General features: G+C 41.0%; 1 protein-coding gene across 1 annotated transcript; it reads right to left on the bottom strand.

The window, feature by feature from the left end:
* Positions 1-60052: 60052 nt before the first annotated feature.
* LOC131988322 (protein jagged-2-like) lies at positions 60053-119290 on the bottom strand. The gene is made up of 26 exons (XM_059353440.1): positions 119017-119290; positions 117642-117965; positions 98519-98576; positions 90458-90712; positions 89406-89466; positions 83501-83631; positions 82783-82902; positions 82582-82695; positions 81856-81969; positions 79727-79840; positions 78754-78800; positions 77608-77781; positions 77367-77517; positions 77083-77247; positions 76194-76307; positions 75495-75608; positions 74202-74315; positions 73429-73545; positions 72408-72435; positions 70368-70453; positions 69062-69175; positions 68048-68163; positions 67696-67956; positions 65937-66068; positions 62275-62434; positions 60053-61629 (listed from the first exon to the last, which is right to left on the bottom strand). The coding sequence occupies exons 1-26, from the start codon at positions 119083-119085 to the stop codon at positions 61118-61120; spliced, it is 3765 nt and encodes a 1254-aa protein (XP_059209423.1). The 5' UTR covers positions 119086-119290; the 3' UTR covers positions 60053-61117.
* Between the last annotated feature and the right edge of the window lie 24889 nt (positions 119291-144179).

The following is a 144179-nucleotide window of genomic DNA, read 5'->3' as shown; positions in this document are numbered from 1 at the left end:
AGGTTTCATCGAGCCCCAACTTGTAATGCATTACGATTATTATAAAAGATTATTAGTATAAGTATTAAAGTAAGATAAACATGTTTGTGTGGGCTAGGAAAGATGTGTATTATTCTCTCTGTATACTTAGAGATTTTATGAACTTTTTGTCTGTTTTATCCTGATGCAGGATTATATAACGCACAATAAATCATTACTGCTGTTTATTGTGGTGTAAATCACCGCCTGCACTACCAGACGTGTTTGTAGATAATTACACCTGCTGTATAAACTCACAGTACAGTGTCCTGGTTACCCACACATGTCAGTCTCTGCTCTGTCTCACTCACCACACTGTGCACAAACACATGCACCGCCTTTCACAATAAGAGACACCACAATATGTATCACGTCGAACAATATCCTAAAGACACAGTCCAATTAGAGGGACCGGGAGGATTACAGGGCAGGACGAGGATGCTGCGGTGACAGCGAGCGAGCGGGGCGGGCTGTCGGCCACGTAGAGGGCGGGGCCAGCTGGGCGTGAGCAGGAAGTCCTGACAGGCGTGAGAACAGGAAGATGAAAGGCTGGAGGGGGGTTTGGATCATGGAGGATAACTCACACAAACACACACACACACCGGCGAGACGTTCTCACGCTGTAGCAACAATGCTAATCATACTGCTGCTAACTGTGGTTGTTAAACTGAGTGATGATGCTGCTCTGTGGAGCTTTCTGTTGTGTAAAGACACTTTACACCCACACAGGCTTTCATAATAGATGCATGCAGCACTCCTGTTGTTCACATGCTGAAAATACAAACAATTACGATCGAACACACAGAAAAACGCACCCTCACATGCACAAACATTATGCTTGCATGCAGAAAAACTTATACTTGTGCATGCATGTGTCTGCAGGAGTGTTTTTATGCATCTTAAAGTGTACGTAGATGTTCTCTCTTAAAAAGGACAATAACACTCTTTTTAGCTGTCGTGGAAAATGCTAAACTGAACTTCACTCTAAAAATCTGGGAGCAAAATCAACAAACTTCAAGTTGCAGATTAGCCCCCTTCAGTTGGACTAGTATTCTTCTTTTTAATCCCAAACTTTCCAAAGAAATACACATGCATGGATAATTATTTTTCAAGCTGCAAATGCTGCTTGCAATGCTTAGTCAGAACAGCACCTCAACTTTCCCCACGTATATGGCCCACAGCTGAGAGAGTGAGCTCCAAGAGAGAGAGAGTGAGCGTCGACACTTGTGATGATATCGAAAGAGGATTAGTGGGTGGAATTTTCCTTTAAGAGAAGTTTCCACCCACGGCGGCGCTCTTGTCACATCCCACAGCCTCACACTGTTTCTCTCCGGGCCACACAATCAGCTGTGAGAGCCCGGACACTTCACACACCGACGAGATGGAGCTATTTTCAGCCGGCGTCAGAGGGGAGCTCTCTGGAAAATGTGTACAGTGTGATAGATCTGTGTGTGTGTGTGTGTGTGTGTGTGTCAGGGGGAGCATAGTCTGGAGGAAGTTTGTGTGTGTGTACAAATGTTTGCATGCATGTATGTGTCTTAAGTGCCTACATGCTTGCACTCATGTCAATGTGTGTGTGCAGGTTTAACACCCACCTATACACTCAAAGTGTTCGAGCAACTTTTATTTCAATTTGTGCATTCATTTATTTTTGTTGATGTAAATAAAAAAGGTTTATTTAGTCTTAACTAACACGGTGTGTCCTGACTTTGCTGCCTTTGGATGAAACATGTCCTGACAGGATATGGTGAATTTGAAATATGAAACAAAATACAGTAGCACCAATTAAAATCTTGGAAAAAAACCCCCAAAACAAAACGAAAGATTACCAAACCAGATTGGCATTGGGCGAGCACAGACCTCCGCCAAGGCTAATGGTGCATTCACACGCTCCTTGGATAGTCCTGTTTCCTCAGTATTTTATTGCTTAAAGCGTTTAACCAACATGTTGCGAAGTGTTTCCAGTATATGCGTCACAATCCTTGATTTTATTTAATGACGGAGGACGTGGCTCCACCTGTCCAGGCTGAAATAAAATGAAACCAAAATCCTCCAGATACAGGACGATATATCCCTGTTTTATGCCATCAAATCACCTGATTAAAACCAATGATAACTTCCAAAAGTGACAGAAACCATAATTGAGAAACATTTATTTGATGCGTACTTTGTCTTTTAGTTTTTCCCATATGCTAACATAAAAGGGCCGGGGTTTATAACTGATACTGCAGCCAGCCACCAGGGGGCGATCAAGATTTTTTTGGCTTCACTTTAGCAGAGCCATCATGTCAATCATCTTAATATACAGTCTGTGGTGACAACGAAGAGCAAAGGGATAAGTGAGCCATGAAATATGCTCAGAAAACTAATTTTCCAACTTATTTCTAGACCATGTGAATGCAGCAAAAATGTTGTGTTGATGAAGAGCAAAGATCAGGTGAGCCATGAAATATGATCAGGAACTAATTTTAAGATTATTCCAACAGCGCATGAATGTGGCATTAAATGGTCGATCTCGCAATGTTAACCCTTGTGTTGTTTTAGGGGTCAAAAATGAGCCACCACTGTGTTTAAAAGCAGAGGAAACCCCCTTGACAATCTTTTTTCAACTTGAATTCAATGACTTTTCCTCGAATGACCCCAACATGAGAAATTGTACATATTGCCATGAAAGCTACGGGGTACAAATCTTTGGTTCATTTTTGACACTGTGTTATAAAATCATTTTCATACATGTGCATGCATGCACTCCTATATGCACACATGCACACTTGCAGTACTTTAGCAATAAAAATAATAAAAATAAACCCCTGCTTTAGTAAAACAGTAAACCAGTTCTCACAGGTGAGTTGTAATAAAAACGAGTGGATTCCACTGATTAAATCCAGTTCTTCTGCACTGTGAAGAGGAAAGCTCTAGATATTCACAACGTTTGTGATGGATGACAGTTTGTTTCTTCATGCAAAATAGATTTTGGGATTTAAAATTCAATCAAGTTGCTTTATTTAAGGGGTTTTGTGAAGGTGGGTCATTTTCTACCCTTAGTGGTGTGAAGCGATCTTACCTCCCAACAAAGTTCAGAAAATTACAGGAAAGTTTGAATTCATTAAAGTGTTGTTGTGTCAGGTACTTATTGATAATGAGTGTATTACCTGCAGTCGATGGCAGTCAGTACACTACCAGATTGAAGAAACAGAAGCAACAGCAGCAGCAAAACATATTCTAGCCACCTAAAATAAGTCAATAACAGTTTAAGTGTACACTACAGTATGTTTAGAATATTTTTACTGCTTTACCTTGACCTCAGACAGCCCCGTTTAAGCAACATGGTCTCACAGAAATCTGTGAAATAGCCACGGATTTCGCTTAACTCAAAATCCGTGGAATAGCCACGGAATCGCTCAAATTTCTGTGAAACTGACACGGATTTCGCTACAATGCAAGTTAATGACAGTCATATCCCGTGGCTATTCCAACATACAAAGTGATTATGTACATTCACTGAGTGAAGATTTAGAAAATAAAACATATATTTCTCGCTAGAAATGTGATCAAAATCCATTTTTATGCAGAAACTAAGTCAAAATATTGATTTTTCACTAAAAATGAGAGAACTGTCCACCATGTTTTTTATTCTGACCGCTGGGACCTTGAAAGTCACATGACTTGGAACAAACCAATAGCCACGGGATATGACTGTCATTAACTTGCATTGAAGCGAAATCCGTGTCAGTTTCACGGAAATTTGAGCGATTCCGTGGCTATTCCACGGATTTTGAGTTAAGCGAAATCTGTGGCTATTTCACAGATTCCTGTGAGACCAGGTTTGTTTAAGTGTACAAGGGGGAAGTGTAGCTGTTATATTTGCCGTCTTCAAAGCCACCAGACTCCATTGATTAAAAACAGTATTTTATACCTTCCAGAACAGGACAGTTGCTGGTCTGCTGCCGCCTTGATCAGTTAGCTTGTGTGTGTTATTGTGGGACTTTGGTGTTTGTTCATATTCACCAAAGTCACACAACAAAATGAGGAAACCCTCTTCACGTTTTTTTAAGCTTTCAAGCATATCTGGCAAATCGTGTTTTGAACTTTCACACTAAAAAACCCCACTGCTGCCATTTCAAGGTTTGTAGTGTTCTTGTTACTCATTCCTGCTCTATTGTTGTTCCCATATCTCTCCTGTCAAAAAGTTTCCCAAGATTTGTACGGTTATTCCTATCTTTAGAGTTTTATGAATGTTGGGTCCTTCAAGACTTCTTTTTCAGGAAGGAAGGAAAAAGTTTCTGTTTGGGTTGCTGAGTTTGAACAACTACGATGAATAGCTGATGTGAAGTCAGGTCAGCAACACGCTCAGCGTAGCAGCTAACCAGGTATTCAGTAGAGAATCCGTCCGAGTGTTGCGAGGCAGAACCGCCCTGCATTCATCAGCAGCAGCCTGACCGGATCAGTGCCAGCAGGAAGGCATCGTGAGCAATGAACCGCGCTCAGCAGAAACAGAGACGGTTACTATGACTCCGCCAAACGTAAACTACGAGTGTTTACGTGATAATCTGCTGCTTGTGAGCTTATGTTTCCACATGTGCTGCTGTTCAGGTGTCGTCTGCCTGTGTGACGGGAATCTCGGGCATGCTTGAGTGTGTTTGTGCATTTGTTCAGCTCTGCACCGTCTGCAGCCAAATAAGCGTTGAATCTCTCTCTCCGTGCGTTCAGTGACACGAAGGAACAAACATATACAAACAGCTGGTCCCACATGTCCTAATAAGAGAGTGGCTGACTGGCAGAACATCCTTTCCGCCCCGCCACAGATTAGATTTCACTCCTTCAAGGCTGCTGACTTCGCCTGGCATGGCCTCTTCGTCTGATTAGTCTGTCTACGACAGCAACTACTGATTTTCCACTGAATATCTGAGTATCAAATAGTCATCACCTGCAGACTTTATAAGCCTCTGGAAAATTTGTAAATTGTTCATTATTGCAGGACGGCAGCTGAATTCAGGGTGGATGCATAGTAGATTCCAATCCCACTCAAAATTACAGTAAAAAAACACCTTGTCTTGCCAAATAGACTACTTCTGTTCAAACTTGCATGGATGGATGGATGAGCTACTTATCCATAGTCACGCCACCCCATTTTGGAGAAGCAAGCAGGAGTACTGGCACCAAAGCTAAGGGAAGTCCTGCTAAGGATGGGGGCAGCAAAATTTATTGAAGCAGCATTTAAAAAAAGGCCCACTTAGAAAGATCAGCTCAGTGGTTCTGCACGGTATATTAAGAGTATCTTCACCACTTCAGTTTTCAGTTTTCTGTCCACCAGTCTCCATTGACAAAAACAGTAATTCTACCTCACACCACTCAGGAGTTGCTGGTCTCCCGCTGCCTCAATTAGTTAGTTTGTGTTATTGTGTGACTTTGGTGAATTCAAACTAACACTATAACACACAAAAGTCCCACAACAAACTAGCTGATCAAGGCAGCGGCACACCAGAAACTGCCCTGTTCTGGAAAGTAAAAAATACTGTTTTTAATCAATGGAGTCTGGTGGCTTTGAAGACCGCAAAGATAACAGCTTAACCTTCCCCTTGTAAACTTAAACAGGCTTGTCTGAGGTCAAGTTAAAGCTGTGAAAATATTATAAACATACTGTAGTGTACACTTAAACTGTTATTGACTTCTTTTAGGTAGCTAGAATATGTTTTGCTGCTGCCCCGGTCCACAGCAGCGTATTAGCTTAGCTTCTGTGCCAGTACTCCTGCATGTTTCTTCATACTGTGGGTGTGCTGACTGCCATCTACTGCAGGTTTTAGACTGATTAACAGTCTAATAAACTATAAGACTTATAAAGAAGCAACTGGTTTTGAAAGGATTAGTCAACTGAAAATTAATCACCATTTTTGACATTAATATTATGAACAAACCTCAATTTATCGATTGAAAAAGTCGTTTCAAAAACCTTCTGTTGATGGGAAAGATGTGTTGTATGATGTTTATATGATCCTGTGTCATAAAACCTACAATTCTTTCACCTGAGATCATGAACTCCAACCAATAAAACGAAAGCTCTCGCAGTTCAAAAGGGCAGGAAGTAGAGACAAGGTTTGACTTGTTTGTCTCCACGCTCACAGCTCTCCAGAGTGAAGAGTACAAGGAGAGCATGACGAGAAACATCATCCGATACAACCGACTTCCCAAGAACAACACAGAGTGTTTGATCTGATGAGAGCATGCTGCACATCTCCATGTTATATGACTGATTGACAAGAACACACTGAGAATTATTTATGTTTTACGTCTAAAAGCTGCCAAGGAGTTCAAGGTTAAATGTTCAATACAGTTTCAGGTTTATTTTTAGATGCAAAATTAATCTTAATTGGTACTAAGCCCACTTTAAAGTCATTATTGGCTCTATTTAAAAAAAATAATCAATTTCTATTGAGTAGTGCATGCAGCCTCTGAACGTGGATACGTGAGCTGGAGGCAGACAGAGTGATTGAATGAACAGTTTAACAATACCCTGCAGGACACCTGTTCCTTCATATGGTGTCCGCTGGGTTGTAAGGACCTAATGTTATTTATGTCCAGTACTGTAAATCTGTCAGTCGCTGCTTTTAAATCTATTTTTAACTGCTGTGTTGTTATGCCAGAGACAGATGTCCATATGTTGACAATGTAATGGACAATAAAGTTGTCAGATTTGCAGGATGGATGAGTGTGTGTTGGAGGAGATTGATGTGTGATGGACAGGAAATGTGGTCCAGACAAATAGGTTGACTGTGAACATGTGTGAGGGTTAAGCAGAGATCAGACGGAGCGCTTCCAGCAGCCTGGTGCGCCTTTTTGTCACTTATGTTCTCAATGAATAGGACTCTAGTTTCTGCAGGAGTGCACTAGGAAAAAAGCAGGAAACAAGCTTTTTTCCCCCCATTGTCCAGTCAGATGACTTGAGACTAAGGCCGCAAAGGGATGGAACAAACTTTCCAGAAACTTTGCATGGTAAATTAAGCTGGGGAGTTTTGGAAATATTCCAAATCGGAAACTGTCCATGGGAATTATGGGAGTTTATGGGAATTGGAAGTGATTCAAACAACATTCTCACACATCCAGAGCCAAAAACACATTCTTTTTACTGTTTGTTGGTTTTATATTATACACATCTTGATTCAATTAACTGGTGACTAGGGTTGCAAAGGCGTGGAAAATATTGACAAATGGGAATTATGGAAATGTATGGGAATTAACTGGAAATTGGTGGGTAATTTAAACTAAGTGTATCATATCCAAACATAAATAATATAAACATTTTTGTTTCATCCATGCAAAATAATACAATTAAAAACATGTTAACAGATTAATTTGTAAGTAGAACTTCATCTAGTTTTAATTATTTTATTGAACAAGAAAAACATGAATGATGAGTTAAATATTACGAACAACAATAAAAGAACAATTAGAAGTTACACGATTTAATCTAATTCCTGAAGACTTCTCTCCAGTTTCTCTCTTTTTGTAGTCGTTTTCTCTCTTCTTCTTCTCCTATTTACTTACGGATTAAGCCAGGAACACTCTGTGTCGGGGAAGCGCGGAAGCTGTGGGCCTCGTAGGGCCCTATTCGACATGCGGGAGCGTCGGCCATCGGGAGAGTAGACTCGTCAGGTCATCTGATTGGCGGTGCTCTAGTGAATCAGCGCGGTGTGTGGGAGGGGCGGATAGTATTAATTAATTGCTATCTTCGGGCGAGAACGAGCCCGAGAGCAGACAACGCGACCATCAGCTCAGCCGGAGCGACCATTTTGCAGCGAAGCTTCGTTTTCCAAAACGTCTTCTCGTCGGTGTCGGGTCCTGTCGGGGCCTTTAGCCTACAGCAACATATTACACTGCCATCTGCTGACCGAAGTACATTACTTCAGCTTTGTTTATTTGCTCTAAACCAGCTGATGGAAACTCCTTAATTCAATTTTTCTTTAATGCAACATTTAAAAATTGGCATCAAATCCCATTTAACTTTAATGGAAACACCGCTACTGACAAACTTATTTATTTCTGTGGTTGTAACTGGAAAATGTAAAGATATTATGTTGAATATGGTTATGGTTAATTTCTTCATTGTGTGGCTCAACAGGTTACTTTGTTATTAAAGGGATATGAAAGAATCAAACATGCATTGTAGAATGACATTTATTAACACTAGTGCAGTGCCCATAGGAAGTACTATTAACATCAAATTGTCTTGAAGAAGATTTTTTACTCGCAATTGAGACCATAGTGTTTCTGAGGTAATAAATCAAGTGAGAAGTTTTCTCATTGTGCATTGAAATGAACGGACAGATTTTTTTTGCAGCCAAACTTAGCGCCCCCTGCTGGAATGTTCGGCAGAATGCAGCTTAAGGCACTTCCTGGTTTGACTCCCTGCTCAGACCTGGAGGTTGCCGTCTGATCTGAACGCACCAAAAGAATAATTGCTTGTCTTTTGGCCTGTGGCGTAACTTTGCACCAAAAGACAGACAGATGGGAGTGAACACATCTGTGGCGCCACCCCGACCTGCCGGTATTCGACATGGTGGAGGTATTACTTTTCTGGTCTGGCAAAGCAAACTTTTAAACTCCTGCCAAAAATGCATCAAACCTTCTGCCACATTCCACCACCGCCTCATTTAATCCCGACTGGGGGAGGAGAAGAGCTGCACATTCAAGACGTTAAATTGCACGACATAAACACAATTAGCTGACAACTTCCAACTACTAGGAGTTTAAATTGCCCTGAAATTAGCAGCATCAAGGATCCTGTGTCCTCATGACAGACCGTGAAAGGCTTCAAAGCATCAAAGATCTTATTTAAAGCGACAGGAAGCATCCAGCTAATGTTAATCCTGTCTGTAGCCACAGACTGTTGCTCAGGAGCACTGCAGCAGGGACATGCTGTCCCCGCTGCCATGCTGCTCACCACTGCCCAGGTCTGGAGGACAGTGGATGTGTGTCACCTCTCTGGAGGGTGATTCTGGGGGTGGTGGGGGTTTGCTGATGTGCTGTTGACAGTGTGTTCGGGACAGAGGCAGCTGGGAATGCAGAGCCAGCGCTCCTCTGTGTCTCACTAATCAGGCCTGTCCTGTTGTTAGCCGCTACCAGCCACAGCCGCTTCTTTCCTCTCACACAGCTGTAGTTCAGAGAGATACACTTTAATGTTTTGTACATGCAGATTGTTGAAAAATGTGCTTATCTTTTGGCCTAAGAGTTGTAGGTTGCAGTGGAGTATATTGGCTGTTATTCCCACTGATTGATTGTCTGGTGAGATAAAGGTCTGACTTTCCAACTTTAGTCCTCTTGCAGAGCCAATGTCTTAGCCATGTTCAAGTCCTGAGCCAGGGGCTGTCACAGGCTGAGACTGTGGGCCTTCCCTCAGACACAACTTGGAGAAAAGCCCTCTGCCCCATCAAAAAAAAAGCATAAACTAGCCTGACATAAATTAGCCTCTTGAAGTCCAAAAAAAGTCAGTTTTCACCACTAAAATGTGACTGTTTGAAGAGCTGTTCGTCTACTTCACTCACATCACTCTGACACACACACAAAAGTGACCGAACGACCCTGAAACCGCCAACATATTGTGATTCAAATATTTCTAAATGTGACATCTCAAACATGCGTAACTTCTTTTTGCAGCCAGTGGAGTCGCCCCCTGCTGGCCATTAGATAGAATGCAGATTTAAGGCACATTGGCTGCCCTTATAATGAGGTTGCTGTTTTGTTATGCTTCCAAAACAAGGTTGAGGGTTGGGGAGTAATCTGATTACTCACCTGCTGCATGTACCTGCAGATTTAAAGTAACTAAGTCTGTGATTACCTGCATAATCTGGTTTCTTGAGCGCCTGTAAACACACTTTACTGATTTCTCTCATATCTCTTACTTACATAGCAGCTCGATACATTCCACAGTATTATCTCTACCAGCTCATTTTGCACAATTGCTGAATAAACACATTACTAATACACATGGCAACAGTGTGCAGGTGTTTAAACTCTGACAGACTTACAGCAGGTTTGTGGAGCATGTACCACCACCGTGCAGCCGAACATGTGATCAGCTCCTCCAGTGGAGGTCTTTCATTGTAATTAGTCCGGCTTACAAAAGATCTTAGCTAATGTTCCCGGCAGACACTACAGTGATTGTTGTACCCAAAAGGCACAACACAACACAGGTGAACAAACAGGGCTCAACCTCTCCAAAGCACCTTGAGTGCAAAGATATTTTTTGTTTCGTTCTAAGCCGCCGTCAAACACGATCTGGCTGCTTAGAGACCAAACCAAACAAAGCAGAATCAGAGAAGAACAGAAGGAGAGAGGAGCACACACACACACACACACACACACACACACACAGATCCATTTGTCTTCATTAATGCATAATACAGTTTAAAGGGTTATTTAACTTGGCAGATCGAGAAAGAAAGTATTCTCACTTACAGAATCGGCCTGGAGGAGTGGCAGCAGATGAAACTTTATTGGTCCCTTTGGAGAAAAACAAGTCAATGTAGCCACTGAAAGAAATGTATTTTGATAAAGTAAAGCAATAAAAACAAACTGAATATAAACACAACATGTAAAACATCATTCAGTAAGCCGGGAAGACACTTAGATAAAACCACTATGGGATTCTTTAAACACTTGAATTTCCAGCACAAACTGTACTGTATGAAGAATAATAAATAAGATTGATTATTATCATTATTATTATTATTATTATTATAAGGGGACATATTCTGCTCATTTTCAGGGTCAAACTGTATTTTGGGTTTAAACTAGAACAAGTTAACATGCTATAATGTTCAAAAAAACACTTTTTTTCTCATACTGTCTGCCAGAATACACCTGTTGTGTTCAGTGTTTACATGCATATGCACCATCCTTGCAGCCGGGGAATAACTATAACAGAGTATAGCGGCACATGAATAGCATCTAAAACAAAAACTGACAGCTAAGTTAAAAGGGTAAAAATCTTCTTTATACAGCGGACACATAGACTTATATTGATTTGTTTTAGGTGGTTAAAATATGCCACCAGACTGCAAGACAAAAACAAGGACAAAACAATAACAAACAGGACACAGAGAGGAACATTTATACAGGCCAGTTGACAAAAAGTTCCTCAAGAAAGAGTTATGTGAGTTGTGTGTGTGTGTGTGTGTGTGTGTGTATGTGTGTGCGTGTGCGTGTGCGTGTGCGTGTGTGTGTGTGTTAGTTTGTTTGTTTAGAACTAACGTGGCGTCCATAGAAGCTTATTACTTATTGCTTTTGTACTAGAACTCCCCAAAAGGAAGGTACAGACAGCCTTTGGTTAAAAAACACTGGCTATGGATAAAGATATACATGTAGCAACATCGTCATGCAGAAACCTGTCAGATCTTTACAAGGGCTTCGTAAAGTAGCATTTTGATGCTAAAACACAAATATCCAAGCCAAAATGTGAATGAATACATTCGGAACACTGATGGGAAGCTACGAATGATAGAAAAACCTCAAGAGCATTTAAAACCGTTAAAAGTATTTCTTAAAATAGGTAGAACCTGTGGGAAACAATACTACATGAAACTTCCTCCGCCAAGGCCAAGCCTTATCTCACAGCGTGAACACAAGTCAAAATAATTCTGTTTACCCGCCCTGTGATTCAGATTGTTCCAACATTTAATGGGTTCTTCCTCGGCCCATAATACACCCTTCCACCAAGGTTCATGAAAATCCAGCCAGTCGTTTTTTTTTACAGACAGACAAACAAACCAAACCGAACACATAAACTCTTTGGCGGAAATAATAAATATGAAGGAAGTCACGTACAATATGAAATACTGCATTTAAGAATAGTATATGCATCAAACCCACCACTGGAGTGAACAAGTACACACTCAGAGCTCGCCCACGTGCTGACTGTGATTGAATAGAAAAAAAGTCTAAGTGGCACTGGGAGGAACCTCCTTCTGATGTGTATTTCCTGGTTTATATAAGGGTCCTCCTTGTCTCATAAATCTATTAATACCCCGCCACCAATATGAATGCAACAGGGCCTTCAAATGCACCGTTCTCCCCACAATGCAACACAACACAGGCAGCGGTGCACGTACACACACCAGGGCTTTGTGCGGTTGTTTGTTATCAGCAGGAACCCGGGTCTACAAGAGGGAGGAAATGTTACTGGTTCCCACCATAACTCAGCACAGGCCTAATCAGTAATGGTGGCTTGATGAATGGAAGGCTACAGTACACACGGGCCTTTGTCGCGAGCCGTAAACAATGAGTCAGACTGGTATATCTGACAATTATAACCACCCTTCAAGGACTTCTTAACATATCCAAATGTGGTCTTAACCCCCCGCTCCCCTCCGCACACACATCCCCCTCCTCCTCCTCTTTTTAGCGCCAGTCATGTGGTTTTGTGAAATGACAGGCTCCACGTTCTCACACACAGTAAATCAGATACACACACACTGCAGTATATCACTGTTTGACCTCCACCGGGCTGTTTTAGCAAATGTCACAATATAGAAAGCAGCGATGCAGAAAAAAACTACAAAGCGGCAAATGATAACCTCCGTGTTCTCACGCTTTGTAGTAACACAGAACATTAAACAGCACTCAGAGTCAGAGCAGGTCAGAGGCTTTATACAGTCACAGAAGGTCTCAGGAGGTCAAAAAGAAAAATGGAATAAATAAGACCAAATTTAGCAAGAACTGGCCGAGGCAGAACCTGCTCGCTGGGATGGCTAGAAAACACGTTTTTTTTATACAGCAGTATAGTACAACACAGTTTCAAAGATCCAGATTCAGACTGGAGTCAGAGCAGGTCAGACGCTTTATACAGTCAGAACGTCTCCATTGTAAAACTTAGGAGGCCAAAAACAAATTTGGAGAAAAAGAAGCTGAAATTTAGCAGAACCTGACTGCTAAGACAGTTAGAAAACAAGTCAAGTTTATTTATGTAGAACATTTTCTACGACAGTCACAGACTCAATGTGCTTCAAAAATAAAAACAAAGCAAAGATCACACACATGATAAATATAAAATAAGGACATACAAAAATCATTGTGGGTAAGAACTAATTTTCTAAAATGTTGAGGGTACAAAACATAAAAAAGTAAATTGAAGGATAAAAGTTTAAAAAATAAAAGTCAAAATCTGGCCTCTTGACAAAAGTTTCAGGTCTTGGTTAACTGACCAGTAGAAAGCATCTTTAAACAAACTTTGGACAAGAACTTTTGGCTCTATTGCTATAAAATCTCGCCCACACATTTATGGTTGTGAGAGAATTTATCTGACCCTAAATAAAAGTTTAACAGAAGCCAAAATCTAGCCTGGTTAATGCCAGACTATCACAAATGAGATATAGTCTGGACACCTATTTATTATTTCCGTAGAGGAGGCATGGTTTATGATCGTCCAGAGCCGTTTATTGGGCGCTATGTCACACACATTCATGCTTGTTGGATAATTTATCCAACCAGATCAAATATTCCATTCATGGAACACTTTCATTTAGGAAGGACTAAAAATGTTGTTAGCTTGTAAACTCGTGTGAATTCAGCATGTATCCAAGGTTCCAATGCCTATACGGCCATACTGTTTAAAGGATTTAGTCTCTACTAAATACCAATACAGACAATGTCAAATGCAGTATAATCTTTTCAAGATGTCCTACTGCATCTAGACACATTTTGCAGCATGCCTTTCTTTCTATTCTGATGCACAGTCCTCTGAGCAGTAAAAGAAACATCACACTAACTGAGCACAGACAGATTAAACCTGCAGACAGCCCACTGACAGGAGACGCAACAGATACACAAGCATAAAGGTCAAAGTTTGCAGCGCAATGTGATGATGTAGTATCTCCTCACTAAATGCAGACTGCATGTAAGGGTATATGCAGTAAATATTACTCTACCAACTGTAGAAAGCCATCATTGCTACATAAAATGACACAATTACAAGTGCAATTAAGGTTTCTTTAATATCTAAAGTCTGGAGGACTGAGCTTTATGTAAAGCAAATCCCCTGACACTTTTTAGAAACAAGTCGCCGACTTTAATGTGTTGTTGGTGGAGTTTATTATCCGCTGTGATTTAATCCATCAGCCACCAGAAATGTTAAAAATGTTTCACTTATTTCAAAGAGCACATCAATAAAATCTACCAACTATGGAGTATAAAAGACCAGTAATCATCCGCAAGGTCAGACCAGCCAGAGTTGTTTTGTTCAATTTCTAGTTAATTTTAATGCATGGTTTTCTTGATAATAATTTTGGTAATCATCAAGAAAACCATGGAAGATTTTTTTTTGGGCATTTTACTGCTTTATTAGATAGTGACAGATAGAAAGGAGGAGACAGAGGGGAAGACATGCGGCAAAGGGACCACAGGCCGGATTCGAACCCGGGTCAGTCACAGCAAGGACTCGGCCTTAATGGTACGCGCCCACCAGCCACCGGGGCGCCCCTTAAATTAAACTCTTATCAGCTATATTTGTTATTTATGTTATCATTATATTTGTCCAAACAAAGGCATTAAAATGAACAAGAAATTGAAGAAAACAAGGATTGTCTAACCATTTTTCCAAGGAACGTATAACGAGTTTCCTCATGAAGTCATGCTACAGAGGTAAAGATGCTAAAATGGCACTGTGGTGAGACAATCAGCTCTTTGTTCTACATAGAAATGTTGAAATTTTGCACCTCATGTCATTTGTAGCTTCATTATGTGTCTGAACACAAAATGAGCCCTCAGGTTGAATTCTGCTTCTTTGTTCCTCCCGGTTTAAAACAAATTAAAGTAATTCACTATTCGCTCTGGGGCAGCAATGATGTTTGATAATTTGTAATTAAAAGGCACCTTCAATCAGATTGAGTAAACAGCAGGAGGAGTTCCAGTCACAAATCAAACTCAGACAACACCAAATAAAGTGAGACTCCATGAATCGTTTGATTGTCATTCTGCTCACAAAGCAAAACGTTTCAAAACCGCAATATAAGTGTTTCAAACCGCGATATAATCAAAATTGATCACCTCTGAAGCCAATTTGCTCATTGTAATATCAATGTATTTCATGTTTCAGTCCATCATTCCAACATTGTGATTTTAAAAAATAATTCATAACCAAAAGTATTTTGGCAGTTTTTTTTAACCACTGAACCAAACACATGAAACAATGATAATTTTGCGTTCTGAACGTGTCGAGCAGCAGCAAATCTGAGCTGTGGATCTGTCCTGGTGGCTGAGCAGTTCATTTCTTTTGAATAATGTGTCATTGTCCCACTCAGAAGAAGAAGAAGTTACAGAAAGAAGTTATCAAGTAATATGATTTTTTGTGTTTTTGGACCATTTTCATGGTACGATTTGTTGCATGCTTCCATCCACAGACTCTATCTACCACCACCGTCTCCTCTCAGTTTGTTCTGCAATGCCGGACTGCAACGTGAATTCAAAGATGAATTCATGACGCCAATATTAAACCGTTGCAGGATCAGTGTGAATGTCCAAAGGCGAACCTCAGCCCTCTGTTCATTGTGAGATTCTGCTTATCCCCTTTCAGGGTGAAGGGGGACTGAAGCCCATCACAGCATTTAATTATCAAAATGTATAGTCAATCTAAAAGCTGTTTGAAAGAAACAAACCAAATAAACTACAAACTACTGTTATGCCCCAGTCTAGGGGGCCTAGAGCACAACATGAAAAGGCCCCATCTCCCCCATCTCCCAAGTAGCCACAAACAAAGATAAGTTTGAAGAATGGGTAAATATTTATTTACAAAGAGAACTTAGGTAAATACAAATATTCTTCAACTTAAGGGTGGACTAAAGCCAAAATAACAAACAAAACAATCCTATCTTAAAAAATAAGAAATTTACCTGAAAAACCAAAAGATACAAAATCTTACCTCCCTACCTACTTAAACAAGAGAAAACGAGAAACAAAACCTGGCAACCCACCCTTACTGCTCAAAACAAGGGAATTAAGTCCAAGTTGGGAGAAGAGGAGGATGAGGAATAAGCCTGCTGCCACCGACGGCCGCCATCTTGGCTCCATTTAAACCATGTGGTTCCGGCTGCAGCCAATCCCAGCCCAGGCGTGGAACCTCTCCACCAATCGCACCATGGCTACGGCACACCCCAATCTGCATAATATGGAGGCGTAGAACCTCTCCACCAATAACACCACGGCTATGGCACACTCCAATCTGCATATAAAAAAGGAAACCAAAACACAGGGCACACATACAAATACAGTTTGCTAGAAAATAACTATATATGACCACAGTCATAACACTACAAATAATTGTTTCTGTAAGGTTCAGAAGTTAATATAATTTATATTTGAGTTAATTTACTAAAATATGCTTTTACAATGTTATCATTTTCATCAATTGGCTGTTTGTGTATTTATGTTGCACATTTATTATTTACATATTTACATGTTGAATGTTTGCAGCGGCGTCTTTAAGGCAGTTTAGGACTGGCTTCTGATTGGTTGATTCAGTCTGGTGGGATGTGAGAAACCAGGAAGTGAAGTTGTATTGAAGTTTGGTGAGTAAAAAGGCTGTTTGAGAAAGTCATCTGTCTCCATCTTGCTGTCTCTCCTTATAAAGTGAGATCCAACCACCACACATCGAACCCTCACGTTACATTTCTGTATCTGCCCATGATTCAGATTCACAACAAAATCGAAAGAATTTCTTTCTTTTTCCATCAAACAAATCAAAAACAACCTTCTTGGCCGAGGTACTGCATCTTCAACTGAATTCATTCAGCAGCAGTGTGAACAGGAGCTCTCCTCCACTCTCATGATGGACCATGATGCACACGTGCAGGCTGAAGATGGAAAGTTACAACCCAAACAGAGAATCACAAAATATTACTTTGGGTGTCGTGTCCTTGTTTGGAAAGGAAATGGAAAGCTCATTCTCTAAACTGAAACCCAAGTACATGAGCCTTAAACATTACCTTCTGTAAGTACACCGCTTAGGTGGAAATTATTTTCCTGGCAGGGTGGAGACAATGATGCGTTGGCTGGATTTGTGGATCTGGAGACTTTTTTTTCCGTGCAATTGTTTTGATTTAGATGATTTGGTGAAGCAATTTAGGTTTTTATACAAGTCTGGCCGCTCATTTAGCTTGTCTGTGTTAGCGTTTAAAGTGATATTAGAAAAATTAGGAATGCATCCTGCAAACAACTAAAATAGAAGAATTCTAGCATGATGGTGAGTTGCAGGGTGGAGTCAGTAGGACTGTGCTGAGGTCGGGACAGAGACGTGGAGAGACAAAAGGGGACATACATGGTAGTTATTGTATTAGCCTCAGATAGTAATGAGGGAGCTTTGCTTTGGTCTTCTCGTACCTGGAGTTTGGTGCCAGAGAGCATCGATAATGAGAGGGAGGAAAGGGTGTGTGTCAGTGTGAGTGGGCGCTCTAATGACAGTGAGGTGTGTGAGTGTGTGTGTGTGTGTGTGTGTGTGTGTGCATGTGCGTCTGTATGCAAAGCTGTGATGCAGTTTGCTGCGGTCCATACATGTGTGTCAAGGGTTTACATGCACACACATGTACACCTGCGTATGCATGAAGTGTGTGTGTGTGTGTGTGTGTGTGTGTGTGTGTGTGTGTGATGGGAATGTCAGTGTCTAGCATTAGGAGCCAGTCTGCAGTCTGCCACTCCCACAGACAGTCTGGAGCTGAACACAACTTTTTTTTTTTTGGCAAGCTGTAAAAAAAAAAAAAAAAGAAGTCTTACAAAGAGTAAACTGTTTTCTCTATTTATTTTTTTTATCTGCAGGGCTTTGCACTGATGTTGATCAAATACTAATTACTTTGTTTTGGAATGAAATCTAACCACTGATTGGAATTTCAGGACCACACCAAGAAACAAAGTTGGTGCTACCAACCTGCGTCACAGAGCATTCCTCCGCTGGCGATAAATTAACTCCTTTCGAGTCACTGCCGTGTCATTTGTTCTCTAATTTGCTTTTTCAAAAGCGGTGGAGGCGCTGTGCCAAAAAGTTATGTCCCATTTCAAAACCACACATTCCAAAGTCATTTAAAGATTTTTATTTCAAATATGTGTCAACCAAGACTGTTGCCTAAACAACTGGGGTTTCCTCTTGCACACAAAGGTATCCTCACATCAATAATGCTGACCAGGAACTTATTAGTCATCTAAATGCATACAAGAGAATGCACCAAACCAATAAGAAAAGCTATTGAACGATGCCAAAACTTGCACCAGTTTAAAGATTGGTTCTCTGGAAGCCTTTTCTTTCACGCAGCTGTTTGCCACCGGGTACGATTTCCCAGGAAAACGGCTTAATTTACAGTTGAAAGGAAGGTGGTGAGGGTGAGGAGTTAAACCCTATAATCATAAAGGTAACAAAATAATAACACGGAAGATCAGTAGTCCCACATTGTTAACCGGGAGCTCATTTATCCACAGATAATCTCCTCCTCTTCAAAATAAATGGGCCTGTTAATATGACCCGGTAAATACACTGAATAAAGTAGTTTCACGTTAAAAAAATCTGTTTCTCTGAAGCCGTTAGCTGCTGCTGCTAATGATCACGTAGCTTGTTTCTCTGATAACGGAGATGCAGACATCTGACAACTAAATAAAAACTACATAAAAAGTACATTTATCTAAGCACACAACTCAACTAAATATATAACATCGTTCTACTCGTTTTTGAGATATTTTAATGCAGAAATGTTACTTAAACGTTTCATTTAGATAGGTATGAACCCGTTTAGTTAATGTTTAGATTCATTTTCTGGTCATAAACTTATCTAACTTGAGGAGAACCACCCAAGTTCTCAGCATTAGTTGAATGTGTGTGAGGTTGGACCTGTCATCTGTAAATCATCTCATTAGACAAGGAAAGACTTGTTCTGTCTATCGGCAAAACAAATCAAACACATTCTATTAAATATCTTCATGTACATGCCAGAGTGCACTGACCTCTTTGTGCAAATATAACATTAAAAATAAATTGCAATGACAAGATGTGGCACTTTCCTCTCACTTTTTCTCTTTTCACTTTCTTCTTTTATGTATTTATGTAGTTAGATATCAAACAGTATGTCCTAGAAATGTAGAAAGCCCTCAAACGGCTGATCCATGGTTCGCAGCTTTGTTTATGGAAATCTTTTAGCCAAACACTTGAACACATAAGAGGTGAGAGTACATAATGATGAGGTGCAGCAGGTGTTGTGGTTCTGTAATGGCTGCTAATGCTGCAGTAAAAACTCTATCTACCACTCAGCAGAGTAACTGTGTGCACTGAACACACACAGTTATCACGGCGCTGTTTGTATGCATTTATCCAGATCACCTTGAGATTTCTCTGTGCACACACTGTATGATGCATTCCCTGGCTTCTTAAGGAATGCATCACACAATACCAATACTAAGGTTAGAATCAGGTTGAGGGGAAGGTGAGAGTAACCCTCAAACTGCAGCTGAGAAGGCCTTTTTTTTCTGTTCTGAGAAGTGATTTAGAAACTGCTACTCGTCCTCTGAGAGCACTAAACACTCACTTATTCTGATGCCATGTTGATTACTATCAAAGTGATTTAGTTAGAAATGATCAGCTGGAAACTTAATGCACAACCATATTTATAACAGGTGAACACTGGCTGCAAGTTGAGCTTTCCATCAGTGTCTTTATTTCCAAAAGTACACAACTCTGCAAAATATATAACATAGATCTTGTGGTTTTTAAGATATTTTAATGCAGAAATGTTACTTGGCGTTGTACAACTGATTTTTGATATTATATTTGTACAATAACATGTCACAAGTCCTCAGACTACTCAAATATTTCCAGGTTTATGTGAAAATATTACTGGTTTTCTATGTGGTTTGAGACTTTCCATCAATGTCCCCACTGTAAAAAAAAAAAGGTCCTAACTTCAAAAATGTCTTTATATCCAAAAATATTTTTAAAAAATGTTGCTACTTCCCAATAGTAAACCCACTTTCAAACATGTCCTCACTGTGAAAAGTTAGAACAATCACATTAAAACATGTCCTTTCATTTCATAATGTTCTCTCAAGGTCTATAATTCACATAGGTCCTCACAAAGATGGTACAATACATGAACACACACACACACACACACACACACACACACACACACACACTGAGTCATTTAGGGCCTTTCCAAGCACAGCTACTGTATAATAATCTGGTTGACATGTGAACAACTTTAACACCAACACTGCCACACATTTGCTGACACACACACACACACACACACACACCCAGCATGCAGGAACATGTTTAAGCCTCAGAGTTGCTGAAACACACTGTCCATATAGATAACAGAGCTCATGATACGGCACACACACTTGTACCTTCCCCTCCCTCTGGCTCGGTGCCCGCTATCCATCTTTAGCAGATTTAAAAACTTGACTGAGTTGATGCAGTAAGTGGTTTTTACAAACACGACGCTTAGCAAATCTTCAGAAGCAGGGAGGTGATGATTACCCACCAAACCACCGGAAAAAAGACAGGCTGTCACGCTGCTCTCCACTTCATGTCGAGAGGAAGTGCCCATTCATTTTCTAAAGACAAACTAAAGACAACATGTGAGAACAAGAGTGGAAGAGAGGGCATTACGGAGCAGCCACAGCAGTCCAGCGAGTCCCGGCTGCACAAAGGTGGGAACGTTTTCTTCTGAACCACACGACAGACTGACTTTATCCCCAGAAACAATCCTCTTCCTCTGGGAACTTCTGCTCTGCATTGAATGACAAGGAGACAGAGACAATGGTGGTACTGGAAGTGAGACGTTTAGCTTTTCAACTGCAATATATCACCATAATTAAACTACTTTCTGGCCTCTATACCACTGTTCAAACCCAAAGCAGTGGTTTGGATGTCATGGGAAATCTACTCGACTGTTTTATACCAAAAAACAGAAAGAGGGCGTTGTTTCGTCACTGTGAACAGACCTAAAATAAAAACACTTATTTCTCTCACTGGCAGCATCGATGAAGGCAAATAAATGGCTGATGGTTAAATAAAAACCACAAACTATTTTCTTCAAAGACAACAAGGTTTATTAGGAATGTGTTATTAACTATAAGTGATACCACAGGTATGAGATGAAGGCTACTCGCCATCTCAAGCACCTTGTTTACGGTAATTACACCAGGGTTGCACAATAATTTCATTTAGAGGCATTTTAGAGTCTGCAGATCACACGTCTCTGCAGAGCGTGGTCATCTGAGCGGATTTTTCTGTTTAACTTTAGACTGAAAGAGATAATTTGATGCTTTTATTGGGCTGACATCTTAAAAAGGAGGAGAGGTCACCCCCACTGGTTTTCCAAATAAATGGTAAATTAAAAAGGTGAGAAAACTTCCAGTAGTGTGGGAAAAATCTCTCAATAAATCAGCTAAGAAGAAATTTGGAAACCTCAGTTTTCTTTCCACTCTAATGATGTGGCTGCCTAAAGCCTACAAACTTACAATATGAACAAAATATGTTCCTGGGGATGTTTAATTCAGGGAATGTCAGTTTGTAGTTAATGGCGCCCTTTAATGTCCGTAGTTATTTTGAAAGACACCAAGGCCGAAGCGAGGATCTGAGTATAAAGAAGGACAAAGTCTACTTACGGAGGGTGGGGAGTGGATCAAAGAAATAGGACTTTGACGCTTTTTATTTTTATAAACACACTTTGTTTTTACACACATTAACAATACAAAACGCAGAAACAGAATTTTTATTTTAAATATCCCACTGACTACCTTTGAAATACTAAGTGACCAAAATCTGGAAATTAGTTTGCATTACCAAAAGTAATGGTAATACGTCTCCACGCCTCCTCTACGGAAAAATGAATTGGTGGAACCCAGACCATATCTCATTTGTGATATAGTCTGGTGTTAGCCAAGCTAGTATTAGTATTAGTAGAGAAAGAGGTGGTCAGTGAAGACACAAAATGTCTGTAAATACCCCCCAAAAATTGTGCCTGGGAAAATGAATTGTCTCCTGTAATTGCTGGAAGGACAGTAAGGTATGACCTCTCAGTAAATCGCCAATTACATGAATTCCCTTGTCCCTCCAGGAGAGGAACGTGTGAGCTGACACCTGCAATTTTTCTTTAAACTTTTGCATTATTCACAATGATGTCTCCTTTTCTCTTACGTGATTCCCCCGTTTCTGAGATTGGTGTATCAAAAGTGTCACCAGGTTGAATGATGGTCTCCGATATTCCAAGATTTCAGCGTTTCAGTGGACAAGAACATTACAGTTCCTGGTATCCGGTTGGAAACTGATGCATGCACTGAGGTTGTCCAGTCGACCATCTAACACCTGTACATGGGTGAGCAGGAAGCCCAGCAGAGAAGATATCAGCTGGTGTGTAACTTAATGGATGGATAAAGAGAAGCTTGTGTCCATCTCTTCATGTTTGTTTTGCTGGATTGCATAGACATCTGATCAAAAACCAGCATTTTCCTTCCATTCCTAGATCCCAAAACAGATCCAGTTTAATAAAACATGTATTAAATTAAGCTGCACTCACACAAACCTACTGGTCTCTTTAAAGAACTGCATCATACACCTCTATCTGCTCAAAAAGATACATTTTCTAGCTACCATAGCTCACATTTATTATAACATGTATTATATAATCAGCCTACAATGAGTAACATAGATATATTACCATATGTTGCACATACTGGAGATTTGTGGATCCAGAAGGTGTCCAGCATGATAGAAATAGAAACTTAGGGGCACAGTTCTAGGATCTGCCTTTGTTTCCTTGGTGCAGATGGGACTTGCAGTGCCTCTGTGGTTTAAGAAGACCTTTCCTCGTCTATCTCTACCATCAGATAATCCTGTGACTTTTCACAGATGAAAACGTTTTCAAAGGGGGGGAAATGTCACTGGGTTCACTTGAACATCCACAAATGTTACAGACATTTGTTGGATTCTTTGACGCCATTCATCCTACAGAAAGATAACATCTGAAGAATGAATTACAGGATTATGTGACCTCGGACGCCTTTTATGCAGCTGAAACATGTGTCAAGGCAAAGGAAAGGTCAAAGCATTTAAAGCACGGTTCTTTTCTTCTCCTCTGTGGACTCTCGTTTCTTGCAGGATCTTTACAGGAAGTTGCCAGGGAAACCTTTGCAGGGGCGTGCCACCAGCAGCCTCTCCTTCCCATCAAAGACAGAGAGAAAAAGCCAAATCGCCCACTCATGCAGGTTCTCTTGTTGAGTCACTCGAACAGCGCATGGGCCCCCGCGGCTATGTGTAAAAGATGTTTATTCTGTGCCAAAGTATTTCACCCTGCACTGTATCACTCTCGGTCTCAACGCCTGCTGTTTGCCCAGACAAGCACAGGTAGGCACGGCGAGGGCGGCGTGTTTAGGCAAGGAAGAGGGCTTAGAGAAGAGGAACAAAGCAGCACACCTCGGTGTATTAATCACTCATAAGTCTCTGTCACACTGAGTCGTCCTTCTCTTTCATTGGGGATCAGCAACTAAGAGAAAAAGTGGTTTTGACTGGAGTCCATGTGCTGCAGAGGTTTGTGTTGGCAGGTATTCATGAGGGTAATTAGCACGTTAATACACACAGCAGAGAAATATCAAATATTATGCATCTGTTGGAAACTCTGGTAGAGTTCCAGGCTTCTGCACGGTCCACTGACAACTGACCGATTTTTCTTTAAACTCTCTTAAATGACAGTGAAAATGGGACATTATTGCTTATCTAAGGTTTGCGTGTTGAGAATATCACATTCACCCAGAGGTGTCTTAGTTCTAGTTTTTTTTCTTCAGGAAAACCAAACAGCAGCTCAAATATAGCCTCAGACGGTGATGAACTAGGACAGAAAACCTTGACAACCACGCTGACACAAGACTCACAAAATATGACTTTCTAAAGTAGCTTGGAAAATAGCGATATAGGTTACTGAATATGATAAATGTGCTGCTTTAAATACCACAAATTAGACAATAATTATCCAGCAAGTGCACCCCCGTCCTTCCCCCTCACTACTTTGCAAGGGAGACTAGTCTCCCCCAAAAACGACCCCAAAGGTTGTTTGGACAGACATCAAAATACGACCCATTACATTCGAGACTGTCCTCCCCCACTCTCTAGCAGCTATAATAATTATGGGTGACGGTGTGGCAGAGCATAAAGCGCGTACACGCTTCATCACAGAAATCCGTGGAATAGCCACGGAATCGCTCAAATTTCCATGAAACTGACATGGATTTCGCTACAATGCAAGTTAATGACAGTCATATTTTTCTGGCGAGATCTCCACCACAAAGTGATTATGTACATTCACTGAGTGAATATTTAGAAAATAAAACATATATTTCTCGCTAGAAATGTGATCAAAATCCATTTTTATGCAGAAACAAAGTCAAAATATTAATTTTTTCACTAAAAACTGTCTGCCATGTTTTTTGTTCTGACTGCCGGAACCTTGAAAGTCACGTGACTTGGAACAAACCAATAGGAAAAAATATCCATGGAATAGCCACGGGATATGACTGTCTTTAACTTGCATTGTAGGGAAATCCGTGTCAGTTTCACGGAAATTTGAGCGATTCCGTGGCTATTCCACGGATTTTGAGTTAAGCGAAATCTGTGGCTATTTCACAGATTTCTGTGAGACCAGGTTCTATTTTACATAAGTAAGTCCCCTGCACATGAATTAATGTGCATTTATTTATTGTTCAAACTGTCTTTTATAACACCTAACCAGGCACTGTTTTGCACTAAACCTCGGTCAGTGTATTTGTGGCATGAATTCAACCAAACTGCTTTTATGTAGTCATCACATCGTTCTCGTAACTACTTCACTTCCGGCATTTACATACATTTTTTTTTTACTTTTAAACTGTTTTATAATGCCTAACCAGGAAGTTAATTGCCCCAAACCCAGCTCAGAGGTTTTGTTGCCTAAATTCAACAAAACATTTTTTTTACAACCCCAAACCGTATGTGTACGTATAATGACGTGTGCGATATTTTTAGAATGCTCCACTCTGTACCGCATAACCCTCATATGTGTCGTTATGGATGGGTTTCACAAATGACCTATTCTGTCGTTTAGGTTGGAGATCTTGTTATACAAGAAGGAAAGATGGCGGTAGCTACGAGGCAACTCCAGCGCTGGACGGCTAATTGGACATGGAGTCGGGGTCGTCCAGGATCAGCAAACTTTCTGTAAACCCTAACCCTTCACCCACAATAATATGAAAATCCAAGAGAAAACACAACGTCAATGTCTTTAAGGGAGAACACTGAATCATCACCAGTGGATCAATTATCAGCTGATGTCTCGTCCAACCGTTGTATCTATCAGATTGACTTTCTACCAGATATATATTTACTGCATGCTTTAGCTTTGGATGTTCTGGTGCAGACTTAAACCGCAACACATTAGCGTCTCCTCCCGACAAACTGAAACACGACAGAAAAATCTCTCACATCGTGATGTTTTTGTCTCTTGTTGCCCCAGAGGATCAGTGAAGGAGTTCACCAAACTCCCAGGTTTGTGTTGGCAGTTCACCAGCCTGTGAAAGGATAAGCGTTAGATCAAGAAACAGAATCCATGGTAAAACACAAAAATACGTCTCCCACGCAGCGGATCATCTCCAAGTATCTGACTTGTTGATGTTCCGGTCTGAGGACATTTGTGAAGAAAGAATAATTGGAGACATTGAGCTCTTGTTCTATTGCCTAAAGATGAAAACATCACTAATAAAAAGGTTGAAAAAGGTGATTATGCGGTTTTGGTGAATTCCTTGAGAAAGTTTGTTGTGGTTTCACCAGATTCACCAAAGTAAACATCAATTTACTGTTGTCAGGATTTAAAAAATCATTTTAAAAAAAGAGCTGGTTCCCACACAGAGATGGTGCTGATGTCACGGATGTTTGACGCATCATGATGCAGGTTTGTTGAGACGAGACTGATGAGTAATTAGCAGATAAATAAATGAGGACTTGTCAGCACAGTGACCGGATTACCAACGAAGGAAACTAATTTCCCATGAAGAGTAAACTATAACTACACAAAACAAATACTACTATTACATGTTTTTTTAAGTCAGTGGTTCCCAAGCTTTCTGACTACTTGTCGTCACGATTAACATGTACCTACGAGTTGCCTCTCCTTTTATCTCAGGCTGTTTCATTTGATACAGGCCTGGAAATATAAAACTGTACAATACAAAAATAGTTAACATAAACATATAGGAAGTATCACTGCAGACTCCTCTCATCCCGAAGATAAATTCCTTGTATGTTGCTCACATACTTGGCCAATAAAGCTGATTCTGATAAATCTCCCAAAAAGAAGTCGTTTTTTTGAGGAGAATAACATCAATTGTCTATGGACCAAGGTTATTATAGTTAACGAAAACTAGAATTGAAAAAACATTTTCGTTAACTGAAATAAAAATAAAAACTAGAGTTTTTAAAAAACTGAAACTGTATTGTGTGGTTACAAAACTAACTAAAACGAACTAAAATTATAGTGAAAATGTCCTTAATTTTCGTTTTTGTCAACTTTTTTCATTCATAATTCAGTGTATTTATTTTAACATGCAACACATGGTTAATATGTTTACTGAGACTGGGATGTCGACACTAGAACCAAAATTCAAAACACCCTGAACTGTAAGAGTTAATAACCTTATTGGGGCTGAGATGGATAAACCAAAGGAAATAAAGGAAACATTTATTATGACCTCTTTGAATCACGCACCAACATATAGCCCATTACAAAAAAAAATAAAACTAACACTAAAACTAATAAAAACTAAACTGAAACTAAGCATTTTCAAAAAATAAAAAATAAACTAAAACTAGAAAACTCACTCTAAAAACTAACTAAAACTAACTGAATTTGAAAACAAAAATTCACAACAAAATTAAAACTAAAACTAATGAAAAATCCAAAACTATTATAACCTTGCTATAGACCAGGTGGGATTTCAACATATTGACCCAGGGAGAGCATGAAACCATTTGAAAAGTCTCCTTTATGACTCACATTTAAGAGATTTTGAGCTGGGGAGCTCAGAACACACAGGACCATCTAATCCATAACCTAATCTGCCTTCTACCACCTGAACAACATCTACAGACTCGGACCATCAATCACAGACGTGGTGACACTCTCTCTTCATCACCTGCCGTCGTGATTATTGCAGTGTTGTCCTGTCCGGTGGTCCCAGCTAAGCCCTGGACTGGCTCCAGTATGTGCAGAACTCAAATCCCTCCATGCACGTACCCCCCCCCCCCCCCACACACACACACACACAATCCAATCCAATCCACTTTATTTGTATAGCACATTTAAACAACACAAACCGCTCCAAAGTGCTGTACATAAAATCAACAATAAAACAAACAATTCCATATACTAATCAGCAATAAATAATCAGTGTATAAATCTAAAATGATGCCATAAATAAAACAATACAATCAAACAGATAAACATAGTAAAATAAAATAAAAGACGTAGTTAAAAGTAGTAAGATAAATAAAAGAAATAAAAGACACAGAGGACCACAACACACACACACACACACACACACACACACACACACACACTTCTCATCAGACCTCCTCCACCCCTCCTACATCCCAGAATCTGCAGTCCTCAAACACCAACCCACCAGAATAAAATGTGCAGCACACCAATCACATGTTGAACAGTTCAGTTCTGAACCGTTGAAATCCACCTTCATCCTCCACTCGTTATATACAGATGGATGCTTCATCAAGACCCCTTGGCGTCATTTGGTCGCAGATATAAACACAAAGTTAATATTGTGAGTTCAAACACAAACTGGTTTCAGAAACAAGAACACTTGGTGAGGAATTGAAACATACTATGTTTTGAGGTAAAGTGTGATGCTCCATCATCTGACCTGTAGAGCATCTAATGTTTGCAAAATGTTTTTAAAATGTTTGACGTGTCCTTGATCCTCTGAAAGGCGAAAAAAAATGCAAGCTAAACACGTAAGTCATCATTAAAAAAGTTTTCTATCTTCCTGTACAAATTAAGAAAATAAATAATGTGTAGAAGTTTACATTTAACAATAAATGTCATATGTGTATTCTTAAAATTTGGCTTCTGTAATTAGTTTGTGGCTTAAAAATGTCTTTGCATTCAAGTAAAGTCATATTACTATAAGTAGATTTTTTAAAGGCATATGTGTCTTTATTTCAATATTTCTCTATACTTTCATATTTCTTTATTATTCTATTTGTAAATGTCTTTACTTAGGATTTGCATTTGCATTTAACATTGTCGTATGTTTAGTGTAGCATGCTTTTTTACCTTTATCTTATTTACAGAATTATTTTCTATTCTATTCTTATACATTCATTATTATTATCATTACTATTTAATATTCCCCTAGGGATCAACTTCTAATTATGATTTTTTTAAAACTACACATTTTGGCTTTAAATCTTGTTATTCCTTTTGTGCATTTGTGGTTTAACATTTGTTTTAATGCACATTTGTATTTTTATTTCACATTAAATTGTTTTATGCATACAAACCACATCAGGGCTGTTTTGGGAAATGCTGCAGTAATTAAATTGTTCCAGATTACTTTAACAGTCGTCACATTGATTACAGAAGTCCTGCACGTAGAGGAAAAAACAAGTGTCAGCATCTGATTAACTTGTTGATGTCTCAGTTTAACAACTCTGTAAAGACGACTGTGAGCTCCGAAGAGTCGGTGCAAATGTTTCCAGGTTACAGATCCAAACAGAACCGACTAATCCGCTCTCTCGGAAGTGTGATGTGAGACAGGATTAGTGGTGATGCAGCGTTCTGGCCTGCAGTCCCCGTCTAATGTTTGGTGCACAAAGGTCACAACACCAAGGTAACATCACAGGTCACAGAGGCACATTTACACTGTTCAGGCTGTATTCATGACAACATGACGAAGATATTCTAGGAACCAACTACATTCAGATCATCCTTTTTTATAATAATGTGTTTATGGTTTGTCCTCTGGGTTTGATATCATGAATGGCATGCTCTTTGGCAGCCAGCTCCTTAATCCCCAATGCTTTGTTGTCCTTGAATGCACAACACAACAATAGGTGAATGTTCACTTCTCATCTCAGCACACTGTTCTTATATCATCAGTCTTTCTGTGCGTCTTTGCACGTGTCTCTTATATGAACTGTTCACCTTTAAGGAGACGTGCGTGCGTGTGTGTGTGTGTGTGGCGACCTGATGAGTTGTGTCTAGTCGGTGTGAGTGACTCAAGTCAGTCAGACTAAACTTACGGAAAGTCCTTGAAGATCACCACAATCAAACTGTTCTGATTTCTTTGTTCTGAGACACTCAGAGAGAACAGCTGCTGCAGAGGTCGAGCACAGCCGCTGTTTTAAAGCATGAATAATCAGGCCTGGTATGTCCCACACACACACACACACACACACACACACACACACACACACACACACACACTTGCTGTTTCTTGTTGCGTTGCATTCTTTTTGACTAACGTACAAATGGCCAAGAAGGTTGATCTAAAAGCAGGATGACGGATGGTAACTTAGTACTTTTACTTGAGTCCTCACCTCTAGTAAAATTTGAAGATTATAACATATTATAAATCAGTGTTGTACAAAGAGTGTGTGAGACTTTTTTTTTGTTTGTTTGTTTTTTTCTACTTATTTCCACCATCCAGTTTCTACACCAGCAGTTTTTGTTGTCACTGCTCAAAAAAAAGTAATGCATTACATATTCCTGGTCCATTGGTCCATTAAAAAAGAAGTTTGCATCACTTTTATTAATTAACTTTAACTTTAACTTTCTATAATAAGTAATGCCCTCACTGCATTATTAACTGCCATTTAACAATATAATGTAAAACTCTTATTCTATCAGATGATGACATACTTAAAAATGAAGAAACAACAACTTTTTAATCACATATGAACTGAATTTGCTTACCCAAAAATGGCTTTATAGTACAACTTATTTGATGTGTTTGGTTACACCCTATGGGCATATACTGGACGAGTCATTTTGGACAGACAACCTGTTCTTCACATCAACACTGGCCAGTCTGAAGAGCCTCTGCACAGGTTTAACAGACCCTGTTTAATGCTGTGATACTGTGATTACTGAATATAGGAACAGGAACATGTTAGATACAAATGTAAAACTAGTTTATCCAGTGCAGAGTGGGTGTGCATAATCATCAAGAAATGAAACATGATTTCAGACACAAGTCGCAAAAAACAGCTTCTCAGTTTTCAGCAACCAACAACTTTGCTGAGTGAAACAGGTGTTCAGTTTACATAGGAACACATCTCTGAACCGACTGGACTGAGACACACCGTCACTGACAGGATCAGTCGTGTTTAGCCGAGTTTCTCACTGGTGACTGAGGAATACAAAGACTGACCAGAAGTACCTCAGATCCTTTCATATCATGAAGAAAGAGAGCCACAATGCAGAGACGTGGAGGGGAGGTTAAGGAAACAAGACTCTAACTCATCCTTGCTCACAGCTCCATTCAGACTGTAAGGCCACGTTCAGACTGCCAGCCAAAATCCGATTTTTGCCCATCCAGATTGGAACTGCATGGCTCTTTTGAAGTCTGAACAGTCACAAATCACATGAAATCCGATTTTTGCGAACCAGATCGAAACCACCTTCGGGAGGTAGTTTCAGATCGCATTTGGACAGATGCGTCTCAGTCTGAACCTCCAAACAATCGGTTTTGACTGTCCGTGACTTCACTCTACGCGGCACGCGTAGCACCGGCAGCGCGGAGACGAGGTGTCGACCGGCAGCCGCGCCCGACCGCGTCCATCCGCCCGGTTTCTCCCCTAGTGCGTCTGAAATGTTCAATGTTCAATGTTCAAGGCCAATATACTGAGGTGACCTGCCTCCATCATGTTTGTTGTTCTTGATCTTGTTCTTGTCGCTGTGGCAATTATATGACGTCTGACGCCGTGACGACGTCAGATGCTCTGACGCCATTACTATGGCAACCTGTCAGATCAGTCAATAATGTAGCCCAGTCTGAACAGAGCCATATCCGATTTGGACACTAAAAATTTAAAAATAGTGTGGACAGTCAGCCCTAAAAATCGGATTTGAGTAGGAATCTGATTTGAATCAGATTCGCCTGCAGTCTGAACGCGGCCTAACACTGCTGAAATCAGCTGTTGAAGACACAGGGAAAACTCAAGTGGAGCTGAAAAATCTGAGGTCAAAGTTGGACACATTAAAGGAGGTAAAAAGGAAAAGACAGATGATGACACTCGATGCTGAACGCTCGGCCTCCAGCTGCTCCGGAGCCTCGCCATCAGAAGAGGTATGCAGCCATCACGGCTTGTAATGTTTTCACTCCTCACCACATGGATCTGGTAGCTATTTCCTGTTCGACAGGATTCACACATGCAACAATAAAAGAGTTGAAGTCTGCGTGTCACTGAGATCAGAGCGGGCTGCACAGGGTGGACGCACAAAGTTTGGATTTAAAACTAAATGCAAGCCAAACCGTGTATTTATTACCAACCAGTCTTGATCTCAACAATTTAAGTTTCCAGTTTCTGCCACTATAAATATCATTTAGTTTTATCTGTAATATCTAAAGTAGAACTTGTCAAAACATTTTCACAAGCAAGTTTACAAGTGTTTAAACTTTGACATTTTGACTCTTTGACACTTGCAGCAGGGACTAAAGGTACCAACCCTCAAACCCAGCAGAAGGTGACCTACAACCAGAAAGCGACGTGCACTCGCTCAGCGGTGAGACTCAGCAGGTGGTAAACTTTTATACACACCTGAAAAGAAGTGTGCGAAGTAACCATGGCCTGCTGTGTTCTCCACAATACTGCAATGCACCTGCAGCTGTAACAGTACACCTGGCAGCAGACCGTTTTATTTTGGTGTCCATTTTCAGAGAAAATCTCTTTTTTTTTACAGAGTTCATCCTTCTGCATTTTCAATAGTATTGCACTTGTGATCTCTTGGCATGTCTTGCACTTTTCTGGACTGATAACACGACTGCTCACTTTCAATTAAATTATGTGGAGTTTCTGTCTTTTCTTCTTTTGTCCAAGTCACATGTTTCTCGTCTAATGTCGGTGGCCTGTTAGTTTGTGGTTTGCACACGGCACTTAGGTCTGCTGCCCTTATACGGGTTTATTGGGACATGTATGTACGCTAATTGTAAATGTTCTGGCACAGGCAACAAGATCACCAACCAAAATGACAGAATAGACCGTTCAGAGCATTATCAAAATAGAACATGTATACTTGGTTGTATAAAAAGCTGTCTTAAATGTAAATATGAGTCGTATTTTACTGCCTTTATAAATTCCATAAATGGTGGATTTTGAAGACAGGACAGACTTGGACACACATCTAATTTAACAACAAACGTAATTCATCAACAGACTCAGGTGGGACGATTAATGGATCCTAGGAGAATGTTCTTATTTTCCTCTTATTGCTATAGAGATCATTGCATGAAGCCTAATGTTCGGACAGTGGAGAAAGCGTTTTACATTTACATTAGCAGACTTTCAGTTTGCATGATGAAGGCAGAGTTTCTGCTCCCCCACCATCAGACCCACACTTTTACGTTTTACAGCATTAAACTCATGAGAGTTGCCCTTCGCCAACCAAACACTGAGATGTTTGGAGGATTCGGTCATCTGCATCTTTGAAGTTCTGACTGACGAATTCCTGAAAACGGATTGGGGCTTTGAAATAAAAGCTTTTTTCATTTTTCCCCCCGTGAGTGGATCCAGCCGTCCTACGCTGTGGACGTTTCTCTGGGAGGACGAGTCAGCCGACCTGCCAGTGATCATCACTGATGCAGCATGTGTGTGCCGATCAGAAGCAGGTGTGTGTGTTTTTGCTCGGTAAAAATAGTGCAGAGCTGGTGTCCAACTGTATCTGGAAGGTGACAGCGTGGAAACCTGAGCTGCAGCTGAACAATGTGCTCATATCAGATGGAGCTCAACAGGTTTGCTCGGTTGCCAAATTAGTCACTGAAAGTAGGCTAGGCAACATTATCAAGGCGCTAATCGTCCACAGGATAAATGACAAGAAATGGAGGCAGCTGTTTATATTCGCCATGAGACCCGAGCTGGAAGAGAAAGCATCAAACCTGCATTTAAAGCACATTAAAGCATATTTCATTCACGGTGAATCATCACAATGGCAACAAAGAATGATGGCTGGTATTTAAGCAAGAATGCACCATTTCAGCAGGCACACGAGTGGGCGTTTGGACCACAAAGTGTATTTAAAAAATGCAGGGGGCTGTGTTAATGGGGGCAAGTTGTTTCAGGTACCAGTGACATGATGAAATACAATTGGGGGAGGCAGGTTGAGTAAGAGATAGAACGTTTACAGGCTCATTGGAGGTAAAAACACCATTTCACTGATTCTGTGAGGTCGGTGAGGGTCTCCAACAGCTACTTGTGACATACTGTGGTGAAACTTATGCCTCGTTCCCACCTCATGACTTAAGTCCTGATTTTACACTTGACCACTAAATTAAAGCCCCAGATCAGAGTCACAGTTTGCCTGGTACTCGAGTAGCACTGGACAAAGATACGAGCTGAAAGGTTTACTACTTCCTCACCCCTGGATTCCACTGGATGCGTAACGGCTGCAGATCCGTCGTCGGAGCCGTTACGCACCCATTATAATCAATGTGTGAGATTCCACCGACTACAGATCCAGGAAGTCGTGCACAGACACAAAATAAAACATCCGGTATATTTTCAAAATAAAATACCTCGGGTTCACGGCGGATCGTATTTCATAACTTGAAGACCTGAAATCAACAGGTTAGAGGTTTTCACTCGTCTTTTCACCCCACTGACACCGCTCACTCCGGTGCTTGTTGTAAACAAACAGAGATCACTAAGGCTTGTTAACAAGAGGCTCTTGTTAACAAGCCGGCCGACCTCGTTAGCGCTCGTTAAGACAGAGTCCCTGGATTTGTCTCCAGTCATTAATGAGGAGATGTTGATTATCTTCCAGTTATATCAATTGATTAGGTGTGAATTCGCGAGATGTCATGCGTCCTCGGGACTCTGCTGTCCGCAACAGCTCCGACACTGACGGATCCGGTGGGTGTTGACGGACTGCGTAGATACGCAGCCGTTGCGGACGGACCCCTTTCAGAGTCGTTATGCATCCAGTGGAATCCCGGGGTCACAGTCGTATCAGGCTGAATATCTGGGACGCTACAGCCAATAAAGCCTGATTTGCACCGGGCGCTGAACGGCTGTGCTGCGCTCACCGGAGCTCTAATCAAACAGACCATTTCCACCGGGCGCGACACGGAACGTCTCAGCAGCGTCCCAGCCGCGGCTCTCCGCTCTGCAGCGCGATCATTCCGTAGCATTTCTATTTTTGCCGTGAGCCGTTGCTAAACCACGTCAAGCTCAACAGAGCAGATTGCACCAGACAGGAAATCTGACACAGAATCAACATAATACACTTCCACCCCCTTTCAAAATAAAACACCATACGCAGTTCATGCGGCCTAAAACTACTTCACATCAAATTTACGTCTTGACCGGGGGCACCAGATCGGCAATCAATCAATCAAAGGGTCGGAGACATGGACAACGAGGGTCTGATTGTTGAAGTGGAACAGCATACAATCATTTATGACATAACACATTGTTTTTATAAGGATAGATGGTTAGATCAGGTGGTTGTTTACTTTATACACACAGTTGATCACGGGATCTCGCGGTCTCCCGTACGTTCAGGGTTATAGCGTTCTCGTTATCTCGCGTGTATACGGCTGGCTAACTACGCTGCCGTTACGCGCCCGATGGGAATAAGGGCCTGGCAGAGGACGAAGCAAAACCACTACGGAGCCGTTCCTCGGCCATTCAGCTCCCGATAGAAATCCCCAGTAAGACACAAGGAGAGGGGAAGGAACTTTACTGTATGTGTTGTGAAGTTGTTGCAATGAGAGGAAACAGGCTCCAAATAGAGGTAGATGCTTCCCATGTTGCCACCGAAGGTAGCTACTTAAGCTTAATCATCAATAAAATCCAGATTAATGGTAAAATATTTAGTTTCACTCATGCAAATCACAAAATCACTGCTTACTGAAATGGTTAAGTTACATTCACAGGCAAGTTAAGTGCAATTGTTGCATTGTTTTGTTGTTAGCTGCAGTTTAATGTATTAGAAGCCATATAGGCCATAATTCATGTCTTTCCTCTCACATTCACAATTTTATCTCTTGCATACACAATTTTACCTCTCACATATACTCTTACTTTGCACATACACAAAACTCACCTCTCACGTACATCTTTTTTTAGCTCTCATATGCTATTTTTTTAGCTCTCACATATAGTATTTGTAGCTCTAACAGTCACTTTTTTGCGAGAGCCTAAAAAAAAGCATGTGAGAGGTATTTTTTGTGTATGTGGAAGGGAATATATGACTGACGGCCTATACGGCCCCTCATACTAATGCACCATTAGCTCTTTTTTCAGAATGATGATTTAACGGTTGACTGAAAATGAGTGAGGTCATTTTTCCTGATCGTGGCATGTTTCCATTTGTTGTGGCAGAGTGCTGAATATTATTTGGCTGCACAAAGGAACGCCAACTTAGTTCCAACTAATACATTTGACTCTAATAAATTTGACTCTAATAATACAATTGGCATCGAAAACAATCAATAGAAAAAAGAGTGTAACGTTGAGGGCAAAGTTCCCATCTGCATGCCTCTGCAGTGAGTGTTTCCTGCTCGTGTTACGAGCTCGACATGTCGATCATGGTGTTAAAATAAGAGTTGTGTTTCACTGAGGTGAGAAAAGTGTCGAGCAGCGATAAGCAGGATCTGTGGACTGTCTGTCTCTCGATCCGTCTCTCCATCTGTCTGTGAGTGATTCAGATCCCCTGGCACTCTGCTGGACTTCCACAAGAAGCATCTGGGACTCAACTCTCTCTCTCTCTGTCAGACTTTGGTTAAAAGCAAAGCTGGAGCTTTGAAGCGCGGGCCAACGCTCCGACCTGCCTGCACTGGCCGGGCTGAGGTGTAGGATGGCTGCAGGGGGTGGAGATCACACAGGAAGTACAGAAATAGGCTGTGATTTACATACACTGATGTGGTTGTTTTCTCTCTTTCTGCCCATGTCCTGTAACACGGACTTTAAGTCCTCCACACCGTGAAAACTGGTGTGTCAGAGTTCCACATGTTGCCATGTTGAAGCAGTAAGGTATGATGATTTATGTCACATGGATCCATTTACAGGAGGCATTAAAATTCCATTGCAGTTAGAAGACGCACCCTTGTTATTTATGTGCTGCAGCAGCATTGAACCCTGTTCAAACACAGATGTAAATTCACAGGAGGATCTGAATGTTTCACCTGCCACCACACAGAGGAGAGGTCTTTCACTTTCTGTTGTTAAATGTTGGTGCATGTAGATTAAAAAAAAATGAGATTCAACCCTGCTCTAAACAGAAAAGTGATGATTTGGTCATTGCCTAACAACAAAAAAAGAGTTATGTCACAAATTTGTAACAATTTGTAAAAAATTGTAACCAAAAAGGCTGTGTGATGTGCTTCGTCTTTTGCAACCTGCAAAAATCATCTGACAAGGGCTTTATTTTGCCTTTACAATATATTTTGAGTGTTTAACTGAAGTCAGGACACAAATTGATGTATTAACAATGCAATAGTACAATTATCATAAATGAATTCAAAGTAATGGATAGTAAGGACTAAGGAGTATAAAAATGCATCAGGCAGCACATTATCACTGGATGTTGAAGAACATGAACTTGAAATTACGTCGCTAAAAATGCAAAAAATACACATCATATTGCTGAAAGTATAATTAAGGCAACTTTGTTTTCTCACAGTAAAAGTAAAATCTTTAGTTATTCGATGGATATATATTTTATTGTAAATGATCCTTTTTTTAAAGAAACTAGCTTTAAAATAACTTTTGGTAGTTTTATGGACATTACCTTTTTTTAATACACTTATGCTATGTGTACTGGTTAAATGCATTAATAGGAAGGTTTTATGTTCTTTATATTCATGAATGTGTGAACATTGAAGGAATTAACCAGGAGGGATGTGTGAAGGAGGCTTCAGAGAAAGGTTTGGTCTCTCCCCTCCTGCAGGAGTTAAAGGTGATCCTGTGGTAGTTTGTCAGTGTCACAGAGCTGACGTTTATCTTGAGATCTGACCTGGAAACTCAGAGGTGAAGTGGCCCATTAACCTCCGTCTGAGCGTCTGAAGGCCTCTTCACAGGAGCCACTTAGCAGCGCTGCTGTCGTCTCTGAAGAGCAGTGAACCGCTCCTTTTAAGAAGACAAGTCATCCATCCTGCACTCCTTCCATCTATCCATCCATTCATCCATCTATCCATAGCAGTCAGGAGGACAGCGAGTCTGCTCAGAGGTGTTCTGTTCAAAGGCTCTCTTTAAGTCGAGGTCAGCAGAAACGAGTCCTCGTCCGACTCGGGTCTTTAGTTTCACTTGCAGGGTGGAAAAACACAGGTCTGTTCTGCTGTCGGACATCAAAGCGGCGGAGCTGAGAGGAGAAGATTTATATGCTGCTCAGGTTGATCCGTGTTTACACACCACTTTTTCTCTACTTTGACAGCTGCTGTGGTCAGAGTTATAGATTATACAATGGCTTGGCAGAGCTACAGTAGGAGCACAGATGGCATGTTAGTCAACCCGGAGTAGAAACAACAAACCAGAACCCCACCTTGATGCTAACCAATCAGTAAGAATCCAGTGAATCATCAATTCCACATAACACCTGCATGTTTCCTCTGGTGAAGATTATACAGAGGGTCTGACAGACGGATGTGATCATTCATACCAAGGTTAAGTCACAGATCATTCAAGGGTTTGTCAAACTAATAACTGATGACAACATCTTCATACCTGAGTGTCTGTGAATCAGCAAGGAAGATTCACCAGAGATTTCACCACATAAATGATGTGTAAGAATGGATTCACTGCACTTAAGAGTCACAAAGATAATAAAAAATATAGGTGTGGGCTTCAGGTTTGATAGAAGAACAAGGAATAATATGAAAAAGAACATGTAGATGAAGAATGAGAAGAATAAAGAAGACAATAACGAAGACAAAGATGAAGACAAAGAAGAAGACTAAAAAGAAGACCAAGAAGAAGATTAAGAAGAAAAACCAGAAGAGGAGGTCACAAAGAAGAAGACTAAGATAAAGACAAAGACAAAGAAGAAGACCAAGAAAAGGAAGACCAAGAACAAGACGAAGATCAATAACAAGATTAAACAATAAAGCACAAGATAAAGGAAGAAGAAGATGAAGAAGAAGTCATATCTTGCTCCAGTGTTGCCGAGTGGCACAGAATTGTGTGCAAAGTGCTGAAAATCACCAGAGAGGCTGAATTAAAAGACGAACTATTGTTAGCTTGGAAGACTTAATTTTGCTCCAACTTGAATGTGTTATGGTCACAACTAATCTCAAAGTTTGGCTCTTTATATCAGGGTTTTCTGATTCATCAGTGGAGTAAAAGAACAGGAAAATCACCACTGCATTCACATGTGAACATGCAACAATAATAAAAACTAAAAGCGTGTCAGGATTCAAAGAGAGGGCACCCTCACTTCCTGTGGACCTTTAAAGCTTTTGATAACCTGCACTGATCTGTACATTTTGAAGTACTTTACTCTCCTGCATGAACTTGTGTACTACAGTTTGTAGTTTGTGGAAAATGAGTTTGTGTCTCACATGTTAATCATCAGAAACCTCGTGTTTATCATGACCATAAATGTTTGTGTGTGTGTGTAGAGAAGTCACATCATGCACGGATATAGATTCGGCCTTTGTTATGACACTCGGAGGCTCGAGTCCAATCGGATCAGGGAACAGACCTAAATAGACGTAAACATGTGCTGGCGATCAGAGACGGCCTGTTACTGTAATCTGCTGTGTAACTCTGTCCTGCCAGTGGAGGAATACACAATATCTATATCTGCAATCTCATGCTCTGCACTGGAAATGCAGCACAAGTGTTGCCCTGATGTTGGGCGAGAGCCCTCTTCCTGTCTCTGCAGAGTTATGACTTTGGAAAAAAAACTGCTTTTGGATTGACAGCAATAAATAGGGAGACATTTCAGGCGTATTCAATCAGCCCAAGGGTCAACCTACAGACTTCAATTAATACTTCAGATCAAGCAGAAGCATGCTAAAAGAAATCATCAAAAATGCAGCTGGAATGTTCTCATCTGACAGCAGCTATAAGGTAACTTTCCTCTTGCAAACTCTTGCAATCTTCGTTTCTCTCTGCACTCTGGAACAGGCAGATCTCAACATGTTGGTTTTAAAATGCCGATTCAGCTCTTCTGAAATCCTGAGGGGAGTGAGAAGGAAGAGGAGGAGGAGGTTACTAATGATTAGCCCAGGCTAAAAAGAAAAAGAGCTTGGTTTATCAATCCATCAGCCTTCGATCATATCGTACTGTGGCACTTCAACTAGTAACTGTTATAGAGGAATGAGGTTTAACAAAGAAAAGGCTCAGATTTAGTGTGACAGAGGTGTTGCCTGGCACAAATCGAAACCTGGCAGTTTTTTTTTGCGGAGGAGATGGAAGGTTGGAGTCTGATGAAAGCGTGAGCAAGCAAGACGAGAGCGTGGAGAGGAGAGGAGGGAGAGAGAGGAACACAGTGTGAGGTTTCACTTCAGGGGAAGTTTGGATGTGAAGAAGAAAAACCTTGATAGGGGAGAGATGACAGACATGCTGCATTATTAACTATTAGCGTCTTTAACTTTGGAGTGTCTCCTTAAACTCACATCTATCAACTCTCTCATCATGTGATCAACACAGCAGAATTTCAGAGTGTAAATGTATGCAAAATCACCTTCAACACCATCTATAGACGGATTATGAGCCAACAGGCCTCTGGAGACAGACAAATGTCCCACTAGCCTCCAACATATAGGAGCAAGAGGTCCAGATTAGAAAGAGAAGTGCCTCGTTTCCATATAAATGTAACCAGGCAGACAATGTTGTATCTTCCCCATTTCATGTAAATAACTGAGTTCATCAAGTTGGAATTCTGTCTCCTATTGTGTTCAATATGTACAGTATCTGGATGATTTATTGAAACAGGCGATTGGTTCTAACACAAGCAGTCTTTTTGGAAACTGCGTTTTCAATCTTCCTATGTGTGCTGATGACAAGGTCATTTTTAGTCCTAATAGTTCTGAGCTGCTGCAAGTACTGAAGGTGTGTTTGCAGCACGGTAAAGATTATGACATTAAATTGCAGCTGCAGGGCACACCTACGGCAAATTTAGAGTCACCAGTAAAACCTAAGCTTCATATGTTTCGGCTGTGGGAGGAAGCCAGAGGACCCAGAACATGCAACCTCCACACAGAAGAGCCTGAATTCAGATTCAAACAACCATCTTGCTGTGAAGCGAAAGTGGCAACCACAACACCACCATGCAAGCCCAGCAGCAAGCCCATCACTGGGCGTTGATTCTGATTTAACGTGGCAGTAAAACAGTGGAATTACAATTTCCAGGTGTGTCACGTGACCCCATGGGGCCCAGAAAGACTTTCCCCACAGACTCTGATTAGAAAAGAAACTCTTATAAATCAGCATATAATTATTTTCAAACATCACAATCAGTCAAATGACTCATTCCACGGTCAGAATTTGATCCATCCGGTCGATAATATTTACAAGGTCTAGAAGAGCCGAAAGATGAAATCGTTTTATTCATATTCAAGTTAGCGGAGCACTTAACCTCACAAGGGGCATTTCCTAAACCTACTTGCTGTCTGATGCACGTACAATTTAGCATCAAAGATAATTCTTTTTTCTTTGCACAGGAGGGAAAAACAGACTTGGTCTTTTATGGAGTAAGATAGCTGTCAAAAAGATGTGTGCATGATTCCAGCCATTCATATTCGTAATGTTAAATATTTGTACGTCAATAAAACAGTTGTACACAAAATTCTGCTTTCATATATGTGAGTCTAAGAAATTGCTTGGGTTAGGATTGTTTTTATGTGAGATGAATCTAAAAGCTGTAAGTGCAATGTCTTGTGAATACAACTCTAATTTCTACGACTACTTCACTGTGAACACAAATTCAAGTTTATGGGTACGAGAAGAAAATTGTTAAAATGGCGTCACGTTGGTCACAGGCAATCGAACCACGATGATACAATCATATTTTGCAGGTCAGTGCTAATTAACTAGCACAAGCCATCTTTTAATGCTAATAATACTAGCACTAACTTAGCGTCACCGGCATGTTGTTAGCTTGCAAGCTAAAGCTGTAAGTCTGTAAATCCATGAACTGTATATTATTTTATAAAGTAAAATTTTATGAAATAAATATTGGATATACACTGACTTTACCTGTGATGCTTCACCTGAGTTGGCAGCTCCACCCGCTCCACTGCTCTGTCATCTTTGGCTTTTGCGCCTGTGCGTTTGGAGAAATCGTGGTTTGATTATTTTCCCGTGACCTACTTAATGTCAATTTAACAATTTTCTACTCATACCCATAAACTTGAATTAATGTTCACAGTGAAGACTTCGTAGTTGTATAAATTAGAGTTGTATTTACAAGACATTGTACTCACAGCTTTTAGATTCATCTCACATAAAAACAATCCTAACCCAAACTATGAAAGTATGAAAATATATGAAAGCAGAATTTTGTGTACAACTATTTTATTGACATACAAATATTTAACATTACGAATATGAATTGTTGGAATCATGCACACATTTTTTTTTGACAGCTATCTTACTCCATAGTTTTTGTGAACGTTTAATGGATCCTTCTTGAATTTTCTTGATTTATTGCCCGGTGTAAGAACACAAAACAGTTAGTTCCACTAACTTTCCAAACCGCCACCATCAGAACCACACTTGTTTTAAAGCATTAAACTCAAGAGAACCAAACACTGACATGTTTTGAGTATTCTGCGTTCTTTGAACTGGCGAATTCCTGAAAATGGATCATTTTCCCCCTGAATGGATCCAGCCGTCCTCTGCTGTGGATGTTTCTCTGGGAGCATGAGTCACAATTTGTTCCATTCGGTCCGAAAACATTTGGAAAGTCTAGAAGAGTTGCAAGATTAAATTATTTTATTCACGTTCAAGTTAGCGGAGCTCTAAACTGGAAGTAGCAGCAGAAGAGGCGACATTTTTTTTGGCTTTATGCTTGATATCCACGCCCAACCCTACTGCTTTATTTATTCCTTAAATGTTCATTTTAATGTATACATACCACAACATTTACAGCCCAAGCTCATTTACAAAACTTGTTCCCCATGTAATCATAAAAATACCATAAAAATGTACCATAAAAGCAGAACAACATTTGATTAACAACACGTGAGGGCGTTTTACAGTTCTTTATTGACTCATCTGAAATGACTGAACTAGGTTTACACTGAACACCCTGAGGCTCTGATTATAGGCATTTATGGATATGTCTTCTATGAGCAACTTTATCAAGTGATCAAAACTTAATGTAAATAGTTTCCTGTGAAGATCCTCAGCTTATTGCATGATAATTATGGTTTGCAAGCTCTGGTTTTTTTAAAAAAAGGTTTATTTTCTGCACTATTTGCACTATTCGTAGAGGCCTGCCATGATAACTCTTTTTTGCACGATATACTGTCCCAGAAATTATTGCAATAAGCAATATTATTGTAATTTTAAGACCAATTCATGCCGCAATATAATGATAATATAATAGGATTATAATGCAAGAACACCCTTTCAAAGAGCAATTTACTTTTAATTCAGAATATTCACACACGAATGTGACAAAAATATTTTAAAAAACCATCCGTAATAAATAAAAGAACAGAGCAGAAGTTATGCTTTATTTTTGCTCTTTGAGTTGTAAAAAACATGCTTCCAGGTGTTACAACAGTCGGTAAAACCTTCTGTTTGTCAGTCAAATGATATTACTCATGTCCACATATCATACGATAAGTCTATATTGTCATTATCCTGACAGGCGAGTGGAGGAGTCTTATGGAAAAGGTCAAATATCAAAGTCAGAATGGTAAAAAGCTAAAATTACAGCAGAGCAGAGTCATTTAAAACTCAACCTCAGGGTTCATTTTAATGGGTTCAAATTGAGATTGGCACAATTACGATATGTGTCTCCAGTAGCTGTGCAGGACTGTGTGTTGGCGGTTACCCCGGCCTCGGGCTACATTGTTTCAGACAGTTCATCAAGTTGAGTGACAGCCGAGAACACCGTCAACACGTGCTGACTCATGTTGAAACGGTCGCGTGTTGCAGCTTTAGGTAAAGTATCAGAAGGAGACAGACGCTGGCTGATGACGACAGAGTCAAAGATGCACAGAGACTAAAAGCTGCTGGAGCCACAGAGTGGAGTCCAGCGGGGGGGCGGAGGGCTGCAGGGGCAGATTTGGACGCAGGGTTCAGCTTTCTGAAAGGGCGCCGCGCCGCACTCACGGTTGACGTGCTCACTCATAATGAGAGCTGATTTGGGACTTAATCACGCATTAAGCCTTATTGTTGCACCTCCGGCCAACTGATGACACAGTGGTCCGGCCACCACGCTGTCTCAACCCAAACGCCCCGGGGCCCGACCTCACAGCGTGCAAATGGCATGACGTAAGGTCCGGCTCGCCCCGTATCACGTTTGTGTGTGTGTGTGTGTGTGTGCGTGTGTGAGGGAGTGAGAAATGGAGAGAGAGTGTGTGAGTGTGTGTTGGACAGCATAAAGCGAGGGGTCAGAAAGTCAGTCTGCAGTTCTTGTTCACACTGCTGAAAGTCAGATATACAAGATGATGAATTTTATTTTAATGATTAAAATAGTTCTTTCTAAAGAAAAAAAAAGGATTTACTTGAACCTGGTCTCACAGAAATCTGTGAAATAGCCACGGATTTCGCTTAACTGAAAATCCGTGGAATAGCCACGGAATCACTCAAATTTCCGTGAAACTGACACGGATTTCGCTACAATGCAAGTTAATGACAGTCATATCCCGTGGCTATTGGTTTGTTCCAAGTCACGTGACTTTCAAGGTTCCGGCGGTCAGAACAAAAAACACGGCGGACAGTTCTCTAATTTTTAGTGAAAAAATTAATATTTTGACTTTGTTTCTGCATAAAAATGGATTTTAATCACATTTCTAGCGAGAAATATATGTTTTATTTTCTAAATATTCACTCAGTGAATGTACATAATCACTTTGTATGTTGGAATAGCCACGGGATATGACTGGCATTAACTTGCATTGTAGCGAAATCCGTGTCAGTTTCACGGAAATTTGAGCGATTCCGTGGCTATTCCACGGATTTTCAGTTAAGCGAAATCCGTGGCTATTTCACGGATTTCTGTGAGACCAGGTTGGTTTACTTGCATAAAAGCATAAACGTTTGAATGCACGTCTACAATAAATAAATATATATCAATTTAAGGTCTGTGGTTAACACTAGCTGAAGAGATGTTCATGTTGTGTTGAACTTTTGAATTTTGTAGTTTTTATGTGTCTGCTGCTAACGAGAGGCTAAATGAGACTAGAGTGGTTGTCGGGGACATTAAACATCATCATGCTGGACACGGACAGGAACTCTGTCACTAGTCTGCCTCACAGCCTCTAGTCGTGTTTTCAGTGCTCCTGCAAGCTCTTGTAGATTAAGTTAATACACTTTTTAGTAGGCTATGGATTCACTAACTTGTCAAAACTTGTAGAAATAATAATTTTAACCTGTAATAATCTACAACTTTACCTCTAGACACTCCTCAGCCTGAGGAAGGATCATTTTATTGCTTCTCAGTTTCCAGATGTGCTAACATAATGCTCAGGTGTTTAATGATCAATCAGCCTTTTAACAATATAAACGTGACAATATATAATAGATATTCCATGAGAAAATCAGCCTTTTCCAGCTTTAATAATCATTTACCACATTAGCCTTGTCTGATCAATTTAATGTTATTTAAATTTTATAAAATTGTGCTTTTCTTTTAAAAATACGGACATTTCTAAGTGACCGCCAACTTTTGAGCAGTAGATATACATATTTATTATTATTTATTTATACACTCTAAATAAACATGTGCATGAATACACATATTTTTTGTAAAATCATCATACTTAATTTGTGTTTCACATACTAATGTATTTATATAAATTGAATATCTATCTGTACGTGTCGGAGTTTTCTGAGCTTCAACCCGAGGCTGAACTTCTCCTTTCTCCTTCAGGCTGTTTCTGTTTCTGCAGCAGGATACAAAACTTCAAGACTTGCATCATTTGACAAATTAACAGTGTGTGGCACGCACAGCTATGTAAGCGTGTCGAGATAATGCGTTTCACAGCCACACAGGCAGATCCTCTCCTCTTTATGTGTCTTTATGTGTGAGCAGTAAAACAGATCCAGTCCGTCTGTGGTGATGAATAGCTGGATGATATTGGCGTTCCTCTCTCAGTTCGGGCTTGTCTATAAAATGTGTAGCCTTGGGTGGTGGAGGAGTGCCGCATCAAACTCTTTTCAATTCCAGAAGGCAATGAAAAGTATTTGCCTGTATTGTGACTGCACATCCTGTGTGTTTTATTACTGCTTCTTAATGATTACTCAGACAAGTGTTTGGATTAAATACAGTAGATGTTATCGAGGTGAAATCATTCAACATGGCTACTGTTGGAAAAATTCCTTATTATCAGCAGAGTTTGGTTGGGAAGCAAATTTTCCATTTAATGCTACTTAACTTTACTTTAAATGCTGCTGAATGTCATGCTTTTTACTGCACTGCAGTTTTTTTGTCAGACACTTTTCTGATTAAAATTTAATAACTTAAAAATCTAACTAGTTTATAAATTATCATGCATTTTGTAGCTGAAAATAAGAATGAAGTGCACAAAACAGAAACTAGAATATAGAATAGTGGTGGAGGGTAATGAAGTATATTTACTGAAATAGGTAAAGTGCGGCCAGTTACAAAATGGACTAAAGTATACTGAGCATTTTTATTTCATGCAACTTTATAGTTTTAACTTGACAGCTATAATGCGGTTATTTTACAGATGTTATTGGTGAAAGAGCCCAAAAATAATACATCTAGAGTGCCTAAATATACAACTGACTGCTGATTTAAGACAGACTTGTGAATTTAAAGTAACAGATCTACTGTAAGAGCCTTTACCATCATTGTACAGACTGATTATCTTTCTAACTTCTAAAGGAAATGATCATAGATTTCCGCAGGTTCAAGCCCCCCTTCAGCCAGTGAATACCTGTAGGGTGGACATGGAGGTGTGCCAAGTTCTAAGTATCTAGGTGTATACCTGGATAATAAGTTGGACTGGTCCCTAAACACTGACGCTCTCTACAAAAAGGGGCAGAGCCGCCTCTTTTTATTAAGGAAGCTCAGATCTCTTGACATGTGTACTAAGATGCTGCAGATGTTTTATCAGTCTGTGGTGGTAGTGTGTTGTTTGGTGGAGAGATGCACTGTCAAGATGTTCTAGGTAATCCTGAAATAACCAGATCATCCACTACACAAAACCTTTATGGACCAAAAAAACAGCAGTGGACGGCTCCTCTCTCTCTGTTGCAGGACGGAGAGATTCAAAAGATCCTTCTCTCCTACAGACATCAGGCTGTCTCATTCTAACAGAGATTCTACCAGACTAACTGAATTTACCCTCTGGGATGAATAAAGTAATAAAGTAAAGTAAAAAAAAAAGGAAGTAACTTCCTGACAGAACTGTCAGCTCACTCTGATGAAGACCATGAGATGTGGCTGAAAGCTCCGGGGAACCCTGAGTTGAGAGAACATATTAAAGGTAGTTCAAATCAAACAGCTGCACCATGAAAATGCCGCTGACACATAAAAGGATAATAATCCAATTATTTATCTAAATAATAATGACAATAATCACCCTCAGCACCACGGTGCCTGATGTACATGTAAATATGTAGATATTTCTTTTACCATCCTGCATATTTTCTCTCTTGTCTTTTTTTCCTATTTACCAATATTTGTATATTTGTATTTCTGTATTTTTGTGCAAGAGAGAGAAAAACTGAGTCAAATTCCTATTATTTGCACACATGCCTGGTCAATAAAGCTGATTCTGATAATACATTTATAAATAATTATCTGAAAGTTCACTGCTTTAAGGGGTTCTTTGGTATTTATCATCTTTTTTCACCCTCTTTTCCCCACATTTCTGTGTAGCAGTGACAAATGGGGTGCTATAAAACTGCTTGTTTTTGTCCCCAACAGGCTCAGATTGTTTCAATAAATATAGAAACATTCTGAAGAGGGTGACTTGTTAATGGAAAATAACAGTGGAAATATGAGTGGAGTGCTGGAAGAGTTGTTGGAGTGTATTACATAGTGTTATCTTAAATATGTTCAATAAAAACAATGGCTCATGTGCCAACAAAATGTTGAGCAAGAATTTGGCAGCTTTAATTCACCACCTTTACTGGATGCAAAAGTTGTGTCTGGTTGTGCTGCAGATGGATTCTAACAGCTCCGGGCAATTCACTGCAACATGCAGATGATCACGTCTGTAGAGAATATTCTGACACCAGAAGAGATAATGTTTTAGCTAAAGTTACTGTGTTGACTGTGCAGGACGGCATAAACAGTCAGTCAGTAAGACAGCAGTAGGTGCAAAATATCACCTGATTCATGCCTGATAGTAAAACATCTGTATAGATTACTGGCACTGGAGGATTACATGCATCCTGTTTGTATGATGTCAGCTGCAGCTCTGTCTCAACACTGGACCAGTTTTTAAAAGTTATTGTCCCCATCGGTCATTCAAACACAAATCTGGGTTGAAAAACATATATGCAGTACAGTGTGTATATACATATGTCAGTAAGTGACACTTACTGTACTGTATATACAGACTGTACTGCACTTACTAAGTGTAGTACAGTGTATGTGCAGTACAGTGTGTGTAGTACAGTTTTTATCTGCAGTATAGTGTGCAGCACAGTGTGTATTGTAGTACGGTGTGTTGTACAGTTTGTATCTGCAGTATAGTGTGCAGCACAGTGTGTATTGTAGTACAGTAGGTGTACTACAGTGTGCAGTACAGTAAGTATAGTACAGTATGTGTAGTACAGTTTGCAGTACAGTGTGTAGAACAGTGTTTATCTGCAGTACAGTAAGTATAGTACAGTGTGTAGTACAGTGTGTATTTGCAGTACAGTAAGTGTAGTACAGTGTGCATATTCAGTACTGTGTGTATATGTACAGTGTGTATCTGCAGCACAGTAAGTGTAGTACAGTGTGTAGTACAGTGTGTATCTGCAGTACAGTAAGTGTAGTACAGTGTGCATATTCAGTACAGTGTGTATCTGCAGTACAGTAAGTATAGTACAGTGTGTAGTACAGTGTGTATCTGCAGTACAGTAAGTGTAGTACAGTGTGCATATTCAGTACAGTGTGTATCTGCAGTACAGTAAGTGTAGTACAGTGTGTATCTGCAGTACAGTAAGTGTAGTACAGTAAGTGTAGTACAGTAAGTATAGTACAGTGTGTAGTACAGTGTGTATCTGCAGTACAGTAAGTGTAGTACAGTAAGTGTAGTACAGTAAGTGTAGTACAGTATGTATCTGCAGTACAGTAAGTGTAGTACAGTAAGTGTAGTACAGTAAGTGTAGTACAGTATGTATCTGCAGTACAGTAAGTGTAGTACAGTAAGTGTAGTACAGTAAGTGTAGTACAGTATGTATCTGCAGTACAGTAAGTGTAGTACAGTGTGTATCTGCAGGATGAATTGAATAGTTAAAGATGAGGGCGTGGGCTCTAACTATGCTCTGTGAACAAACCCACAGGACAGAGGCATGAACGTCAGCTATTCTGATGAGGGCCCAACCCTCTCCCTCTCTCTTCACCCCTCTCTCCACTCACACACACACACACACACACACACACACACACACTAACACACACTCTCGCTCTCTCTTTCACTGGCTGCTCCTCTGGAAGTGCTCATTGTTTTGAGTCCTCCTCCACACTTTGATGTGAAGGGGTCAAGCGGAGGCTCCCTCCTCGTCCCCGGGGAGCGGCCAACAGCAGAATATTCAGTGTCGGGAACATCTGGGAGAGGAGCCGCTAAGCAGGGCTCACTTGGCAGGCGGCTGGTATTGGCATCGACAACTTTCCCTACCGGGGGCCTTTCATCTCCGTTTGAACATGTGGACTCGGCCCTAACCCTGGGAGGAGTCGGAGGGCTCGCCGCCAGCTGAGAGGCTGAGGCGTGGTCGCTCCGAGGAGGAATCCGGCTCTCCTGCTGTCTTCAGGAGCTCCGCCGAGCATTCCTGCCTCGTCTCCCCTCACCTCCTCCTGACAGGCTGTCCAACCCAGACCCTCGCTCTGCCTCCAACACATCACACCGCTGCTTTAATATGGAGGTCGTAAAGAACTTTGTGTTTATAACCAAACTTTTATTCCTGTCAGGGTCACAAATCATCCTCCAACTCCACAAACCTGAACAGATTAAATTCTTTTCGGGTTAGCAGCCCCTTTAGGCAGCATGACTCAAAACTTCTTTTCACAGAGGAATAAATAGATGTGAGGAGCATCAAGTGCACACTGTTAACAGCTTAATAAAGCAATCATTTGTGCTCACATATTCAGGCAGATGTAAGATAAGACTTTATTTAGTCATCACGTGTAGCTCCTGTAAAAACAGCTAAGGCACAGAATAAACAGGCAGGAGTTGGGACACGTCAGCAGTAAAAGTGTCATTGAGGTGAATGACTGTGATTACATTATTAATTTTAAAGGAATTAATTCAGTCATTATACTAAAAGTTAACAGCTCTCCGACCGCAAACAGAAAACTTGACAGACAGTTTATCCTTGAAGCTAATTTCAGGGAACATATTCAGTGCTATGCATAACTTATGAAACTTTTGTGTAATTCCAGCTCAACTTTGTCAATCAGAAACTATGCCCGGTTTGGAAAAGTGTTTGTTTCACTCCCAAACTGGAGTGTGGGACTCCTGGAGAGGGGGGACTGGAGTCAGAACTGATGGGGGCGTGACATGAATAGAAAAAATGTTTTTTAAAAAAAACCTGCAAGATAAACCTAAAGCAGGTGATGAATGTTTAAAAGGTGTGCCATATCTCAGTGCAGATCAGAAGCCATACATTAATTCAATGAACCCAAATGAGCTGTTTCAGGGCATTTTTGGCTCTTTTTACATTTTTCTCACTGTGTCCTTGTATTTCACTGCAAAATGAAACGTCTCCCTATGAGGTGCATCTTGTCTTCCTTTAACTTAGATGCACCATTTTTTACATTTGTTTCTGGCCTTTTTTAGGCCCTCTGAAGCCCCTCATTTCAAGCACTCATTAATATTAAATCTGCATTATATTCCATATGCATATAAATGAGGGAAAATGCTATTTTAAGATTAAAAAGATACTTGAGTTAATCTGAACTGCATGTTACTATCCACTCCGTAATGGAAACTCTGTGTGTATTATTAGGACTCAGAGACTCACATGGACCGGGTCCAGTGGCAGCGGTTGTGGCCGTATTTCATCATCACAAGAGTGTGTGAGACGCTGGTGATCCGGTGAAAACAGGTGTGTGTGTGTGTGTGTGTGTGTGTGTGTGTGTGGAGACAGGGAGTGTGTGAGCAGCAGGAGGAGGCTGGGGAAAGTCATTGAGCCTCTCAGCTTCATTATATCTGGCTCATTGTGTTTGGGAGCTGAGTGGCGCCGGAGCAGCAGGTCGGGGAATACCTCGGATTTTACTGTGACACCCCGACGAGGCCGGTACTGAACCTCAGCATATTCAGTTTCATATCTGAGGTGGAGTTATGATCCTATTCTGGTATTTGTGTTCACTCTGCACCTGAAAGTATCCCAGTTGTTTGCCCTACCTTAGAGAAGTGCTTTTGCAGCATAAATTCAACCAATCTCCACCATTTTTTTAAACAACAGTGAACCTTACGATGTCCTGCAGCCTGTAGGGCAGGGGTGGGCAATTAAGGGGCCACATGACCAATACCACGAAGGTTGCAGGGGCCGGACCAAAACTCTGAACTAAATTCTGCTCAATATTAATGTAATCGCTTTATAAAATATAGTAAATTATCTGGTTTTGAGCTGCTACTGATAGGAACACATGTTATGATGAGACTGTTAATGTGGAGTAAATCAAGTATAGCAGTAAAAAGTAGTAAATACTCCAATCACTATATCACTTTTCCATTTATTTTAAACACAACTGTAAATTACCTTTAGCAAGGTTCCTATTTATGTTTTTGAATTATATAGATTGTTTTTTCATGTTTGTACATTTTCAAGGTGTTTTACAATATTGTGATGCTTTTATTTTGAAAAGGTGTCGTCCAGTGTAAAACGGGTGCTTTAATTTTGAAAGGTAGTGACAGGAAATAACCGGTAGAACGGTTAAATGAAAAAAACGAACGGTAAATAATAACGAGTGCGTAATTCATATAAAGTTGATATAAAGTATCAAAAGGCTTCTATAGTGGCTGGCTGACAGGACACAAGGTTTGTTAAAGTTTATTTTATTCTGTCATACATATTAGTGGCTATATTTGTTGTCTTAACTATAGTAAAAGTGCTTGTTAGCTGTAGTGCTAATGATAATGTTTGCTATTTTTTTCAAAATAAAAGCACTGCGGTCATATTGATTTCTAATTTCTTGGTAACCTCACACGGGCCGGACAAGGACAGCCAACGGGCCGGATGTGGCCCGCGGGCCGCCCAATGCCCAGGTCTGCTGTAGGGTCTCTGTTGCTAGAAACTCTTCTGTGTGTATCATATGCACGCAAAAGTGGATTTTGACGTATGCATTGCATTTAATCTGAAAGTGTGAAGTCGCATTATTTGTATGCAGATTGGCGACACCGGGTCGCAAATAAATAATAAATAAATAAGAAGACACCTATTATGTGCAGCAACAAGGGTTGCAAAAATCCAGGAATTATCAAAGTTGGACACTTCGGGAATTGGAATTTATGGGAATAAACAGTGAATTTACAAAATTGAAAGTTGGCCCTTAACAGGGAACTTAAATACAGTTGGGAAAAACATATTTTAGCATAATATTGACTAAAACAACCAGATTTCATGCAAGTGCACTTGAATATCTGCTATTCCTCAATCCTATGCAGCACACTGCTTACTGCAGGGCTATGGAGGCCACGCCCCCTACATGCACTGTGCATTCCTCCATCACAAATTAAATTCATTTACATGTTGAATGGGACTTTTTTTTGGAGGGAGAAGGGCTTATTATACTTATTTTTTTGAATAGATGGGGGGGGGGGGGGGGGGGGGTAAATCTGTTGAAATGTCATATTTTTTTATTTTGAATATTTCCTAAATTCCCCAGCTTAATTTCCCATGGAAAGTTTATGGATGGAAAATTACCAGAATTTCCACCCCTTTGCTGCAAACCTAGCAGCATCCACAATGTTAAACACAAAGGAGGAACTGCAAAGCTTAGATCCATCCATTACAGAGCCTTCTCTTCAGTGTCGTCTTACCTGTAACCAGGTGTCTGCTCTGATCCTGGGTGCTCCTGGGTGCCTGGCGACGGCGGCACGGAGCCGTCCATCCTGTCAGCAGATTATTTGCCGCAGTGAGTCGTCTGTGGATGCAGAAGACTTTCAGTTAAACATCAAACATGTCACTGTGGAAACAGCTTTGTGTTGGTCCTTCAGATGATCCGGGAGGACGAGCAACAAATGGACCATGAAGCTGTCAGGTCCCGTCATGAAGCTTCACACATCAGTTAGTGTTGTTAGGACGGTTCACCATCCAGGCAACAAGACACAGATCCTGGTGCTCAACATTAGTCTGTGTTGTAAACTGTAGCAACATCTAGACATGGGAACCTGGTCTCACAGAAATCCGTGAAATAGCCACGGATTTCGCTTAACTCAAAATCCGTGGAATAGCCACGGAATCGCTCAAATTTCCGTGAAATTGACACGGATTTTGCTACAATGCAAGTTAATGACAGTCATATCCCGTGGCCATCCCATTGATGTTTTTTCCTATTGGTTTGTTCCAAGTCACGTGACTTTCAAGGTCCCGGCGGTCAGAACAAAAAACATGGCGGACAGTAAAAAAAAAATCAATATTTTGACTTTGTTTCTGCATAAAAATGGATTTTGATCACATTTCTAGCGAGAAATATATGTTTTATTTTCTAAATCTTCACTCAGTGAATGTACATAACCACTTTATATGTTGGAATAGCCACGGGATATGACTGTCATTAACTTGCATTGTAGCGAAATCCGTGTCAGTTTCACGGAAATTTGAGCTATTCCGTGGCTATTCCGCGGATTTTGAGTTAAGCGAAATCCGTGGCTATTTCACGGATTCCTGTGAGACCAGGTTGGACATGGAGACGCAAATCATGACTTCTTCATCATCACAATGTCCCTGCTGTCAGCTGCCTTCAAACTCCATGCCAAAAAGTGTAGCAGTTGATCGTCAATAAATTCTATCTTTCAAAATAAAAACTGTGTCCAGGATTACAGATGACACATTTTTAACAACTGCATGAAAACACAATTCACATGACACTGTTAACTGTATTCATTCCACTGAAACAGCTTTAACTCAGCAGCATCAGCGTCCCTGCACGGCTGCTCCAAGGCTGGAGATTAAACTACAACCTGGAACTCTTCAGGATTAATAAGTCAATGCAAACAGACTGAACAAGAGACATGCTGCAGAACTATAATTACACTCATTGCTCTTAGCAGGAGATTCACAAACATTTCACTAGAAGTTTCCAGATGTTGCAGCCAACAACAACAACAAACAAAATGAGCATGAAACTTTAACCAAAACCCACCAAAGAACATCAGCAGCTTCTCCAACAGCTCAGGGATTCTATGGGACGCTCTGCTTTTGTTCCTCACACATTTCATTTTTACCAAAATATCACAAATAAGTCACTTCCTGAAAGCTTCCAATGTCCATCACGTTTGTTTGCAGCTCATTGGCCTACCTGATGTCATGTGACCTGAGGAGAGCCAATGACTGACAGTCTGATGAGCTGCATGCTGCCTTCACATGCAGCTCAACAGGTTGGATTTTTAAAACTTTTCAAGAATTCCCAGTCCTGAAAACTGCCACAAAAACAGACATCGGCTTGTTTCTGTTTAAAGAAAATTTTAGCCTGTTATTGTCGTGTTTAGTAATTAGAAGTATTCAAACATCTGTTGGCTGGTAAACACAATGCCATTTGAAAGCATCAAAGGAAAACAAATTATCAGCCGTATCGATCAACATACTGTAGCCAAGAGATTTATTATGTTCATATTTGTCAAGTCTATCTTGATACAACACTCACAAGAAAATAGTTCCCTTCTAGCAATTTCTTATGAACTTTACAATGCATTTTGGCAAGAAAGAAGGACTTTCACATTCATTTCTTAGGCTACGTTTACACGAGGACGGTCTGAACAGAAGACGCAAAAGTGGCGTCGCGTCTTCACTTTTTATTCCTCGTTTAGACGAGCGTTTTTCGGGAGGAAATCTGCTGCATACGGTGACGCAAAAGTGTGTGAAATTCGATTGTACGCAGCCAGGCGGCATCACTTAAAGCCATAAGAGCATCTTTGGGCATGCAGAAGTTTTCACGCCACACATTTTCATCAGCTACTCCTTCCACAAAGTTCTCCACCATCACTAGATCTCCCAGGTCTCGTTCACAGCCGTCTGGCTCGCCTCCGACGAATTGCTGCATCCAAAATGTGATAGAGGTAATTACAGATCCTTCTCTGTTCACTAATACTATCTGTACATATCCTGTACATTTGGTGGAAAGACTCCTGTAAGTTTATTAGAGCTGCCAGAGCAGCTTGAAGGTCCCACCATGGAAATAATCCCACGTTAGTTTATTTTCCTGTACTGGAGCATGTATGTGACGTAAACACATACGTGACGTGAGCAGATCAGATCAGAGTTTTGTGTCTTGTCAGTGTAGACGACACGCTACGGAGGAGAGGATTTAACTTTTCCACTTTGGAAGGTGGTTTCAGATTTTTGCGTCTTTAAGCCCCAAAAACGGCGTCACCGTCTAAACGAAAGGCACTTCCGATAAAATATTTTGTCGTTTTTACCCGCGAGCGTCCTCGTGTAAACGAGGCCTTAGATTGGAAATATTAAAATCTTCATTCCAAACACTTTTCTTGACCTTGAAAGGTCTAGAGAGCTTTCAGAAAACTGTCTCATCACGGGACATGTAGCTGTTCAGGACTTCACTTATATCACATGTTCTGTTGTATCAGAAGTGGAAGATCTTAAGGTGAGTCCCACCAAACCAACAATAATGTTAATATTGTTTCAAGCTACAAAAGACCTACTGAATGAACCTTTGGTTGAGATTTCTCTGTCAACTGCTGACAGATGAACTCCTCAGCCACTGCAGACATGATGAATCCCAGCATGCAGCCTGTTAAACTGAACCTGTGCAGCTCGAACCAGCTCCTGTAGGAATCTGGTTTCAGTTTACACTCTGCATTGTAGGAGGACACGCGATCCTCCTCCTCCACTACACCACCATCATCTCTGCTTCTCCTGCATTGTGCCTTTCTCCAAGTAGGTCAGCGGGCGTGCGCCGGGCGTGCGCGTGACCCCGAGCGCCGCGCCATCCAGGATTCCAGACACGTTTCCCATTCTTCCCGAAACAACTGCCGGGTTAATGAACACACACACGGCACAGAACGTCCCGCCAAGCATTATGGATATCCATCACAGCTGCTGGAAGGCTTTCATGCAGAGCGGTTAATGTTAATCATTTCCCACAGTGTCATTAAACGGGCAGATGGAGGCACGCCACCGACTCACCTCATTGGTCTGCCGCTAAATGAGGCGGGAGGCGGCGAGCTGGCTGATTGGCTACCCGGAGACGGTACAAGGGCCTAATTTAAAGTCTTTGTTTTTAAACTGATCAATTTCCAGATTAGAAAAAAAGATGAATTCATACTTATTTATTAATTTATTTATTAAATTAATAAATAAGTATGAATTCATCTTTTTTTCTAATCTGGAAATTTTTATTTATCTCAATCCAAAGTCTCAGACAGTGACATTTATTTAATGTATATATATATATATTTAAAAAAAAAAAAAAATATATATATATATATATATATATACACACACACACACATACACACATTGTAGTTATAATGACTGAACATTGAATTGAGTCCAATAAAATAGCAACTGTTCAATTAGCAACAGAGCAAATCTGTCACACTGATACTGATAAAATATTGTGTGTTTCGATTGTTTTCCAAAACTAAAAAAAATACGAGCGATAAACTTTGCCAACCTCTTTAGTTTGTCCTCATCCTCAAAATCCTTATAATGTAATCAATCTAACCTTTGTTGTGCTTGTTTGAGTAACTAATAAGATATCTTAGGCTAAATCTGTGGCACGCCAAATGGAAAAGCAAACTTCTAGTGTGGCATGTTTCCATACAAAGTCAATGAAAAGATGCAGATAGACGTTCATTTTGCGCTGGGTAAAGTATATGTAAAGTGACGCAAATATGCAAATTGAACATATTTTGCATTATTTGGTGAGAGCCTATCAGAGTTGAGTTTCCAGGGGAGTCCCGGTGGCTCACACCGGTAGAGCGCTTGCCATGTATGCCATGTGCTGCGGCGGAGCCGGGTTCGAATCCGGCCTGAGCTCCCTTTGCCGCATGTCTTCCCCTCTATCACCCCCTTTCACTCTGTCACTATAAATAAAGCAACAAAAATGCAAAAAAAATAATCTTTAAAAAAAAAAGAGTTGAGTTTCCAATGGATTGCATGCCTTTTATTATTCCAAACTCCATTCAGGAAACAAGCATTTTAAAAGCTGGTTGCTCGTCGTCTTGCAGACGAAGCTGACAAAACATGAATTCAGACTTTTTATGAATCTGCATCATGATGTAGTTAATTCGGCATCATCTTCGATCCATTTTTTTTGCAATTAAATCACAATCTCAATTGTATTTTGGGGTCATATTGCTTCAATAGCAGCGCTCATCCAGACCTATAGTTCACAGAGGAGGTGGTGTAATTCACTGAGCTGTGTGCACCACTGGGTGATATTATTAACCATAAATATCTGATTTGAGTTGAAACACTATTTGAAACGTAAGGAAAAGTGCATGAGAGTGCAATTTCCAATGATGAATCTCCGTTATCACTCTAAACTGCATATGTGAAGCGCTGTGGAAAGGAACTATGTAAACATAAAGAAAAAGAAAAAACAGAATCAGCTTTGGTATAAAATACTTTAATAAATAATAGGATTGTTCTAAGAACAAACAAAAAAAATTCCACTAACAAACCAAGACTTTTACCAAATTTTGTACAAAATAATTACAATGTTCTGCACATTCAGCCCCTCCTGTGGGACTCACACAATGTAAGATTTACTGACAGAATATGAATTTGGGTTTTACATGATTTGCATCAGCATTAACATAAAATATCGAGAGAGAAAAAACAACAACAACATAATGTTCATCCACACAAATATCTGACTCCTTTTAGTTTTCCTCCACCAGCACTGGGGAGGTAATGCTCAACGTTTCTCTTCTCCTGTGTGTTCTTAGTGCACAAACAGACTCTTTACAAACACTGGACGACAAGCACAACAACAACAACAACAACAACAATACAACTTGTTCCCTTCATTAGACCAGAATAGACACACGAGGAGAGGCGGAGCGACACGGGGGAACATTTAGGATACACACTCATCCACCGCAAGTCCGTTCCCACTGTGATGGGATTTTTTTTAGTGTCGGGCACTTCAGGAGGAGGAGGAGGAGGAGGAGAAGGAGGAGGTGCAGCACATGAAGGGTTTCATACTCACTAAAGGCCCCGCTGCCCTGCGAGGCATCTCCACTGTCAACACACTGTAAAACCGCCGATTTATAACCGAAGAGAGAGAGACTGGCAGCAGTGCTCGGAGTTGTTTGGACCCTGTGACCCGTAAGTGTGGATTGAAAGTAGAAATCAGCAACTCTCTGACGCAGCACAGGGCGACTTTACTGGATTTTTTGTGCCATTTGGAGTCCCTAGTTTAGAGTAAGCACTGGATTAGACAGCGGAGCTTCTGAAAACGGCTGTTAAAGTGAGATTAAATGTCGATAAATCAAAAGCTGCGACTGAAATCTGCTCAAATTCCCACAGAGCGGCTATAAATCTCAACAGCAGTTTTGGATGCAGTTTAAGTTATTTTTTATGATACTACTGGACAAAAAAGTGCAGAAATAGTCAATAACCAGTCCAGTTCGTTTCTTCCACCTGCAGCGTCCTTTCAAAGTAAAAGTGAGATGTGGCAGGACGAGGAGACACCATTTAAGAGTTGGAATCAACAATCAATGCCTCACTTCTCCAGAATTTTAGAAGAAAGGCTTGCAGCTTTCTCCATTTACAAAAGGACCCTGCAGCCAGGATCTCCTCCCTGTGCTCTGAAGGCTAGTTTTTATGATTTACATGCAGCCAGTAGCAGGTAAAAAAGAAAAGACAAACAATATTTGCCAGAGAATTGTCATGGACTGAGCTAAAGCATCATAAAAAAACTTTCTTACTAAAACAAGAGCGTTGAAATAAATGACTTTTAATTGCTTTTTGGAAAGCTGGCCCAAGATTTGAATTTGTTGGAGTATAAGGGCTTAAAAAGATAATCTGCACACTAAGATACTCAAACCATTTACTAAACAATAAATGGCTTTAGAGGGGGGGTTATTTGTGAGTAAAGTGGCCCTTAAGACATAGGGATTTATAGGTGTAGAAGGGCTTTTCAAACCTTAAACTTAAAGGCATACTATGCAGGATTTTCTCACTAAAACACTGTATGGACTCATACAAAAACAATGAAATTGAATCATCACTTATGACCAATTAGAAGTGTTTTTATCTGCAGAGTTCTGCTTGGACTTCTTTCTTTTCAGTTTGTTGTGGGCGTCACCCTGTTGGGCAAGAAGCTACAAAAGTAGTGAACACATCGCCGAAAAAAGACAAATATAGTGAGAAAAAACACCAAGCAGAGGTTTAACCCTGTTTTGCTTGAACATGCCACATTCATACAGTGATAAAATACTGCAAAGACAGTCTTTTTGGTCTGGAGGACAGAATTACTTCCATTTGGGCACTAATCCCACAGATTAAAAACGCATGTTTCTTCTGCACCATTTATCGTAGAAAGAAACTGTAAAAACAGGCTTTATCCTTAGAATTTGAACTTTCTGACACTCCTTGAATGGATTTTCTCTTTTCTTTTCATTTTGTTGTGTTCAGGATGTTAATGGGTGTGACCTTTTTGGGCATGACGCTACAAAAATTGTGGACACAGCAATAAAAAAACACAAATTTAGCGAGGAAAAACCCCAAGCAGAGGTGTTTTGCTTGAACATGCCCTGTTCATACACTGACAAAAAAAATTTGGTGTAGAGAACAGAATTTCTTTATTGTCTTTCTATTTTCTTTTCCATTCATGCAATTAACCTCCAACATCCCGCCAGTGGGATTGAAATGGAGGTTTTCTTCTGCATCGTGTATCGTAAAAAGAAACTGTAAAAACAGGCGTTATCGTTGGAGTTTGAACTTTCTGATGTTTGTGGGTGTCACACAGCTATGAAAATAGTGGACACAGCACTGAAAAAACACAATATATAGCAAAGGGGAAATGTAAAGGAGACAAAGCGGAATCTGGATTTTCTATTTCAAGCTTCCAGTTTGAATGTTTGTGATAATTCCTGCATAGTATGTCTGTAAACAGATTGTTGGAAGGGTGAACCTTGCAGGAAAGGGAGAATCTGTTTTCTGAATGATCAAAAACAAGTGAAATGAACTGGACTCTTTAGAAGCTTCCTTTAGTTGCTGCTCTATCAGTCAATGATCGACAGGAAAACAGACAGTTCTCCACTCTCTGTTTTTGTGTTCTCGTCTAACAAATAATCAAAACATATAAAGACACACGTTCATGACCTGTTTTTTTTTCTGTTTTTCTTCTTTTTTTTTAACCGATGCTCATGACTCAGTGGGACTCTGGACACAGTCCGAAAATCTGTATAAAACCTGTTGCCGTGTCAACAGACACTGATAAACGGAATGACATCATTAAAAAAACATCAAGCACAAAAACAGTCTTTAGAATAACTATGATACAAAGCATCACTTAAGTTACTAAATTCAAATATACACAGCCATTTTTTTCATATTTACATATGTACAAAGAAAATAACTTTTCCTGTGGTGTGAAGAGTTGTTACCAGGACATCTTTCCCTTTATATGTGTTTAAATTCTGCATAAACTCTGTCGGAGGAGAGAAAATAATCAGGGCTGAAGGCACTTTTCTACCAAAGCAAATACTGAAAAATCATCATGTAGACTCGCAGGAAGCGTCGACGTAATTATTAAAAGGATATACGTAAGAACCTTTAAGCCTCAACACAAAATGGAAAAGATGTTTATGAATGTAAACAAAAAAATGCTCATGCCAGGTATGATACAGTGAATTCTCTGTGCCAACTTTCAAGGACTTAAATGTATATAAAATCTTTTTTTTTTTAAGTTTTCTTTTATAAAAAGACAAATATGAAGACAGAGTAGAAAAGGCCCGCAGGTTTGGGCTAAGGCAGACACAGAGACATGTGAACAGCTGCCAGCCGACGTTAGAGAGGAAGCGTTAGTTCTGATTGTGACAGTTTGTACGTAAACAGAAAATCAGGAGCGGAGAAAAGAAAAAAACTCTTCTTGATTCCAACAGTGACGAGAAAAACCAGAAATCCAGAAGCGGTGATTGTTTATTTTCCATGTCTTTTTTTTTGTTTGTTTTTCTGTATTTTTTTTGTTGCTTTTTGGTAAAACAAGCCTCCGTGCTGCAGACAAAGACGTTAAATAAGGTGTGACGAACACAAAAAAATAGAAAATTAAAGCATCTGTAATCTTCACTTTTGGTGCTTTTTTTTTTAAGAGTTGAGAAGTCAGTGACGCTGAAGACATCGCAGTTTGTTTCTCTTCCTCGTCCTCTCGCGTGTTCATACATATTGGTCTTTAATGTCCTCGCTGAGCTTGGCGGCGTTCAGGTTTTTACACCGGTTGTCTTTTGGGCTGTACGCCGTCCGGTGCGGCGCCTTGACCGGAGCGCTGCGCGCCGTGCAGACGACCCCTCCCTTCCCCAGCACCCCCCTGTCCTGCGGCCCCGATATGGAGCCCTTCTGGGGCGGACACTTGTCCCCCATGCCCAGTGCCCGCTCCTCGTCTTCCTCCTGCTCGCCCTCCTGCTCCCCTTCCTCCTCGCCCTCGGCCCCGTCGCACGTCCTGTCCGAGGGGCCCATCAGTTTCTTGCATTCATACTGAATGTCTTTGTCCCGGTTGTCCTTCAGGGCGTTGCTCCGCAGCGGCTCCAGCCGGTTGTTGACCGTGGTGTCCTCGGAGCGGGACGCTCTCTCGCGATCTTTCTTCCTCTTGCGGGTCCACCAGACGCAGACCACGATGCAGAAGATCCAGAGGATGCTGAAGACCACGCACAGCACCGGGACCAGGTAACCTGAGGGAGGAAGGCAGAGGAGACGTGAGAAGGACGTTTCTTTTTAACGAAATAAAGACCTGACCCTGGACACACACTGAAAAAAAAAGCTTTCCCACCAGGGGGATTGAAGCCTATGTTTTCTTTGAAAGATCACTAAATGCCCACTGAGTCCTAACCCTAATCCTTTCAATAGTCCTTGAACAGATAACCAGTTACGAAAGTTTCTGTTAAAAAAAAAAAGCTTAAAATTGTGATATTTCTCTCAAAATCTCTTTATTCTCCATGTGTCATTTAAAATAAAGTGTTTGCACTAACCAGATCCTGTTAAAAACATTAAATTCTGCTCCTCAGAGACACTGAAGACATGATTGATTCTGCTGAGACCAACGGTCACCTGACAAATATTCACTGAAAATCTGTTTACACAGAGAGAGGAGAGGACAGGAGAGGCTGTTTACACAGAGCAGAGAGGAGAGGACAGGAGAGGCTGGAAACATGACAATACTTGGAATACTTGGATACTTGGAAAAGTGTTGCATTTATAAATTCAAAACTTTTCAAGGACTCAGTTAGTAAAATGTAAAAAGGGCAAAAAACGCCCTGAAACGTCACGTTGGGGTTCAGAGGGTTTATAATAATAAAAATGAGGAACATGCGACTCACCGACAGGCGGCGGCTGCACCTGCGTCTCCACTTTGACCTCCACCACGGCGAGCATCACAGTGCTGTTGTGACGTTTGGAGAGGGCGCTGATGATGGCGCTGGCGGCCTTCTGGATCTGTCCTCGATCGCTGTCCTTCGACCGCCCGTCCTGCTCAAATGACTGAGAGAGAGAGAGAGAGAGAGAGAGGGAGAGAGAGGACAGGAATCAATTTGTTTTGCATTAACACTGCATTCCACATGTTGACCAAGACCAGCTTGAGTGTTTTCATGTTGGAGATCATGTGAATTTGGTGGTTTGTTGCACTGGAGGAGTTTCTGTTTGATCCATTAACAACATACAGAAAACAGTCAAAAGCAGTGCTTGTTATAAGGAAGTTAAAAACATCTGAAAGTTGATTACAGTCAACCAAGATGCACTCTAAAACCTGCCCTGTGTAATAATGGGAAGAAAAGAGATTTGCAGGTAATGGGTGGATGGTGCACGAGCAGAAGTTAAAGAGAAGAAACTGACAGCAGATTCAATCAGTACAGTCGAGAAAGAAAATAAAGCCCATTTGCCAAATGGTCAGACTGCTGGAGGCTACGCAGGACAACAAGAAGAAAAGAGAAAGAAAACACATTCATCCGTCAGAATAAAAGAGATTCTCTTCCTAACATCTGGCAGGCTGCGGACCCCCCCCCCCCGCTGAGACCACAGAGGGTGGAGTTAATTGCCTAATAAGGTGCTGAGGGTGAGAGCAGGGAGGTGGTGGGGGGGCAGAGGGGGATTAGCTGTGTGCTGTGCAGTTCAATTAGGACAAACAATAGAGAACAGGCCAGCTGTGCTCCCTGCCCGGCCCGGGACAAACACTCCTCTTTTCTTCTCCTGAGAAAATCAGCAGCTCATTCACATACCTCTGGCCCCGCCCCCCCACCGTGATTGACAGGCAACATCACAGCAGTGCAGCCAGAGCATCCAAAATGATCTTTAACTGAGAGTTAACACTGAAGGTTTTGCAGTTTCTTTGTTGTGTTTGCGTATTCTTATTACAAGAGAGCATTTAAAGGGGTAGAACATGCTCTAAGGGTCCTCAGTCACTAAATCGGTGACGTTGCAATCACATTTTATACTCCTTTATATGCCAGTATGCTTTCAACAAAGTGCTCTTTTCCTCCTCACCTTGCAACTTCTAAACTGTGAGCTATGTCCAAGTTTTCTTTGCAGGTTTCCACATCAGAGCAGGTATGCAGAGGTGAGAAAGTATGCATGGCCTGGACCTTCTTCAGCTCTCATTTTCCGTTCTTTGCACAACTAATTCTGTCTTTTTCAGTGTGCACAACTTACTGCAACACTAAGACTGAAAAGTCTGGCAGATTTCCTCTCTATGACAGCAGGCTGTCTGCAGGTAGAAGCATTTTTTCCTGCAGACGTGCACCAAGCTTCAAGGATACTGGTTTAAAAGAATCTATCTCAGGCTTCATTGTCTGCATGTTGCTTCTAAACATTTTTCCGTAGCTACTTTAAGAAACTACTTCAAGATCTGTTGATGTTCCATCCGACACACTTGACTCAGCCTCAGCATGTCACGATAAAGCGGGGACGTCTCGCTCTGCAGATGGAGACAAAGCGAGCGCTCCTCGCTGTTTCCCACACACACGCTGAAACATATTGAACCACTTGTTCGGCGCTCAGGTTGGAGGCCTCGCAGCGGAGCGTTTCAGGGGTTTACAAACACGCCGAGAGCCTTTGGAAGAGAATAAATCGACACAAGCGGCGCGGCTCGCTGGGATTATAAAGATTTCACCCACACTTGGAAATGAGCGCTGACATTTCGCTGCAACACGAGTCGACAGCGAGTGGGAGTCAGGCTGTTTTTTTGTTTTATAAAGTCTTGTTGTGGGGTTTGGGTGGATGTCAGGTTCACCACTCCTTTTCCTGTATCTGTCGCTCAAAACAGGCCCGCAAACTTCAGAGGAGCAGCAACTAATCCCCTCCATTAAAAGCTTAGAGCCCCGAAGTGACTGATTCCCCCCCACGAGTCTGGGTGGCCGAGAGAGAGAGAGAGAGAGAGAGAGAGAGAGAGAGAGAGAGAGAGAGAGAGAGAGAGGGGTAGAAAAGACAGCCACAAAGACAAGAGTAAAGCAGAAACAGAAACAGCAAATTAAAGCAGGAGAGGTAAAGGAGACAGAGGGAAAGAGAAAGAAGAAGAGGGAGGAGGAGGAGAAAAGGAAGAAGAGGAAGAAGAGGGAGAGCAGAGACAAAGATCAGCAAGGTGTCCCAACAGAAACGTTAAATCTCATCCAGATGTTAGAAGCTTCAAACGCCTCTCCCTCTTCTGTCTTTCCCTTTTCCCTTTTTTTGTGTTTCCTTTGGTAAAACAAAGAGTGAAGAGACTGAAAATAGAAAACGTTTTACGGGACTCCTCTGGAAACCATTTGCAGTGACAAATTAAGTGTGATTCAACAAAGTGGGAGAAAAAAAAGAGCAGCAGCTTCTACATGTGCAGGTGTGTGTGTGTGTGTGTGTGTGTGTGTCATTGTGTATTTATATTTCATACTTGTGGATGCACATTATTAGTGGCTGTGCTGATTGTCAGGTTAGGTTTATAAACTGTTTAACTTAACTTTAACTTGTCTATGGAGCCTGACTGATGTATCGTTCAGTATTGATCCATTACTGATGTTTCTTATCAGGTTTTCTGAAATGTGCCGATATGTTTTTTACAGAATATAATGCACAAAAAGATGCTTGGCAAATTTAATAAGTGCAGTTTGGAGCATATAATCGATTCACAAAGTACTTAGCCCATTCTGTCTCTACGTGATAACATACATAGTGTTACGGTAATATTAATGTTTATATGCTATACATGTATCTGAATTTTTGCTTTCAAATATCAGTATAAGCTCCAAAAATCCAGTGTCTGTCCAACCTGTCTGTCCTTTTCTTGACAAGTTATTAATTTAACTATATCTTCATTATAGAGGGTGTAGTTTGCAGTATTTTTGACATGGAATGCATTATAAGAAGAGTTTTCTTTTAATATTTTGGCCACCCATGTATTAATAGTAGAGCTGGTGTATTACATTATACTGGTTTACCTAATAAAGTGGACAGTCATGGAAAAAAATATTAGAACATATTTTTATTCAATTTCTTGGTCATTTAATGCCTGGTACAACTAAAGGTTCATTTGCTTGGACAAATATAATGATAACAGCAAAAATAGCTGATAAGAGTTTAAACTAAGAGCTGATATCTAGACATTTCCCATGGTTTTATTGATAATAACCAAAATCATTATTAAAAAAAAAACATGGAAAATGTCTAGATATCAGTGCTTAAATTAAACTCTTAACAGCTATTTTTGTTGTTATGTTATTATATTTGTCCACACAAATGTACCTTTAGTTGTACCATGTTCTTCCATGATGGTATATATACCAATGCATGGATGAGGATTGTTGACAATAACCAACACATATTATTTCAATAAAAAACTGTAATGACTCGGTGTTTAAGAGTGCTTCTGTATGTTTTTGTTGTGTCAGATTGTGGATCATGTTTCTTTTGTAGCTGCCACCAAAGATGGTCACACATTGGGGGCGACACTTTTTAATAATGTGTGTGTGGACAGGTGTGTGTGTGTGTGTGTGTGTGTGTGTGTGTGTGTAATATTCACCATTGCGACCTCCACAGCGTCACTGTTGGAGTAGGACAGGTCACAGAGGATGAGCAGCGCTCGCTCCTCGGCCAGCGTCTGAGTCACAGGGAGGTACCTCAGCTCGGAGCAGATGTTCTCTACAGTGGTGCCCTGACACACACACACACACACACAAAGATAAAACAGATTAGTATCTGCACTGCCGGCAAGGAACAATCAGCTTCTAATTCCTGCTAAGTCTGTTTCAGATGCAGCCAATCAGAATGCCCGGTGGGGGGGACGCCGCGGCTCAGATCTCAGATCTCAGATCAGTATCTCGTCAGAAGAACGGATTCATTTTCATTCATAAAACTGGATTCAGACCTGCCGCAGGGGGCCGGGTAGGGGTTCATGATACAGTAGTAAACAACAGAAACACCGTGTTGACTAACAAGAGGACAGAACACGTCTCCAATTTAAGTAAAAGTGTTCAACATGTACAAAGTTTTTATTTGTCAGCAACAAAGAAGAACTCAAAACTGATAAAACTGTAGCTTCTTCTCACTATGATTTGTTTTCTCAGCCTCTAAACATGAATATCTTCATGGAGAAGAAGGTAGCTTTTGTCCTGTCAGACTCTTATCTGCACACAGTGAGGAATGACTCGTGTTTGTGTGTGTGTGTGTGTGTGTGTGTGTTTGCGTCTGCAGATTCAAACAACAACACATAATTTTCTGCCAACCCACCAACATTATCAAATGTTAACAATTCAGGGTGGGAGCAAAATTATTTCCAATGTTTTGTTATGACACAACGAGTCAACATGATGATTATTGGAGCTGCTGCTTTCAGCCGTCTCCTCAGTCTGTTCGCTCTCAGAGCTCCACCCTCCATGTTTAATGTCTTGCTTTGATACAGAATATTAAAACCATAAAGCTTCATGTCGTGAATGTCATATTTTGAAATATTATCTTGTTAAATGTAACTTTCAAAGCTCCACCCGTCATTTTTGTTGTTATTGCTGGGGCCATATATTCCTCTCTTTCATTTTTTTTAATACCAAAGATAAAAAAAAAATTAAAAACGGTCACTTCTGTGTAAAACAAAACATTTACACTCTGAGAAGCTTCACAACAAAACATTTTTAGATTTAAATGCCCCTGTCCAAGATAAGATAAGTGTCCAAGATAAGTTTCTGTAGTTTACCACAAAAAAAAAATCAAAAAATATTCCAAGTTACAATGATATAGCACCAGCAGATTGACAGATTATTTAGATATTAATCAACATTATTCATTGAAATTTTTGTGTATTTTTGGAACAAAAAATTAATCTAATCTGATTTTGATGTAATCCGTAAATAATCAGATTGGATTCATTTTTTGTTAACATTTAAAACAAAATAACACTAATTTAAAAAAAAAAAAAAAACCCCAAATAAGGGTTTTTTTTCCTCCTTTTTTTGTTTTGTTGGACTCAAAAATGTTTATTGATGTAAAATTAAAAGGAATGAAAATGTAATAAAACATTAATAAATCGTTTGGTTGTGTCATGGGTGGATGTTGTATAAAAAAATCATAAATTTTCTTCCTGGACAGTTATTGTCTTATACAAAAAAGTTTATTAATATAAACATAAACTGGGATTTTCAAACTAATTTTTAAATTAAATCTCTGATAACTGATTATTTAATCTACTTGCACATTCTTCAAATGTAATCCATGGTGATTATAGCTGCTTATTTTTGGTAATCTGATTACATGTAACCTGATCACCACGTTGTGGGTTTCTGTCTCACCTGCGGCACTTTGTCCTTCTTGAAGATGAGCGTGATGCGGGCGCAGCTGTTGTCCAGGTAACCGCTGTTGGGCTCACACTGGGTGTGCAGCGGCGTCGGCGGGTCGGGCGTTGAGCACACGCCCCACTGGTGACACGGCGGCGAGAAGCAGGTGAGGAACTGATGCTCCACGCACTCGTGACCTCCGGGGCAGGACGGCGGGTTGGAGTCTGGAGGAGGCAGAGCCTTCGGGAGGAGGCAGGGCCGCCGGCCGCACCGCACCTGCAGGTTCAAGCCGTCAGTGAGTCACGCACAGACAGGTGCTGAGTCATCTTTATGCAACATTAGGATTTTTGGTAAAAATGAGGCAGACCTTGGAGCAGCGGACGTATCCGTTGACACACTGGCAGGCGTTACACTCCTCCTCCCACCGGCTGCCGTGAGGAAACTGCAAGCCGGCGTGACGACACGACTTCCCGAGTCCGATGACTGCAGAGAAAAAGTATGTGGATCAGCTGTCAATCAAACTGGAACTTGTACACTACAGGCAGCCTGGCTAACACCAGACTAATCTCAAATGAGATCTGGTCTGGGAACCAACCGCTCATTTCTCCGTAGAGGAGGTGTGGTTTACGATCCTCCGGAGCCGTTTATTGGGCGCTTAGAATGTCTATCAAAGCGTCTGTAGGTAGCTCTTAGCCAATCAGATCAGTTATACCAGATGACGTAGTAGAGCGACAGAGATGGATGTTTGTTGTGTGTGTCTGTGAGAGAGTGTTGCTTGCTGCTTTGCTCCTCCAGTTCTCGCTTTCTGCAAGATTATTTATTTTCACGCTTTATTCCCCCTCATGTCATTCAGCCACACAACCACTGATTTTATGGGCAATAAACAAGCTGCTGCGGGTCTCTGGGGGCTCCGCTGTCCCCCGGCTCGTAGCCAGATCACCGGCGTTACAATAGCGGGGCTAATAGCTACCGCTAACGCCGTAACGGTAGCGTAGCGCTACCGCTATTAGCCCCGCTACCTTAACGCCGGTGATCTGGCTACGAGCCGGGGGACAGCGGAGCCGCCGAGAGACCTCTCGCCTTTCAACTTTCAACTTTCGCTCTAAACTATTTAAAACACCATCTACAGCTAAAGAGAGTTTTGCGTCTGCTGCAGCCATGTTGGATCCGTAAGAAAACTACAAGCTTCCGTCTGCCGGGTAGTACACGTCATCATCTTGCCGTCCCTCCCCGTTCAGTGATTGGATCCCTAAAACAGGGCTAAGAAAGCTCTCTGGTTTCCAGACCCCTTGGCAGTTCGAAATGAAATCGAGCGCGCAAGGCAGTCTGGGTATACCCAGGCTACACTACAGGTGGTTTCACTGTAGTTTGTGGTACTTACAGTCCTGGCAGCGATGTCCAGCGTGTCCCGGAGGACAGACGCATCGGTAGCCGTTGATTTCGTCCATGCAGGTTGAACCTTCGGCACAAGGAGACGACTGACACTCATCGATGTCTGTGAAGGAACCACAGAGCTGTTAGTTTACACTGAAGCCCACCAAACCAATGTGTTTTCTTTAAAAGTTCGCCAAAATATATATCAATTATTGTTGAGAAAAAACGAAATTTGAACTTTCCGACAGTTCGTGAACAGATTATTGGTTACAAATGTATCCGTTTCCGAAAAAATAACCAAAACTAAGGTTAAAATTGTGATATTTATGTCAAAAGTCTACTTTAAAAGAATCATTGCCCAAATAAAGCGTTTGGAATAATAATAAGATCCTGATAAAAACATTAGCTTCTGCTCCTCAGAGACACTAGGATTGATTCTGTCACGTGACAAATATTCTCTGAAAATCATTTTACACAGAGCAGAGAGGAGGCAGGAGAGGCTGGAAAATTGCAAATAGATCAATATGTACAATATGTGGAGACCCATTTTTTTTCCTACATTAATGACACTTGGAAAAATGTTAATATAGAATTTCCATTTTATTCCAATTTTTAACAAAATATTAAAATTGTGGTTTCTCTTTTTTATGATTTCTGTCACTGGCCATGGTTGTGCTGATTCCATAGAGCTGCAGGACATATAGATTTTACATAGATTTTATATATTTTAGTGAAGTACAAGGCCAGAGTGAGTAAAATCCAAAAAGACTTGTTTTTCAGGAGTTAGAAACAGACTGCCCAGAAAACAACTTTGATCTCTTATCGATTTTAGTTATAAAATAGCCATAAATCAAATAGGGAAAAGACTATTCAGCGGCAGAAAAATCTGTGTTTTCATTGTAACTTCTTCAGTCTTACTTCATTGTTGATGTCTCCTGAGCTCTGAGAGATCTGAATGTTATATTCAAATATCTTCAGTGAGTGATGGAATTCAGAGGATCGCTCTTTGCACAAAGGGTTTATAGGAGTTTGGTTTGAAACGCTTCAATTGGATAACACTCCGGTTCTGAAAAGGCCTTTCTGAGGAGATTTCTCCCAGAAGGCCGCGGGAGAGCGCACTGACCCGTCTGACGAACCTCAGCTCTGACCCCGGCTCAGCGCCGAGGGGAGAGGTTAAGACCGTCTTCCTAAAAGGCTTCCTAATCTGTCGCCCCGACACAATCGGCTCACGCTCCCCCACCACGGCCTTTCACCTCTGACCCCCCGCCCACCTGACCCCTCCACACGCCCTCCTCCGGTTCCCAGGGACTCACTGATGCGGCAGTCCGGTCCTGCGAATCCAGGGGCGCACTCGCAGCGAAACCAGTTCACGCCGTCGACGCAGATGCCGCCGTTGTAGCTGCAGGGAGGAAACAGAAGGAAAGAAACGTGTAAATTTACAGCTGCTGCAGAGCTGATGGAGGGGCTCAAAGGGATGTTTCTTCATATTTTTGTTCCCTGAGGGGGGAAAAGATTCTGCTTATCTCTGCAGGTGGGCTTTCAGAAAACTGTAAATCAGTGTCCTGCTCTAAATCCTTTCAGGGGACACCTTTTTTTAAGCTGGTGTATTTGATTCTGAGAAGTGATTGTGGTGCTGACGTCCCTCAAAATGTACAGGTGCATCTCAATAAATTAGAATATCATAGAAAAGTTTATTTATGTCAGTAATTCAATTCAAAAAGTGGAAATAACACATTATATAGATCCATTACACACAGCATGAAACATTTCATGTCTTCATTTATTTAATTTTTAACAGTAATGATCATGGCTGACATTTAATTTACATTTAAGACCTAAAATTCAGTGTCTCAAACAATTTGAATATTACAAAAGAGCAATTTAATAAAGTATATTTAATCTGGAAATGTTGGACTCTGAAAAGTATGTCCATCTATATGACTCAATGCTTGGTTGGAGCTATTTAACTTAAACTACTTTTCCATCATATTCTAATGTATTGAGATGCACCTGTACAATCAGTTCACATCCACCTCCAATAAAAAGTCTTTAAACCAAAAATCCTGCAGAGATTAAACATTTAACTGTGTCCCATCCTGCCCACTGAGTTGCATCCTGTAAACTTAACAGTTTAGGTTCCCTTATTTTCTTATAATCCCTTAAAAGGAAGTTGTGTGGAGCCGGTGATTCCCTGGGAAGTTTCACATGAAGACCAATGTCACAAATTCACCAACATAACTTCCCTTTTTTGTGCAGTTATGATCTAATAAGAGGGGGCACTTATCGTCCGTGCCAGCTGCACTCTATCTCCATTTCACTACAACAACATTAAATTCCTTTTAAGAAACAACAAGCTAGATAAACACGTTTGTCAGTAATTATAAGGAAAGTTAAATAAACCGAAGATAAATATTCCCACTGTTACTGTAGGGCATATCAGAAACTGTTGGTTTCACGTCCTGCTAAACTTCAAACTATCAGATTCTTTTTCCCCCGCAGTTTCCAGAGCCTGTGAGTGTCAGCAGGCTGAAGCTGATCCCTGATCAATGTCCAAACTTCATATGTAAATCCCTGCTGACCACATGCTGAGCCACTCCACACAGCTACCCCCAGGTCGAGGCCGGTGAATGGTGAGAGGGGCGTCTCTTCACACTCTCCTGCTCCCCTCTCCCTAAACCTCCACTAATCCACCTGTCAGTCACTGCAGAGGAGAGGAGGGGGGAGCCTTTTGTCCTGGCTAGACTCTCTGATTCACAGAAGCTGTCAGGAGGCTCTGCTTTGCCCCCAATAAAAGTCGGAATGATGCCTTTGAGTTTACAATTATAATAATGACAGAAAAAGCAACAAATTCTCACTCCTGAGAGGCAAAAATCTGAGAATGTTTCACACAATCTTTAGAGGTAAAAGGTGAGGATAAAACCAGATTTGCAGGATGAGATCACACTGTAGCTGCTCCTACGCTCTGCTTCATATTCTCAAGGTAAAACAGTGTTGGAGTTCATCCAGCGTGACTCACCGAAGATGCAAATGTCAAACAAGATGATGTTTCTACATTAATAACAGCGAGGGTGAGGATCAAAGGTGCCGCAGAGATAGGAGCTAGAACTGAGGACCACCTCATATCAATCAACTCCCAAGATCAAGATCAACTCGAAAAGGAATCATATTCAAAATTAAGCAATAAACTGAAATTCTGCTGATTGTAGCAGCAGTTAAAATAATCAAATTAAAGCCACAAATGACAGCATGTCAAAACAACTCAATAACAGTTTGTTGAATGTCCCCTGAAGCAGAACTGGACTTTCAACACAGACATGAAAATAAATCTAAATCTAAATCTAAATGTGTCTTACCAGGGATGAGGGTTGCAGTCATCAACATCTGCAACAGAAGAGACAAGAATGACAATGAGTAACTTCCTGCTGCAGCCTGAAACCTGGTCACCAGTATAAATTCCGGCAGCTGTTTTAGATTCTGATTAAATAAAATCCTACATAGTTTTAGTCAACAAAAAGCCAAAACAGTCTTAGTCCTGTGTCAAATGATTTTCAGATTATATTGAGCGTTTCAGTCAACCTAGTGCAGCCAAACCAATCATTCTGTCATTTTAGTCAAACTTATGGTGCATAAAACAAAGAGAATCAAGTATTAGGAATGCATGAATGATGCATTGTTCAGTCGCACCCAATTTGCACCATCCAACATCAACCACACAAACCAGACCGGACCCACAAACTGAGAAGTTTTTGTAATATAGTGGTACAACATTAAGAAAAGGACAGAGACACAGTGAGCACCGTGAGAGACAGAGTGTCAGAGAGAGGGATAAAGAAGGTAGAAGCTGAAGAAAGTAAATAGAGATTTTGCTAAAGTTTTTTTTATGTTTTAAGCTACATTTTTATGTGGTCCTTTTCATCCCAAACATTGCATGTCCATATAGTAACAGTTAGTGATTATAGAAATTGGTGCGGCTTTATCATCGCGGTAAAAAAGGTTGTTAGCAAACATATTTTGTCTTTACTTTTAATGAAAAGTTTCAGGCTCGTAAGAGATTGTCATTTATTATTGTCAGTTATTAAAGAATATTTATGTCAGAACCCAAGTCATAATTACAGAAGGGAAACTCAGATGTTTCGTAATGCCCTGAGACATATAACCTGGCAGTAAATAATAGGCGGCTAAACTCAGCTAAAGTCTAGTGATTAAGCTGTAAAAGGATAAAGTTGTAGAATAACAGTATTTTACTCTACAATCATGCAAAGTGTCCTGACTTGTCCGGTGACGTGAACGTCTTCAGGTTGTAAATACTGAACATGTTCCCATCTCTACAGTCCGTCCCTTGTTGTGTGAACGTGGCATGGAACAGTGACATACTTTGCTCACAGGTGGGCCCCTCCCAGCCGTCCTTGCAGATGCAGGTGAAGGCGTCTCCTCCTCCGACACACGTCCCTCCGTTCTCACACGGACCAGAGTCACATGTGCTGTTTTTGGCTGAAAAACAAAAAGATTCCCTTTTTATGGAGATGTTTTTTTGTTTTTTTTAACTTTCTTTTTATTGATTTTTCAGTGAAAAACAAAACACAAACATATAATTATACACACAGAACAGGTACATCAGACAGAGTCATCCATAGCAAAATACAATGGCAGGTTTTATTCTAAACAAAGGGCTGGCAGAACTCAGGTCCAGTGACACAAAATACCTTCGTTTGTGCTGTCCACAAGGTCACCGGTACAAAAAATAAAATAAAAAAGAACCCCATAACAAGCGGAAATGGATTATATATATATACATATTTATACTGGGGGAGAAACGCTCCTGACCCAGGGGAAAAATACAATAATATAAAATAAAAAGATTTTCCCACACAGAATATGCAATCACCTCTCATACATGTAGTCCCTCCATTTCTTCCAGTATTGGTCACCTTTTTCAGTACTGTATCTCAGGGAAAATGTTAACCTTTCCATGTTATAAATTTCTTTAACTATTCCTATCCAGTCTGAAATTGTCGGACACTCCTTGCTTAGCCATTTCCTGGTTATTGCCTTTTTGCTACTAGCCAATAACATTTGTTTTATGGAGATGTTTTGATGTCTGATTATGTCATTTAACATCATTATATTACATTATTATTAACACTGACCTGTGTTGCAGGTGCTGCCCCCCCAGCCCGAGGGGCAGCTGCACAAGAAGGAGTCTCCATGGTCATAACACGTCCCTCCGTTACTGCAGGTAGTGGAGTCGCACTGGCTCTCACCTGATGCAAAGCAGCATGGGAAACAAAAAAAGAAGAGATTTCAAACATTTGACTCGGTGCCAGTGTTGAGCAGCGATTACTTCAGCTCTGCAGTGCAGTTCAGAGGCGCCGTCAGAGCAGAGAACAAGCCTGCACAGCAGCCGGTGAGGGCATCATGCCTCAGAAGGAAGATTAAGGAGGCTGAGGTCGTTAAATAATATAAGACCTGACATGTTGGAGAACATGGAAACTGAGGACAAAGACGCTACTCATAACGGCTTCATGGGCTCTGCTAGCTGCTGAACTATAAACGCTCAAATCATCTTTTTCACAAACTTTACTGACTGTGGCCTTGTACTTCACTGCGATACATAACATCTATATAAATATATAAGTCCTGCAGCTCTATGGAATCAGCACAATCAGAACAACTCAAACATGTCTTTGTGCAGAATAACACAGTTAGAATGACAGAAATCTTTAAAAAAAACCACAACCACAGGTCAAATTTCTCTGATAAATATTTTTTTTAAACATTGGATTAAAATCAAATCTATAAATACAACACTTTTCCAAGAGCCCAGAAATGTCATGAATATTGGGGGAAAATTTGGGTCTCCTCATATTGTACATTGAAATATTGTCATGTCTCCAGCCTCTCCTCTCCTGTCCTCTCCTCTCTGCTCTGTGTAAACAGCCTTTCCTGTCCTCTCCTCTCTGCTCTGTGTAAACAGGTTTTCAGTGAATATTTGTCACGTGACTGTTGATCTCAGCAGAATCAATCGTGTCTTCACAGTGTCTCTGAGGAGCAGAATTTAATGTTTTTAACAGGATCTGGTTAGTGCAGACGTTATTTTAAATGACACATGTAGAATGAAGAGATTCTGACAGAACATTTAAGCTTTGTTTTGGTCACTTCTTCTATTGGAAACTTTCATAACCAATCCGTTTAAGATCTGTCGAAAAGTTTCAATTTTTCAGGATAATGCCTGATTTTACAGTTTCTTTCTAATATGAAATTTTTGGCAATCTTATAAAGAAAACAAACATTTCAGAGCGTTAAAATTCATCTTATAGCAAAGCATGTGGCTGAAATATCCATGTAGAAAGAAATGCATATTTACTTTTTTCTGTCAAAGAAATCCACAAACACAACAAGTAGTTACAGATGTCTTAACAATCCCCTACACAATAACTTACGTGAGTGGCAGGTCTTTCCTTTCCAGTTGTCCACACAGTTGCAGTAGAAGTCATTGAGCAGATCGACACACTGGCCTCCGTTCTGACACGGATTTCTGTTGCATTCATTCACATCTGGAACAAAGTCAAACAGTGAGTCAGGGCAGCTATTAAAGACAGTTATTATAAATTGGTTATTTGTGTTACGATTTTCCAAATCCATTATTCAATTCGACTTTCCATTATAAGGTCACGATTGGATAAAAAAATCCTTGAAACCGAAAGGTTATTGATTGATTTTCGATTGAGGGTTGAACTTGTGACACCCCAAAATATTGATGTTGTCTTTTGATAACATCAAGCTACAATCTTTAAATGTCTGGGAGCACAAAATAACCCTGCAGACGGATAATCTCTAAACATTAATATAAATCATTGTGTCATCTGCAAATGTGCACACTGGCCATATTAAGTAGCTGTGTTGGTTAGAAAACAGATTTAGAATCAGTCAGCTGGTTGAGTTGCCACATCTTTCCACTTGCTTTCATCTCCAAAACAAATCCTCCATTGTTTCTTCCTCCATCAGACTCAGTTTCCCAGGATATGCGACTCACTGGCTGCAGGACTTAGAGAGGCTCTTCCCTAAGATCTGCAGAGCTGTGCTGCTGCTCACACTGACCCCAAATCTGTCAGACAAACACACACACCCAACACACTCACCAACATCACACAGACTGCCCTCCCAGCCGTCCGGGCAGAAACACTGGAAAGTGTTGATCATATCGATGCAGGTTCCTCCGTTCTTACAGGGAGATGATGCACAGTCGTTAATGTCTGCAGGAGGAGAGAGCAGAGATGTTTTAATTATCCAAAGAGTTTCAAACTTTCATGATTACTGCCACATAAAGTTGGAATAATTTTGTTTTCAGACACAATCCTCTATTAATTGTGGTTCCATTTGCATTGTAATATGTTAAGAAGAGATTGATAATAACATTATGAGAAGATATACACTTTAAGAATAAATCACATTGCCACAATAATTTCATGGCAAGAGGTACAGAATATTTTATTACAACTTTATCAGCAACCATGTATGATGTTATGTTCCTACTTTTTTATTTATTTATGGTTGCAGCTCAGTTTTTTGTGATAATTATACTGTTTACCTGCTGTATGAACATCAGCAGTGTGTCTAAAATGTGAATATATCATATAAAAAACTCTGTGTTTTGGTCTTTTTGGCAGTAAAAAATGTCTGATAAAACTCTTATTTCATGTTCTGATCAGCTTAAGAGAATTAGAGAAAGCTGGTAAGCTTGTTGCTTTTGTACACAACCAAAATCAGATGTATAAAAAAAAAGTTTTTTAGTTATTTGTTGCTTGTGATTTTCTCTGGATTTCCCTTCTTAGCTCTTCTTTGTTCTTCTGCTGTAAACTAAACTAAGACGGTGATGATAACTGAAACTGGAGTCTGAATTACAGTAAGAATCATGTGGTTCCCAGTGATGGTAACTGATGATAAAAATAGTCTGTGTGTTGTGTATTTGTGAGTGTGTGTGTGTGTGTGTGTGTGTGTGTGTGTGTCTCTGAGCTAATAGTGACTCACTCTCGTGGCAGTAGGTGCCAGTGAATCCCGGCTCACAGGAGCAGCTGAAGTTCCCGGCAGGCAGACTGATGCAGCGGCCGTGGGGACCGCACACGTTGGACGAGATGTGCCACACTCGCTTTTGGGTGTCGTTGGTTGCCACGGCTACGGTGCAACTGTCAATCACTTGGGGTGAATAAGTGGGACAAACTAAAAGGTTAGCAGGGCAGAAAGCTGGAATCTCTTACTCAATTATTGAATCTATCTGTAAATCTCTGCTGTGAGGCTTCTGCAGCTGCTTTTACCTTCACACTGGTTGGTCTTGCAGTGATCCTTCAGCTCTGAACAGGTTTTGCCCTCATAATCGTCAGGGCAGCTGCAGTAGAAGTCTCCCATCAGGCTGTGGCACTGGGCCTTGTTGTGACATGGGTTGGGGCTGCACGGGTCATTCTGCACCTACAGACAGAAAACAGTAAAATACAGTGGAAGTTTAGGCACCGAAGAGTTTTTTCACATCGTATGGTCCTCGCCGGATCTCATCCTTACCTCGCAGGTCGTCCCGGCGAAGCCCTGTGGGCACTCACACATGAAGCCGTCCAGCAGGGCGTGGCAGCGCCCACCATTACGACACGGGCTGCTTGCACAGCGGTTCCTCTGAACCTCGCAGTGCCGACCCACAAACCCTGCTTGGCAGACACACTGGTAGCCTCTGGCCACCTCCTGGAACAGACACGCAGAAGGTTGAAAAAGCTCTACTGTCACGATCAAAGCAGCGTCGCCTCCAATTCATCATTTATTAGATGAAGTGTCATTTGTTAAAGAAAAACAAGAACATCCTCCCAACTCAGTGATGTGTTCTCAAAGGCTCTTTAACCCTTTATGACCAAAGAACAAGTCTGCCAGAGCAGATCTTTACATTTTTACATGCTGTAGTGCCATTTTTTGGAGCATTTTAATATGCTATAAATCAATACATCCCTTACATCCCAATTCTTTTATAATATGTATTGACTAATGTTCATACTAATGAAATGAATTGCTAAAAACTGCAAAAAAACAAACACAAAAAAAGGAAATGGTTTTTTTTATATTTTCTAAATACAGAAATGTCACAGCTGTATCCCTCAAAATTGTAAAATGGAAAAAAAGTTGCATAAAAATCTTTTCAAACCACAGGAAATGTATTTTGAGTGTGTTCATTACTTACTTTTTGACTCATTTTTATGAACTATAACAAAAATTAAAATAAAATGCACATTGTACGTAATTTGCAAAAACACAGCATTTGCATAAAAATAAACTATTTACAATTGTGAAATCAAACCTGTAAGTGTGTTGTAAGTGTCTAAGTGTTTTTGTGAAAGAGCAAGAGATTAATGCGCACTCAGAGATGTCTTTCCTGGATCAATATTGGTTTCAAACGTTCACTTGTACTTCCTTATTATCCACCTGACAGCCACTTATTCTATTCTCGACTTCTTCACTAATATTAGAAAAAGGAAAAAGCCTTTCAGGCAGAACATGTTGGTAACTGATGTTTCCAGAGCCATAACACCCTTGAGCATATTCTTCTCCGTTGTGACAGGAGCTTTGATGAGCAGCAGTCATCTCGTTCCAGCTCCACTGCTGTGTCATGTTTCTTTTAAAAAACTATATAAATTCAACAAAGAGCTCAGTGTGTGTGACTCTCACCTTGCAGGTCCCTCCGTTCTGACACTGGCCATGACAGCTGTTCATATCTGAGAGGAAAACAGGGAAAACAACATCAGGTTTGAGTCTGACAGAGGTCGGAGGAGGAGGAGGAGGAACATGCAGTGGGGCGGGACATGCAGCTGCTACAGGGAAGTGGTCGACACAACCGAACAGAGTGATCCATGCCTGAGGAAACGCAGACGCACAGGTGCAGTGAGAACATGCAGAGAAATCAAACGGCAGAAGTCAAAACTACCCCTCGAGATTTTCTCTAAAAGATTTACAGCAGTCAGTGAAAAGGAAAAGTTTAGTCTTATAGCTGAGAAGAGGAAGGCCAGGGGGTGGCAGGTAGGAAGAGGCAGGAGAAAGGAGAATTAATCCAGGGCCCAGACCCCTCGGCTAACCAGCCTGTTCCACCAGCAGTTTTTAGTTTTTATGAAAAGCCACGTTTCTGCTGTTTCCTGTCCATATTATACTGTATCCACTCAAGAGTCTCAAACATTATCCCTCCTTTCTGGGATTTTCTTTCTATAATTTGAGAGTAATGAGTACTTAAAACTTTAGCGATATTAAATATTTGAACAAGAAAATGCTATGAAAGCCACACAGGAGCTGTACAAATTGGCAAAATTATAACTTTTCCAGCCGTGATTATCTCCCTGTAGAGTCTAAGCACCAAAGACTTTCTATGATGACCAAATTATGTCTATCATCTGTTAGAATAAGATCACATTATAATTATCCAGTATTCTCTTGTATGCATCTCATATTATCTGTTTAATTACTTTTTTAAGCTGTTCAATGCTAACAAAAAAGGAAATCTTCAGAAAGACGGATAAATGAATGAACAGGAAGTGAGGTGGAGCTGGTGGAACAGAAGCCGGCCTGCGGAGAGGAGCGGCCTCGGCTCTAACGGAGCTACAGGAAGCTGGAAAGAGGCTGAAGGCTGATAATTTGCTGGATTGATACTAACTGATGTCACAGTTCTGGCCAACCCATCCACGAAAGCAGGTACAGTGATATCCACCAATCAAGTTTTTGCAAGATAAAGCATTGTGGCAAGGCCTCCCCGCGCACTCATTAACGTCTGCAAAATGAAGAGACAAGGAATGAGAGAGCTCAGCAGCTGTAGAGAAGCCCCATCACCAAGCGTAGCTTCACCTCCAGCATCACACTGAAGATACGGTCTTCTCTCAACTCGGATTCTTCTGTTTTAATTTAATCTGTAATGTTGCGTCATCTACGTGATACAACCTCCAAACATAGGTCTCCGTTACAGAAATGTTACAAAATGACTGAGCTGCAATAAGTGCAAAGGTAAGTTTTAAATGGTGAATCAGTTAAGGTACACTAATATTCAGTTTAGATATTCCAAATAAAGCCTTTTCTGAATGTAGCATTTTCCAATTATCATGTGGAATATGGCGATATTATTCAGCTTTTCTGAGCATGTTTTGTTTTTTTTAACACAGTTTGCATCACACAGTCTCTTGTTTACGCTCAGCTATGTGAGTTGTGCACAAACCAACCAAACCAACTGGGGCAGAGATGCATGGCCAAAAGAAAAGTCAACATTTGTATTTCGAAAGAGAAACACATCTACTTTTAAATACTTTGAAAGACTAAGATATCAACAGGGTTTTTTGGATAAATGCAAATATTGTTACTCCACAATGAAAGAGGAAGGCTGTTTGCACCCCTGAAAAAAATATATTCTAATGCAAAGTAGCAAAAATGGCACGAGCAGCTGCAGCCGTTCCACTTTTCCATATTTTGACATAATAAACAATATTAAACAGAGTATGCACGATTGCATGTAAGCAGGAATATTAAATTATTTTGTATTTCCTCTAAGCAGCTTAGTAGGTATATTGTAATTTTCAGAATAAGGGGTCAAAAGACTAATATTTTGTGCGTGTAAACATGGTCATTTATTACAGTGTGGAACATTTAAAGTCTGTTATCTGCAGTTTTGAGCCTTCTGTTAATGCTGCTGAATTCAGTTCCTTTACTTGATGCTAGCAGTCAGATTGCTTTCACGACTTTTATGGGTAAACGACTCGGCTGCTTTTCAAACATGTAAAATTGCCAGAACATTTACAGGGTGAAGTTCACAACTGACAGCTTTCCATCGCCCTGCTGCTCTGTCCTCGCCCCCCTCCCTCCCCCGCTCCCTCCCTCAGGGTTAATGTCTCTCTATTGCATTCCCTGAAGGCCAACCTGCAGCATTCCAAGTGGTCAGTTTCAGAGGCAGCTCTCGCCGCGCCCACCACGCCGCCGGCCGCGCTCACTATAAACCGACACAGTGCATTAATACTACTCCCAGGAGGTAAGCGGCACCTGTTGGCCTGCTGAAACTAAACACCCACACCCATTCCCAAAAACCCAACCCCGCCCCCCTTCACACCCCCACGACCCCTCCTCCTCATCCCGCTCTCTTCCAGGTACCACCCGCTCCCTGAAAGGGGAAACGCTCGGAGAATACAAGAATCCGTAACACAAACCGAAGCATTTCGGTTGCTCCCCACGCATGTTTACAGGTTATAAAGTGCTTCCTGGACGAGGTCGAAGGGGGTGAGGGCTCCGCTATGTTGGGGCGTCGGCTCACCGTAGCGTACTTACACCCCTGTTACGCCCAGTCTGGAGCCAAAGATAACCCCCCGCTGGAGTATATTCTGTCCCAAGGCTAGCAGTTGCCAGGCGGGGAGTTATTTTTAGCTTTACTCAAGTCACCTGGCTCGAGTTGCAGATGATACCCAGAGAGCCTCTCCATTAGGCGTGCATATACACAAACACACACACACACACACACACACACACACACACACTCATTTCAAATTAGTGTCCCTCCTGCAGTCATACTACTGGTTAAACAACACGGCGGGATAAACAAACACCCAGATACGCTGCAACTCTGCAAGCAAACAGGATTCCTGCAATATATTCGGACGGTGCAACACACAGAACCACACCGGCTTCATCACAGCAGCACATCACCCAACATGCAACAATGTTTTCGGAAAATGTATACATTAAAAAAACTTCTTTCCCCTCCAAAATGTAATGAATAAAATGTGAAATCAATCATCCAGTGAGACGTACCTATCTGGCAGGTCTTGCCCGTCCACTCTGGAGGACAGAGGCACTCGAAGCCGTTCTCCATGTCCATGCAGGTTCCACCCTGAGCACAGGGGCTGGAGGCACATTCATCTGTGTCTGAAATATGAAGATGTTAAAGTTGATTATCACATGAAAAACTCCAGAAATACTCCAGATGGCACAAGTGACACTGAGTGAGTTTGCATTATCAATCAGCTACTTTGGAAAGAGTCTCAACATTAGGCTGGTAAATTATCCTGTTAAGTTCTCTTCCTAACTTCTAAAATTCTGAAATGCTGTAGATTATAATATTTTTAACAGGATCTAGTTAGTGCAAACACTTTAATTTTGACAAACTTTAATATGAGAAATTCAGTATGAAGTGATTTTGAAGAAATATCACAAGTTTAAGCTTCGTTCTTGTTGCTTTCTCCCATCAAATCATTCATCAGACATGATTCATTCAAGGACTGTTGGAAATTTGAAACTCAGATGACAATGCCTATTTTTACAGTTTCTTTCTATGATGAACGGTGATTTTTTGGCAATGTTTTACATATAAAGTTAATAAATCTTAACAATATCAGATTCATGTTGTTCAAAATCACCAAATTTCCCGGAAAATAACTTGGACAGAACACCAGTGTCTTCAACGGTAGCTGGACCCAGTTTGACTCCCAAACATGACCAACAGACCACAAGGGGCTGCAGCTCTCCCTGCTGCCTCACCTTTAGCACAGGTGGGCCCGGACCAGCCCGCCGGACAGTGACACTCAAAGCCTGATGGGACTTCATGGCACGTTCCTCCGTTGGCACAGGGGTTGGACACGCAGGCATGCTCCGCTAGAGAGGAAAATCAAGGGAAAAGTAGGTATGTGTGGCATAAAAACCTGGATTTTCAGACCAGCTGCATTTTATTCAGAGACTCACCGATCTCGCAGTTCTTGCCCGAGTATCCGTCCGGACAGGCGCAGTTATACTCGTCCGGCTCCGTGTTCATACACGTGCCTCCGTTCTTACAGGGCCGGTTGGTGCCACAGTAGTTGAGATCTACACAGGAAAGAAAACTCAAATAACCCACTCTGTTTGTGTCCATGTAAAACACACAGTTAGAAAGATTGTTGTGTACAAAATTGTACCTGAGAAAAACAGCCACACACAGTAACTTGCCGTTACCGGCTCCATTTCCTTATTTTTTTCCTCTAAAAGCATTTGATTGTGGGTTACCAGGAACACAATGTAAGAATTTATTTAGAGAGAATGTAATTCATACTCTAGTCTCCTGCATGTTGACCAATCTGTGTCCTCAGGCCACTTATGTGGCGTAACACAGAGGTCTAAAGGAGCGTGCCACTCCAAATCAGAAACTTCACAATAACTCTGTTTTGCAAATCATACCGTAGTGCTTCAGACTTCTGAATGCACTTTCCTTCTCTGCAATCATTGGTTTCTATTTCATAGCATGAAATTGAAATGGCAAACTCTTGAAAATAGCTTGAGTTGTGAAATCATCACAGCGAGCATCAAGTCTGCAAACACTAGAATTGTCTTTTATACAGACAAAATACCTAAAAACTGCCTTTGACTTCACACACTGGATATCCAGAAGATAGATATGTAAAAATGTTGCAGCAGAGTGAGATCTGACCTTTGTCACAGAGAAGACCTCCCCAGTTCTTCTCACAGGCGCACTGCCAGGGCTCGTTGCAGGTGCCGTGGACACAGCCCGGATACGGCAGACACTCGTCACAGAGCGGACCCTGCCAGCCGTAGTTACACCTGCAGCACACAGGGAGGAGGGTTAGTTTTACATATATACACTGTGCACCTGGGAGGAATACAGAATACATTACCTCCCTCTTCCTTACAGCATTAACCCTTACATCCTATTCCTTTATGACTTGCTTCCTATCGTCTTTGCATCTTTTCCTGGGGGAAACCCAGAGCTTGATATAAGATGGAGAATTTTCCCCATAACGGCAAGACTAAACTTTTTTTCTTCTTCACAGGTATATTTTACCAAATGTGTTTCAGTTCTTGAAATTGAGTCATTTTGACCTTTGCCAAGGAGGTCATCTTTTCATCTTTTCATCTTTTCAGTGTGGTTTGTTTGTCTGTTTGTCAGCAGGATTGTGGTCCAATTTAGATGAAACTTGGTGGAAAGGTGTAGCAAAGCCAATGATGAACCTTATAAATTACAAGATACACTAATTATTTTTTACTTCCATTAACAATGCATCATGTTGCATTCATGTTGAGTCGGAATAATCTGAAAATTAGTTCCCGACTAGGAAGTGAGCTCCTCAAGTGGGAAAAACAACTCAGGATTTGGGTCGACATCGATCTGTTTCCTTGTAAAACACCTGCAGGAAACACTCAATGTACAAATTTTCTTTATAGTGTTGATGCTGTTTCCCCATTATGACTTAAAGCTCATAAACACACCAAAGCTGGAAGGACGACTTCCCAACTGGAGGAAGGAGGCCATCCGAGGCCTCAGTGGAGGTTTTCTGCTGTTTGATTGTTGCTTTTCTGTCAGTGAAACACTTGATACTTGTGCCACCCCTGATAACCATAAAACAGGCAGCAGAAAACAGAGTTCAGCGGGGGCAACAGTGGCTCAGCGGAGTTTTCAGTAAAATAAGTGCCTCTTATTTCACAAGCACACTGACAGTGTGTTCTTATTTCCAGCTGCAGCCGGAGGGAATATCAGGCACACAGATGCACTTAATAACGCAGGAGGAGCCGGCCGTGAAAAACAGCAATAGTTACGTAGCGATAACAAACAAGTCATTTAATACTTTTACAATGTGTGAAAAAGGAGGAGCGCTTGATGTCGGGCAGAGTGCCAGTTATATACGTCCCCTGATACACACAAAGAACGCTGTAGGTGCCAAGAAAAGAAAGAAAAAACTCATGTAAAAGGGGGAAACTTGTTGGACGGATGTTGAGTAGAAAGGTCTGGAGTGTTGATTGAGCTGCAGCTGAATTTGAGCACGATAATTAGCCGGACAGAACATCTCCATCAAGGTGAAGAACACGTGTGCTGCAGCTCCTAATCTTAGGACACACAGCGCCGGGGGACATTCCTGAACAGCGAGTGTGTGTTTGTGTTGTGTGTGTGTGTGTGTACATGTGTCCTATCATGCAGCTTACAACACTTGCAGGCATTCATGTTCACCTTTTATTGCAAGTCATTTCAGTTCTTAATGGAACCTAATTTAACCCTTTTAATTTGCATTTTTTCAGTAAAAAATTATTTATATTTAGATTCATGTCTTCTGTAGAAATCAACTTGCTACCAGAATTATATTTTTTCTGTTTCTTTAAGCAAAAAGAATAAGTCAGGAAAATTAGGCTTTTAGATGAGCTGATTTTCAATGAAAACAGGCTTCAATTTTGTGTTTTTGTAACTTTTTTACATTGAAAGCATTGCAGATAATGATTTCTGTTTTTACTCATCTCTCTGTTAGACGAATTCATCGTTTCTGCAAAAACTGCCAAAAAAGTATGTGAAATACCTCAAATACCAAGATCCCAAATGACTAGTTTTGTCCAATCATTGTAAAAAAAGAAATAAAAAGAAATAAAAAAGTGTAGTAAATCTTCATGTTGGAGCTGGAGCCAGAAAAGTGCAACATTTTTGCTTGAAAAACTATTATTATCAGCAGTATTGTACTTATTTTGTTTCACTGTTAAGAAAACAACATGTGAACCAGGCGATTACAGACAAAAATGTCTGAGGTTTTGTGTGTCATGTGTTGCGTGTCTCCTCTCGGCCTCTTCCTGTGTCGTGAGCTGCGTGGAGGTCAGACTTGGAATGAGCGGCGGGTTTGTGGAACGAGGGTTAGTCGTCTCGAAGGGGAGGCCAGCGGAGGGTTAGCTAATCTGTTGGTTTATGGCAGCACTCTGTTATTCCAAGGCCAGTGGTAACCTTGCCCCACCTGTCCTGTCATTTCTCCGTCGGGGCTATTTTAGGGAGCAACACCACCACCCCACCCCCCATCCTCCTCCACCACCACTGTCCCTCCACTGCAGCTCACAAACACTTTAAAATGGAGGCTGCTGGGTTCTGAACCTCAGTCCAGCGCTAGAATCTGTTAGAAAAAGTGACCAAAAGGAAGCTTAAATTGTTGATATTTCTGTCAGAATCTCTTAATTCTCCATGTGTCATTTAAAATAAAGCGTTTGCACTAAGCAGATCCTGTTAAAACATTAAATTCTGCTCCTCAGAGACACTGTGGAGACATGATTGATTCTGCTGAGACCAACGGTCATGTGACAAATATTCACTGAGAATCTGTTTACACAGAGCAGAGAGGAGAGGACAGGAGAGGCTGTTTACACAGAGCAGAGAGGAGAGGACAGGAGAGGCTGTTTACACAGAGCAGAGAGGAGAGGACAGGAGAGGCTGGAAACAGGACAATAATTCAATATGTTTAGCATGTGGAGAAAACTTTTTTCCTACATTCATGACACTTCTGGACACTTGGAAAAGTGTTTATATATAAATTCCATTTTATTCCAATTTTTAAAAAATCTAATTTATCAGAGAAATTCAACTTGAGTTTTTATTTTATTTATTTTTTTATAATTTATGTCATTCTAACTGTGTTATTCTGCACAAAGTCATGTTTGAGTTGTTCCCATTCTAGCCATGATTGTGTTGATTCCATAGAGCTGCAGGATTTATAGATTTATGTAGATTTTATGTATTGCAGTGAAATACAAGGCCACAGTGAGTAAAATGTAAGAAGAGCCAAAAACACCCTGCCACTGTTTGTTAGGGTTCAGAGGGATCATAAAAATGCACCAGTACAAAGATCTGGTTATATTAAATCATGCAAAACAAGTTCTGTTTCATGCACAATTTGTAAGCTGAAACGTCTTTAACTGCATGCACGACCACAGCGACTTTAATCTGCTGTGGCTCGATGAGTGAAGCCCAGTTATGTGCATGTGTGTGTGTGTGTGTGTGACAGAGCTGTGTATTGTTTACTACAGTATGTGGTGTTGTCCGGCACTGCGGTTGGCGGCAGTGCCCTGCACACTGTCAGCCTGCTGCAGCGGTGGCAGCGTGGACAGTCTGTCTGGCTGCAGTGTGGGAGAGCAGGGAAATGGTTTGGAGCAGCCACAGGCCAAAGGGTGGCATTACCCACAAGCCCCGTCGCCGGCCTGCTGCCGTCCCATCAATGGAAGGGGCCGCGGTGGCCAGCCGGAGCCCAAAATATCCCGCCTGCCCACAAACCCCCGCTCAGACAAACCACACCCAGAGGACGGGCCGGTGGGCAGGGGTAGAGGGGCCTGTCTGTGTGTGTGTGTGTGTGTGTGTGTGTGTGTGTGTGTCTGAATTATTTACAGGCGAGCCTCGCGCCCAAATCCAGCGGACGGACTTAGCCCGCTGTTGCCTAGCTACATGTTTAGTAGTGTCACATGAGGGAGCGTAGGTTGTGAATGCGCTGTGTGTAAGAAACAAGATACCAAACACACATTTTTAGTTTTCCTCTGCCAGGCTGGTTCTTTTTCTCACTGCTTTTCTCTTTATTTAACCCTTTAGTGTCTGTTTCTTCTCCTCTCTTTCACTTTCTCTGACATCACATTCGGCCAGATGTGTTCATTATCTGCCACATTGTGTGCCTAAAGGATAACTCAACTCAAGTCTTACTTTTGTAGTTTGGGACTATCGGCTCTGACATCTTGTTATATTTGGATAAAAACAAGTCGAGTTGTCTGACAAAATAATCTTTCCTTCAGGTCCACTTAATGAGTTTTTCTGGAGCTTTCAACACACTTACATCCACTGCCAGAGACAGACTTAAGTTACATGATGACAGCTTAAAAAAACAGTAAGTAGACTTTGAACAAAGATTATTTTTGCAGTTTAACAATTTTAAGCTTCAGTTTTTCATGATTGAAGCGCTTGTCACACATTATTTGTTTAGAGAATGATACTTTCTGTTTTAACAGTTTCTGGCTATTATACATGCTGTAATTTTAGTAATTTTTTGACCTGTCAGCGGTTTGTGTTGTCGATGAAATTTATTTTTTTTATGACTGTGTATAATCCATAATGAATGATTAAATCAGTTTGAATGTGGCCTGACCTTATACCCTTTAGGAACGAGTATTGTGATTAATTCATTTGCATTTTGTTTTCACATTCTTGTAGTGTGATGTGTTTTCAAGAAGTTATGATTTAATGCCTCTGTGCTTTGATGGATGTTTTTATTCCTGTTTCTCAACAGTGTGTGTGTGTGTGTGTGTGTGTGTGTGTGTGTGCCACTGATTGCGATGAGGCTCCAAATCACATGTTGAGGCACATTCCAGGGTGTTCCTCTCTCTTCCAATCCTCCGGCCATTTTCAATGAAAAATGTCAGCTTCATTTTCTTTTTTACGAGATCTTAACTAAATCAAACCTGCCTCAGTATAAATCCCCCGCCCCCTCCCCTCTGCTCCTGTATCCAAATACTTGTCACTGTATGCGTCAGTGTGTGTGTGTGTGTGTGTGTGTGTGTGTGGACAGTTTGGCTTTTTAAAGCTCTCGTGCTCCACTGTGTCTAAATGTACAGTTCAGTTCCACATGTAATCAAATCTGAATTTCTCTCCGCTGCTCCTCAATCTGCTGTGCAGTCATATTACATTATGTGTGTAACTGGACTGTCCTCATCATGATACAATATCATATCGATACTTTAGACAACGATACGATATTTGCAGATAGCACAAAGTCTGCCACGATACGACTGGCACTCAGGCTGCAACTATGCCTCATTAATTACCAGTAATGTTCATAATCAGTTATTTACTCACACTAGCGAAGATAATCATTCACAGTAAAGTGCAACATTACAAGCTGTCAGTCTCCAGACTGCTTTGCTTTGATTATTATGATGAATATTATCCATTTAAACCTGATATATTCACCTTCAGACCAGAGTTAGAGTTTAGAATAAGTGTTTTTCTACTCTTGAATATTAGAGTTTACCCCCCTCACTGCACCTCTCTCTCTCTCTCTCTCTCTCTCTCTCTCTGCATCCCTGCCTGCAGCTCTCTGGGTGGAAAGAGGCGAGTGCCAGCCATAACAAGGCCCTCCATAGGAAGAGGTGATGTGGGCTGCAGACATCAGAGAGGGTGAGGGGGGCGAGGGGGGCACTGTGCCTCTCTGCCGCTGCTAGAGGAGGAAATACAGCAGGCCTGTATGTGTGTGTGTGTGTGTGTGTGTGTGTGTTTGTGTGTGTGTGTGCGGGCAGGAGCAGGCCAGCTTTAGAACAGGAAGCAGAACAATGGCTTCTGGATCAGAGTGGAGCTGAGGGAAGGGGGGCGCTTCACAGAACTGGGATGGGGGGTTAGACTGCTTGGTATGTTATCAACAACAACCCCCCCCCCCCACCGGCACCCTCCCCCCCGCCTCATCACCTTGCTGTGTCCCAACCTCATTAAACTGTTTCCATCCAAACAGGAGCACAGTCTGCGTCACCTGAGAGACAAACTGTGAGCTGAAAACAAAGTGGAACAAACAAACAAACAACAACAACAAAAGAAGGCGACTCACTTGCACTCCCCCGGGGCGCTGCACGTCCCGTGCTGCAGACTGCATCCCTGCTTGCAGATGGCTTTTGGGGAGAGGGAAGAGACAGTGACTTAGTGTTAGTTTCATAAAATCTGTAACGGAAACATTGATTGATTTAATCAGCATTTAAAAACTAATCATCAAACTCTTTTAAAGTTCTCGTCTTGTTTTGCAGGTGGTCAAACCATTAAAATTTCCTCTCATTTCATTCTCGTTTCCTGTGTTTTCTTGTTTGTGAGAAGGCAGAGAATCTGTGCTGCGCTAACAATGGATGGCAGAGTCGCTGTTTGGAAAATCGAAGGTGTCTCCAGCAGTTTCCAAACATTCTTTGAATTCTTGCAAAGTGACACTTGACATGAACTTCAATGAACTGCCAAACGTTTTCCCAAAAGGGCAGCGAGGACGTAAGAGCTGGGAAAGCTTCATGCATGTGATCACAGACTTCTAAAACCTGTGGATCATTGGACATTTATTTGAACTCTCTAACCCTTTTCTGAGCTGTCCATGTCCACCTGACAGTACTGTTAGTTAACCAGGGAACTGAAAAATAAATGGAGATAATAAAAGACAAGTAGAAAAAAACATGAATATAGTTTTTGATTTATTACCCGATGAGGAACTGAAGCTGTTTTATCCATCTTTGCTGTCTTCAAAGCCACCAGACTCCTTTGACGAAACCAGTAATTTTACCTTGCAGAACACAGGAGTTGCTGGTCTTCAGCTGCATGAATCAGTTAGTCAGTTTGTGTTATTATGTGACTTTGGTGTCTTAGATGGTTAATTTTGATACACAGAAGTCACACAATAACACAAACTAACTAACTGATTGAGGCAGCTTCAGATCAGCAACTCCTGTGTCCTGCAAGGTAGTCTGGTGGCTTTGAAGAGAGCATAGAACAGCTACATTGAAACAGATTTTTTAAGGTGATTAAAACCGTTTTGCAGAAAGTGAGGAGCTGTACAGTACGAACACCATCACACCCTGCCCTGTGTGTTGCTGCATGTGTTTACACAATGATTTGTCTCCTCTGTACCTGTTTTGCAGTCCGGCCCCGTCCAGCCCTCCATGCAGCCTCTGTTCCCCTGCTGGTCGCAGACATAGTGGCCAAAGTAGTCATCACGGGGACGGCAGACTTTGTTGCACTTGCCGCCGTAGTAGTTTTCGTCGCAGCGGACCCGGATGGTGTACTCGAGGGTGGCGATCAGGCTCTTATACTCCACCGTCTGCTTCTCCTCCCCGGGGTTGATCATCCCTTTGTGGATGCTGCGTTCAATCAGCAGCTCCTCATCTGGACAAAAGACCAACAAATCGATGTTAATGCACTGAGAGACTTAGTGAACAGTCAATGTAGTTCTTTTTCAGCACTAAAAACACTCAACGGGTCAAGTATGCGGGTCAGGTAGATAGGAAAGATCTAAACAACAAGAATTCTGAATGACATTCCTCGGAGCAGGGCTGATTCCGGTTATGGGATTTGACCCAACAACCCGGTGTTTCAGTGAGATAAGACGGTCCACGAGGCTTCGTAGAATGCCTGTTGTTAGCGCACATCAGAGGGAAGGTGTGACCTCTGTTCCACCAAGAATGTGGAAGAAGAAAAAAGAGAAGAGGAAAAAGGGGGAAGAATAGGAAAACGGAGCGAGCACAAACAGAGGGTGTAGGAGCGAGGCCTGCGAGGGCTTGATAACCCAAACGCTTTTTCACTTTTCCTGCTCGCTGAAATGCTTTTCTGTACCCCCTCCTCCACTCCTCCACTCCCCCCCCCCCCCCCCCCCCTCTCAGGATATCCAGCCCCGACTCCATCGGAGCCAGGCCGGAAATAATAAGAGACGCGGAACAGACGAGGAAGGGCGACATAGGAAAGACCCTTTAGCTTGTTCTCAAGGAACAGAAGAACCGTGACCCAGCAGGCTGTGCTGCTGCGGCCCGCGGCGCAGCGTGTGACCTGGACAAGACGGAGCGCGAGCGAAGAGCTCATCCTCACTGCTCCAAAACACCAACACACAGCTACAGATAATGGCTCAAATCCACCGAGAATAACAACAGTATAAGGTACGATTTGACAACCAGGTCTGACTTCTTCATGACAAATCACTGATGTCTTCTGAAACCACATCAGTGTGTCATGAGCTGAGATAAACAGCTCAGTTTTTAGCTTTTTAGACAAGTTTTTCATTGGATTTTTGGAGTAAAAAGTAAGAGCTGGCCTAATTTTCTCAACCTATAAATGAACAGGGATTGGGATTGTATTGTGTAAAACAATTTTTTTTCCATAAGAGGGAGAATATGTAATTTCCTCTTTTAAAACTTCACAGTTTTACTTTAATGTATGGTCTCAATCTCAATCAAAAAAGCAACAAAAATTGGATTGTTTGATGTCGTGGCGTAGCGTGGGATCATGGTGCTGATGAAAATGTATCTGACGTGACTAAGGCAGAAATTATGTTCACGGACGAGTTAATGTATTAAAGTTATAATGAAAAGACCCACAACAAATGTTAACTTGCAAACTTATGAGTCATGAGATGAGTCAACTACCCAGAGCTGAATTTATTTGTAGCTTGTTGAACGCTATAATAACTTTATGATGTTACCGTACGCTTTAGCTTGGTGGCTGGCCTGAGCATCGCCGTATCAATAAATTACATCTCTACTGGATTACTGTGTTGAAGAATGGCAGCTATTTTATTAAAAATGTGCTATGTGGCAAAGAAAATGCTGCATTACTGGTGATTCCTGTTGGAGAAGCTGGAGATGAGACACCTTTGAGATGCAACTGTTACCTTGAATAAAATGACAGATTTCTCCGTTGAAAACATTTTGGATAATGTAAGATATCGGTTCAGTCGTTTTTAGACATTTTGATACAGAAAAGTTACATATTATATCTTTAAGCTTAACATCTAGACGAAGTGTTTCAAAATAAAGTCAATGAGTTCAGAAATAAACCTTAAAAATCTGATTTATTTCTTTAATCACTGCATTTTCCAGCAGTCCTGATCATTTTTTTTAACCACAATTATTTTTATTTGTTCTATTTTATTGTTTCTGACATCTGAAGTTTAAATGTTAAAACTGTGTAAAATTTAACACCCATCTGATTTTATAATCTAATATCATGCTCCTGAGTTTGCCTGTGTAGAAAGAGAATCCATTCCCACTCTGTCCTGATTCACTGAGTCTCTGTGCGAGCTAACACACTGCCACAGATTTCAGTCCCACACCCACCACCTGAAACACCCCGGCACTCACTCACTGCTGTTCATCTCCAGCAATTAGATATAAAAATATAGACCAATCATGAGCTCTCTCCGTGCTGGAGGAGACGCGCTAAGAGAGGCCGTTGTTACTAGGGAGAGCAGCAGAGAGTGGGCCATATAAAAACCGGCTTATATAAACAACGAGGGGCTTCAGATCTGAGCAGCTGATCCAGTCGAGAGCAGCATGATTGTCTGTGTGAAGAGAAGATTCAGTTTAGGAACAAAAGCCTGACTGAGAGTTTTTTAGCTGCGTGTAACTGGAGTGTTTTGTGTTCGGGGGCTGTGGCTCTTTGCTGTGACCTTTGACCTCTTTACAGCTTGTTGCTTGTCACCGTGGTGATCTTTGAACTGCAGTCAGGGCTGCGTTCACACGGCCAGTTAGAGAGCTTCAGTTCATTCTGTGTTCTTCACCTGACATCTGACGGTTTTAGTGAAAAAGTACATTGACAATTTTTCTACACAATCAACACAAAGGTCCTGATTTATAGGTTTTCAGAAATACATGCACTTACTTACAAATACCTGTTTTTATTCCCGAAAAGAAACCAAAGTTGAAGAATTTTAAATGTTGTCTCAAACTCAAGCAGCCATACAAGAACTTTGCCAAAAAAAATTATGTAAAATTTATTTTTTAGTTGTCAGTTGCCTTTTGGAAGTTGCCAGCTTTCAATACTACAAAAAAAAATGTTTTATTTTACCAAAAAAATACTTTTTAAAATCATTCTACCTGCCTGTGTTTTACTCAGTTACTCAAATAATAATTTGATCCTTAAAACAACAAAAATGTTAAATATGCATCACACAAACAATGTCAAAACATTTGAAAAACTGAAAAAAACTGAAAAAAAAAGGTTTTCTGTCTAATGACGTGTATCCACTGCCTGGTGCGGCTCTGCTTGACTCAGTTTTGGTAAAAAAAATGATTTTTTTTGTTTCTCTCTGCAGATAGGACCTGCAGCATCCTCAGCTGTTTTCTGTAGCAGCACCACGTAAAATGAGTGTGACATCATATTAAATGTGACCCTCACTGAATCCTTTCAACGTTAACCAAATAATAGGAACGTGCTCACTTTGTCTGTTGTCCAGGGAAGTTTTGTGGGCTGCAATTTTTTGAAACGTGCATTGTGGGAATTTAAAAAATTTCTTAATAACTGGCGTTTGTGCAGGATTTCCCATATTGCTCTAGTGGCGATTCTCCAACCAATCAGTGCTCTGTAGTGTTTTAACTCCACCTTCTTGTGGACCGAGGTGGAACCAAAAAATTATCAGGTACTGTCCAGAAACAGAAATGAGTGAGTAGAGTCGAGCCAAGTTGTATGAGCCGGAGTTGAAAGTATCTCTTTAATAAAAAATCTTGGGTGCAGATAATAAACGGAACATCTGGAATGATAAACAGCGTTTCAGTGATGATAACCTGGTTGTAAAGCAGTTATTTTGTTCTGTTTGCTTCCACCAGATGGTTCAGTGCACCAACAAACTTTTACAGCTATTCGTTGTTTTCGTACGGCTGCTATAATAAACCAGTTTATCATAAATGTTTATCAGAGGAGATAAAAGCGTCAGAGATGACCAGCAGGTCCTCTCCTCTCCTCTCCTCTCTCTGAGGATTCGTCTCAACCTGCTTGCTGCCTCGGCTGGGTGGAGTTAAAATTATAAGGCACCAGAAATTGCACTTAATCTGCTTTCAAATGTCTGTCCTGTGATTGCCAAAACTCTATAATGGATTTTTTTATTGCTGCATACAGCTTGGCACCCACTTCAGTAAAAATGCAAATTGCCTCGTTTTGATTGCTTGCATCAGTCTTGATCATTATAGGAGCAGGGTTCCACTTTACTTTTCCGATTCTATACAGATTTAAGTTGTTAGTGTGTGGTGAAGAGGCATAAATCAGCATCTGACACGGCTGGGCTGGTGATGTGCAGTTTACTTGTCAATACAACAGCAGAGTTTCTGTTCCGATACCTCATCTGAAACTGAGCTTAGTCTTTAGACAGCTGGCTGGTGGAGTATTAATAATAATAGTAATAATGATAATACATTTTATTTGGAGGCGCCTTTCTTGGCACTCAAGGACACCGTACAAAAAAGATAGAAAAGATTCAGCAATAAAATACAATAAAATACACAGAATTAATAACAATACAATACAAAAGATAGATTGGACACGGTAATTGTGATCAGAGGGAATAAGCAGTTTTAAACAGATGTGTTTTGAGTTGTGATTTGAAATGGGGGAGTGAGTCAATGTTCCTGAGTTGGGGTGGTAGTGAGTTCCAGAGGCGGGTATTGACCAAAAGTCACTCAAAAAGAAAGAAATGATGCATTTGTTGGGAACTACTTTCCACATTAAGTGCTTGACTATTTGTGGCAGCAGGACGGTGTGCTTTTTAATGCGTGTTTGGTCTTTTTTATGGGACTTGCTGACAAAAACAAAAGTAGAATATCTGTTTGAGACAAGGATTCTCTAGCTATCAGCAGTATCTGACACATGCCCAGTATCGGTTTATCTCTCTCCGCACCAGCCAACAATCCACCGACACAGAGTCAACAACAGCTCCGTCCTCTTTTCTGTTTTGTTTTGAAACAGGCGGGGGCTTCCTGAAGCACAAACAGCCTTCACAGAGCACAGGGCAGGAAACTCACGCGTCTCTTCATATTCTCACCTGGCTGTAATCCCATTATTTTACAAATATTGTCATCATTTTCTTGTTCTGCAGACGACGCTCTTTATCAGAATGTCCTGAGCTCACATAGTTAGTATGAACAGCATCATCCTCTGAGGAGGTCGAGTTTTCACCTGTTTGTTTGTCTGTTAATCAGCAGGAATATGGAAAAACTACTGACCGGATTGTCATGAAGCTTCAGGAAAAACATATTCCATATTTGATTATTTTCCACTTATTTTTTTACTGTTGGTAACATTGTGCGATAAGACATTTGTGCTGCATTCATGTGGTGTAGTAAAAAATAAATAAAAATTGCTCCTGATTGGAACAATTCCCCCTCAAGTTGGAACATCAATAAATATAAAATTTGGATCTAGATTTTTATATTTTTTACTGTAATCCAGTGCAGTCAGGAATCTACAGGAATCATTTCCTAATGAGAGAAAGTGAGTGACCAACACAAAGCAGAGTCTTTTCACTTGCAGACAGTTTTAGCATCATTTCTCATGTACACCTGAAACTAACAACCCTATTTATTTTAATTGTTTACTCTGTCAATTACTTTTCCAATGTGTTTATCAATTATTGTGCCACCAGTTCTTCAACTTGCTTGTTGTATCTGACCAACTGTCCCAGACCCACAATTCTTGGTCACAATCAGGGATGCTGCAATATACGAGTGTTGTCATCTGACAACATGTTAATAATACAGATATGATCATTTGTAAATAATCCAGAGCCTCTTAAATAATTTCTGATTGGTTCGATCTTAAACTATCAATTTATTAACTGATTAGGTGACTGACAGAAAACCTTCAGCAACATTTTGAGTAATTGTTTAACTTATTTTTTTATGGTTCCAGCTTCTTAAAGGTAAATATCTGACATTTTTCTTAGTCCACATAGTATTTTATGACTATATATCTTTAAGTTTTCGACAGAGTCAGATAAAAGAGCTTCACTACTTTCTTATATTTCTGATAAAGAAAAAACAAACCTGAGAAAAGCTATAAAATCCCCACCATCAGAAGGTGGGACCATGAGAATAACTGGTGTTTTTTCTTAATGAATAACTTAAACAATTAATTAACTGTCAGTAACTAAATTATTTTAGCCTGTCTCAGCAGACCCAGTTGAGGATCCTCTTTGTCACTACTCCTGTTTTTGCTATTTAGCGGTTTTGTTGATGAGATGTGCAGCTGCATTACGTATGAACGTGCAGTGAGAGTGAGTGTTGGCAGACTATCAGAGGGTTTTGGAACCGGCTCTCGGGCAAAACAAAACTTGATCGGGGCATCCCTGGATTCTGGTTCCTGTGCACACCTGGCTCATAACAGCTGAGAACACTCTCTCTAATTATGCTACAGTATCAGTGATGCTGGGAGCGACAGGTTCATGCCTGCTCTCTGACGTTTGTTCAAATTAACTTCAGAAAAGAAAGGAAATCCCAAAGTGGGGCAGGAACGGACGAGTGGAAAATAACACTTAATGCCCAAATATCTCCAACACTCATGGAGGAAGTTAGCTTATAATAAAATGTATATTTTAAGCTGATCCAGTGTGACTTACTATGAAGCGAGCAGGTCATGTTTCACTGTGATGGGACACTTGGATGCTGACAGACTCACTGACAGATTCAGGATCAAACTTATGATCACGCAATGAGAAAATACTCCGTCCAAGTCTGCAAGACGGGACACGGCTGTCAAGACGTCGGCACCTCTCCGTCATGGCCTCGCCGCCTCGCCCCGTGAGGATTAATAAAGCTTCCCTGCAGCCATCGGACCGCCACATCTACAGGTGGTCGAGAGAGCGAAGACTTAAGTGTCCCGCCACCAGAGCCCCGGTCCAGGCCGAGACACGGCAGTCTGGATGCCAGCCTGTCACGCTGTTTGGGGATAATGAAGTGGCGTGCGGTAGCGGGACAGCTGTCGGGATGCTAATTAGGAGACAGACATCAGAGGGAAATGGTGTGTGTGTGTGTGTGGGGGGGGGCAAATAAAGAGCGCCGCGGCCCGTAATTAATGGCTTAACGATGCAATGCTCTCACTGGCTTTATATAGAGGAGAGCTGAAAACAGTCTGAGTGACCCTGAGGAGGAGAGAGAGAAGGGGAGAAGGTGCTGGAGGAGCTACCTGTCAATCACATCAGATCTCTGTGTGGGAAAGTCCAGGCCTCAGCTCACAGGTGATGTCTTTCACCTTCTGACATGTCAGAATGAACGCGACATGCTAGCACAGATTCTGAGACATCGCCCACACTTTCATAACGGGAGTTAGGGCGACTTTCTTTCACTTTCTTATTCTCCGAGCTAATACAGCAGCAGCAGCAGCAGTACAAGTTATTTAATTTTGATAGTTTAAAACATTTTGGGACATGGTGTAGAGGTAAAATAGCAGAAAGGCAACCACCAGAGGATATATTGCTATATTGGCCTTGTATAGAGAAACAGTGTAAAAAAAAAAAAAATACATCAGTAGGCCTAATGAACCTCTTCAAGAAACCACCAGAGGAGCCTGTGTGTGAAGAATCTTGCATATTTAATGCTGAAAAAATCCCTGTTGTAGATTAAATTACATCAGTGGTTTAAACCTGTTCCAAATCTTTTCCTATCATTATTCTCGTGATTTTTTTTTTTTCATTTAAGCCTAGATAAGCCGCTCTTTTGAAAGTTTTATTACACTATATTGTTGTTGTTATTTTGCAGATCCGACAAATTATCCTATCAGTGACTCAAAACCATGATATGATCCAAATCTTGAATTTTGTGATCTGTTGCAACTCTAGTTGTGTTGTACTGTGTTCTATTGTAGTGCTTACTCATGAACTGAAGTGATAACTTAGGCCAATAATTCATAATAAGCTGCTCAGGGACTTGAGATGAAAATGAGCTCATTATCTAACTCTTGAATGCTTACTTTGGGGTGGAAACTGAAATCTTTGAAACACCTTTAAATAGCTGTCAAAAGGAGCAAACTGAACCTCTGAGATTACAATCAGCCAGTCTGGAAGTTAAGACTACAGTCACCTGCCAGGTAGGCCAAAATATAACTCAAATACTATGACCTGAGCATGAACACAGTTAATAAAGCTATGATATGTTTAAAAAACAACAAGTGGATTTTAAAGCAGCTGAGTGATTGAGAATGGAGGGAGGTGATCCTTACCGTTGTTGTGTGTGTTGTTGTCCCTGTCCCACGCGTCCACGATCACAGTGTACGCTCGCTGAAACACACAGAGAGGGCAGAGGTTATCACAGTGCACGCTCATACAGAAACACACACACACACACACACACACACACACAGAAACTGAGATATGCCCACAAGACGTCGAGTTAACACAGAAACTCAGATATGAGACGCCTTCACTCATAAACAGACACACAAGTCTTGAGTCATCACTTTCTCACACACACACATACACCCACACACCCACACACACACACATATTTTGCATAAAAGGTGAATAACGATGGGAAAGGAGTCCTGTTCCCACACTTCTGTCACTGATTAGCTTCTCTCAGCCCGAGGCTGGTTAACAAGTGCAGCCACCGTTCTGTGGAAAAGCAAAACATTCACCTGGAAACTGACACATCTTTCATATTTCACCAGACAGCTCTGCTTTATTATGACAATCTGGTTTCAGAGCCAAAAAAAAACTAAATCAGGTTTTCCTCTTCTGCATCAGGCACCTTTTTTTTCGGGGACACCTCATCGATCCCGGAGGACATGCGCTCGACTTTCCCTCGGCTCCGCAGGGAGGTCAGCACCCCTGGAACTAGCAGGGATTTGATGACTTGCTCAAGGGCACTTAATGTGGTAATGTATTGATTTCCAATGGGGGGGAATTGGCTTTTTCCTGCCTTCTCCTCAGGGATCTGGTGAGGACTCGCTGTGCCTTTTAATCAAGTGTCAGCAGAGACACTTGGGATGACGATGGGATCAATACCGCTTAAGGTTTCTCGCAGATAATACCAGAAAAAATGATCATACAAAATATCTAAAATGTATTTAAAATTGTAAGAATGTTTGCGTTTGGTTATGTTTTTGCTTGTGCATGTTCTTTGGGGCATTGGTTGAACTTTTCCTCAGAAATGAACACTTAATGTAAAATAAGTTCTGCAGCAGACTGAGACTAAGACAACGCAAAGTTTTAAAGTATGGAATATAAAGCGGTCAAGTGACATCATTTTAAACGTCTTTTCCGAGGCGTACAAACTGGAAGTTTAAGTAAATTACACTCAACTTTTACTTGCTAATGATTATTAACTATTGTTGAAGGAGAATAAAACCACAAAACTCTGAATCTGACCAACTTTCCAAACATATTCTACACTACAGACATATTTCAGTAAGGATGAAGCTGAGCTGCTCGTTGATAGTCGGCCTTAAGGAACACATTGCACCAAAAGCATTAAACTGAAATAAGTTGATCAGATAAAGGCTTCGGGTGCCGTCTGATCCTGGAGCATTTCATCAGATAATCCAGTAGTTTTGTGGGTGTGAAAGCTCATTTAAATTAATTTAAACAAGAACATATTTGATTTTCTCCTCCCACTTCTCAGTTCCTCTTAACGCTCGTCAGTCACACATGCTTCAGTGTACAAAGATACTATTCATACTTTGAAATGTTCTGCTTTATTAGGGTATACATGCCTTAAACACAACAAAATATTTCACTCTTCCTACTTATTTTAACATGGAAGTCAAGTTTATTCTGGAGGATGTCACTTCTTTTTACACTAGATGCTCAAACTGAGGTTTTCTAATGAAGCTTCAAATGTCTGTCAGCATGTTTTGTGACTGCATTGCCCTTAAATACTTTAAAATCTTGAAGTGATTTTGCAGAACAAACAAACCAAACTCTAGTCTAGAATTTCACAGTGAGTTTCACGTTATCCAGTGGACGAGCAACGGCTCACTTTCAGAGACAGAAGTTAACTAATTTCCTGAAGGGAACATTGCTATTGTTACTGCGTTAAAGAACACCAACATTACGTTGATTATCAGAAACCATTTAGTCGTATGATTCAGGATTCCGAGGGTATTGTGTGTGAAGGCGCAGCATGCCTGCACACTATGCCCTACTTTCCATCCCACAGCAACAAACTCAAACTCTGGATTGTTTCAGGTGCAGAGCTATTTTTTTCCTTTTTTTCACGGGCATCAGCAAACAAACCGAAATGGAGCTCGCTGTCTGTCAACTGCATGGGGCCGGACGAGCAGCTGTGAGTTCTCATGACCCAAGTCTGACTCAGAGTGACTGAAGGCTGCAGGGAAGATTACAGGGGAGGTTACAAAGTGGTGCTGGGAGAGATTAGAGACGGAGGGACACAAGACAGAAAACATGAAACAAAAAGGTAGAGAGCTAAAGTGTTTTACGGCGCTTTAAAGGTCACTTTATGGACCTCGTGTTTGGGATCCAGGGGCTAGTTCACGGTTTGGAGAGACAGAGAAGACGCAGCAGAGACAAATCCATGAGTCAGATATGAGACTGTGTTGTTACAAGTACCTGCTGGTTGCTTTAGGGTGTGTTCACAACAAGCAGGTTTGAAACTGTTTCTTCAAATTAGGAAGCATTTACTTGTTTATCTTTGGCTTTCATCAGGTGAGAAAAATAACATGAAACAGCTGCAGAACCCTGGTCCCAAGACAGAAAACATAACTGACACCATCTATGAGAAAGATCCGACCAATGGAAGGTTTGGAGACTGAACTGCAGTCACTGGGGAGCCTTTCATCATCTCACTGACTGCTCCCTTACTCATGTTTGCTGGCAGTTAGTCCCCAGTAAACAGCACTAACACTTCTAATCTCCATCTAAATTTACTCTTCTGTGTTGAATCTATGCAGGAGTCTACACCGTTTCCAAACATGCTCCTCCCCAGAAATATAAAATATAAATACTCAAGACACACATCTTCTAAAAGTCTTCTGTCTTTTGAGACTGGTCTCCTGAATAGACGGTGGACTTTCACCCAGGAGAACAGGGTTCGTCTGACTTTTTTACATAACTCCCAAGGCTCACCTCACCCTAAAAATACTTCACTTCCAGCATTTACATACATTTATCTACTGTCCAACTGTCAGTGGCTCAAGTAGAGCCTTTTTTTCAACCATGAACTGTACATGTTTGTATAATGGCGTGTGCTATTTTTTTAAAGACCCTCCGATCTGTACCGTGAACCGCCAAACGCTCATATCTGTCGACTGATAAACGGTTTCTTCTGTCCTGTTGGAGATCTTGTTGGTGTTTTTTCTGTTGCCGTAATTTCAGTAAAAGTAACTGTTAGATCCAACAACATGAACCGCTCAGTTTCAGTCCCCGTAGTTTGAAGTCCTCCAAGAAACTCAACACAGTGGCATAGAAACACCAACGCAAACCAGCATTTGGTTGGTGTAATTGCAGATTGATGCAGAAACACCAGCGCACAAGTAAAACTCAGAAACTAGATCTCAGAAACTAGATCTCAGAAACTAAATCTCAGAAACTAGATCTCAGAAACGCGTAGGCCACTTACAACTATATATCAGCCTTCAGTTTAGTGTGTCAGCTAAATGCCAAAACTACAAACAATAAAACAAACAAACAAAGAACCAATAAATCAGTGCATAAAAATGAGAAATTATATGAATGTGACTTATAAAACAGTAAAGTTCTCCAGTAAGACGGCTGAAAGAACGCAGCTCAATCAAACTGTTCCGCTGTAAGACAAAGACCTGGACCTGGGGGAATGAAGCCCCCCTGCCTGCGGAACCACATGTATCTATAAGGTCTCCTGCTGGCTTCAGAGTCGGTCCTGAATCCCCTCCCCCTCGCTCCATGTTGCCTCTGCTGATTCCTCCAAATGCAGAGCTGAACTCTCACACACCTGGTGATTTAAAAATGCAATGAAATGTGGGAAAATGCACCCAGTAGATGTTCCAGACAGGTTTTTGATCCTGGAGGTGTCTTTTTAATGTTGTGTAAGTTCCAGAGAGAGCCATACCACTGCCACATTTTTCCACCATGCTTTAACTGTGAGAGTGTAAGAACATGTTGCAGCATCATGCACAGAGCCAGCAACAGTTACATCACTACAGTGAGGATGTGACAGGGACATGTGGTGGGGTTTAAACTTTTCCTCTTCAGACGCTCAATGCAACAGCTTGAAATATCAAATCCAACCGCCGGCTTCTTTCTGCATGTTAGACTTCAGGACTGCAGCAGTTATATAATGCAGAATCATTCAGAATCGCAAAACTTTCCGGATATTTTCCAGAAAATAAGGCAATCAGCCGGTTCTGTCACAGTGTGAGGAACAGCACTGAATAACATCAAGTCTGTTTTAAAAGCTATGCACATACTTTGAGCTGGAGCTGCATCTCAGTCCTGCTCAGAGGCTAAATGCTAAATCCAGTGATGCTACCAGTGCTCTTGATTCTGATAAGTCAATCAAATGTGTTGGCGGCAACAACATAAAGCACTTGTCTCCCATTTTTCTGCCAGTTACAGTGCAGTTTTCAGGATAAAGCACTAGATATCATACTACATGTACTCATTTCTGCATTCAACATGCTGAAATTATTAATTAAACCTGATAAAGATGTACTGAATGTCATATTTTTCACAAAATTTGATCAAAGCAATTCTCTGGATTAAATGATTTTCTTTTTAATTAAATAAGCTTTTGTTAAACAGGTACATTCCTCCCTCTGTGGGAAGTAAGCAGGAGAGGAAAAAAATGTTTGACTGCAGTGAAAATGTTGTTTTTTAAAGGCTGAAGCATAACATTTCATTAGATGTTAGGAATTGGGAATTTAGAAAATTCGTGCATCCTTTTTTTTCCAATATAATTTTACTTTTTGACGTAATTTCGCTCGGGAGTTATTGGAAATGTTTGGATCACGAGTCCGAAACAATCCAGTCAATGCAGCCACCACTGGAAACTAATTCCACAAATAATATATTTCTAATAATACTAGTGCAGCCTTGTCTTCATCTGCAGAAATATCGATATGCTGTGCAGCATTTAAGCTTTGATTTAGAATTTGAATGTATGAATGAAGCTTTGAGGCGTTTAACTATTCGATAAAACCCTAAAAACTATCCCTGTATATTCCTGTGAGGCTGAAATATTCATCACAGTATCAAGTTAATCATATCAGATTGCTCATAACAAAAACATATCAGCCAAGAGCCGAGATTAGTTGTGATCACCAATGAGCTTGTAAACTGTGACCTCAGCCTGCAGATGCTGCTGCTGCTGGTCGGACTGGAGCTGCTCTCTGTCAGCTCCACATGACACAGCAGTGATTTATGAGCAGCCATAACTCCATAATGAGTAAAAATAAGTGGACATTATCATAATCAATCTCTCCCTTTGTAATCAATTTTAAATGTCACAGCCGCTGGCTCCCAAACAGATGGGGCTGTCCCACGGCCTCAGAGCAGCCTCGCACAGAGTGTGTAGTGTGTGTCTGTGTGTGTGTGTGTGTGTGTGTGTGTGTGTGTGTGTGTGTGTGTGTGTGTGCATATGTAAGTGCGTGTGTGACTGAACCCAAGTGTGCAGTATGTGTGTCCTTGAAGGACGGGAGCTGGAGGATCAAAGTGTCACGTCCCTGCTGTCTGCAGTGAGACGACCTTATGAGTCGACTCGGAGTGTGTGTGCATGCGTGTGTGTGCTCTTTAAGTGTGTGTGTGTGTGTGTGATATGGAGGGGAGGGAGGAGAGGGTGGGGGACGTGTTGGGAGACACTTGACACCTCCTAACCAATTTACAGGAGTCAGAGGGATTTGAGTTTTCATTAGGCGAGGAGAAAGCAGCCCGCTCCTCGCCGCCTTCACCTGTTCAATGAATAAATTACGGCTTCAGCGCAGCAGGAACAGCCGCCAGCAACATACAACTCTACTGAGAATATACTGTACAGTCTGGAGCTGATTTATACATGCTAATAAGATTTACTCTTCGCTGCTGCTGCTACAACACTTCTGAGTCACTTTCACTTCTTTTCTTGATTTACTTTCTGCAAAAAACTCTTTATATTTTACTTTGGTGGTTAACTTCTCGCCAACATGCAGTGTGTGTTTTTTACTATAAACCTCACAGAAAGGCTGCTACAGTGAGTGTGGTGTTCAATAAGTGGCAAACAATCGACTGGAGAGGATATAAATGCTGATATGGCAAATGAAACCGCAATTAAGTCCTTTTCAAGAATATTATAGTGTTATAGAGCATGAAATAATAAGCACCTGCAACAATTAATTGATTTTTTACTAGAAAGTAAAGACCAAATGATCAGTGGAGATCATAAAGTAAGCATGCATTGTATTGCACTGTACAAAGTGTGTTCACATAAGCAGACACATACTGTAAGTCTGTGCATATGGTCGACATGTGCAGTCGTAAATTTTGGATGTCCACAAAGACGTCCCTGAGGATCACCACAAACATGATACAGATCACAATGTTTCTGTCACAAGGATCCTGGAAACAAACTCTCAGAGTCTCAGTCTGGAGATCGACTGATTACTCAATTGATCAGTTCAAGAGTAACACGTACTCAACAGTTTTGGGAATCAAAAATCAAAAATATTTGCAAATATCATTATTTTCACGTTCATAGTTTCTACTAGAAAATGTTTACATGCTTTAATGTTCCAAAAACACAGTATTATTCTCACACTATCTGTCTGTACATACCTATATTCACCCTCTGTCTAAAACAGCCTCGGTCTCTTTAAGGCCCCCTCCTGAAAAAAGCTCATTCTGCTCTGATCTGTCAGTGTTTCTGAGTTTCTCTGCACCATCATTGCAGCTGGGGAATGACTGTAAGGGCACTTTTTTACCTCCATATAGTAGAGTTGTGACATTATAACCTTACAGAAGTCCTGATGACTTGTTTAAATGCACAGTTTCTGTCTACAGGCACATTACTGAACACTTTCACAGTATTTGTGAAGCATCTAGACCAAAAAACACATGAAAATGTCCCTTTTGACCAGGCGTTTGGCAGCACTTTCCTGGTAAAAACAGAAGAATTGGGCAGCAAAATCAACCCTGCACACACTCAAACTTCAACAGTGAGAAGTTCTGGTGTCAGAACCAGCCTTATGTGCTCAGCGTCACAAACATCAGGACTTTAAAGAAGAGTTTCGTGCCTCAAGGTGGACTAAAAATCAAGAGGAATGTTCCTTTAATTGAGAATTCACAGCAGCAGGGAACGGTTAATGGTTAAAAGAGAAAGAAAAATCCTGAGACCCAATTAACAACTTTTCTGGAGTTGTGATCAGAGGCAGCGGCAACACCTGTCACGTCACACCTGTTAGTCTATTGACATGAATAAAACATGTCGCTCCCGGCAGAGAGGAGCCGGGATGGTTAATTTAGCACATTATTAACAGAACAAGCCCAGCGCCCCTCCGCCCGCCGCCACCACCACCTCTTCTCTCTAAGGAGGCCTCACCGCACCAACCCTCCCCCAGGAGGCCTCGTTCAGACAGCAGATCTAATCAAAGCTAATCTAATCAGGTCTTTATACTGAGCTGCAGAATTGGAAAATGACCCAATTCACTTTTCCCACACCAAACGCGTGAAAAGCTATTTCTGTCGCTCCAGGTTACGCCGGCTCCTCCAGCCGCGGAGAGGAATTCGGAGAATTTGTCTTTTATAGAAAATCAATGCCGCGTATGTTGTGTAAAGGGAGAAAATACCGCCTTAAATCCATTGGTTAGACCTCTGATATACTTTATCTTAGAACTAAAGGAGTCTTCTTTTTTTAAACCGTAAATCAAACATGATGTGCTTTTGTTTTCTGGCTCATTAATGGAGCATTATTTGCTGCATATTTCCACCATTTCTGTTTGTTCCTTCTCTAATTAAGGTGCCAAAATAAACCCAGTGATCTCAGTGAGTCGCAGAGATAAAATCTGAGTGCAACACTGCTCAGTTTTTTATTACCTCCTCGTCAGATCGTCTGTAATCAGAAGCTGCCGCTGGGAATCTGGCTGCACCGACTCAACCTATACACTCCTCAGCCACTTTGTACATACAGCATAGTGCAACCACAGGGCAGGAGCAGACCTGCTGTTTATTCTTTATTACTTTACCTGCTATCACAACCACAATCACTCATCTCCCAACTCGTTATACAAAACGCAGCAGCTTCTGAATGCATTGTCTCCTTGGCGGCAAAAAATCCAAAGATACCAAAGTTATGAGTGAATCTGAACCATTAATATCATTAAAGAGTGCATATTCAACAAAACATCATCCATTTAGAGCATTAGTTCTAAATTCTAAAAAAAAAAAAAAGCTTGTGTAAAACTGGGAATGTGTCTGTCTGTGACCAGTTCAAATGCTTGGCTGGAACTACTGAAGCAATGACAGGCTGTAAACAGAGTGAAGTGGAAGAAAGGAGCAGAGAGAGAGAGAGAGAGAGAGAGAGAGAGAGAGAGAGAGAGAGAGAGAGAGAGACAAATTCAGACCAACCATGACAGTAAAATGTCTGCAGGGACTCACTGAGGGAAATTTGTAGGTTTTCAACAACCTGGTTGAGTTTCTGGCATTTCATGACTGAAGTGATGTGTAAGTGTGGAGCACGGTGCCTCTTCAGTAAATGTGCTTTCTGACAGTGATGCCAGAAACCTGCTGCACAAAGAGACTCCAGCAGCACAGAGCTCCACCAAGGCCACGCAGGATCTCTTTGTGTAAATGTTCCTTTATTCAGATCTGCTCCAAAATGTTATGGGTTCTTCCTTGATCCATGCCACACCTTACCACCAAATTTCTGTAAAATTGTGCCAGTAGTTTTTGCTCTAATCCTGTTGACAAACAGGATACTAAAAACATGACGTAAAGTGGCAGAAAGTGATGCCTGCATGAGAGGGAACTGCTCATCCTAACTAGGGTGGTGAGGGCAATCAGAGAGGGAACCTCAGCACCAAAACAAAAGAGGAAAACAATAAATCACCTTAGGAATACTTTGATTATACTCTCAGAGCAAACGTGTTCTCTGAAAATCAACTGAGAATGTTACTGGTGTATACTCAGTCTAAAAACTACAATTGTAGTTACTATAGAATATCTACATTTTGCATGAATGCTACAAGTACGAAGAAGCTGATATGTAAACTAATGTAAATGTCTATTAACTCAAGCAATATATTTTTTAAAAAGCACTAATAATCCAGGCGTCCTGGATGTCTGAACTATTGCAAAATTGCCTGATAAATGAATTGTTTGACAGATTTATTAAGTACGAATTCTATTATTTTGTGAAGCTTTTCTCATATTATATCAAATTAAGTAAATCCCTTCAGGACTTTTCAGTCTCACAGGATGATTGGAAGATGACATATTGGGCTCAGGCAAGAGAGCAGAAGTGGGACTCACATGTGATGCCTGAAACATTATTACATGTCCCTCTGTATTCTGTTTCTAGTTTGTGACAAGTGGAGAAAGTAAATCAGGTGGATGGGACACAGTAGGAGATACAGGACTACTGCTGAGATGGATCCTAAATATGAGTATTCAGCTCGTCTGGTAACAACTGGATGCAGCTCCAGAGCTCCGTGTGAAGCGAGAAGCCACACCTGAAGCAGGCGTGAATACCAGATCCAGCATGTTGCACTCCAGAGAGCAGCACAAGAGAGGCCTTATGTAAACGCTCTCAAATCCACTCCTGACATTCTGCCCGGCGCAGCTGCCCTCCTCTATCTCCGTTTCTCTCTGTTTCCATCTCTCTCTTGGAGCTCTCCGTTTCTCCCTCCCTCCGCTCGCCTCGATAACTCAATATCTGGGCACAAAGGCCGAGGTATAAAGTCATTGTTCCCGCTGAAAGGCGCGGTGACAAAGAGGTTAAGGCAGCCCTCGTTTCCACAGCGCCGCCGGGAAAGTGATATTCACGCCGTGGGAAAACCCCGACCGGCTCCTTCATCATTGATCCACCTGAGCACAGAGGGGACGGAGAAACGGCTCTCCTGCACCCAACGGCAGATTAAACTCTTTCATGTCGAGACGAGGTGGAAGGAGAGAGACGTAAACTCTGATTGTTGTTTTAACAAAACGTTAGCCTCGTAGCATAATTGCCTAAGTCATTTTTTGGCCAGATTGTGATATCTGCCTAACTTTACTCTCCAACCACTGCTGCATCTTTCTGCCTTATTGCCTATGTTCTCAGCCTATCAGAACACTTGTTAGAGTCCAAAATCACTTTCTGCCTTAGTCATCTCTTTGACTTAGGCATTTTTGCGGCTACGTACAAACCAAACTACATTATTTATATGTAAGAGAAAAATTGCCTTAGTCAGGGCATATTCTGCCTAAGTCACTTTTATCTGTTATGAAATCGATGTGTTTAATTTTTTATGCAAACTTGTTCACACTTCAATTTGAACTTACTGTTACAATATCAATTAAGAATACCAATGGGCTTACTAAAAATTGTGTATTTTCTTGTTTCCCCAAAACGTTCAAATATGACTTAGGCAAATATGCTATGAGGCTAACGATAAACTGTCCAGTGGGAGGAGAGCACGTAGGCTTCATTTAAGAAAAGGAGACACAGACTCATGGACAAAGAATATCAGCTCATGGTCGGTTTGTGCCGAGCTCAGACTACCTGACTTTCAAAGTCTTGAATCTGTTCTGGTGAAAGGAGGTAGAACACTAAAAGATTTTCCACCAGGAGAAGTCTACTGCAGGGACACGGGTCGACCTGCAGGTCAGCCAGGTTCAAGCTTCTTTTTTTAGATATTTTTTAAGACATTTTCATACTTTATTTATAGTGATAGAGACGGAGCAGAAAGCAGAGAGAGAGGGGGAGACATGCAGCAAAGGACCGCTGCCACAAGGACTCAGCCTGAGTGGTACACACTCTACCAGTGAGCCACCGGGACGGCCCAGGTTCAAGCTTTATACAGTCTGAGGTTTAAGCTTGCTAGAGAATATCACTGGTCAAAATGTGACCATGCAGCGCTCCGAATAAATAACTAATTACTACAGAAACATTGCGTACAATCTTCTACCTTCTCATTCGAGAGAACAGCGCTCAAAATTCCTCATCTCAGCCTGTGTCTCATTGGCTGCAGATCCCTGAAAGATCCAGATATTTAGCATGCAAGATATCTAGAATCTGACAGCTCAGCTCGTGTCTCTGAGCAGTTCATGCATGGAGATTGTTGCTCACAGGAGCGAGTGCTGAACAAACACCAACTTGCATCTGATCTCAAGTATTGTCGTGGAGCTCCAAAACCTGCCAGCCAATAGAGGATCACGGTGAAAGTCTTGCTTCTTTTGGAGCTTTAGAACATTTTTATTAAAGCCATCAAACCAGAATTATTATCCAAAATTGATCACACCACAACTTTCACTATATTCCTTTAAACACATCTAGTGAATAGATGTAATTTTAGACTCATTGTGTATTCTGAAGTGTGTGAGAGTGTTACAGGGGTTTCTCCATGAAGTGGGAGGTTGGGTAAGTGAAGTTACTGACAGAGATTTTGGCCCCAGATGTGTTGAGAAACCCTGCTGAACCTTCACCCTACCCCTCCGGAGAGAGGACACTGAGGACAGGCTGCACCACAGCCATGTTGCAGCACAGACAGAAGAAGAAGAAGAAGAAGAAGAAGAAGAAGAAGAAGAAGAACGCTGCAGTAATAATTCTTTCTCTGTTTGAGTTCTTCAGAAAACCTCTGGAGAGCCAAGCGATGAGTCAGGGTGTTCATAGCGAGCGTGTTTGCAGCAGTTTACTTAAACTCTGGAGCGTTTACTCCTTTAATTTGGTTTATGTGTCCATAAAAAGAATGATAGTCGTGTTAGGAATTTGTTCATTTCCAGCTACTACTTCATGAGCTCTTTACTGCGATAAACACCAGAGAAGAAAAATTACCCAGAAATCTGTCATGCTGCAGAAAAAAAACCCTTTCACACAAAGAATGCCAGTTGGGTACGCAGAAAGGACTGTGAAACGACCGATAAAAATCAACCTCATGCATGATGAGAATCCACAACTTGGTTGGTAACACGGTTCACAATGTGAGTCTGAATGAGCCGGGAACAAAAATACAACACAGAGATCTTTCCCCACTCTGTGTCGGACCAAAGAAAGCAAACTGTCGGTGTGATCACACCCTCAAAGCTAGCAAAACAAGCTAACAAAAATGGAATGCCGGAGCCAAATGATTTCTAACGCACAAAATATGTAGCTGCAGGCTTTTCTCATGGTAGGTGCTCCCAGAGAGAGAGAGAGAGAGAAAGAGGGATGATGGACAAGATAAACAAGAGATACATGAGATTATCAGGAGATAAACAAACTGAGCAACAATAGAGGGTTTGGTCATCTGCAGCATCCAGCTCTCTCTACTTTATTCCCCTCTCAGTGAGGTCCAGCTGAGCTGCATTAGCCCTGTGAACAACTACTGCGAGTCAAGTGGGAAATTAAGCTGCGTGTGTGTCTCATGCTTTAATCACCACTGCTCCTTCAGAGCTCACAACGCATGCATATCATTACAACACACACGCACATACATCAAGACTACACACACACATAAAGCCCATTTACACCCGATATGAACATGTAATCTGTAAGGAGATATCTGATCTGCTCAAGGAGAAAGAGAAAGCGTGTTAATACAAGGTGTAAATGCACGCAGAACGCATTGCGAGTAGAACTCTATCGGATCAGCGAAACCATATCTGAGCCGCACCGTGATCGGATCAGCAGGTGGAAGAGACGTCTGTAGAGGTTGGACATATTCTGAAGAGCACCAGAGAAGCTGTTCGGGACAACAGGACGAACAACGCTGCCAGGTTCGAAGGAAAAGCACCATTTATCTTCACCAGGACACGTAAAAACTGAAATTATTGTCAGATTTTCGAATTTCCGACGACCCAAACTTTTTTTTTATTCTATATTTCTCATTTAAAATGATGCACAAAATAAAGCGTTCGCACTAACCAGATTCTGTTAAAAACATTAAATTCTGCAAAAAATATGAAACCATGAGTGACTCAGCTGAGACCAACGGTCACGTGACATAAAATTTGGTGAAACTTGGACTGAACTGCAGGCTGTTTGCACAGAACAGAGAGGAGAGGACAGGAGGGGAGAGGAGAGCCTGGAAAAAATATTTTTTTTTTACATGTATATCCTGTGGAGTCCCATTTTATTCAGTTTAGGTAACACTTACGGGTGCTAAAAATGTTGGATATATAGATTACAGTTCTGCTGTATTATTCTGCACAAAAGACATCTTTCTTTTCTCTCTGCTTGTATCCATGATTGTGCTAGACAAGCTGCACTTGTATATTTTCATTTACTGCAGGAAAAATCGAAGCCTCAGTAAGTAAAACGTAGCAGAAGTAAAAAGAAACGGACTGTAACTGCTCGGGGTTCAGCGGGTTGATGGCAGGTGTAAATAAGGTCACAAAGACACGTATACAAAAGTTCCTATACATGCACATGCATGAAACTGATCTGTACATACAGTACTGTGGACATAAGCACAGCGAGCCTGGCCATGATTCAACAATATAACATGGCTACGGAGAAAATACTGGCTCCTGATTGGCTGGCAGGTGTCCATTGAAACTGTATATAAGGACATCTCAAACATAGTGCGAGCTAAATCAGTGCTCAGTGTAGCATATACTGCAGGTAACCACAGCAACAATACCAACGCTTCACGCTACATTAGCAGTAAATGTGATTCATTCTGTGCTGATGACGCTCCACCACACACAATGCAAGTTCCTTTCTTCTTATATGTATTTAAAGACACCATCACTCATGATTTCCTGGGATGTTTTCATAAGGAAACACTGCGGCTCAAAGTTAGTCCACAAATTTGACAAAACAACCTCAACTCAAGCTCAACTAAGTCACTTTTTCCTTCATTTTCAACCTAATCACATGGGAGATATTGCAATTTTTCTTCTATAGCACTCCAGGCATCTCCTCTGTGTTGGATTACCAGTTAAGATCAGAAAAAAAATAGTAAGTGGACCTGTAGTTGTTGTTGTTTTAATCACAAAAAGCTACTTACTCCCTGTCGCTAAACACATGCAGCTTTCAAAATAAAAGCACAGTGTGTTAAGAGAATCCACCACAGAATTCACAAGAAGACTGTCAAAATAAGATGCCTTAAATAAAACATACAAGAACCTTTATTCTCCTTTACAAAATTTCATTAAAATATGCCCCCGGAACCCCTAAATGATTATTTTTATTATTTGCTCATAATCAAGAGTAAATTCTTTTGTATTTGGCAACTGTTGAGATTTGCACTTCAAACTACATTTTAGATGTTTAATTATTTATACAGACTAAAAAAAATCATAATTTCTATATCTTTTTAAGTATTTCCTAATATCGTCAAGAATATCGTTACCGCAAAAATAGCCTGAAATATCGTGATATTCTTTTAGGGCCATATCGCCCACCCCTAATGATGCATACAGTTTCCATACACACACACACAAACAAACATAATATAACTGTGAGAACACATTTGTGCCCCACACAAAGCTGCCCCTTTATATAGCATCACACACATCAGTCACACATAAAACCAAATCCAGCGGCAGCATCAGCAATCGATCAGCCGCACAGAGCGAGCAGCTAATCACACATTTCTACGCCTCAGCAGCAGGTCAGCTGACATGTAAGCAGCGACAGCGTGGGAAAGATGAGCAGGCTCGTTCTGACCGCAGTTAACCGAGCAGAGAGCTTTCAACCGCCTCGCCTGGCCCGGCACACACCACGTAACGGAGCCCCGCTGTGGCCCGCTGCAGGCTTTTAGGCTTATTAAAGACACACGGAGCAGAGAGGAGGTGCAGAGGGGACGTTCTGTGGTCTGACATTTGTTATTTTACAAAGAGAAGCATGTTCCACAGTCCCCTGTTCGCTTCATGAGACAAGGATTTTGGAGTTTGATGTTCCAGAGTCATGTTCTTCAGTCTCTTCGCTCTATAAAGCAGCTCACTAACTTTCTGTCTGACAGTGCTCATAAAGTCGTTGCAAACTTGAGTTGTTGCAAAGAAAGATGCAAAAAAAAAAAAAAGAGTGAAGACAGTCCCATAGACTGTTAGGGGAAGAGTTACAGTGTGAGCCCACCTGCTGCAGCCTCAGATGAAAAAACTTTGATTTGCACCAGTCTGTCTGTCCCTTCCATATAGGCAGGTGGCTAATGCTAACTAGCATCTGTGTGCAGGTCTCATACTCGTGTGAAGAAGCACCAACAGCAGGAGCAGATAAATGACTGAGTGGACTTTATTAAAGTGGATATCATGGTTCCACTTAGCTGCAGCATCTGGTTCTGTTGTTGCACAGCTGCTCTGCATGTGCAGACCTAAAAATATGGCATTTTAGTCCTTCTACATTTTGCAGGATCCTCCGTGGACCACACCATCAGCTCCCCTAACGTACAGACAACCCTACACCTCCATCCACCCAGGCCTCACACCCTCTTCTCTTCCCAAAACTAATCAACCATAAAAGCGTCACCAAACCGAGGAGCAACTGACGGAAGAGACGGCGAGCGCGCCAAGGACGCACTCGGCAAATGAGCCAAACGAGCCAACGAGCGGCAGTGACGCCACCGAGCAAACAGCCCAAGAAGAGGACGACTCGCTGTCATCCAACATTGCACTTTGTGATTGCTCACCGATACTCCTCCGAGAGAGGTGATCTTTGCTCGCTAACGCTGTAATCATAGCCTGTTTTCCTAATGCTATTTCACTAAAACATTTATTCTAGGAGGAGGAGGAGGAGGAGGAGGAGAAGGTCTCTAAACAACAGCTGTTCCACCTCTGTCCTCTCAGATCTGCCAGGCTGAGGGGGGAAAGTCTGGCAATAGGGGGGGAAAAAGGGCCATGAAACTGAAGGAGTGCGCACCCTTGATCCTTGATTTACTCACAGAGGGGTGAGGGGAGGACAGCAGCTCTAAAAATACTCCATAAGGAGAGAGGGAGAGACTGGGGAGGGTTTGGGTGAGAGGGGGGCAGCAGTGGAGGAAGAGGAGAAGAAGTAAATGCTTGTTTTTGCTCCACTCACTAGTGTAAAAAAGACATCTTAAGTTTCTGCATCCTAAAAATACACCTCCCTCGTGACAGAATCCTCACATGAAGCCGGGTGGAGGGTTTTCATTTGGAAAAGGGGCTGCTTCCTCTCTCCTCCCCATCATCCCTCCTTCCCTCGCTCCATCGGTCAATCCCCCCCTCCCTCCCCCATCCCTTTCATGAAAAAAGATGTCACTAAAGACCCAAACAGCCCGAGGGGTTAACATGAAGGGGAAATGATCGGAAGACGAGAGGGCAGAACAATGTCCTTCTTTTTTTTATTTTTATTTTTTTCCAGCAGCTAATTCATGTCAGGACCAGTGGCCCAGATACTGGGGCCGACCGAAGGAGTCCACTATAGCAGCACCAGAGGCTACAGGCCACTGCCTTGACACACACACACACACACACACACACACACACACGCACACACACAGTTAGTGGCTGTCAGCGCTCTGCCTCAGCACACACTGCAGTCTGTGGCAGGACGAGGGTTGGAGAGTGAGACATCTGCAATTTTTGAATCTTTCACAAACTTAGAAAGCAGAGGAGGACACATGATTTGATTTAGAAGATATCCTACGAAGGTTCTGCAATCTGCACAGTTTATAACACGCTCCATTCTCAGAGAAGAGACCTCAGGCATCGACAGGCACACATAAGATGGAACAATGGTGACAGGATGAGTCGATTTAAGTGACAAATTAAAGTCATTCATTTGGAAAAAATGCCAAAAATTTCAAATATGTCCCTGTTCCAGCTGCTAAAAAGTGAGAATTTGCTGCTTTTTGTGTTTTTTTATCATTGTAAATTGAATACATTTGGATTTGAGACTGTTAATTGTGCAAAACAAGACGTCTGAAGACATTATGTTGCATTCTGGGAACTATTCTGCGGAATGTCAGACAAACTGAAAGAATATGAAAATGACGACAGATGACAAGTTGCAGCCTGCAGCAGGTATCATGCATGAACTCTTCTAATGTTTAATGCACGAAGATGTTCACACCAGATATTAAGCAACTAATTCAAACAAGCAGTGAAAACCTCAGAGACGATGAGTCAGATTAGAAAATATGAGGCGTGAAGACATTTTTTAAAAATGCTCTAACGGCGTCGACCTTGACAGCCTCATCAGAAGAAGCTGCTGAACACTGATACCCTGCTTCCTTTGTGCCCCCTCTCACACACACACACACACACACACTCCTCCACCCCTCCCGGGCGGATAGTGGAAAATACTGACCCCACACACGCCGAGTGAGACAATGACCCAATAACGGATAGAGCGTGAACCTGAGAGGCGGCGAGGTATAGGCATCCCCCGGCCCAGATTGACCGAGGATCTTCACTTGTTTGAGTAGTTGGTGACACTGATACCCACCGCCTGTGTCACACACAACTTAGTGGTAACCGTATCCGCCCGCAGGGCCCCAACTTACTACTTCCATCTTCCCCTCCGCTGACAGCTGACCATGAGGAGTGATGAATGGAGAGGTCACGTAGCCGGCCGAGCACACAAAGCACCCGATATGTACGATATGTACATTCTGACATGAACACACAGACGGCCTTTCTGCTGCTTCACAGCAAGAATGTCTGAAATGAGCATCAGAGTTGAATGATTGCACGCCTGGAGCATTTTAAATCCATATGTTCACTGATGTCAAACACTAGATTTTCTTCAAAGCAATTGAGTGTTTTGTTGTTCCAGGTATGCAAAAATAGGGTTGCATTCACTGATTGTTTCATATATTGTAGTTTTGTTGTGTAAAATGTGAAAACTTAAAGAAGAATGTGCATCACACATGCAAAGGCAAATCTTCAAACTGCGTATTTCATCCGAACAACCATTTAATGAAACCAAAATACTCAAATCACCTTCATCTGAAGCAGAGAACAAGAACAAATCCTGAAGTTGGAGGAGCTGCTGCCAAGAATCTTTGTATTTTTTCTTCAAATCGAGTCATTTTTATTTTGAGTCTAAATGTATGTTTTTTTTCTTATTGTAACCTAAAGATTTTCCCAAAAATAAATGCCCGTATCTGGAAACACATTTAGACACATTGGTGCACTGCAAAAAGTAAAAGTGATGTATTGGAGAAAATGCTTTAAAAAGGCTCCTGGAAAATGTTAAAAAGTAAGAAAAAACAACTTTTACAACTTGATAAAACCTAAAAATTACTTGGTGAGATAGAAATTCTTGCAGTTTAACTATCTGTCATAAATAAGGAATTACCTAAAAATAAACTTAAACTACTTTTGTTATGATTATTGCTGGTATATATGGACACTGATCTTTCTCTTTTCCAGTTTGACTCACTGAGGACTCTTATTCTGACAGCTCACTCAGCTGTTGTGGGAATCAAACCTGTGACGTTTCACTCTCCCCATTAACCCTGGCTGATACGGATCTCTCTGAGTGTTACAGCAGCTTTCATAAAGCTCTGATTGTCAACACTGTTCCTGTTTCCCACGCTGGCTCTCCAAATAAGGCGCAGGAGCAGGTTTTGATTGGCTCCACTTCTCTGTTTAGATAAGATAATAAGTTACCTGCCACTTCTTAATCAACACTCGCTTGGAAATCCGTTGATTTGCCCTTCAAACACTGGCACCCCCCCACCCCCCTCCCCCTCCTCTCCCCTCCTCTCACTGTAACTGAAGCCACACAAACAGCAGCTTGTTTGGTAACTCATCAAACCGAGGCACAACTGTACCGCCGCCGTGCGTAAAAGCCATGCGTCATGCGCGCTCAGGGCTTTCGATTGATCAGAAACACGCAGATATTCAGCAAAAAAAAAAGCCCAGAGAGAGGAATTTGATCTCCCTCACGAGATGTCTTATCATGCAGAGACGCCAAAAGTTGCCACGCGGAGGGAAAGAATGAGCGGCACGCAGAGACTCAGACAGAAATGGCACACTTATTACGTAAAAACTGCCGAAATGTGCCAAATTACACTCTGAGCGAGCTGGGAGAGAGATTTCAGGCTGCGCCATGAGTCACCAGCAAAACATCCAAACTCCCTTTGATAATTCCACATTTCTGGGCACAGCCTGGCAGATTATTAACATGAAATTATCAAAAACGTATCAGCTTTTGGTTCTGATGATGCACCCAGGTGAATCTTTTGGAACTTTTACGCAATCTTTCCCCCCGAAATCCAACGTTTACCAACATTAACTTATAACATTTTGACATTTCACATAAAACGGTGACCTGCGCAGCATGACACAAGATCCACTTACCGGCCACGCGAACTGGAAGGGGATGATGATCTTCCCGGCGTCATTGTTCCGGTTTTGTCCGGTTTTCTGGCCGCCCTTGAACTGAAAAGTATTCCCACCGATAACCTTAGTAGTTTCCGAGCCGTAGGTGCACGGTCCATTGGTGTTGACCTCCGTTTGGTATTCCTTTAAACACACTCTGAAGTAGGTGTCGCACTCGTCCGCGCCACAGTGGCCCTCCGCCGCGCTCTTCTCCGCGTCGCAGCAGTCGCCGTTCAGGAGCTGACCTTTGGGGTTTTCCACCGAAATCAACTGCAGCTCGAAGTAACCCGTGGACTGAGACACCTGAGAAGAAGAGGCGAGAGTGAGGAGCGCTGAAAAGCTTTATTTAAAAAAAAAAAATCTTATAAATGGCCATTTAGTGTTCAGATTGTCTTCCAAATGGCATTTTAATGACACATTTCTATATATTAAGAGTCTAGTGCAGCTTATCTGTGTCTTTAAGGGTGATGTGTCATATGAAATAAATAATAACCTGTGCGATAAAGTGCCACTTTAATCGTCAAACTGTCTTAAATTTGTACATTTCTGTTAGAAACAAGAGCAATTATCTCACAATGAGCTGATTTAAGAGGAAAAATAGGACTCCGACTGTTTTTTTTTTTCAAAGTGAGCAGTCACTCTGCAGCCCACACTACTGTACAGTTTGGCATAGATGAACTTCAGGGCTGGTTAACAAGACCCAGCACTCTAATTTAGCTCACTATGCATATCAGGATGCAGCCGAACACTACAAAAGATCCACCTTAACGAGAGCTGAGGCAGAACTGGACTGTTCTCATAAAGAAGTGACAGAATCCATCAAAGAGCGAAAAAGGTTTCAAGGTTTCAGATTTGGTCGCGATCTGACTTCTGCGGTTACAAATGTTCCACACAGGTGAAGCTGAAACATGTGAAGCTATTTCACTCAAAAAAAAAATTGCGTCGTTTTTGAGATTTGCGTAAAACACTAATTACGCACGAAATGTTGGCTTCGTTCCTTTGGTGATGAAACTTTATAAACTTCAACCAAACATGTCATCACTTTTAGGTTAACATGGCTGAGTAGCAGCTGGTGACTGTACTATCTGAACTGAAAGGAACACCAGATTTTATTGACTAAATTTGTCTCTGTGGCAAGAAATGTCTCTAAAAATGGACAATAAAGAATCTATCTGTGAATCTATCTACTTGGAGGAAGCGCAAATTTAGAAATCCCGAGATCACATGATTCAACTGTCGAGCAGGCAATTCAATTAAGGCTGGAATTTAACCTCCTCCAAAACTTCCAGTCGTAGTTAAAAAGCACCATCAGTAACATCAGCTCCCTCTGGGATGAGTAGGATAAAGTTCTCACCTCAGCCCGCAGCGTCAGGAGGAGACACACTAGTGAGAAGCGGTGTAGTTTCCCCAGATTATTCCACATGTCTCCGGCTGCTCGGTGTTGGTTACCATTAGGGAAATGAAAAAATATCTATGTCTCAGTCAGTCAAAATGATAACGAAGAAGAGAGCGCTATCCTCCTCCTCCTGGTGCCCGTGACTGCTCCGGGATGCCCGCGGCTCTGGAGGAGGAAAAAGCGCACCGCTGCTGCTGCTGTTTGGTCCACGGACGCACAACAAGACGCGCGAACTCCACTTCCCTCCGCTGCTCGACGCACTAAACAGCACCGAAGGAGAACAGCGGTGCGTCTCTGTTGCCAAAAGCCAGAGCCGGGCGCTCCCCCGGTGATGGACAGCCGGGGGACCAATCACAGGCCGCCTGGGTGGAACGCTTCTCAGCCGGGAGCCAATCAAAAAAGAGGGGCGGGAGAAGGAGTAAGGGGAGGACCGCTGATGGATTTATTATGGAAGTTTTCTCACACGGGAGCTTGTATTTTTATTTTTATTATACTGACGCCATAAAATAGCATTTTATTGATCAAGTGAGTCTCTCTGCATCGGAATAAAAGTTTTCCCTCATAAATCCAAAGTCAGAATATGTTTATGTTGCAGGTTTCGATTCTATTAGGATTCTATTAAGACAATAAAACACAAACTCACTTCAGGCTGTAAATCTGAGCCATAAATAAGGAGTAAAAACATGCAGAGTGCAGCGCATGCTGTGTTCAGAGGAGCTGCTCCTCACTGAGCTGCAGGAGGAGGAAACGTGGCTGTTAGCGCCCTCTACCGGCTGCTCAGGGAAGTGCTGCACACATATCTATCTATCTATCTATCTATCTATCTATCTATCTGTCTGTCTTAAAACTTAAGAGACAGCATTTTTCAACTTGAGGACTTCAAGTAAGACAATAAAACAAACATCTAAATACCATCTATAAGGCCTTTAAAGACATAAAAAAAGTTAAAAGAGGAGGAAAAGTACCTGCAGATATTTACTTGTTAAGCATGCAAAACAGCAAGGGCCACATCCTGAAACACCCAAATGGAATTCAAATTCTATTAATATTATTTAGGTCTGTGTCTCCATAGACATGGTTGATAACATTTACAAGCAGCTGGGACAATTTCTATGGATCTATCAGGTAGACTTAACGTTCTTATCAAAGCAGCAGATACAAGGAGAAGATAAAATACTCTAAATCTGTTTTTGATATGAACCGAATTTACAGGAAAACTGATTTAAATTCCTATTTTTTATATCTAAAATCATTGATCAGCACATTGGTTTTAAGATATGTTTACTTCCATAAAAACTGTCCTTGAGCCCCTTAAAAAATTGGGAAGAACACAACAAAAATGACACAAAATTGACCTCTTTAGTGCCTGAGCTGCTGTCTGAATACAGAATGAAGAGCAAACAACAGAAACCCGGAGGCGGCTCCACAGGTATATTTAGCTTCAGAAACTGGAATGAACACCTTGTGGTTGTTTGTCTCAACCAACCAGTAAAGTGACAGCTAAGCTCCACGTGTGTCCAGACTCAGAACAAACTGTGTAGTGAAGGAATTTACGTTTTAAGGTGAACACCAGAGATCATTATCACCAATTCAGCACCTGACTATCTGACCCTTCTGTTCCTGAGTTATGGCGCCAAATTGATAAAATAATACATTTAAACACAGGTACATTTTTTGCAGGACACTATGATGTCATGGTGAAGTTTACCTTTGACATTTTTGACAAGTTTCGACACACTTACCGTATGAATTCTTGAGTTTTGGTCAAAAATATACCACCAAAACCCAATCAGTTCATCCTTGAGTCCAAGTGGACGTTTGTGCCAAATCCTCTCAAGGTGTTCTGAGCTTTAATGACGACGGGTGGCAGTGGCATGAGAAGACCATCTCTGCTCTCCTCCAGGCACAATGTGAAAGACAAACATGGCATGCATTACTTTTAATTAAAAGATAAAAGCTTGGAGTTATTAGAAACAGAGAAAATATCTGCAAACTAAAGTCTGCAGGCTCTGAGGGTTTGAGAAAGACTTGGCATCGGGCTCAGCACCTTCATCTGCCTGGCAGATGAGCAGAGGAACCAGTTTTAATCAGTGTTGACGTGAGGGCGACCAGCCTGGACTCTTTAACTTGTTTATGAAGTTAGATTTTTGGAATTGGTACCACATTGGGGAAATATAAATTATGGCAGCTTCTCTGCAATTGACAGACATTTGGACATATATTCAAAATAACACCTGTAAACTGTGGAGAACAATGGTGCTCTGTACGCCCACACACAGTGGGGTGCTGTGGCAAACCACCCAACCCGTAGAACAATGTCACATCCCTGACAAGTCTTTATATCTTTCCTGCCGAATCATGTCAATGTTGCACATTTCTGCTGAACATAGATTACAGTTCAGTACCAACAAATAAAGTTCTATGGCTTCACACAAAGTGGCAAAAATGTTTCTTGGGGGTATTGAAGCAACTTTAACCCCTTTAACCCTATAAAGCCAAGTGTATCATATTTGATACACAAGTTTTTGAGACCTATACATCAGTGTGATATTTTTTTCCTGAAAAACCTGATGTATATACATGTGTTGAAGAAAAAAAAAAAGAGCAACAGATTGTACAAAAATACAAGATAGAGCAAAATTGATATGCAGGTTCCACTGATGGATCAGTCATTGCTGCGTGAAAACTTCATATCAGCAGATGTAAGATGTTGTGTTATATGGAAAAACATATTTTGCATGTTTGAGGAAAATGTTAAAAGACAGTAAAGTCTTAAAAGGTTAAAAATGTTGGGTTTTATATGTTTTTGTTAGTTCAAGAAAAACAAACTGTGAGCAACAAATTGCACAAAAAGAACTGATGTATCAAATATGATACAAATTAGAATCATATATCCCTATTGTTTTTGGATTATTTTTTTAAATTACCTGTCAGCAGGTTCAAGAAACACTCCAGTTTAAAAAAAAGAAGAATTTTCTGGCAATTATTTAGTGGTTCAGGCTTTATAGGGTTAACTTAAACCCCAACAAGTCGTTTCAGATCATTTTTTGCTCTTTTTACATTTTCCTCAGTGTCCTTTTATTTCACTACAACATATAAAATTGCTATAAATCTTTAAGTCCTGCAGCTCTATGGAATCAGCACAATCATGGCTAGAAGTAGGAACATCTCAATCATGTCTTTGTGCAGAATAACACAGTTAGAATGACAGAAATCAGCAAATAAAGAAAAGAGCAAGTTGAATTTGGCTGATATATCTTATTTTTCAAATTGGAATGAAATGGAATTTAAATAGGCAAGACTTTTCTAAGTGCCACGGATATTGGGAAAAAATAAATTGTGTCTCCACATATTGTACATATTGAAGTATTGTCATGTTTTCAGCCTTTCCTGTCCTCTCCTCTTTGCTCTGTGTAAACTGTTTTTAACAGGATCTAGTTAGTGAAAACGCTTTCATTTTGGAAATGTTTTATTCAGTCTTGTAGAATAAAGTGAATTTTTATTTAAAATAACAATTTCAAGCTTTGTTTTGGTTACACTTTCTCACGACAACACCTGTTTTTTTTTGTTTTTTTACAGTGTCTTTCTATGATAAAAAGTGTTTAAAGTGGTTTAAAGCCTGAGAAATTGTTTTGCTTCTCTTCTCAAACCAACAACCAGCTCTGATGACAATCTTTCCTGAAACAGGAAAAGTCCACCAAAATTCTGTGTTTACTATCAACCACTGAACACCTGCAGGCTTGAAAGGTGGCTCTGTTGTATCTTCTATCTTTCTGGAGGACAATATCTGGGGTTGACTTCTATTTAAAACAGTTGGATTCCAATAGAGACCCAGTTTCACAGGAAATTAAAAGTGTCTTGGGTTAGCCTGATGGCTTACTGTTTGAATCTGCTGACCAGAAAATGTCCCGAACTAATTAGAGAGCTGAGGCTGATGAGAATGGCATTCGTTTTTTGTTTTAGTCAAAAAGTATCGGACAACAGGACCTTTTAAACTTGATGATCTCACGATGAAAAGTGAGATGATCGCCAAAGTTATTACAGTTCATCCTGAGGGGACCATGAATATCTGCACCAAATTTCATGATCATTCATTAAACAGTTGTTAAAACATTTAACTCAAAACCACAAATGTAAACCTCATGTTGGCACTAAAGGAAAGGTCAGGGGATCACCAAAATCAGCAGGATTCCTCCTCTGGGAACCATGAATGTGTGTCCAAAATTTGGTGCCAATACATCCGGATGATGCTGAGATGTTTCAATCTGAACCACAGTTGAGGACTGACATTCCTATAGTGATGGAAAATAGAGCTGTATGTCCAAATATGTTTACATTAATCACAATTTGCATTAGCAATATTAATCCTGTTCTTGTTCAATCTTCAGCATATTTGTGGGGCATTTTTCCATTTTTTAAACAATTTCCAGATTGGAAAGCTGCAACTGAAGCCCTCCAGCATGCATGTAAATCCTGTCAATCTGTTACATCCAGCATGCAGAGAAGATTTCCTGTCGCTTGCATATTCGACACACACACACCAGGCTTTCACTCGGCTAAACGGGGTGAACACACACACACACACACACGTCTCAGATGGCGGGCCATACGAAGGTCTAATCAGACAGCTGTTTCTCCACACACACATTGTCCTGCTGCAGCTTCAGCGGCTGCAGACAGTAGATCAGTTCTGCAGGCCGCTCAGTGGACGCAGGCAGACAGGTGGCCTCTGACACCCTGCAGCAGATGTTTCCTCCCAGGGAAGCAGGTGCAGACACACACACACACACTTGGTCATTTGCACACACTTACTTATGAGTCATTCACATGCCTGCACACACACACGTCTTGTGTTCATCTCTTTACGACGGCTCTTATCAGCAGCGATAAGGATAGCGGGGAAACACTCCTCAGACAGATAAAAAGGGAAGTAATGAGGTTCATCAGCTGCACACAAAACCTATGCAGAAATAAACGCTATATTCCAGAAATTTACTGTATCATTTTACAGTGTACAGAGTTTTGATTTTGTTTTTTTTTACATTAAGTGCAAAGGCCATAAAAAAGGTAAATTACTTTTATAACAAGTATTAAGGAAGTTATGAGGGACATCATAGTTTTTTTTAACCGTATTATTCAATTGTTTAATGGTCTTGAATGTTGAATTACAGCAAATTTATGTAAAACTAAAAATTTAATGGAAAAAAAATGGAAAAAGAGATAATGGGGGTAAAAAAAGTGAAAAAAAAACTTGCCATCATATTAAAGTGAAAACAACCAGTTATTCTGCAGATATATATATAAATACAGATAATTATTGTATATGATCCATATTTTTAAATAATCTACAATAACCTGTGGTTGTTTACCGTTATTTGACGTAAGCCAGACTTTTTTTTTTTACAATTAATTTCTTACAGTGTAGTCCTGTACCTTATAATTATGGTTTAAAGAAACTTGTTCATTGCATTTTTCCCTTTTTCCCTTTTTGGAGACTTTGCTCATGTTTCAGATTAAAGTATTATACCGTTTACTTTGCAGAACAAATATCAGCTCTGCAGACTAATATTAAATATTCATCTTCCATTTATATGAAGTTGGATATAACCGGTCCTGACTTCTAAATCCAAAAGAGTCGCTCTGTGCATCAACATTAGTGAAAGCTTTAACAGTAATTTATTGTTGCTACAGTGTTTGTTCATACAAAATACCACAAAATTCATTATTAAGTGATAATGCATAACATGGCTAGAACTGGTATTGCTTGGTTTTCCAACACGTTGTACTTAAACAAGGTTAACTCAGGGGTCAATCCCACCTCAACTGTGAACACACACTGTGAGGCTGCACTTCAACACAGCTGTGCTCTGAGCTGAATACACCAAGTTGTTGATCTACACAATATCCATACCTCTAATACTTCAGGTATATCATCACTGTGCAATGTAGATATTTGTCTGTGGTAATAGTGGAATTTTCAACTGACGAGTCCCTCTATATTGTTCATCATTTTATATTTCTTATTGTTTAAATAGTTACTTAACAAAAGTAACTATTGTTTAAATAGTTACTTTTCATATATCTTGTTAATATTGCTTGTCTCTATTTATTGTTATTTTATTGAAGCTTCTTTCTAGTTTTGTTGCTCTGGACACACTGGAAATGTCCCTGTTGTGGAACTAATAAAGCAACATCTTATCTTATCTTATCTTATTGAGGTATTTCACTAAAAATTCCAAATCTAAACTTCATGGTGATGCTTGTGGAAGTGCCTGTACATCCAGTAGTTGTTCACATATTTCACTAAAAAGCACAAACTCATGGTGAAGCAAGAAGGAAAAGTCAGAGGAACACTGAAGACAAATTCATCATCTGGGGAGCATGAATACAACATTTCATGGCAATCCATCCAGTAGTTGTTGAGATATTTCAGTCAGGACCAACTAGGTTCAGAAAAAAGGCTTTAAAAAAGAATTATCACACTATAGAGTACAGTTTGTTTCAGCCTGAATGTACATGTTGTCTTTTGGTTTAAAAATGGACGAGTACGGCTAAAAAAAACCCTGTTTTCCTATCCTGCAGTTGAATGTTTGAAGGATTAAGAAATTCAGCAGGAGATAAAGGTCCATCTCACATTGCTGGGGCCTCTAATGCGCAGCAGAGACTAAACAAGAGCCTCGACCTGATCTGATATGTGCTGCACTGCAGACATGATGCTGCTGTTTACGAGCGGTGCACCACTTCAAATAGTGCAGCTGCCATCCAGGAGGCGTGTTATTGTTTAGAAAACATTTAAGGCTTTATGCATAATGAATAAGGAGGTGGAGCCAGGCTGTAAGTGTGCCAACAGACTATCTAAACTGTCATTTAGATGCTTTCTCTTTTGGTTCCTGTTCTGAACTGTTGTTTTTATACAGTTACATGAGTTATTATAACATTATCTTCCATGACGTGTGTCCCGCTCTGCTTTACAGGCTCAGGTGTGTCTCCATAGCGATCCCACTGATACAAATTCCTGCACATTAATCACACCTGCTGATTATAGTAATTGTGCCTCTGATGACTGTATTTTACCATCTGAGTGGACATGGAAAGTTCAGACTGCCTCTGTCAGTGTAAGAAGTCCTGAGTCAGCTCACAGCCGACATGTGTCTGCCTGCTCAGAGACAGTGATTGCTCTCCGCCTTTCACTTTTTATTGCTTCATTCAGATGATGTGATGGCTTCATAATGTCACACTGCTCATAACTAAGAGGTCAAAGAAAGTGAGCTCTGGCTTTTTACATTTCTAAATTTAATGTCAATCAATCAACCTAGCCACGGATTTCGCTTAACTCAAAATCCGTGGAATAGCCACGGAATCACTCAAATTTCCGTGAAACTGACATGGATTTCGCTACAATGCAAGTTAATGACAGTCATATCCCGTGGCTATTCCAACATACAAAGTGATTATGTACATTCACTGAGTGAAGATTTAGAAAATAAAACATATATTTCTCGCTAGAAATGTGATCAAAATCCATTTTTATGCAGAAACGAAGTCAAAATATTGATTTTTCACTAAAAATTAGAGAACTGTCCGCCATGTTTTTTGTTCTGACCGCTGGGACCTTGAAAGTCACGTGACTTGGAACAAACCAATAGCCACGGGATATGACTGTCATTAACTTGCATTGTAGCGAAATCCGTGTCAGTTTCACGGAAATTTGAGCGATTCCGTGCAGTAAAAATGCGTAGAAGAATTGATGCTGGTTTCAAGGCAAAGGCTGGTCACACCCAATATTGATTTGATTTTTCTTCTGTTGAGACTTATGCACAGTTCTTTATGTGGATAAAAAGGTCCTCACATCACACTGTAAAAAAAACAAAGTGTAAAAAAACAGTAAAAAGTCTGGCAGCAAAAGTTGCCAAACATTTACCATCTAATTACAGGAAACAAACGTAACCTATTTTATAGATGATTTATTTAAAAAAATATGGATAATATACAGTAGGTATCTGTAGTTATACTTATAAATGTACTTATAAAATATAATCTTTAATATGATAGTAAGTGTTTGGCAGTTTTTGGTTAGAGTTGACTTTTTTTTAACTTTTTAATATTTTAAATAAGAAAACAGAAAGTTGCCTTAATTTTACACTCAGCTAAAAAAAATTGTATTTTTGTACAGAATTCACTCAAATTTAACATTTAGGACCATTATTCACTGTATAATACTGTTAAAAAAAAAAAAATAAATAAATAAATAAAAGACTATTATGTCCCATTATATTAATTTACAGATTCCAATGTACATTTTATGGTTAATATTTCTAATATTTAAAAAATAATATTTTTATTAAGGCATTTGAGCTTCATGTTGAGAAAACAAGAAAAACCCTGTAAAATAGCAAGATAGCACATTTCTGGAAAATAATATATATATAATGTCATACTTTTACTTTTGGCATGACAGAATTTAATTTTAAATAAATTTAACTTGTGGCAGACAGGTAATGTGTGTAAAAAAGACCTATGTTTATTTCTTAAAATGTATCTGCCAATATTGTGGTTTATCTGCAGGTATCATATACATATCAATATACAGTTCAAATCCAGAAAGCAAAGCTCTGCAGTGACTCAGTCAACCAGGAAAACTGGATCACTTTCTTAAACGAGGTATCAGTTTTATTTACTAATCTGGCTTCAGAGTCTTTGCTTGATGCCTCTGACTATTTCCTCTTCTTTCTTTCTTTCAGACTCAGGAGCTACTGTTTTCAAGGGTCCTATTAAAAATAAATGTATTTATGAATCAAAAAAACCCACAATGGCTTTCACCTTCACCCACAGCTTCTGCACACAATGTTGGAGTGCAACTGCACACAGAGCTGCCATAGAAACGTTTACAAGTCCCGTCCTGAAGAATGCAAACAGAGCTGAGTGGAGCTCTTATCTGACAAAAGAGTAAACTTTAGACAGTCCTGTTGCGGCTTGCCTGTGTGGTCTTTCAACTACAATACGGCTCATCGGAGGATCGAGCGCGTGATTGTCTGAGTTTTTCACTCCTTGTATAACCAGGCAACTTGAATCTGAAATGCATTCTTGTTTACAGGAGCGGCTCGGGACGGGGGGGGGGGGGCGGTTTCACACACATTCACACACTCGGTGCCTTGCTCAGGGGCATGTGAAGCTGATGATGTTCAGGGAGTGGACGCAGTGACTGAATCACTCTCTAGTTCCCAGCAGGGATTCAAATGTGTGATGCTCAATTCCCAAAGCAGCGACAGATCACTGTTGCTCATCGCAGGGCGGAGGGAAGGTCTGGGTCACAGTAGCTGTGAGCTGTTTGGACCAGCAGCAGACCACGGGTGGTGTCAGGCAGTCTGAGACGTCACACTGTGATGTGGATCAGCGTCTGGAGGCATCAATCTGTCTGCTCTGCCATGTGTCTCTGTCTGTGGTGCATTTATGTGCACGTGCCTCTGAAACCTGAAACTTTTTTTTTTTTTTAAATAGATTTTATTGATTTTTTTTCTTCGAAACAAAAACATAAACAACATACAAGTGCTCTCTATATTCACAAAGATATCACAACAGATAAGAAAATAAACCACCATCCAAACCTTTAATGACTTCAAGCTGATTTCATGCAAAAAAATTCATGCTGCAGCAACATGGTCTCACAGAAATCCGTGAAATAGCCACGGATTTCGCTTAACTCAAAATCCGTGGAATAGCCACGGAATCGCTCAAATTTCCGTGAAACTGACACGGATTTCGCTACAATGCAAGTTAATGACAGTCATATCCCGTGGCTATTCCAACATACAAAGTGATTATGTACATTCACTGAGTGAATATTTAGAAAATAAAACATATATTTCTCGCTACAAATGTGATCAAAATCCATTTTTATGCAGAAACTAAGTCAAAATATTGATTTTTCACTAAAAATGAGAGAACTGTCCGCCATGTTTTTTGTTCTGACCGCTGGGACCTTGAAAGTCACGTGACTTGGAACAAACCAATAGCCACGGGATATGACTGTCATTAACTTGCATTGTAGCGAAATCCGTGTCAGTTTCACGGAAATTTGAGCGATTCCGTGGCTATTCCACGGATTTTGAGTTAAGCGAAATCCGTGGCTATTTCACGCATTTCTGTGAGACCAGGTTGGCTGCAGAGACAGCAGTGCACACAGCGGAAATCATGCGCCATTCATTTCGGACAGATATCTTGTTTTTCCACCCTTATTGATCGAGCAGTGGAGGTGAAAACGAGGCAAAACCAACATCCACAAGAACAGCTGGCATGTCGGACTACAGGCAGTGATGCACAGGTCGAACACACAGGTGGGTCAAACAGCAAAGCAGTGACAGAGTAGCACTCTGACAAACGTATTAATCACTAACAGTTTGGCAGAAACCTGCCACCTCGATTATCTATAACGTTAACGATCAATTTATCGATGCATGCATGGGCAAAATAAAAGATATATATACAGTACTATGCAAAAGCCTGTTTTGATAACGGATGCTTTTATTTTGAAAGGACAAAAAGAGACCTGATCCTGTCAATCGTAAAACTAAATCACCTGAGGTGATTCTGTAAAGATGACGTCAAGGAGTTCAGTTTCAGTTCAGTTTTATGTTTTAGCCCCCGAAGAGGCACGAGGTTAGTTTTCACAGTAATCTGCATATTTGAATGTGTTTTGTGTTTAACCCATTGAAGCCTGGAAAGTGTTTACGTCGTTTTGTAGTATTTGTATAAGCTCTCAAATACTTTTTGAATTTCATTTCTATCTGCTACAGAGGCTGAAAAATATATTATTTAGTAGAAGAGTTCACACTTTTTTTCCCAGAATTTTTCCAGAATTTCCAGAAAATTAGAGGCTTATTTTAAAATTGCCCAGCGGTTTTTCAGGTCTCAATGGGTTAAATACATTTTGGATAAAATCTAGTAATTCATGCTAGCAAGGTTTGATACAGTAAGCTAGCTTTGCTCAAATTAATACTCTTGTATTTCTGTGTGTTTTATAATTGTTATTGCAACTTTGAGTTCGAAAACTGTAGCTTTATCCAACTTAATCCTCAGCTCATTGGCATATTGACGTACAGCCACAGAACTGAACGCTTGGCCGTGTTTCAGTTCAGTGAGTTCTGATACGCAGTCAGAGATAAAATGTAAAAAAAATACACAGATCGGTTAAAAATTACCAAATTCTTAACGACCATTACTCGATCATCGATTAATTATTCCCATCCCTATTCACACCTTCTCTCTGTCACTGTCTCAAACACAGACATTATACACAGCAAAATCTAGAGTTGTTAATTCAACTCAAAGAGTGTTAAATTTAACACTTTTTCTGAGTTTATATAGTTCTCACGGATTCTGAGTTGAAATTACACTTTGAAAAGTGTTAATATTTTAACTCTTTAATAGTGTTAAATATTGGACACGCTTGGTGTTGTTTTATGACACCACATAAGTGCACTTTTAACTCGAAATCGTGTTATTCCCTTTCACTGTGAGTGTTCATTTTTAACATATATTGTGTTACTTTGACACATTAAAGTGTATTTTTAACCCTAAAATCATGTTATTTCCGTTCACGCATGTGATAATTAACATTCATTGTTTTGTTTTAAGATACATTAAAAGTGCATTCTGTCCTTAGCCGAACAAACAAGACACAAAATCTGAAAATCAACTCCAACTGAAGTGAATCTAACTCAGGTGTCAGGTGTTAACATGTAACAACGCTGGCAGAGCTTTTTGATCAATAAGTGTTAAAACAACTCCAAAATCAACACTCATCAACTCAAAATTATTAACACTGAAAAAACAACACTACAGATTTTGCTGTGTACATAAAGCTGGCCTTTTGCAGGTGAGGTTGGGTTCAGGTGGTTGATTATTTTTGCAGGTTGGGTGATATAGGTGTATTGGCTCTCACACACTACGCTGGTGTTTTTCTGGAATTCAAACATGCTATCTAAAAAATGTTAGACAACTGTTTGGTTCTCTGCAAAAAATGCAAAAAGTCTGCATCATGGCAGACCTTCATTACAGCTACACTGCAGAATCTCAGTGCCAAAGATACTTCCTTCTCTGTGTTTAAGATCCGAAGTCAAAGTAATGCGTTTGGACGTACTCTGAAAGGTCAGAGGAAATTAAACGTGGCAAAGTTAGGAGGTGTAAAAATCAGAGTGGTGCGTAACGCCCGAGGTAAGACAGCTGCAAGGTTCCATGTCATCACTTTTTCTCCAGAATTACTGACTCATGCAGACAAAAATGTTTTAACTCATGCCCTGCAGGTGATATTTCATGCCAGTTGGAGTGATATAAAGTGATGATGCTTAGTGCAGCCAGATGATGTGACCTCCTGCAGGTGGACCAGGTCACAGAAGCAAAAGCCAGCTTTGACCTCAGTCTGCACCTCCTCACCTCCTCCTCCGCTCTAAAGCCTCACGCCTTCTGAGGGAGCACTGTTTGATCACCTGACAGCCCGCTGACAGGCTGGAAGCCCACTCCAGCTCTGTACACACACACACACACACACACACACACACACACACACACACACACACATACATGTCTTTATATAGTTGTGAGGACCATCACCACCCCTAGCCCAACACACACATTTCAGGGTTTACCATCTCTGTTAGGACCTTCCCTGAAATTCATACAGATGATTAATTAAGGCCTTTAGAGGCTATCCTAGCATTTTCTTTGTGAGGACCGCGAAAAATGTCCTCACAAGTAGAAATGTCCTCACAATGTTGGTGTTCTGCCAAGGCTTGGCCCTCACAACTATATTAAGACAAGCAATCACACACACACACACACACACACACACACACACACACACACACACACACACATGTCTTTATGTAGTTGTGAGGACCACCGTTTCCCCTAGTCCAACACACACATTTCAGGGTTTACCATCTCTGTTAGGACCTTCTGTGAAATTCATACAGATGATTAATTAAGGCCTTTAGAGGCTATCCTAGCATTTTCTTTGTGAGGACCGCGAAAAATGTCCTCACAATTACAAATGTCCTCACAATGTTGGTGTTCTGTCAAGGGTTGGCCCTCACAACTATATAAAGACAAGCACACACACACACACACACACACACACACTGATCTCCACCTTCTGAATGAACTGTTGCAACAGGCATTCCTAAATGAAGCGTTATTCACCTCTTTAACCTTCCTCTTGCCGTGTGTGTGATATATTTCTCTGTTTATCTGGCTTTTGTGCAGCATGTTGAAACAGCAATAACTGAAATATGATGTGTCATTTTTGTTACATAATAATGGGCTGATGCAGGTTATAGTGGATTCATTCTGATATTAGTGTTGATGATTCGAAAACAAGCAAAGCAGCAAGAGACAATAGATATAATGTGATAAATGAATGCAGGACCAGAAGGTAAGAGCCATAACACTAGGTTCAGTAAAACACTTTTAAAAAGATGTAAGCTGCGTCCTGAATCAGTAACACAACATAATTTAATTCTATACACACAAACTGTTAAGCATTCAGATCAGTCAGTTTATAAAGGTAAAAACATTCAATGTTTTATAAACATATTTTTATGATTTTTGAGCTGTTTCAGCAGCCACCTTTATTTTAAACATCATTTTTAGATTTTAGTATTTTTTTATAGTTTCAGAATAAAAGCCTTATATTAATCAAACTCTCATGCAGTTTGCTTGGCTAAATAGCTTCAGGATTCAGGTTGTACTTTTCATATTAAGTATTTTATATGTTTATATAAGGCCAATGCTGGTTTGGTTTTATTCCTCCAACATGTTTTCTTTAAAAGATCACCACAAACACAGTTTAGAAACTGTAAAAACATGCATTATCATCAAAATGTAAACTTTGAGAGTCAAAGTGTAAAATATAAATAACTGTAGTTATCTGTGTGTGACATGTGAGTCTTTGTGGTTTTTCCAGTGAAAAACATCACAATGCTGCACAAGTTCTGACTCTCCTGAAAACCACAAATATTTAACCTTAAAAGAAACCCCGCCTCCCACACACACACACACACACACACACAGACCCACACAGGGCAGGTGAGCAGGTGTTTGCTGGCGGGCGGATTCAGTTCCTCTGGGCTGAGGTCAGTGTGTGAGCAGCAGCAGCAGCAGGTGCAGCAGCTCTAAATCAAAGGTGTGTGTCTGATAACACTGGAGCCACGATGGTTTACTGCCTTTATCACGGAGATTGAGACACTTAAACCTGTCTGTCTGTCTGTCTGGTTGCCTTATGGGTGCCTCAATTTAAATTTTTGCGAGGCTTTTGCGGCCACTAAATGTGCAAATAAGGCAAAAACAAACCATGCAATTCTGCACACCTGCCTGCACTGCTTGGCTTGGTTCTATTTGCACACATTTAAATGAGATTATGTGCACAAATTTGGTGCAAAATCAGCCCCTTTCTATGCGAATGAGCCTCACTGCAAAAAAAAAAAAAGTCTCACAAAAAGATACACAAACACCACTGTGCATTTTTAGCGGCACTGAGCTGTTCTACATTGTTGCTGGTAGGAGGAGCCTAGCCCCGCCCGCAGTGAAACACCAACACAGAGAGCAAAGGAGAGAGTAAGTGTGCCCATAACTGAGACCAAACTATAGCAGTATAGATGTTTCTGTTCATATGGCTCAGGCATATAGGGAAAACCCTGTTTTTTATTAATTGCACCTGCATTTGGTGAATTTTTATCATCAAATTCCACAATTTCATCCACGTTTTCTGCATCACGAAGAGCCCTACACGTAGAGGGCTTACAAGCATACATATAGGTACGCTTGAGGGATTAAGGTGCCAGTATACTCTGTCAGAACTGTTTCCTGAACAGTTGAATAGCTTCGGAAACAACTTCTGCAGCCAGCAACTTTCCTAAAATTATTGACATATTTTTTTGAACTTAAAAAAGGGCCGTGTGGATAAAATGCAAACTTAAATTCAACGAAGAACGGTATTGAAAAAAGTAGCATTTTACTATTGGTCAAAAATTCTGGTATTGTATGAGCAATGAAATAAAAATAAAAAGCAGAACCTGCAGCTCAAAACAGAAAGGAAGCATGTCTGTTAAACTACATGCTAAAAGCCTGATCCACACCTTCCATCTTTTCTTCCATTCTGACTACTAGCAGATGTTATGCCGAGTGTCTCTCAGCGCGCTGCAGGTCTGTGGAGGCTGAAGGCTCTGATTTCAGCACTAAAACCTCTTAACAAGGCCAAAACACAAAGCAGGTCCCTGTCATCTTACACAGCAGCATATGGGCCCCGGTTCCCACACCCAGCTCCATGTAAACATCTCATTAAGCTGTGCAGGGTGGAGAGCCCTCAGCCATGAAAGGAAGGGACAAAACGACCCCACCTCCCCACAGACACTGTCAATTAGACCCCCCCTCCTGGTCTGAGACTGCTGGTTGAAGGTGCTGTAGGTCCTGTGAAGCTACAGGTAATCACTGCAAATTAATACCTGCGTGAGCTCAGGGGGCTTTCTGTGAACTCTGTGAAGTTTTTAAAATGTACGGATGAGGCTGAATGTATCCTGCACACCTGAGAAGTCACATCAGAGAGCAGGTGGATCAAATATTCATATGTTGTGCATCGAATCACAAGCACTTTGTGACTATAAGTGTGCACATGGAGATTGTAAAGACAAAGAGGCACAAATAAGGGGAATAAATGTCTCTTTTCAAAGCAGAGGGGGGCGGACGGATCAGGATTTTTTACATTACATTACATTACATGTCATTTAGCAGATGCTTTTGTCCAAAGTGACTTACAATAAGTGCATTCAACCTGATGGTACTAGACATAGACCACAGGAATCGAGTAAGTACATAACTTTAAGAGCTAACTGTCATTGCTAAGGAGTGCTATATGTTAAAGAAGAAAAGAAGAGAAAAGAATAAGAGCTTTTTTTTTTTTTTGGGCGTTCCTGGTGGCACACTTGGTAGAGCGCATACCACAGAGGCCCAGTCCTCGTAAGCGGGCGGCCCGGGTTCGAATCCGGCTCATCTCAATATCTCTCCTATCAATAAAGCTACAAAATGCCCCAAAAAAAAAAAAAAAAAGAATAAGAGCTTTTTTTTTTTTTTATATATCTGTTAGGTGACCATGACTTAACCGAGGTATTGTTGGAAGAGATAGGTCTTCAGCCTGGTGGAAGATGTCCAGGCTGTCTGAGGTCCTGATGTCGGTGGGGAGCTTGTTCCACCATTTGGGAGCCAAGACAGAGAAAAGTCTGGAAGAGGTTTTGAGGCGAGTTGACCCACGCAGGGTGGGAGTCGCCAGCTGTTTGGCTGATGCAGAGCGTAGAGGACGAGCAGGGGTGTAGAGTTTGACAAGGTCCTGGATGTAAGTAGGACCTGAACCGTTAGCAGCAGAGTACGCCAGAGCTAGAGTCTTGAAGCGTATCCGCGCAGCCACCGGTAGCCAGTGGAGGGAGCGGAGGAGGGGTGTTGCTGGATTTTGGATTTTGCTGTCAGACTAGAATCTCAGACACAACACTGAACACAACGACCTGGAGGTCTGAGTGGGTAGTTAAATATTCTCCGTCACACGCTGAATAGATGGCAGGTATCATCCGTATCTCAGTCTGATCAGAGACTCGTGTGTTTTATCTGCTCGCTGCCTTTGTGCTGTTCATCTGATGGCCCTGTAGTGCGGCGGCAGCAGATAGTGCTGAAAGAAAACCACCACTTTCTCCCACTGTTATCCACCTCGCTGCCACGCAGTGTGAGTGTGAATGAACACTTTACATTCTTTGATGAAGAGATGAACATCATGTCAGCTCGGCTGTGGGTAACCTCGCAGGTGAATAAGGATTTCTTTGTGGATTGTATTCAAACGAGTGATGTGTTTTTCTTTATTGGACTGAGGCTGTTCTGCAGGAACAAACCTTTACTCTGTTGTCTGTTTTATTAAAGGTGCAGTATGTGATTTTTTTGGGTCGCTTTTCTCTCTATCAAAACAACAACAAAAGACGGCACAATGCCCACATTCAAATTGGTTTCTCACACCTAAATGTCCTCCAGTTTTTACTGAGAGCTAAATTATCCAGAGTTTAAGAGCTGATTTCTAGCCGTTTTCTGTGGTTTTCTTGGTAATAACCAAAATCATTATCAAGAAAACCTTGTAAAATGTCTAGATATCAGCTCTCAATTAAACTTTTATGAGCTATTTTTATTGTTATCATTGTATTTGTCCAAACCTTTATTTACCTTTAGTTGTACCAGGCATTAAAATGATCAATAAACTGAAGAAAACAAGGGTGGTCTAATCATTTTTTCCCCTAAGATTAGCAAATGATTGCATTCTGTTCAATGTATGTTTTAGACAATGTCCCAGTTCATTTTTTAGACATTTTAATGTGGAAATGTCACATATTACCTTTAGGTCAAAACTTATATGAGAAACATTTTAAATTTGAGGTTTATGGTTTTTAGCTTTGATTGTTTTTTTTGCAGAAAACATCCAAAGAATTAAGATCGTGTCAAGTGATTCTCACATGCATTTTATGTTCCACAAAAGACACTGGTGATTAAAGTTTACAGAAGAAAATAGAGGAACAGAGCTCAGAAAATAGTGCGATTGCACATAAAGAGAAACTTTAGGACAACATGCAAGTAGGCTCTTCACTGAAAGCCTAAATTTAAGTTAGTTGGTTTAAATTACAGTGCCTTTGGCTTTTTTTGAATAATTAAATTGTAGAAATCAGATTTTAATTTCTCTTTTAATACTCAAGTTTCAAAGGTAAAACACTCATAGTAAGATTGATCCCTGCAGAAGCTGAGATAATCCTCCAATTAATTTTTTTACACTGTCAAAGCATTTGTGTCATGACGCTAAAACTACTTTAAACCAAAAATATCTGCATTCTATGATCATGTCTAATGTGCAAACCTGACTCTGCAAAGTGACTTTAAATGCAGTGATGGCATAAAGGTAAAAAACATTGCCTCCAAAAGAAAAGCACTCAACTAAACTAACCCAACACTTTGATACTGTGCACTCACTGTGGTGGTGCAGCAGCAGCAGCAGCAACATGTCGGAGCCTAATGAAGAAACACTTCCTGACCTGAAGAATGCCATTTGGTCTAAACACGTTAGTTTTGCTGCGCTGTCCTTCACTTTGCTTTGATTTCTTTTTCTTTTTTTACTTTGCACAACATCCTCGGTGGGAGGTTGGGATGCGGGAGAGGCTTCACTCTCACCACCATCACCACAACCACAACCAGGAGCGACAAGTGTGTGCTTGACTGCATATTTGTGGAGGTGGGCATGTTTGCCTTGGCTCACACGAATACTTCTGGTTAAGTACAGTAGATAATAACCCACGCCGGCTGAATTCACAGGAAATAAGGTCGTTTTATAGACAGGCTCTTTTCTAACCCGTCAAGAACGCATAAATCTTCTTTTTTTACTGGAAATATAGAGGGAGTCTGTAGTATCTCTGAGCAGATCTCTCCTTTTTGCTTTTTTCTCTCCCTTATCAACAAAAAATGGGAGGGTTTAGAAATGTGGCGCCCTGCTTCTTCACGGGGAACACCGTGAATGTCACTTGCAGTTTGTTGTATTGTGTTTAGATGTTGCGGGGGGGGGGGGAAATCAGGGCTATGCTCATATCTAAATTATGATTCATTACGTCGACTGTCGGCTCAGGCTGCATTCAAGTGACAGCGCTTGGGGGGAAAAATACATATTGTCTCAGAGCTACAGCGCTGTGCACGCCTTCGTTTACAGCCTAGTGGTAAATGATTGAGGTGTCCTTTCAAGGCGAAACACACCATTGTTTCGCTAACAATCCACAATCTGACGCAGGAAGTGATACACAGGACACAAATACAATGACCAGTGCGGCTGTGGGTCCGCGACAACAGAACGGCGGCTCCACGTAGCAGTGGGAAAATGTTCCTGTGTGCTCTCTGGAGCACCAGAACACACATAAATACACAAAAACACACAATACAGATGTGGAGGAGAACATCAGGCGAGCACACAGTCACAGATTCTGCAGAAATAGACATCACAAAGCAAGATAAAAACTCCTAATTTCACTCCTGAGTCATGGATTTTCATGCTCGTGGTGTTGACAAAAAACATGTAGAGCTAATTATTTAAGTACGCTCACAAGCAGTTAATGCCAAGATGATTTAAGGCTGCAGAGATAAACATCACACCCCCTCTGTCCAACCTTCCTCCTGAACTTGGAGCTGATCCGGCTCTTGTCTTATAAAAGGAGAAACGTTTTTCCTCTCAGCTCCTAATTCCTTTATTTAGCTTTTCTCTATTATTTGTATAAAGGACACAGAACAATCAGGAGGTCGTCGAGGAGCTGCGTCGTTTACTAAAAGTTTTCTGATGTAATCGTGTGACGTTTTATTTGTGGATGCAGAGTTCGGCTTGTTTCTAGGAATATGTCACAGTTAAAATGACCATCCGAGTACAGATTTTACTTGTGTTATCGGGAATTTGTAAAGAAAAAACAGAAACAGAGAAATGAATGAATAAACTTTGGTGAAAATGCACGTGTCTGGGAATGACTGAGCATATTACAGATGGATGCAGATTGAGCATACAGACAAATAAGACCTGGATTAAACTGTATGAGCTGCGTGAGAGTTTGCAAACAGATGTTTTGATATAGTTTGGGGTTGGGTGGATAGATGGATGATGCCATCATCCTTCACTGATGCTGTCAATCATCAACCACTGAGCCCAACATCGTAATTTAAAAGCTGTCCTCAAGAACACCTGAGCACGGGGTTGCAGTGGCATTTATGAAGTGTTTCAAAAAGTCATACATTCTGATTTACTTTTCCCCAAAATGAAGTTTGAACGAATGCAAAGTAAAGTATTTGTTCGAGCTTATTCAAACGTCTATGAACACACTCATGTTTTAAGCTCCTGTAGCAGTTTTTTTTTTTTACCTGTGCAGACGAGATCATAGCCTGTAGTGATGTTTAACTGTGGACATCGTCATGTGCCAATTCAAGAAACATCGCCCAACCCTAATATAGTTAAACACGCTCCCTGTTTCCACTTCAATTCATCAAGGATTTTCTCCATTTTTGGATCCTCTATTCACAACAGAGGCAGGTGAGAAAAGTTTAGGAGATGATTTTAAGGTAACAAATGTTGATATACACTACTGGTCAAAAGTTTTAGAACACACCAACTTTTCCAGAATTTAATTGAAAATTATGCAGTTTAATGTCTCAGTGTACTTTGAAATGAATGCACATTTGCAACATTTAAAATTCTTTATTGAGCATGATAGTGTTTTGAAAGTAAAAAAAAGATTCAAAATCACATTGTATGTTGGACTAAATGACTAAAAAAAGACACAAAATGACAAAAAAAGACACCAAAAGACACAAAATGACAAAAAATGTTGGAGCTTAGCAACTGCACTCCTGCCTTGTTAAGGCGAAATCCATCTGCCTTAAAGAGGTGCCTGCGTCCCCAAAAGATGTTGAAATTGTCAATAAAGTTCATTGATTGGGCGGCACACATATCTTTGAGCCATCTGTTTAGCATCATCAGCCTGCTGAATCTCTCATCCCCTTGCCGAACTCCTGGTAGTGGTCCACTGAAAAACACCTCAGTATTTAAACATTGAACTTTGTTAATCAGATCAGTGAAGTCTTGCTTTAATACCTCTGATTGTTGCTTCACAACATCAAGGGCTCCTGTGTGTATGATGAGAGCATTAGCTGTTGGATGCTCAGCAGCAATGTTCAGGATCTTCTTTGAGATATCAGACACCATGTCGTTGGTAAAACAGAGTACTTTGGTGTTCTTGCTGCAAGAGCGTTTTATCTCATTCAAAGCTCCATCACCCACTATCAGAGTTTGGGGCCCAGTGGTTAGCTCTTTCTGTAGCCTTTTAGCATATGAATTAGCCTCATACCTTTCTCTGGAGCTGGAAGATGAGCCCACTTTCGGGGAGTCAGGATTCTGGGAGAGTGGAGCAAATCTGTTCTTCCGTAGAATTCCTGTGTCTTGGGGCAATTTGCTCTTCGTTTTTGTTGTAACCTTGGTCCATGGTTGCTTTCTCTTTGGTACTGGGGTTGAAGCGACATTCCTGTATGATGGTAGTGCAGGCCACTCGGTGTCATCGTAAGTCTCCAGGTGCTGGGTTCTGCCTGATAACCGTCTTCCCAAAACTGAGGGAGGTGATTTGTAGTGCTTTGGCTTTGCACCAAGAGAGTTCCAGGGAGGACTTGTTGGTTTATTGCCATTTACACCCAGCTCCTGCTGCGTCTTGGTGGTGCTAGTTAGCTTTCCGTTAGCCTGCTCCCTTTCACTGTTAAGGGAAATCGGCAGAGTAGTTTCATTCCCATTCTGTCCATTTACCTCCACATTCACTTCGAGCCGGTGAATTTTTGTTTCCAGTACTGCTATCTTCTGGAACAGTTTGTGGTAATCATCCGCGGAAAAGGGAGGCATCTTGCTGCTGTAGTCTGCTGTAGTCTGCTAATCTTATAAGAGCTCACAAATACACGTCTGTACTCCTCTGCTGCCGGAAGCAAAGGCCGTCTGTGTCTGCTCGTTATAATTCCGAAATGTACATTATTTTTCAGTTTTGGTTAAGCTTACCTTTTTTTATTTACCTCTGGCAGTTCACCACTTACCTTTGTACCCTTTCAAGCTGTTCATTTGACTTGAACTGCTTGAATTTCAATAAAAAACTGGAAAAATTGGGGTGTTCTCAAACTTTTGACCGGTAGTGTATATTAATGGTCCATTTCAGGGTGAAGTGTTCCTTTAAGGCATAAAATAAAATGTCACTTACAGCAGCTAAAAACTCCATACATCTCACCTGGGGATTCATGAAGAGAAGAGAAGAATTTTATGTTTTGTATATTGACAGAGAGCTGCTAATGATGATGAAAGTTTGCTTGTCTTTTGGCAACAAAAATGTCATATTTTCCAAATATTAATCACGCCTGGACATGCAGTATCGGTGTTGTAAATCAAGTAGTAATATTCATTATCTTAACGTGATCCATGATCCCAATGTTAATAAAGTGTATTTATCAGTTTTGAGTGTGCTGTCAGATCTGTGAATTGGCTTGTGGTGAAGATGTTGTCTTTATATACGTTAAACTGCAGTGCATTGAACTCTCTCAGCCACTGATAATGAGTACTTTTGCTTTAAATATATTATAATTTGTTGCTGATACTTGACAATGACTTGTATTGGAGTATTCTTAAATGGTAGAGCCACTGCTGAGCACTTTGTCCAGCACTCTGCTGATGACGGATGAACTGGTGGGCGATCAGACAGCAGGGACAGGGAGCTGGATTTGGCTTTGAGGCTTTGGAGTCAAACCGAGCAGCACCGTGTAAACACTCAGAGCTCCATCAGCAGACCTACAACACTCACACTGACCTCACACTCTCCGTTCTCTGTTTACCGTCAACACGGATAAGAAGCCGCTTCAAACCCTGATTTTGTTTGTTTGTCTTTTTATCTTTTGTCTCTTTTCTTCTTTGGATAACTGGATCTCCAGTGGAGATCCGGCTCTAATTCTAGCTCTAATCGCTCTGAAACTCGATGCAGCTCTGAGGGCTGTGTGATTATCTCAAAACGTGTGAGTGGGAAAGTGTTTAGTGTTTGCATTTAAAGTGTGCTTGGGATGAAAGAAAACCCCCAAATATCTTTGTTCGTCTAAGGATTCCTTTCACTGTGGAAGCACATTAACTGAATCATTTGATTGAAATAATTAAAGAAAATGGTTCTACCAGGAGGAGATAATTTCCTCCTTTTTTAAAAATAGAAACTTAAACTGATTCAGAAATCTATCTATAAAAGCAAGAAGCGTCTGTGTGTGTGTGTGTGTGTGTGTGTGTGTGTGTGTGTGTGCATCCTCGATTTTTGAATTTGTTTTTCAAAATATCATTATTTACGTAGGACGTGTTGCAGCATTGTACTGTTTCTGATTGGACGCCTTTTAGGGGAGCTCCGCCCCTGTTAGTGGAGCCCCGCCCCCTTTTAGGGGAGCTCCGCCCCATTGTGTGATAGGCCTACACCTGGTCAGTAACACAATTCACTCTGGATTTCCACCCTGACTCATCTCATCTGTAAGTCTATTCAGCCTACCTATCTTTCAGAGTTTTAAAGTGTGCTTCAAGGTTTGATTTTCCAATAATATTCGAATATTATTATTGGAATATATAATATTTTTCAGCGAATATCAATGTTCAATGTGTATGTGCTGGATGGTGTGCGTACTGAAAAAAGTGTTTTATGGAGTTGCAGACGTTGTTGTGGTCTGCATGTAATGTGCAAATTCTGTTATTCGCGATTAGCATGCTAAGCAGAGATTTAGCTTCTTTCACTTCTTATGTTTCATTACTATCTAATTCAGGGATGACATTCATGTTGCTTAGCGCAATGCCCATTATCATTTGATATGAGATACTTACATGCAATATAATATATCAGCTAATTAGGTTAATGTTAATGTACTTTTAGTGCAGCATACTGCGTAATATGCTATCTCACAATTAGCATGCTAAGCGGAGATTTAAGCCCTTTCTTCCGCATCAGTTTGATCCATTGAAAATATTCATTACCATTAACCGCCTATCCGCATTCGGGTCGCGGGTCACTGGAGCCTATCCCAGCTGTCATTGGGCGAGAGGCGGGGTACATCCTGGACAGGTCGCCAGACTATCGCAGGGCTGACACATAGAGACAGACAATCACACTCTCTATGGGCAATTTAGAGTCACCAATTAAGTGCATGTTTTTGGACTGTGGGAGGAAGCCTGATTGACACAGGGAGAACATGCAAACTCCACACAGAAGAGCCGCAGGCGGGAGGCGAACCGGCGACCCTCTTGCTGTGCTTGCTCTAACCACTACACCACCGTTGAAAACAGTAAAAGCAAAACTTTATTAACCGACAGCTAAGCATAATATGGACGGAAAGATAGCGTGTCTGTGTTAAAATAACTATTTCTGTGTCTATTTATATCTCAATGTACATGCATGTATTACTCAATATACACTTTGTATATTAACACTATGCAAGAGTATTACACCTGATTGTACATCCCACTTTCACACACCACCTCATTTGGCCATAATTGAAAAATCTACTTAATCTCCCACTATACAAATACATACTTCCTACGGGCACTGCACTAGTTATCTTAAATCACACATCATCTTCAAATATTCAGGAAAAAAAACACCTTTAAATATTGTGACTTTTAGTTTTTGCCACTTCTTCATTCACCATTTATTTAGATGCTCTTCAAGCTGCAAATATATGCAAGTTCTTGTCAATATTATGTGTGAAGTAGAGAGCTCTGACATGGCCTTGACACCACAGAGCTGCACTGATTATGCTGAAAAGAAGAAGAAAAAAAAAAGCAGAGAGCGAGGAAGGCAATCTGATAGGAATGCTGCTGGAATTCCCCGGAATCTCCCCCCTTCCCTCTCTCCACTTTCCCCCCATCACTGTGCACGAATCCATAAGGAGTTTTAACGTGCAGCACAATAGACAAGGGGAGCTATTCTGCGACCATAATGCAAGGAAACGTTACCTCAGTGCAAAAAATGTCAGGACTATAGAGGCCCCCCGTCCTGGAAACAATCAGTGAGGAAGCTGAGGCAGGTGCCCACCTCCTGTGAAAATATCCTCGTGAAGAGGGAAGGGCTGGGCGTGTCTCTGTCGACAGCAGCGGGGCAGAGGAGCAATTAAACCATAAAGCCATAACTGCTCCCTCACAATCACTGCACCAAACAGCACGCTGTGTGTCTGCAAACACACATTCACATGCAAAGAAATACATGCACAGGAACACTCTTTGCAAATAATTATACTGGAATACTAATGGACATCTACTATATATGCAAACTAGGGCTGACAATCAATTAAAAAACTAACTAATTAATTGCACAATTTGCTGAGATTAATCATAATTAATCTCTTCTCAAGATCAAAGTTTTGTAAATGTGAGACTGGTGGGAACGCATAGAGTGGCCACTTTTAGAATGCAAGGTTTTCTATCCATCCTACCATTTTCATCTATGTTTCCATGGCCGGGCTGCGGGGGCAGCAGGATCAGCAAAGTA

This window comes from Centropristis striata, chromosome 16 (assembly GCF_030273125.1).
Source record: "Centropristis striata isolate RG_2023a ecotype Rhode Island chromosome 16, C.striata_1.0, whole genome shotgun sequence".
In the NCBI taxonomy this organism is placed as follows: domain Eukaryota; kingdom Metazoa; phylum Chordata; class Actinopteri; order Perciformes; family Serranidae; genus Centropristis; species Centropristis striata.
Note: the sequence above shows the minus strand (reverse complement) of the source record. Positions and strands in the feature narration are given on the sequence as shown.

Excerpts from the sequence above, each read along its gene's own strand:
- LOC131988322 (XM_059353440.1), bottom strand. The coding sequence starts at position 119,085 with ATGTGGAATAATCTGGGGAAACTACACCGCTTCTCACTAGTGTGTCTC. Across the intron at positions 82,903-83,500 it reads AGGTCTTCTCTGTGACAAAG|ATCTCAACTACTGTGGCACC; the intron begins GTCAGATCTCAC and ends TTTCCTGTGTAG. Across the intron at positions 76,308-77,082 it reads TGGCACCTACTGCCACGAGA|ACATTAACGACTGTGCATCA; the intron begins GTGAGTCACTAT and ends CTCCTCCTGCAG.